This window comes from Uloborus diversus, chromosome 4 (assembly GCF_026930045.1).
Source record: "Uloborus diversus isolate 005 chromosome 4, Udiv.v.3.1, whole genome shotgun sequence".
Classification (NCBI taxonomy): domain Eukaryota; kingdom Metazoa; phylum Arthropoda; class Arachnida; order Araneae; family Uloboridae; genus Uloborus; species Uloborus diversus.
In genome coordinates this window covers 104,632,235-104,776,413 of record NC_072734.1, presented here as the reverse complement: position 1 = coordinate 104,776,413, position 144,179 = coordinate 104,632,235, and the positions used below count along the sequence as shown (strand labels likewise).

At 33.8% G+C, this 144,179-nt stretch overlaps 1 protein-coding gene across 1 annotated transcript; it reads left to right on the top strand.

Annotated features, from left to right (window-relative positions):
• Nucleotides 1-23,049: 23,049 nt before the first annotated feature.
• Nucleotides 23,050-96,791, top strand: LOC129220314 (T-box transcription factor TBX20-like). The gene is made up of 8 exons (XM_054854713.1): nt 23,050-23,228; nt 56,999-57,140; nt 58,616-58,625; nt 63,283-63,514; nt 80,462-80,759; nt 84,688-84,855; nt 92,131-92,207; nt 96,070-96,791. Exons 1-8 carry the CDS (start codon nt 23,050-23,052, stop codon nt 96,536-96,538), a joined length of 1,575 nt encoding a protein of 524 aa, XP_054710688.1. The 3' UTR covers nt 96,539-96,791.
• Nucleotides 96,792-144,179: the final 47,388 nt, after the last annotated feature.

The following is a 144,179-nucleotide window of genomic DNA, read 5'->3' as shown; positions in this document are numbered from 1 at the left end:
GAATTATGTACAAAGGTAGAACGACTCGTAGATGTGAAGACAGAAGCAAATAACTAGTAGGTAAATAAACTGATTAAAACAAGCATATTTTAATCAGGGCTTGAAATAAGCGGTTGATAGTCTTTCTTTGCTGTACGACCACGTTTCGACGACCACGCTTTAACTTCCAGCCATCATTTTTTATGCCAAACTTTTACTTACAAATAATAATTTGTCAATTGTAATTTCCCACCCAATCGTAATTTTTTGCTATAATATGCAGAAAATTCTGCCCAAGCTGAATTTTAATCACTTTAAAATTACGCCTAAGGTTTTTTGGCAACTGAAACAAAAAAGCGAAGTGCCAATAAGGTCTAACTTTTTCATCCTATTTTAGATCCTTGCGTCTTCTGTTTGAGTGGTAATATCTTTTGGCTGCGAAGATGACAGAAATTGAAATTAAAGGGAAGTAAAAATAACAGGGAGTTAAAATAAAATGATGTGGTAAGGCAGACCCCCCCCCCCCCCCCCCCCCAGACAGCATGTTAGGAGAAAATTCCAGTTGCATCAAGCGATTCAAGTAACGTAATCTTTTTTTTATTTGAAACTTATATCTCCTAACAAAGTAGTAATGCCGCTGAAATGTGTTCATAACTGTTTGAAAGTTATGGGAGCCGGACAAAACGTCCAAATTCAAAACATCCACGGACATAACATCCATGACCAAAACGTCCAACGAACAAAACGTCCAACGGACACAATGTCCGACGGACAGAAGGTCCAAGGATAAAACGTCCACATTTTTGAGCAGCTAGGACATAGCGTCCAGTTTTCTGAGCAGGCTGGACAAAACGTCCGGATTTTAAAGTTTTTCTTTTGTCTCAATCAATTTTGTTGAATATATTTGTGTTTGTGTGAAGTTTGCTATGAAGAAAAAGTTATTTTTTCTCAATTCTCGTGTCGAGTTCCGTTTTGCATAAATCTGGTTCAATCCCCGCTAAAATTCATGAAGAAGAAGTGAATCGATTGTTCCAGAAAGGGCATGAGTCCAATGGATTCCCGTAGGTATTATGCCATTTCTGAAATAATCGATTCCAGTATCGTACTGAGTTTTGAATTTTTGCAAATTCTGAACTCAAATGCAGGTGTAAATATTATATCGAAATTTTGTTAGGTGTATATGAAAGTAAAAGCTTCTCTGAAAAAATTGATTATTGTTTTCCCCGAAAGTTGCTGAACTCGAAGCTTTCCACAGTCGAATGATACCCGCCAAAAATAAGACTCCATATTCAACTTGATGCCGATAATTTGCCTCATGTTCATTGTGCATATTTCCGATTCGTTGGACTAATGAAAGGGTTAACGCGGATCTAAAATTGCTTGGAAGCTTAGGCTTCTCAGCGAATAGAATGTTTCAGGTGAAAGTACCTCAGCTTTGCATGAGTGACTAAAATGATTTTTTCAAGGCACAGAAGCCTTCTGTCACTATTGTAGCGTATTTCAGGTAGAGATTACAACGACAAAGACTATTATTTTGCACTTTGAAAACTCGTGCGTAAATTCTATTGGTCGTAAGGAAGAATGATGTGTTGGAAAAATCTAATGATAGGTGCGAACATGGAAAGGCAAAACACGAATGATGATAGCAAATAAGAAGGAAATTCTAAAAAAAATAATTAAAAATAAAGGACTTGCATCGTATGAGCATTTATTTAGTATATGAAGTCAAACCGCATATACAAGAGAGAGGCTACAGGGGCGATTGCCCCCTTTATTTTTTTAGCGACTTTCCACTGTTAAATTATCGATATTGAAGTTCAAAAAACGATTTTTTTTTATGCTCGGTGAAAGGAGTTTTGAGGCAATCTTCCAAAAATGTTTAGGCATTGAAATCCGAAACATTTTCGACCAACATTTGTAAATCAGAACACGAAGTCAATCACCTCTTCCTTGAAAATTTTCTAAATTCGCCATTGCTTGCAGGAAAGAAGTTTCTCTTGAACACAAAACTGCATGTGTACAATCAACCCTTGACTATACTCGAAGCCTTTAAACTAAAATATTACTTTATCTGGAAGTTTTAGTTGGGTCTAAACTCATGAGCAGGCTGTGGGAACTTCCGATAACTCTAACGTTTTAGTCGTTCCCTTGAAACTTCCAGTTATCAAAACAAAGTTGACTATACTTCGCACAAGGAAGTAAAAAGGCCGAAAAGCCCTTTCGGTTAAGCTGATTTTTGGATAACTGGAATTCGGTTGATAGAGATTCGACTCTATATGTACGCGTGTATAATGCCTATGCATATGCACAAACGTTCATCAGTAAATTACAAAGCCAATTTCCCTATTGTGAATCCAACGGCAATTACGCTGATTTCTCGTCCTGCCCAATCTTCCAATGCAGAAATATTATTTACTTCATCATGTCTCTCAGCTAAACGAATAGATGCCAAACGCTTTCGAGCCATCAGTTTAATAAACGATTTTCTGAGCGCATTCCTTTGATCCCAGCGCCTATTATCAAAACAATTTATTACATCACACCGGCCGGGTGGTCTTCTCTTCGCGCAGGGCTCAGATCAATCTAAATTTTCGAATGATCCAGCATTGTTTAATATGCGAGTCGAATTGGAAATGAGGGGACTGTTCCTCTTGCTGAGCAACAGACACGATGTGTTCGATGTTCACGGATTCTGGCGTGAGTAGTGAAAGATTGAGGAGTGAGCTGCTCAGACTGACGCGAAGCCTGGTGGTAATTTCCTCACCTCTATGGCCACCGGGATGGTATGCTGATTGGCGCGGTTTCTTCTGATGTGCAATTCATTCGATACTGGAAAGTGATCGCGGTTGTTCTTTTCTTCCGGTGATCCATTCTTGGGACGACTATTGTGAGTTGGGCGGAACTATTGGTGGATCATCATTAATCAGGTTGGAAAAGGAGTACGAAATTTGTGGACAATCTTCGCGTCTTGGGTGAAAAACGAATTGGTAAAAATCGTGATTTGGTTCTAAAAAATCAACCCAAAGAATTTTTTTGTGTTTTTGTAAAGAAGTATTAGCGAAAAGAAAATGTGCAACGTTGTTCGCTTCATGATGCAAACAGCGGATAAATATCCGTAGAATACAGCGTTAATTGAATGAGAGAGAAACGCACAAAATTATCTGCACTTGTCTTCGTGATATTATGTATTCTCAGTACGACAATTCTACTTTTAATAGACGTATCAATTGTTGTACAAACCTCCAAATATATTGGATGCTTGTTTCAACCTTAGAGCAGGAAATTAAAATGCAGGGAGCAAATCCAATCATTGGCTAAGCAAAAGCTTGGGCAAAGAGCTCCAGTCACGTGACTAAACAACGACGAATGGTTGACACGTTTTGCGTGAACCTAGTGAATAAAACCCGATTTCTTCCAATGCTTTTCTTTAAAATCTATCAAGTGACTTGGGGTCTTTAATTCACGAATGAAAGTCTTCACTCCCTCCATTTTATCTCTTCTCAATGGTTTCATCGCATTTACTTTATGGAGAACACAGGCTATGTAATGCAATTCTATGTAATGCAATTAAATCTTAAAGATTTCCAGAGACAATATCAAACTAACATTTTTGTGTCTTAGTAACCGACGTGTCTTATCAGATATATTTCCGTTACTGAGCCAATAACATTATCACCCACAAAGAGTCATCAAACATTTATAAGTGATTGCTTTCATCTGTTTTTTTACTTACTAGTTAAAGTAAAACCTGTAAAGTTGACCACCTGTCTAAGTTGATCGCTTTTTACTGGTATAGAATTAGCCCTATATCAAGTAAGTCAACCTTTATTAGTTGACCACAAGATTAGGGCACCGCAAGTGATTGTCTTACACAGGTTTCCCTGTATTTGTTTTCATCTAATCTAGGAATCTTTCCACATTTGTAAATCAACATGATTAAGGCCTTAATTTGTATCTTGTAAGCTCAGCCTCTGCATTTTGAAATTTTATTCGAATTTTGGCACACTAGACGGAATTCCGGATATTTAAGCAATGAAAATACTTGATGAAGACTGTTAAGCTCCAGCACTTCTTTCTCACTAAGCCTGCGTTTCTGGTGGAACAAAAGAGAGTCTGCTTAACGGAAACAAAATATTACTCTCACAGTGGGAGTAATTACTTTGTTTCCGTTAAGCAGACTTTCTTTTGCTTCCCGTGCCATATATATGTCTTACCTTCCGAGTTTTCTAATAAAAATAAATTTTCAATATTACTTTGCAGAAGAAAATACATTCTTATAATATGCAAACTTATGAGCAATGAAATTTGAGGGAAACAAAATTTAGGTACAAATGTTGTACAAAGTTACGTAAATTAAATTTTTCGTAGGCTTCAAAATTATCTTGTGACTGGAAGTACATCCTTCAAATTTTGTATCAGCACTGGAAATATATTTATAGTTCTAGTAGTAAACTGTTCAAATTTTAAGTTAAGCTTTCCGAAAGGAAAAAAAACAGCCCCAAATAACTTAGCTTGGAATTTTTAGCATTAGGTTATGATATTACTTACGAGTTTTCAACAATCAAATCTTAAAATGCCTCTAGTGCTAAAATTTGACCTCACACGTCATCATTGTCTCCCGTCGCGTCCATGGCGCCTCGTCTATTTATACTTGCACAAAGAAAGTCTACTTCATTCCACGGACACGGTGTCTCGTCACCTTATATTCACACTACACCTTCGAACTGACAAAGGCCCGACAATAATAGGGCCCCTGTTGTCGGATTCATTCACTGCTTGCTAGACCAGACAGAATACGTCCTTATGTTACGGAGCGGGTTGCCACACCGGAATCCCACGAGGCAAGAGTGAAAGTGGTACTGGTACCGTTTATTTATGAACTGAAAACTTCTGTGTATATGTTTGCAATTGCGCTTCGATAGGAGGTCACCGAAGGCCACTGTGACCTCGCAGATATTATTTCACTCGATAAACTTTGACGATTTGGTAAAATTATCACCATTCGGCAAAATTTGGAGTTCTAATCTGCAAAATTATCATCAGAGTTCCATTCAGCAAATTGAGACTTTCCGAACTCCCAAAAAATTTAAGTTCAGCACCTACCTGGGCTACTAGAACTATTTCTTATACCAAGACAGATGAGAGGTTCGCTTACCATTTGCACTGGCTATCTCTAACTTTTTAATTTTGGCAGTTACATCCCTTTGCTTCTCACTGCCTCATAATATGTGCTCTATGTTTCCCTTTAGAGAACATATCTGTTATCAGTTCTGGATTAATGGAGATAATGGAATTTCTGTGCCAAAGCCTGTGCTTTTGAGAGGAGAAAAATTACTTTTAGGAAGCTTTGGTTTTTTATCATTTGTGAGGAATGCGCATAGATCCTGTGCCCGTGAGGATTTACTGTAATGTCTGTGGGGGATTGTTTACAAAGTCCTTAAAAAGGTTACTAGATTTTCTGCTTCACCAAATGTATATTTAAATTCTAGGTCTGCAGCCTGTTCAAAAATTTGGATCTTACTTCCTGCTAGACCAAAAGCCGAACCTTCTGTTGTGGATCTTCTGTCCGTCGGAACTGTTGGATATGAATGTTATGTCCGCTTGACCTCATATCTGCCGACCTTCTGTCCGTCGGTTATTCTGCCCCTCGGACCTTTAGGACAGAAATTTGCTTTCAGTCCATGGACCTTTTGGTTTCTGTCGTTTTGTCTATATCCCCTATGGAAGCCATATCACTTGGTGAAAGCTTTGTTTTTATCATTTTTATGTGAAAATTTTTATAACACTTGCAGGTAACTGCTTACAAAGCATCTAAAAAATTTTCTAGATTGCCTTGAGTATAGAAAAATAATGTACTGTCCAAAGAAACTATGCACCAAACCCTAGGAAAAGCAGGAAGCTTTAGTTTATTCCCCTTTAAGGAATGCGCAAATTTCCTGCAAAGACTGAGTATAATGAACATGGAGACTTTTTATAAAGCCTAAATGAAAATTTATTATTTGTGGAAATGCTCCGTGTGGAACTTGTTTAGAATCTGGTCATTGCAAAGACGGATGTTATCTATGTGCGTAAGCGTTACACAATTAAAATGTAAATTCCACAAGTGCATCACGAGTATCGCTCGATTAAAGGATACTTCGAAGCGCGGACATTGCTACCATTTGACATACAAAAATAATTCCATCTAAAAAAGCAAATTTACACGTGTTTCAAAAAGCAGCCCTATATTATTTTCCAATCATTGTTATTCAATGATACACATTCTTTTTTGATGTACTGTTTAAGGAAGCTCAAGGTTGGAAGGAGGTGCCGCTAATGACTCGGCAGCATCTTCTTTATTGACCCAACAATATGAACAATGGAATGAAGAGGTCCAACTAATTATTTCGAAGGAATCAAACCGACAGAATTTACGCTTGAGGGGGGGGGGGGCGGTGGAGGGGGAATCATAACAGGCCTTTCGTAGACATAAACCACCGTTTTCGGATTGGCAATTTACGTTAATGTCAAGGTTTCTGGTCGGTGTGTTTTGACCCCCAAACAGATCAGTCACTTCGTCTCTTTCTGAACTTAGAACTTTGGCCAAACTGTAGAGGTTCTTGCCGGCGGAGAAGCTGCCAAATGTAGCAACCTCTTCTGCTTCTCCCCCATTTCAAACAGAAACCAGCGAGGGGCCTAGACTTCATCAAGTGCCCATTGACTGTATGCTCAGCCTACTCATTTTGTACGGGGGTCCCCCGTAAAATATTCCTTGTTGTGGGCACAATCTTCATTGTCTGGTAGCTCGAGAGCGTTTGACTCTTGTCAAACCGGGGAACGAGGGGCGGAAAGTTTGAGTGGCAGGGTGTCACGACATCACTTTGTAGCGGGGGCTCCGGTGGGTTTGAACACAGTTTAAATTCTATTTTTTTTTTGTCACAGTTCTTTTTTCATTACTTTGTTTGGTTTTTGCTATATCGCCCATAACTCAGCGCTCTTTGTATAATTTTAGGTTGAAATATGGAATCGGGATTTCGTTATAACTGTTTTATTCGAAGAATTTTACATGGTTAAAAATTGGTTCTGAAAAAAATTTCACTCTTTTTAACAAAAAATGTATGCTCTAAAAGTATGTTAAATTTGTGTGTTTGAAATTTATGTGCTATGTGTACTCAGAATCAGTCCGTGAATCAAAACTAAATTGCTACGTAATCAACTGCTTTAAATCATAATCGATATCTCTACATGAGAAAGCACCCAGTTGAATTACCATTTGTCATACACCATTAGAAAGGAAATGAAAATAAAAAACACACACCGGGTGACAAGAAATAACTTGGACACACGTGATTGATTATAATTTCAATGCTAATGAAAATATTACGACCAAACTTCAAAATCAACCCATTAATGCATGACACTTTTGTTTACAAAGATATTTTGTTTACTGGTTAGAAATAACGTATAATGAACAGAAAAAATATTTTTAAAAAGTTAATTCAATTATTATTATTATTGTTATTATTATTATTATTATTATTGTAATTAAAAAAAGAAATATTGTCCCTAAAAATGGACGCTGGGCACCAGTGGGTGCATATATTTTCAGCAAAAATAATTTGTGCCGATGATTTTATATTTGAAAAAAATATTTTATGAGATGAAATAAGACAGGGGTACCCAACAAAGCGCACGGTATAGTTTTTAGAGTAAGCCAAACATATTTCTGTACTGAATTGCAGAAGCTGCAATGGGTTTATAATTGATGAAGAACAGTCTCGATACAACTGCCATGTATTCTGTACAGTAGCTTCTAATCAAAAAATGAAAAGAGGCCACCACCATTTTTGTATCGGATGGAACAACGGTAATTTGCGGTATTCTGATCCATGCGATCTGTTCCTCCCCTGAAATGATTGCACTGGGTAACCACATTTGGTTGGTCAATTTCAATTACTTTGTTTTCCCTATTCGACCAACCTTTTAGCCTTTACTAGAGGGGTTAGTTCCATGAACATTCAACTCAATAGTTACTACAATGTTGACATTCCATCTAACCAGCATTAAAATTATTTTGTTTCTCAACGAACATACAGTCAAAACTTCCTCTTTTTTTAAAAAAAAATAATGAAATTTTTGTTAATGGACCTCTTTTAATCCAATTCTTACGCATTGTTCAAGTAATACATGTTTGAAAAATAATCAATTGAAAATCTTTGACTTATTCATGATCTGAGAGCTGTTCCAGAAGTGCCAAGGCTTCTTCAACAGTCAGAAGAAATAATAAAAAACAACAGAACAATGAAAAGTTAAAAAATAATTAAAGCCTATAAATAATTATAAATTTTCCTGTTTAAAGAATTGCATTTTCGAAAGTTTTTTTTTTTTTTTTTTAAACTTAAGCGTTTTTCAAAATTGAAGTAAAACTTAAATCTCCCCCCCCCCAAAAAAAAAAAAACTTTAGATTTTTAACCGACTTCAAAAAGTAGGCGGTTATCAGTTCATACCGTATGCAGGGCCGCGCCGTCCCTATGTGCAAGGTCGTGCGGCGAACGACGGCGCCAGAGTCAAAAAGGCGCCGAGCTCTACCAATCAAAAATGCTCCAAATGGAGGAAAAAATTGACAAGTAAAAAATAAAATTGTACTTTTCGGAATAAAAGTAGCAGTGAAATTATACTGCTCATTAAAACAAGCAATCCTTCTTGCTGCCTATCTAAAGGAAAAATTATTGCCTTGTTGTGTCTAAACATGCTATTCAAAAGCGCAATCTTTTACACTGAAAGCACATGATGCTAATAAATGCATACATTAGCATTTTGCTTCATGTGTGGAGCCATGAATGTTATTACGCTATGTCTGTAATGTCACAAGGTTGAGCATTTTTCTTCAACTATTTATGTATTAAATTAAAGAAAGAGGCACCCTTCTGGGTGCACCCCCCCCCCGTGCCCCCTCCCCTACAGAATGCTTAGTTGAATGTTTTTAAAAAATATTTACTATTAAAGGGGGGGGGGGGAACGCAAAGTGATTTCAATACGGAAAGAATAAGGACGTTGAGGTAAAACTTTGATTTCTTTTAAAACTTAATACTTTTAAAAAGAAATCTTGGAGTTAAAAATTCTCAATAGTTTCAGCTAAGTGATCAACTACTCCCACTCCGCCCTATTTCTTTTCTTTTTACCTTGTTGTTATTTTTTTTTCTGGTTGGCTTGAAAATAAGAAAGTTTTCAAAATGCTACTCCTCTGAATCCTCCCCCCCCCCCCAGCATTACGAAGCATCTCAAATTTCGTTTCCAGATCTTCAATTTCGAAAAATTTTGCGAAAGCTCACGAATTTGAAACAACATTGCTTAAAACTGCGTTAAAAAATCAGTTAAAATTGCGTTCTTAGAGCTTCAATTTCGAATGATTGCCAGTCCAAATGTTACCAAATATGGTCTTACATTCACGTTTTTAAGACTTCAATTTAAGAAAATATTCGAGCAAGGCCCTTCGAACCTCCTTCGTTTAATGTAATCAAAAATTAGGTTTTTCAAACATGACTTACGAAAACTTAGAAAGAATAGCCTTTGAACCACTTCTCTGAATATCATAGAATACTGCTTAGGTTTTTAGGGATTTAATTTTGAAAAATTTTCTATAGGGGGAAGCTTCAGAATTCCTTCCTTGTAAAAATCTTCAAAGTTGTCTTACAGTTGCATTTTTAGAAGTTCAATTTCGAAAAATTGGAGGAAAGAAAAGGAATTGATTTCTGTCTGTAAAAAAATCCGATCGGGTGGAATTTCGAGTTCCATCCCTTATTCTAACGTCAATAAATATGGCCTATAATTACGTTTAAAGGGTTCAACTTCTATAAATTTCCGTGGAGCTCCTAGAACCCTTTTCCTCCATAACACCACCAAAGACGGTCTAAAATTGCGTTTTTCAAACTACAAGTTTCAAAATTTTACCGGGGAGAAACCCCGGACCCCTCTTATTCAAATTGAGATTTTTTTCATATTGTGCCCCCTCCCCCCGAAAAAAAAAACTATTTTCTAGTTGCGCTACTGCTCCTGTTGTCATCTTTTGACAGGCATAAAAGTTTTGTTAATTGTTTATCACTTAGAGATTTAGATAGATATTCTCAAATTGGCTTTAACTTAGATATTAAAATATTTTCTTCTTCCGAAACACATTATTAGCATATCAGAGCTGCTGAACTCGGAATAATTTCGAGATATGAAGTAAAAACGTACATTATATTGCAAAATTAAATATTCACGCATTATGTTTTTATAAACTAATTGCCAAAAGTTTTTTTTCCCATTTTATATTTCTCTACAAAACCTCCCTCCTAGTGTTAACTACATTTTTCTCGAACGCCAGAACATAAGGGCGCTCAAATGACATTTGCACGACGGCGCCGATCAGACTTGGCACGGCCCTGACCGTATGTATGTTTTTTTTTGTTTTGTTTTTGTTTGTCCACTCATAGCGTCTCACCTAGTGAACCGATTTTGATGATTCTTTTTTTAATGGATAGGGGATGGCTCAACTTAGGTCCCATTACTTTGTTTGACCATATTTGTTCATTAGAAAAAAAGTTATGGGCAAAAAACAGTAAATTTTATGCAATTTCCCTATTAAATGATTAAAATGATATTGTAACGAAGTTTGCTCTTATATCATCCGTGGATAGCGGTGGCTCAGTGGTAGAATTCTCTCCTCCCACATGAGCGACCCGGGTTCAAATCCCGACTAGGACAAAATGAATTTTACTAAAATTTCGTTTCTACTGTTTCCCGTATTTTCTTCGAATGTTCTAATTAATTTCTGTATCTTTCCAAGTCTGGAAAGTTCCAGCACTTTCTCAAGTTGCATATAAGGAGATTCAATGTTCATTCGTGGTTCTGAATAAAGATCTCGAGTTGAGACTCGAGTATTCGCTTCATTTGGCTTTCCCATTGTCTTCGCTATCTTCATCTGCGCGACAATATGAAACTCATTGTTATAAAAGTTTGGTGCCATATAACAGTAACATTAATAATAATTGTAATGATAATTTTGAATAAAGGCTTTTCTAAAGCAGTACAGTGATATAGAACCGAACTTCTTACTCGGTAAATTCTTACTTTTACTGAAATATCTACATTTACACTAAAAAGAATGAAATAAAAAATTTTTGAAAAGAAAATAGAACCGATTTCAAAATTGCTCTAAAAAGTGAAAAATAATTTTATTCTTTAAACACCATCGATAATACTTTTAAACATAATTTTTGAAGTTGGCACAAAAACGATAGATAAGATCATTCACAGCCTCAAATTCATTCTCAACTACAACTATAAGTTTAACCAGGCCTAACTTCTTCACTACCATATACATTATGCATTGATAACAGCATATTTGAGTAACGATATAAATGTTTCGTTCCTAACTTTGGATGATTTTCTGAAAAAAAATATGAACGAAGCATCGTTACTCTGGATTTTACTTTTTGTTTTTGTGCCAACTTCAAAAATTATTTTTATAAGTATTATCGATGGTGTTTAAAGAATAAAATTATTTTTCACTTTTTAGAGCAATTTTGAAGTCGGTTATATTTTCTTTTCAAAAATTTTTTGTTAGTTTTAATAATGGTGTTTTCGCACTAGTACACATCTCACCCCAAATCGTTACAGACTGAGTTCGTTGGCGCCGTTCAACTATGTAAGAAGATCTTTGAGACAAGTTTGTATGCTGAACCTCATAAAACTTTGGCATCCCTAAAGAAATCTTTATGCAAGGATTGGGATAAAATATCAGTAAGTGAGTTGCGAACAATAGCCGAAAATTTTGTGACACGTGTAAATATATTAGACGAAATGTAATCATATTTATTTTATAGTTTGGTCGTAATATTTTCCTTTGAATTAAAATTATAACGCATCATTTGTGTCCAAGTTATTACTTGTCACACTGTATTAACTAACTAGGATTGGCTTTATGACTTTAAAATCAATGTTCTGCATATGGATCAATCTCCCACGCTGCGTCCCTGCTACTTGCAATGACAAAAAAAAAAAAAAAAAAAACTCTGATGGTGGCAGCTTTGTTACAGATATTTTTTATGGTACCTTCATTTTCCTCATTGTTTCAAAATACTGTATGATGAAATAGATTTTCAAATGCTTTTAAAGCTGTGAAGTTGTTAGTGATATTTGTTTCACACATTTTTGTAAAAAGAAAGAAACACACTTTTTCTAATTCGCAAATTCTCTGGATTTTGTACTAAATGAATAGAGTTAAAAGGGGTCAGTATTTTTCAAAACCTGCTGGTTTGAAATAACTTGTCAAATAACAGAAGATACTTTTTTTTTAGCTAAAATAAACTAACAACAAGAAATGCTTTTCAAAAATGAAAATAAAAATGAAATGAGTAATGTCTATTCTGAAAAATGCTATCCACTTTGCGAAAATAGCTTTGAAAACAGACTACCGAACAACGAGGATCGAGGAAATGATTATTTTTTAAACAAGTCTACCATTGCTTTAGTGCTGAAATGAGAACATAGATGGCGCATAGTTACTTTCTTCTTTTTCTCCTCAATGATCCCGCAGAACTTCCGCGAAAACAATTTTAACATTGAATGACAATAAGGATAATGTTTCCTATTCAAATTTTGAACAAGTATCGGGCTGGTGTACCGACAAAATAGGGGGGGGGGGGGTCAAAGTTGATACGTGGATGGGACAGGTTAGTTGGCCGGCGACGGCGTACCTAAAGCTGACAGAAAAATAAATAAATAAATAAAATAAAAAATGTGCAGTTGAATTTTAACGTCATGATTGATTAAAGGACCTTTGCAAAAAAATTTGGCACACGTCCTCAAAAATTGGACAGTTGGCCACAGTAGACCATCTCCTTCCAATTCAAAGCTCCATTTAATTATTTTTATTATTATTTTCTTTGATATAATAATTTGAGAAAAATGTAAAACACACCCTCATTAGGTCAATGCTTCTTTCTTTAAGCAAGTGAATCGATCAATTTTATCTTTTTTTTTTATTGATCGTTAATTTTTAACTTAGAAAAGGGGAGGGACAAAGCCTCATTATTTTTCAAAGTGAGGAGACAATTGCCATCGTTGCCCGTGTGAACAACCAACGCTAATAGGTAAGTTTAAGTACGTGAATTTGTTTAGCTTTCTAGGTGTCTTTTGAATAACAATTTTACAGAAAAGTAAGTCTATTTTTCAGAATTTTTCCATCTACGTCATACATTTTTAGCTACCCGTGCGAAGATAATCTCAGCTTAGAATCATAAATTTACTGCTTCCTACTCCGCTTGACCATCGTCCCAGGCCAATGATCCCCTTAAAAAGGCGACATTACAACCATTCATTGCCATGGAGCTAACTGGTTGGTAACTTTTCGTAATTTGGTCTACGTTCCGGTTAGAGGGCGAAACCTTGTTACGGTTTGAAACCTTGCATGTTTGTATTCGGTTACTTTACAGGATCTCAGGTTTTGTTTTATTTTTTCCGCAATACTACACGGCTGTGATGCGTTTTACTTTCTGTCAATTTGCAGAATCTTTTTCTTTTCTTTTTTTTCTGTAAATTTGCAGTCATTCGCAAAAACTCTCTCTGTTTTTACAAAAATTCTCTGTATATTATTTTTTTTTTCGTTCTTAGTTCCCTGCAATATCCTTTTTAAAAGTCTCTGTCGAAGTCAGTTATGCTTTTTATTCTCTGTCATCATGATCTTTTGATAGTTTCCTGGTAAACGATTTCTTGAAAATTCTCATGTATTTTCATGGAACGTTTCGTAACTGTGTGTGAGTCACGTTTACCAGCCGCTTTTGCTTAGTTGTTTTTATGCCCCCTCCTCTCGCCATCATGATGTTAAAAAAAAAAAGGTTTCTTCCGAATTTGTCGGCGTTCTTTCAAAGGGCGGACACTTCTCTTTTGCTATTCTGCGGCACCTTGGGGTTTGCGTCAAGTGACATTTAAATTCTGTTATCAGAGTAAAAGGGCGTATTTTTCAATTTCAAGAAATCTCGGCTGCTTTTTGATCTGTTATACAACTACACATTACTTTTTTAGTTACTCAACGGGGTACATCTCAAACGATTCAGCATTTCCTGTAATACCGTTTCTACCATTATGACTACTATAAACTTGCTTTTTAACGTTCTAGGATTTAAACCGAAATTAATAAAGGAAAAACAGAAAGCATTTCTTCGTGGTGGTTCACTTATTTAAATCTTGAATTAACCAGTGAATCCGAAGAACGCGTTTTATGAAAAAAGCCGCCAACATTTGTATCATTGAGAGCAAAAGTGGTGTAAGTCAGATTCAATCATGAAGTGGTAAAACTTGCAGACTCACATTACTTTCGCATGAAATGGGATGAGGTAAAAACTGTTGGTACAGTAAAACCTGTAAAGTTGACCACCCTTGTAAGTTTACCACCTGTCTAAGTTGACCGCTATTTTCAGGCAGAGAATTAGATCTTATCATATAATTCAACCTAAGTTGACCACCTGCTAAAGTTGACTACTAAATTAGTGCACCGCAAGTGGTCAACTTACATAGGTTTCACTGTATAAATACAAATTATTTTTTTAAAAAAATCACTTAATCCACTTTTGCTCCCAACAGCTCATTTTAAGCATCCTTCACAACGCTTTCACTCAGACTCAGTTTTTAACCCTTGACACTTGACATGCTAATAAAATCACTTATAGTAGCAGTAACTTTTACTTCTTGACTTTTTTCTTTGATGTCATTCATTTCCTGACATTTGTAGACTTTTTCGTCACTGAGGCATAACAAGTACTAATAGAGACAACAATAAATTGAATTTTGGCGTGCTAAAAGCGAGTTTGGATCACTACTATATACAGAAATTTTTGCAAATGGTTATAGAAATTTTTCTAGAAGTAAAGTTACTAAACTCACACAGTCACTCACTGAAAGAGGAGCGCTTAGAAGTGACAAAGGAGGACGAAACCAACGAAGTACTGACATCAATGAACCACAACCAAAAACTTTCACAATGAAGATTTTGGCGCACTCCTTGACAATTTTCTGATTTGTTTGTGAAGAAAGAGTCCGTCATGGAAGTGACGCGAGTGATCATGTGGATGCGTTAATGCCTCACAAGGAACGGCAGAGAAAAATAATTAATGACTGCCAAAAAGACTATCATAGACTATCATTTTACAGCTCTTCTTATAAACACTAAATTAATGCATGTTATTCCTGCTGCGCATATATCAAAATAAGTACACTTAACTCACACAGAAAACGAGGGTCTCCTTAACAAGGAAAAAAAAATTCCGGCTGCGTAAGTAGTCATTTAAAAGGTACGGTGTTTTTCTCCAGGAGAGGGCGGGGGGGGGGGGATTTGTAAAAAATAGACATAAAACTCTGCATTTTGAGACCTGTCTAAAAAGTAATTGGGATTACAAAATTGTCAGGAAAAAATAGACAACCAAAATTTTTTTAAAAGTTGCACACTCTTTTGCAAATTAAAAGGAATTAAAATAAAAATTGCTTTTCGGTTCGACAAATCGTTGCCATCAATCGACAGTGAAGAAGTAAAGAGCAAGAGAGAAGAGAAGACGACGCTTCGTCACTTATGCTCACATCGGCAAATTTCAAAGCCTGATTCAATTATTTTCGAGGACTCTGTCTAGAGCAATAAAAATTATTTCGATTGCTTCATTTGCATTTTCCAGTCTCTGACATTTTAATACTGGATTGTATAGTTTTACAGTTTTGCAGATTTTGTTCCAACTTTGTACGAATAAACTTTTTTTAAGTTTTAAAAAAAGTATTGATGTCTCATTACAACACTTTTTTTTTTTCTTTTAACAGCACGTAGAGCAGAAAGCGAAAAGAAACAGGGGTTAGTGTAATATTTTTTTCTCGCGCTAAACAGATTGATAGTTAGCAGTAGAAGTAAGGTAAAAGCAAGCAAAAACAAAAGAACTTTCAAAATACTTAGTTCAGGATTAAATAAACACATAACAAGATGGGAAACATGTGAATCGCAAAAAATTATCTCAAGCAATATTTTACAGCAGCGTGAGAGCCTTAACTGTTTGCATTTTTGGTACAGGATGTAGTAAGGAGCTAAATTTGACACATTTTGGCCCCCACCTCATCCATCACATTTATTAGAAATCTTCAAATTGAAAGTTTATCAATACATTTTTTCAAAATTTCATAATTTTCAAGCACTTGAAAATGAAATAAATCTTTCAAGTATTTACAATTTTTTTTTGGAACTGACTACGCGATTTTTCGAGAGTTGGGTACTTCAACAGAGCGGAGGGCCCTAAGCTACAGTTTGTTAGCTGATAGGTAATCAAACACTGTACCTACTCCTGAAATATCATTTAAAAATTATCAAAAATATAAAACAAGAGTTTTAAGAACAAATCCGATTTACATTTTTGGAAAAAAGAGCAGCGTTGGGAGCCCTTGGGCTTGAACCCAGTTGGCCCATACGACCTGGTTTCATCCCCTCCCATCAATTTTCAATTTTGCACCTTACTCAACGCAAAGAATTATTACTACGTCCCTATGTCAGTAAAATTTTTAAAAATTAACACAGAAGTCCGTTTAATCATTGAATTGATGGATACTTGTTAATATGTTTTTTATGATCGCATACTAGCTCTAAACCTCTAAGAAAGGGGTTCCCGAACTTTTTCGACTCGCGGCACCTTTTGAAAAATTAGAATTTTCTCACTGCACCCCAGACCATCTCCATCATTTGAGGTAAGTATGTGCGCCAAATAGGACTCCCCTAACGTTCACAGCCTAACATCAATTCAGATTTTGAATATTCATCAGATGACCCATAGAAACTACCCTGTAAAAAATTCCGAAACGTTACTGAGCATTTCCACGTTACGTTTCGGAATTTCAATGGTTTTTATCCACTTCCTGGAAAAATCAAGTATCAGTGTCAAAAAGTTTCCTGAATTGCTAGTCGCACAAATGCAGACTTTTCATTGTTGTGAAAATTTTTTTAGCTCTCATTTTAAAGATTAACTAAGCGTATTAATAAAGTGTATCAATTTCAGCTAGATTACGGCCCGTCTTGACTGATTAAGCTCTCAAAGGGAGGCGAATAAGTCAATCGGTTACGTAGCTTTGCAAGAATTGCAGGCAAGTAAAATTCTTAATACTTACTTGCAGTCCTGTCTTAGCTTTGGCCATGTTTCCAAAACCAAACTTCCTTGAAGGTGCCAAGCTAATGTAATATGCCTTCCCAAGTTTACTCTAATTTTCCAGAGACACAACTGACTTTAAAATGGAAGATTTCTGAATTTTTCAGTAGGCTTCCAGGCAGGATAATTTCAGGAAGGTTACTGAATTTTACCGGAAAACGTTCCTGCTTTTTGCAAGATATGTTACTGGCAGAAATTGGGCACATAAGTTGCCCATTATTTTCCAGGAATGTTTTTGAATCGTTTTTCCAATGTATGAAAAAAAGTAAGTCAAGTGAAAATTTTGTTTTCAATTACGTTTCTCAGTAGTTTTAGCAAAGAAAAGCCTTATTAAAAACATGGGCATTTATAAAGAAAACTCTGGGCAAAGATTACTTCACACAGAGTTGAAGCCAAAAACGCCACAAAATACTATCAAACTAATACGAATTGAAAGATAATTTAATATCAATATATATATATTAAACCACATTTGATAACCTGGGATGGTCTTATTAATCTAACTTAAATAACCTTATTTGGCAAACTAACCTAACATATATATTGATAACATGGAAACTTTGCGACACCCCTCATCTCTTCCTACGACACCCAGTTTGAGAACCCTACCTCTTAGATGATAATGTTTTCTTGTTCTATATTTCTATCACCTATGTAAAAAGGTTCAAGTCATTTAGTATTGATACAAATTTATGAGCTCAAAATGTTTTTTTTTTTTTTTTTTGCTGGCGGAAAAGCAGCGCTGCTATATACTGCCATATTTTATGAAACATTGCAACTTCTTTTGTATCGATGGCAAATAAAATGTGACAAAAAAATATGTTTCGTTAATATCAGATTTTTTAGAAAACATTTTAGAGTAAGTCCGGTGATCTTGCCCCGCGTCTGATAAATTGCTCCAGTAACTGTATTTCACGATTGTAACAACAGAGTGCGCCTGTGTCAACTTTTTCAAGAGGATCTGTGTAATTTTTCAAAGGTCATTACAGCTTCAGAGCAAAGTGAAAGGTAAGAGTGACATTTTTTAACGCTCGATCTAAGATTTTACTTTTAAGAATTAACTAGCGTCAAATATTATGTTCAATTATCGGTTTATACAGTAAAAGAGTACCATAAAGAAGGCTGTTACTATTAATTGCAGCCATATTGGCTTACTGTTTAAACAAAAGCTGGTGGAGCAATTAACCTTGCCAAAAAGGTAATATGCCTCATCTGAATGAAGTTCTGAATGACGTCGACTGTAGATTGGATAAAATGTATACTAGACTGCTTAGGATGGTTGCATGAAACACGTGCACAATGTATAATCAGCGATGTAATGGCTGTGGGAAGATTGAAAAGCAAAAGTTATTAAAAACCACAAGTAATGTGCTTATTATGTAAAATATTCTAACCTATATTTGCAGTTTAGAATTAAATTGATTTTGATTTTTCATTTAGTTGAACACATTATAATTTGTATTTATTTCAACTAATTTAATCAATTAATACACTTTCTTACTAACAGCAGCAAGTTTTGCAATGCTGGTCAAATGGGGCGACCTGGTGTAGTGGGGCGAATAGGGAAGTTTTCGATTTTTCAATTTTATTTTTATATGATAGAGTAACATGTATAAACATCATAGATGAAAAATTTTTTGAGATTCGATTAGTTTTTTTTTCAAATTAATTTTTAAAGTTCAAGCGATTGTGACGTCAAATGGCACAGGAAGTGACGTCATGCGCTCTTCCGCTGCGGGAGAAGCCGAAGGATGTGCAGTTGACTTCGAAGACGAAACGTATGGCTTACCTCCTCGCATTTAACTCCTCGCGTTTCTGGAACATTACCTCTCATCCTTTCGGAAATATTCGAATACCATCATTGATGTTACTTGAGGAAGATATTAGATTGTGCTTTAACGAATTCGGCCCCCACAGTGTGTTCAAAAGGATTATTGAATTTCTAAAAAATAAAAACATCAGCACGCTCAAAATGTCCGTAGCGAAAACAAGGGATCTTCGGCGGAAGGCTGCCCATTAGTGCCCTGTGATGTAAGCTCGTGACGTTTCAGAAAAGCGTACTTTTGCGCATGAATTTTTAAAAATTCTTTAAAAATCAATCACGGTGTTTTAAAATTCGGCGATGGTGAATTTTTTAGTTTTGAGGGTCAATTAACAATATCCAATAGTCAAAATATGAACATTTAATAGGTTGCAACTTCTCTATTGTCTGACTGTCAAGGTAATATGCCCCAAAGCTGCAGTTTTTTTTTTTGCAATAAAAACTAATATTCGTAGTTTTTAGCCACGATAAATTTTACACAGCATCTGGATCTACATTAAGTGAGGCGGGAGGAATTATCTTTTGATTTTCGTTAACATTTTTTTTTTTTTTTTTAAGTTTCTGCTTATGTGGGGCAAGATCACCGGACTTACTCCATGTGCAAAATATCGAGTTAAATGCCGTGTATTTGTGTATCTACAAAAAATCGCAATAAAGTTTTTAATTTTGAGAAAATGTTTTACATCTGGTTTAGTGATGCTGCGTGGGGGGGGGGAGGCAGAGCCCTCTATTTTAACATAATATATTGCTTATATAATATATTGCTTATAGTGAAGACGTATATAGCGAATTTAGCTATTGCATACTTAGCGTCAACTCCCCTTCACGCTTTGCAGTGTAGTATTCAACCTTTTTAAAACAAAATTACGGCTAGAACTAAATTTTTATTTAGTCCTTTTGACTACGCTGTAAACAGGCGAGACTGTAATGCCAAGTCTAATACGGTAGTTTATATGCATTTAAGGATTTTTAAAACTCCTACGTACGAATCCTTAGTGTAAGAGAATTCCCGAAAAGTCCTTTTATTTCCGGGATTTCACAGATTTTCCACCAGTTTCCTTTGAAAAATTTGAAAAACAAGTATATTTGTGAAAAATGTCTGAAATCAATGAATGCAGACTTCTTAGTTTTGTGAAACATATTTTTAGCTGCTAGTGTAAAAATAGTATACTCAACTTCTTTAAAGCGTGTTTTTCCCTCAGCTCAATTACGGCCTCCGCAGTTTCAATAACTTCAAGCAAGGGCAAAGACATTCTCTGGATGTTGTAGCTTTTTTAATTGCAGGCAAATAAGATGGCTGGTGTTTGCCTGCAATTTTGCCTTAGCTTCGGTCATATTTGCTTTAGATATTTTCCTGGGGGTAAATCAGGAAGAAGCCAAGCTATAACTGTGTGCGAACGCAGAAGTTTTTTTGGAAAGTTCCTGATTACATGACTGGTTTTTATTGGGATGATTTTTAAATTCTTTATTGATATTCCCGGTCAACTTCAGGAAAGTTACGGATTTTCAGCGAGGAACTTACCCGTTTTCTGCTCTACATCATACCCGGACTAGGAAAGTGACACAACTAAAAACACACAACTACAGATGTGTGATGTTTCGGAGTTTTCTTACAGTGGAAGAAAATTGTTCATCCAGTTGTCCCCTTGATGATCGATGAACTCGACCGTTGTTTTCTATCCAAAATTTTGTCGTGTGCGTTGATGGTCTCTCTCTGTCTCACCCTTTGATTCATGCTCTGCTGAAACTGAAATCTTGATGCATCCAAGTGACAGAAAACTGCAACACTAGTGCCCAATTTCTGCCAGTAATATACGTACTAGCAAAAAACAGAATCTTTTTCTCTAAAAGTCAGTAAACTTTCTAAAATCCTAGAATCTTTCTGGAGAATTTGAAAATCTCCCCGATTAAAGTCAGTCATATCTTGGGAACCTTCCAGAAAAAATAGGTAATTGATTAGAAACGTCTTGAGCCCAGCTTTACCAAGAAAGCACCAGAAGTATTAATGCAACCATGGCCAAGCTAAGACAGAATATCAAGTAAAATCCAAGCATATTCCTCGCCTGCAGTTCTTGCCTTGCAAAGTTGCAGCTATCCAGTGACTTATTCACTCTCATTGGGACCTTAGTCAATTTGGACGTGCCGTACGTAATCAAACTAAAACCGATACACTTAATAAACACGCTCAGTCAATCTTTGAACTGGTAGCTAAAAATAACTTTCCTAACAGCGAAAAGTCGGCATTCATGCAACTTGTAGCAATCATGGAAACGTTTTTACAGAGACACTTGTTTTTACGGGGAAATAGAAAAACCTGTGAAATCCCGAAATGTTCCTCGGAAAGAATCAGTAACATTTCGGATTTTTTTTTTTTACAGTTTTTGTTGGCAGTTGGCACCCATCTAAACATATTTTTCTAAAATCGAAGTTTCGTCTAAGAAGAGTGAAACAGAGAAAGAGCTATCAACAAGGGTATGATTTTAAATTAAACTACTAATTCAGAAGATGAAACCGTGCCATCATTGCAGCTAATTACCAATCTTAAATTTTCCATGTTGCTTAGCCTCTTCATCATCATCATTAGCACCCATGAAGGTGCCGAACGCTGCGAACCAAATATTAGAACGTCAACTGAGCCTAAACAATTCATTTCTCAAAAATTAACGATGTTAAAAGCCGAATAAAAAAAGTGTCTTTTATCTTCGATAAGGCACTTAAAATCCTGTCGTTAAACGTAAAGATAAGCGGTTCGAAAACGTACGACAGAAAGCGTAAAATCTGACAGCTACGGTGCAAAGAAGGGAAAAAAAATGAGGGAACTTTGAGAGCCATAATTAATTTACACTTCATTCATTAACCGATCATATCTCTAAATTTACCTCTGCTCGGAGCAATTTTTTAGCAGCCTTCTCGTGAACGCCTTTAATAGGTGGAGTTTATTTTCTCAGCCCATTCGTAGATGGAGAAGGCGTGGTCACATTAAGCACCGCCTTACCAAGCTGGCCACCGCCTTTATTGGTCGGCAATCCCGCGTCGGCGGCAAGTGCACAACGCAAGCGCGGAGCTTGCTTCAGTAGTTAAGTGAAAAGAGTACGGGATAAGTGTCTGAACAACTTCTTGATGTCAATGATAGCATCCCATTGGGGGGTGAAATGACACAGCCGCGTGTGAAGATGACCCCCGGCGTTTGGTATCCTCTCTGGTCGCCATGTTTGATTTGAGATGATTGTTGGCACTCGCAAGTGTTGTGTTTGTGGAGTCGGGGGCAGTTCCTGAGATTCGGCACGACGGATAGACTCCGGTAGATGTTCGATTTCTCTCAAGCACGTGTTTTGTTTGACGTCTTGGAACTTTTTCGTTTTTTCTGCTCGATCGATATTCTCAGAAAATTGCCTCTACTATGTAGTTTAGGCAATTTAATTGAAATATACAAAAAAATATTTTTGTGATAAAATTTAAAAAACAAACATTCCTGAACTTTTTTGACTGACTGATGAGTGTTATGCTTGATAAATAAGCTGAAATTTGCTTACCTGAAATAATCAAAGCTGTTTAAAGAAGGTAACAGCCGTTGAACTTAGAGATTTCAGCAAAATGTCTAACTCGGTGATAATTTATATTGATGTGAAAATATAAACGGTGCTTTTACTTAATCAAATAATGACCTAGAATCTGATTTCACGAGCAACCATTGTGTGGTGTTACATATGTATGCAAACAAAATTCCACGTAGAACATACAAGCTTCAAGATTCAAAAAGTGAAGTTGTTGTCTAAATATTGACTGAAACAAAACAGTTCTTTAGTTGAGACTTTACCGGCACTTTTCACGCCAACGGCTTCTTAAACACTTCTAAAACCACGTGCTTTCTCCAAAATTTTAAGAAAAATATCCTATTACTAAACAGTTTGTTGAACTCAAAAATTGAAATTATTTGGACGAGAGACAAGTAGTTTTGGTAAAAGGAACGTATTCATTCATTCATTCAACAACGGACTAGACAGCCGTCTGCTCCATTGTCTTTGAAATACGTTTTAAACAGTCAGTTTGATTTTTCCAATGCTGTTGGTGGCTACAGAATCCTCTCCGCCGGCAATGCAAGACACTCACCCGTCTTCAACCGGCGTTGTTCCGGCAAACGGCAAGAATGCTTCCGCTACTGACTTTTCGATCGCTGCTATCATGGCCCGAGGAGCACCTGCGGTCAAAGAGAAATCGACTTCTGAAGGTGAGCGGCTGTTTTATTTAATTTTAATTCTATTTTGAAGCATGTACTTGCAGAGTCTGATTTACCATTGGGCCTTTTAGGGTGTCCCGAAATATCAGACTATCAAGTCTGTCATTTAGGGGGAGAGGGCAATTGTCCCTTTTTTGGCGTGGCCCAGAGTCGGCCTTATTGGGGAACCGTGTTCCTAATTATGCCAAATTACCTTCCTTTGTTAAAACTGTTGAAAACCGTAATTGAAACTTAAATTTTTACATGGAATTATTTTTTTCCTCATTTCTTAAAAATCTCCTGATAAATGTGCAAAGTTTGGACCCAACTGAATCAAAAATCAGTGACATACTAGGTTATGGACCTTGGGGTGGCCTTATTTGGTGCTCTTATCTTATATAAGTTCAAGAATAATGTATAAGGTTTATAGCAATGAGGTTTTTAATACCAAAACAGCCAATATTGATATCTAGCATTGTGTTTACACAGTTTACACCTATTGTTTCTTAACCTATATCATAAATGCAAAGACAAAAAACGGCTACGGATGTAACTCAACAGCACTTCAATTGCATTGTTTTTTAAGGGATCCTCTGCAGTTTGACCTAATGATTTCAATTTTCAAGATCGGCCACTCTTTGTATGTATGAGTATGACTAATGCAATCTTTTAACCAACTGTCTGGGGGAGTTAACCATCATCCCCTCTCCTTGCTTTGCCCATGAAATCAATACTTATTCAAATTTCAAACTTTTCCCATACGTAAGATTCAGACTATATAACTCTCAAACTTTGAATAGTCTGCAAAATTCCGGTACACGTAAGGAACACACTTGGAACACTGATTCTGAAAAAGTATTTCTAGTTGCCTGTATCTGCTATAAAATGTATTCTGAATATGCTCTGAGAAAAAGAAAATGAACCAAATGTTCCTAAAATGTAAGAGTACCAATTGTGTCTCGCTCAGAAAATTTTATAAATTTATAGTAGTAGGGAAGACATTTATGAACAGATTGAGGACACTTGAGAGAAGATTTGGAACAAATTCGTGGTCCACGCTTGTGAAATCATGGCTTTTTTTTTTCTCCTTTTTTATACAACCACAGTTTAAACAGATAGCTATAAGCCGATAAGATTTCTCAGTATGATACTACTAGAAATTTTGTTGCAATGGCTCGGTCTTGTATATTGACGACGGAATGGTTTCCACTGGCAGGGGCAAATACAGGGAGAGGGTAATGGGGGTCACGACACATCCTAAACTGTCGACAATATTGTCCATCCATTGTTCTCCAATACTTTATACAGGGTTGAGCGATTTAAATCAATCCTATTTAAATCATGATTTTTAAAGATTAAAATTTTAAAAGTTCAGAAGAATGATTTTTATGGCCGTGAAGTTCACAGTATTTTTTATTAAAAAAACAATAAACAAACAAACATTAATTCTATACAATATAACCAAAAAAAAGAACGATTTATATTGGGGTTAATGAAGTAAATTGAAACTGAAAGGGGGGGGGGGGGGAATCATTTTAGCAATAAAAGTAAAAAGAAAAGAACTTGCAAAGCATTTATGAAACAAGATGTTTCTTTTCAATGAAATTCAGCATAAGAAATTAGATTAGATATTTATCTGATTGGAATTAAGCTATTCAATTATTCATTTAAAAATAAACTTATAGTACAATCTTCTTCAACTTCCATTGAATCAAAACAATGAACGAAACATGCATATTAATAAGACAAGAGTCTCCCCCCCCCCTTAATCTAATTTTCAATGCTTTATGATTTTTTTAAAGATTGAATTCAAAAAATAAGGCATTTTTTATTTTTTAAATCAACATTTTATTTCAAAGGTTCTTTTTTCAAAAAAAAAAAAAAAAAAAAACCATATCTGAGGTAAATAATTAAATGCTCTACGTTATTTTTATTCTTTACTAGCGGTATCTGCACGGCTTTGCCTGTAGTAGAAAATTACAAGGTCATTTGGTTAGCCTGTATATTTACAAATAATAGATTTCTCGCCAGTTTGCTATGTTAATTTGTTTGCCCATGTTACGGTTCCACGCTATGATAATTTGGTAATTTACTCGTCCATGTTATGATAATTTGATCAGTAAAATATTCTTAAAATTGGAATAGAAAAAGAACTAAACCGAATTTTTGAAAAATCGCTTCAAAGTGCATACTCCCATGCTACAAACTAATTTTTTGCCGAATTTCAAGAAAATTTGCCCTACGGTCTAGGCGCTATGACTGTCACACAGATCTAGACAAAGAGACGTTATTATTAGTAGAAATTTCGATACCATTTCAAAATGTAATTATTTTTTTAGAAAAGAGAAAGATGTTGTTTATTTTGATTTTTAAATAATGTCTGGGAAATAGACCCATCTGCATATGGGACTTGATATTGCAGCAAGTTCATGATTGCCAGATGTGGCTAAAATTATAAAATTATCTAATCTGACAAACTTTGCTTATATGTACATATGTATTTTTCATTATATATATAAAAAAGGAATGATCTGATATTAGGCCTCTAACTTGAACTGTTTTAATTTGTTAGTATCATCACTTAAACACATTAAAATTAAAAAAAAAAATATTTAAAAAAATCCGATTAAAATTTAAAAAAATCGGATTTAAATTTTAAAAAATTCAATTAAAGAAAGTTGATAAAAAATCGTAAATTAACAACCCTGAAATAAAATGTAAACGATTGCAGTAATCTTTTCAATTCATTAAGCATTTTTAAAAGTAAATGTTCGGAATTCTTCTTTCATTGCTAATCAGGGTTGGCAAGTTTCTGCCAAGGCGGTTAAAACCACTAGTAGAAACCGGTTAAAACCGGCATGGCAGAAACTGGCAAAAACTCACAAAAATGACAAAAAATTAATTTTTGACACACAGTAGAAAATACATGGAAAAAAATAATTAACTTGTTAACTAAAGTGCAATCAATCGTTACTTTGTAAAAAATGTTACATTGTTTGAACCCTGCAGTTACCTCTTAGAAAAGGTGGTTTCAAAAATCCAAACAGTTTTCTCAATTTAATGTGCACAATGAGGAACTTAAGACTATTCTTGCAACAGAAGAGCTAGCAGGCAATGCATCAAAAAACAAGCAATATTCGTGCAACTTTCATCTGTTGTATATTTTTTCAAACTGGTCCACCATCTAGTAACTGGGAAAGTGATAAAAATTTAACTGGAAAAATAAGTTTCTAGAAATGGGGCCAATTTGTTTTGAAAAGCTGTGACATTAGGTACATACAAAATCTATGTTAATATTGGCAAGTAAAATTCTGACACTTTCTTCTTGAAGCATGTGGTAATTTCAATCACAAGCAATTTAAATGAAGCATATAAAGCGAGCAAATTACAATCAGTAATTTCCTGTTTTTAGTTCTGTGTTTCACTCCTCTTGCCTAAGAACCCATCTGATTTTTGTCCTTTGTTAGATTAATGCAAATATTACGAGCATCTGCAATTGAAAAGTTCCCTTTTTGAACTAAATCAAGGTCACTATTATATATTAGCACAGTATTTTATTTTTTACAATGATGAAATGAAGTTTGATATCTCAGTTTATTTAAACAAATATCATTTAGTAATTACTTTAAAAGTTAAGTAAAGTTAAAGTTATTAAAATTATTAAAGACATTTTTAAGTTTTTGCCAGTTTCTGCCAGTTTTTACCGGTTATAACCAGTTTCTGCCACTGGCACTGCAAAAACTAGTTTCTGTCGGCAGAAAGCGAACCCTGTTGCTAATGGAATGAATTAGTAACGTTTATGCCCAACTAGGGGCCTCATTACTGGTCGATTCGGTGCATTTTACTGACATCCAAGCTTTAGAAACCTTTCGTACCCAAAACCTTTCTTCAGCATTTACCCCCCCCCCATTCTCTAAAAGTGTAGTCTGTATCCGCCCCTGGGTCGAAGGCCATCCATATCCCATGGCCGACATTTCTGTGCCACACGAAATCGCTGCAAAATTAACAGCGAAAGAGACTGTAAAAAGTGCTATGGATTTAGAAAAAGAGTAGTTTCATAAATGTTCAAAAAATATACTGCACACTGTAAAACAATTCAGAGACGTTCCTGGAGAATAATGGGCAGCTAATGTGCCCAATTTCTGCCAGTAACAAAACTTGCAAAAAAAAAAAAAAAAAAAAAAAAAAAAAAAAAAAAAAAAAAAAAAAAAAAAAAAAAAAACAGGAACGTTTTCCACTAAAAGTCAGTGACCTTTCAGAAATTATCCTTGAATCTTTCTAAATAATACGGAAATCTCCCCTGTTAAAGCCAGTCGTGTTTCTGGTACCTTCAGAGAAAACTTAAAAAGGTTATCAGTAACAGTTTGGCACCTTCCTGATTTACCATGAAAGCTCTAAAAGAATTACTGCAACCACGGCCAAAGCTAAAACAGAACTGCAAGCAAATACACCAGGCATCTCACTTGCCTGTAATTCTTACAAAGCTTCGGAATCCAGAGACTTATTCGCTCTCATTTAGAGCTCAGTCCATCTAGATGGCCATAATTGAGGTAAGGCCGATAAGCTTTATAAATACGCTCAGTTAATCTGTAAACTTGTAGCTCAGCATATTTTTTACAACAGTGATAAGTCTGCAAACGTGAAACTCGTAATAATTCAGAAAATCTTTTTGACAAAATTCTTAATTTTAACAGGAAATTGGTGAAAACCTGTGAAATCCCAAACCGTTCTGCGGAAATAACCAGTAGCGTTTCGGAAATTTTTGTACAGAGCAAGGTGCTCAAAAATGAATGACATGAGTCGGTGTTCTATAGAAATTTTCTTTATCACAAAATCATCAATTTGAATCTTTTGTCGCTGAGAGATACTGTGGCACCATTTAGTGGTGTAGGTTGCTATTAGATATTGCAAAAAACATCGCTGCTGAAAATTCTTAGAAATTAGCAGTGTGCCAGGGTACAACACTCTCCCCTTAATTTTTAGTAAAATTGCTGGAAAAAAATTATTTAAAACGCACAAAATACCAGAAGTAATTTTCACCTCACAGCAGCTTTGGGATATCTTGGTGCTGTTTCTATGCAGAGATGTCTTACTGTCAGTGGTGCACACACGGTAGAGGTCCAGGGGGTCCAGACCTCCGCCCCCCCCGCAGCTCTTGCATTTTTTCGATTGATTATTATTCTGTATATTTTCTTCACAAAATTATTCCAAACAAAGGTAACAATTATTTCAGTTCTGATAAGTAAAAAAATAAAATCTTCATGTTAAAGAATTTTCCAAAAAAAAAAGTGCACTTTTCTTTTTTTTTCTTTCTCCAGTATTGGAGTGTGGGACGAAGTGAAATAGCGGGGCAAAGTGAAATGGTGAAATATTCACTGCTTTTAGCGCCACCTATCTGGTCCTACTTTAATTATGTAGTAGCACATGTTGTCTATTCCAGTCGGGAAATAAGTACCGTCGAAGATTAACAAATGTTATAAGACAGGAAACTTTTAAAAATTGATACTCACATTGTACTTTTTAAAAATTTTTATTATTATTATAGAATGATAAAGCATTTGTTACCAACATTCTAAATATTAATTTATATCTTCTAATATTCGGTGCTGTATTTATTTAATAAATATTAAGCTTGTTTGTAATTTATATATTTTGTACAATTTATTAGTCAAGTACATGTGGGGCAAGGGGAGAAGAGGAATAGTTTATTTCGTTTACTCACTGCTAAATCACTTTGTATATTCGTTTATTAATTGATTCATTTTAATTCTTTTATTTATTAATTTACTTATTTATTCATTCATTCCCTAATTTTCTTATTCGTTCACTCGCTTACTCTCTCATTTGTTTATCTTCGTTGTATTAGTTAATTAATTTATTTAATTATTCGTTTGTTTTATTATTTTTTTCGTTTCTTCGTTTCACCTTTTATAATTATTTGATCAAAAACATTTTTTATAATCAGATAGAAAATATTTCATTGGAAAGATATTTTAGCTTTGATGTTACCCAATGAAAAAAAAAAACCTACGGAAAAAAAAGTGAAAAATTTCCACCTTTTTTTGAAAATGCAAATTTATTACCAAAAATAAAAATATTGTTTCAATGCAAGTTTTATTATAAAACTAGCTGCGTCGCCCTATTTTGCACAGGCTACCTAAAAAATGAAATAGACATCCAGTTGATGTTTTTGTAGTACTCTGACGTCAGTTTCTAACGCGTTAAGGAATAAATAAATGCGCGAAATGCAGGGTTTGAAAAACACCAGTAAAACATATTTTTGGCAAAAATCTTATCAACGTTAAAAAAGCTATCAATGATACAAGTTATGAGTATTTTCAATTAGCACAAAAGATGAAAATATATGTATTATCAACTACTTATAACCTGTGCTCACTTTAAAGTGAATTACATCTGATAGACTATATCTGATATATTTATGTACAACAACAATTTGTTTTTTTTACATAAAATGACACATATTGCATGGTTTATAACGTGAAACTAAAGCATAAAAACTCAATAAATACCAAAAAGTATTAATTTAAGAGCCATTGTCTGTAAGAATCAGGCAGTTTAGGGCATTTGTGATTGTTGACATTTTTAATTTTCTTTATTTTTGCAAATGTTGTTCCTTATCATGAATGTAATGTTTGTGCAAAATATGAGCTTTGTCTGCCGTACCGTTTTTGGGAAATTAATTTTTTTAATTTAGGGGGCGTGGCACATTTTTGCGTGTTTTTCAAATTTGCAGATTTTAAAGTTCTTGTTGCTTTAAGCGCCCCTATAATAACATGGATTTTTTAATTCTATACTATTATATGGTCTTCTTAGATACTATTACAGCTGTCAAATCGGTGACACTACGAGGGCGACGGCCACGAACTCCGTTTAAAAATGACCGAAAATGAATTTTTTTACTACATTCAATGCCAATTTTCTCAAAGCGCCTTCCTGATGGCACCAACGTTTTTACATCAATTCCTAACTACACTTGATACATCAAAAATATGTAATAAAATTTGTGTCACTATAAGGGCGCCAGAAGATATTGGAACTTTTATTTGATAAATTTCACAAAAATGCAAATGTTTAAAATCTAACCACTACTCTCGCCCTCATAGCAGAGATCTGAAACTAATTAAGTTTGATAACCAACATGTTCGTCTAACATATGAAATAAAAAAATCGGTGTGACTCCTATTAATTTCGGAAATATAATCATTCGAAATTAGTATGTTATGGAGTTATTTTTAAAAAGACTTTTCTAATTCCAATGTTTTTTTGCACGGTTTGTTTTAAACTTTAATATAAAATTACAGTAGTGACACCTAAAATAATATGTTTCTAATGTTTTTTATATAAAAAAAAAGCTTTATATAAAGCATTAGAAACACAGTAAATCGATATAGGTACAGATGGACGTACTGTGTAATGTGCATTATGGCTAAAATAGTCGTACTATATTTTTTCAACCATACTAATTTTTTATCTGTTATTTATACTAAAAATGCAACTATTTATAACATAATGTCTTAAATAGTGATGAACATAATGTATTATATAGCGAGCATTCAGAATCTGAAACATAATTTGAGGATGACGTAGACTAAAACAAAGAAAACATAAAATGTCAAATCACCCAGTTTCAGAAAGACGGTCATCTCTTATTGATATCTGGTAATTTTGTAGCACTAAAGCTTGGGAAAACTATGGTATCCTGGTATGGTATGGTATGGTATGAAAGCTATGGTCCTGGAGAAATAGTAGAAGTTTACCATTTGCAAGTAAAGGTCAAATGCATGGCAAAAAGGATTGGAGTAAATAAATTTATGTGACCGCAAAAAAAGGCGAGTATTGGTATGATAATCTAAACATATTATGCACAATAGATCCACCTGTACCTATAACAAAACGAGCACTTTCTATTCAAGATAAAGACGCTCTTTCTGCCCAAAGCTGTTTATGTTAAACGTTGCTTCTTTGTAATAAATTAAAAATAACTATGGTCAAAACACTATCTGGGTGTGATAAGATTAAATTAACAAAATACATAAATAAACAAATAAAATAATTTTTAAAAAATAATAATAAATGAAAAAAATGCACCACAACATACTAACTTCGAATGAATATATTTCCAAAAGTAGTATTAGGAGTGACACTAATTTTATTAGTTTAAATGTTAGACAAACGTGTTGGTTATCAAATTAGTTTCAGATCTCTGCTACGAGGGGGCTAGTTGCATTCAGATTAGCAAATGGTCAACTTCTACTATTTCTCCGGAATATCATGTTTTCCCAAGCTTTAGTGCTACAAAATTACCAGATATCAATAAGAGATGACAGTCTTTCTGAAACTGGGTGATTTGATTTTTTATGTTTTCTTTGTTTTAGTCTACGTCATCCTCAAATTATGTTTCAGATTCTGAATGCTCGCTATATAATACATTATGTTCATCACTATTTAAGACATTATGTTATAAATAGTTGCATTTTTATATACATAACAGATAAAAAATTAGTATGGTTGAAAAAATATAGTACGACTAAGCCATAATGCACATTACACAATACGTCCATCTGTACCTATATCGATTTACTGTGTTTCTAATGCTTTTTATAAAGCTTTTTTTATAAAAAAAAAAACATTAGAAACATATTATTTTAGGTGTCACTACTGTAATTTTATATTAAAGTTTAAAACAAACCGTGCAAAAAACATTGGAATTAGAAAAGTCTTTATTTAAAATAACTCCATAACATACTAATTTCGAATGATTATATTTCCGAAAGTAATAGGAGTGACACCGATTTTTTTATTTAATATGTTAGACGAACATGTTGGTTATCAAACTTAATTAGTTTCAGATCTCTGCTATGAGGGCGAGAGTAGTGGTTAGATTTTAAACATTTGCATTTTTGTGAAATTTATCACATAAAAGTTCCAATATCTTCTGGCGCCCTTATAGTGACACCAATTTTATTACATATTTTTGATGTATGCAAGTGTAGCTAGGAATTGATGTAAAAACGTTGGTGCCATCATGAAGGCGCTTTGAGAAAATTGGCATTGAATGTAGTAAAAAAATTCATTTTCGGTCATTTTTAAACGGAGTTCGTGGCCGTCACCCTCGTAGTGACACCGATTTGACAGCTGTAATAGTATCTAAGAAGACCATATAATAGTATAGAATTAAAAAATCCATGTCATTATAGGGGCGCTTAAAGCAACAAGAACTTTAAAATCTGCAAATTTGAAAAACACGCAAAAATGTGCCACGCCCCCTAAATTTAAAAAAATAATTTCCCCAAAACGGTAAGGCAGACAAAGCTTATTTTTTGCACAAACATTACATTCGTGATAAGGAACAACATTTGCAAAAATAAAGAAAATTAAAAATGTCAACAATCACAACCTGCCTGATCCTTACAGACAATGGCTCTTAATATCAAGTCATCAGATTCCAACTAAGCTTTTAGTTAAAATCATTAAAAGCAACCTCTTTTGTTCTATACAAAATGTATTTCAGAAGTAAAAACAGGAATTAAAAAAGAGTTATAATTTCGATTCGAAAACACACCCATGTGAAAAGTCCAACAAAATAAACATAATTAGTCGCACATTCTAAATTTACCAAAATATGAGGCTGGTAATGATAAACTTACGCTACGATAAGTAAATATAAATAAAGAAATAAATTTCTTGTGCTGAAAAGAGTTAAGAACGTTGGCTGAAAAAAATAAAAACGGGCAGACGATAAATAAAGGTTATGTCCGAATAGAGCAACCAGTTTACCTAAGGCCCCTATATATACGAGCCGACGCATCAGCTTAAGATCAGCCTTTTTGGATCGAAGCGCGTGTTTGAGTGGTTGTCTTTTCTGGCGAATTATCGCGTTTGGTGATTGTTCACAGTGAGCAATTATTAGCGGCACGTGAATTGTTTATAAAATAAAATATTATTTTCTGCAAATTTGGCGAAATCCGAAACTTTGCTGTGGTAACCCAAGAAGTGCAACAATGAAAAATCCGATCCAAAATGGCTAACCTTAAGCTGATGCGTCGGCCTATCTATATAGCGGCTCTAAGTTTACCCGGTAGGTTATTTTGATGACGTCAGTCTCACTGAAACAATTTTTAACATGTTATTTATTAGCACAAATGTAAAATGGCAACAGAAAGAAATAGAAATCATTGCTAAGAATAAAAGAGAAACGAAGCTAATCTTATATAATTAAAAACTGAGCGTATGTACCTATGTATGTAACTATGTATGTATGTCCAAGGAGGGCCATGATCTAAGTTATTTCTCCTGAACGACAGTGAACTAACTGACCATCGAACGGATTCGTAATCTTCCCGTCTTTATATTTGGCTCCTCCGATAATAATTAGCTTAGATATCAATTTAAAACTATTAATTAGGACACATAGATTTCGACATAAAATCCCTATTTTTCGAAGGCTTTCCACTATTTAAATTATTATTCAGTGATTCATCTCAACTTTCCACGACAATGCTCTTATTAAAATTTATAGCATGAAGAAAATCATATTGAAACGAAAGATCTGTTGCCATTTTTGTTTCTCGAATATGAACAAGTAAATTTCTTGCTTTTGTTTCAAATTCTTTTCCTGTAATTGGGGGATTTAAAATGTTTACTTTTTGGTTATTTTTTTGCAATCTGCCTCAAAATTTTACTGTTTTTTTTTTGGTTCAAGCCTGAGTGTTGAACACGCGTCACTTGACATAACTATTATTTTCGAGGTAGACCGTGCAAAGCCAGGCGACGCAGCTAGTTTACAATAAATTTCTAAACGGATGAATTGCTTTAAACAGTATTTTTAGGATTTATATATCAGAATAAAAGATAAATTAAAACCAAACCCAGTGGCACGACAGCCCACAGTGGCCAAGGCCTACTGTACCCATCTCAGTTTTCCTGACTAAGGGCTCTGAGGTGCTAGGCAGATGCTCCGATTAAGTGGTCAGCCGAACGCGGAACCCCCAGGGTTAAGTTCCCAAGCATGCTTGGTACTCATTTTATCGACCCACTGAAGGGATGAACGGCTGAGTCGACCATGCCCGATCTGGGAATAGAATCCTGGCCTGTGGCGTGGGAGCACGAAGCGCAACCACTGAGCCACTGGGCTTTAAATATAAATTAAACTAATTTAAAATAAAATTCTAGATGGAAATTTTGTTTTAATATTTGGACAGCAGCCAAAAAATTCCCTTTGAAAACAATTGTTAAAATCTTATTTGCTCATCCATATGCAAAATGGCAACAGGAAAGAAATAAAAATTCCTTATTAATTAACGTTTTAATTAATATCTCCGCTTATAAAAGTCGTACGATTACGAGATTAGTCTTATTGTTTTCCTTGGAAAATTTCGAATTGATCAGTATCTTGTTCGACTCTCGACTCCCAGCAATTCTCGAGAAGATCTATTTTGAGACGGACAGACAGACAGATAGACTGACGCGAACAGATTTGGATACAATGTTTTTTTTACGTACTGTAATTCCCAAAACAATTTTTAATTTGTTTATTTTGAAAATCTTAGTCATTTCAACTATTTCACTTTCCCCCCCCCCCCCATACCCCTACGGTTTTTTTTTTTTTCAGTTGTGCCACTTCAGTTTTTAGGGTGTGATTGCATTACTGTACTAGGATTGAAAATATGACTCAACATCAAGCGTTCTGAAAATGATTTTATCCATCAGACCACACCCCTCCCCTTTTGCTGCGTCCCATGAGAGCCACTCAGTGGCGTAGCCATGAGTCTCCTTCGGAGGGGACCCAGGTTCTTACCTCAAAGAGACTATTATATTAATTATTTTTCATTAAATAGCTAAATAAATCGTCTTTATTTTAGATTATGCTGATTATTGATAATCGTAAATTTTTAACTAATAATCAGTTGTTATAAAATACCAATACACCTCGGTTTGTGATTTTGATTATTTTTAAAAGGGATAAATAGCAGAAAATTTAATGCATGGGTGATACGTTATTGATGATTAAAATGATTAAAATATTTTCTTAATTTGGAGACAGAAATATTGCGGTATTTTTACTTACAGTACTGTTAGTAATTTTCTTAACTTTACACAGAAAAAGTTTCCTAACATTAAAAATTGAAATATCTCTTATTTTTCAAACTTTTTTTTTTTGTTATTTATAAATCAGAGACTTAAATTACACTCTGTATTGACAGAACTAGACCATTTAGATTCTCTAGACAAGTACTGTTTTTTAAATTGGTCCTCAATATTGAAATTGTTCTTTTAGTTGCTGCTACAGGTACTGGGAGAAGCAAAATGAATATTTGAAACCAACGCAGCGTTACTTTAGACTATATTTAGAAATGTTGTAGCCAAAGGGGTTTGAGTGCTCTTCCAATATTTTTTCTTTTCAAAATTTAGTCAATTTTAGACTATCTTTATTGATATTAGGGGTTTGACAGGTCGATAGCTTGTATCGGAAACTTTTGAAAGTTTTTAAAACGCAATTTTGGAATAACTTTGGAGGTGAGAGGGAGGTGTTTTGGGAATTATCCCCCGAAAATTTCGAAATTGAAATCTTAAAGACATAACTCATGCGATCTTTTGTAGTGACGTTTATGAACGCGTGAGTTTTGGGGACCCTACCCTATAGTTTTTTTTTTTTTTTTTAATTATAGAGCTAAAAACGCGTTTTGGCTAAGTTTATTAAAATTAGGAAAAGCGTTACTGCTTGGAGGCTAGCTTCAGAAGCTTTTTAATGTTGAAATTTAAAAAACACATTTTTAAGTTTTATGTAGACACGTTAGGGAAGGGAGGAAATTGTTGGAATTTGAAGGCCTGATTTGCATTTTTTGGCTATGTTTCGTTAAGGAAGGGAGATGGTTCCGTGAGTCGTCTTGGAAATTCTTCAACAATGAAGCTACAAAATGCAATTTTAAGCCCTCATTAGTGACAAGTGATGTTTGGGGAAGGAGTAGGGTATTCGGGAGCTCTCCTTACTAAACACATTGCAAAGCTATGTTTGGCTACGTTAGGAGATGAAGGAAGGCTTCCTACTAAAAATTGTTTTAAATTAAATCCAGAAAGCATAATCTTTAAGGACATCTGAAGTGGTGTTCACCCCTGCAAATTTTTTGAATTGAAAAACCTGAAATTTCAAATATAACCTCTCCTTGGTCTCAAAGATGGGTATGCATTCTTCCAGATCTGTGATTGACTGCCGGACCTGAATTGACCGAGAATTCCGGGGATACCCTGAGCCCCTCCCTTGGATACCGCAGTAAACCATTGCATTATTGAAATTCAGTTACAAAATATATTTTAAATAAATACACATAATACAACATTTAACACAGTAATTAATATCAAATGAAATTTTTTAAATATTATTTCTTTTTTTACGTACTTTAAAATTTTTACTGCGACTTTCTTTCAGTGCCATTAATGAAAAACTTCGGCAAAAATTAACATCTCATTTTTTTGCCTTAAATATAATTATTAATTAAAAATAAATATAGTAAATGGTAAAATTAAAATCATTCTAAAAGCAAAAGCAAACTAATATAGTAAATGGCTAATAATTTGTTTACAATTATTGAATATTTAAATTTTTTTACTATGTTCGGTTGCCGAATATTATGGTGTGGCGTCGAACGAAATATTCAGCTCGTCAACTAATTGGCACACCGAAATATCAGCCGAATACTCGGTGCATCCAAAATCCTTACACTTTTCTTTCTCAAGAAATTAAGCCTTAATCCATTTTACTTGTGCAAGGGTTCTTCACCTTTGTTACAGCAGGGACTGATTCGGCGAAGAGCTTTTCTTGAACTTGATTATGAAACAAGTTTCTGAAACCTCTTATTAAAAAGCGTTCAAGGAACTTGTCCTTTTAGCCAGTGATACATTATAGCAACCGGCGAGTAAAGGAATGATTGATGAAAAATTTGAAGACATATACACGCCGATAAGATTTTAATGCCAAAAAAGATCTTCATGCAGCAGATATCAGAGCTGTGGAGTCGGAGTCGAGCGGAATTCGGGGTGAAGAATTCGGAGATGAAATAGGGAATCGAAGAATTTTAAATTTCAAAAGCCGGAGTCGGTCATACCTTCGAGTCAGCAGATCTGCCAGGAATGCAGAATCAGAGTCGGAGTCGGACTGATTTTTTTGATAAAAGATTCCGAGTCGGGGATCGAAAGCACTGAAATTTCAGGAGTCACAGGCAGAGTCGGTCAGTCTCTCTTCGACTCCATAGACCTGGCAAAGATGAAAACTTTTAGAAACATCGTTCATTGCGGGACCAGGAAGTGATGTTGTTTTTTTTTTTATTCAAAAAATATTTTTTAACAAGTTTTTATTTCTAGCTAATGACGTAATTTCCTTTGTTACCAACAACTTTTTATTATTTTACAGCATCTGCGAAGGAAGCATTTAAATATGATTATTTTTCTAGTGAAGCAGGTTTCATTTTGCTTTGTTTATAAAACAACAAATAAATGAATAAATTTGTAAAGAAAAATTAATGCATAAAATTATAAAAAAGGAAATATATTTTTCCAGTAAAGCATGTTTTATTTTATTTTATTTATTAAAGAGCAAATGAATAAGTAAAATTAAAATGAAAAATGAATAAATATAGTTATAATGAAAAATATAAAAATAAAATTATAACAGGGGAAATATATTTTCACTTATTTTATACTTCACAGCAGAGAAAAGAAAGAAAAACAGAAGAAAACCCGGTCCTACACCATACATTTATATTTTTCTGAATATGAAGAAAGTCAGTGAGCCTTCCTTAGCTCGCAATGGAAGAAGTGCACGCAAAGTTTACTTTTCTGAACTGTTAATGGAAATTGCGTGAATAGAATATTGCATGAACTGAGGGAAAAAACCTCCTGGTCTTATATATTATAGTATTTAAGTTCCATAAAATCAAAAAGAGGCTGATGCTGAGGTTGGAATGAGGCGGGGTCTGGTGAAAAAGGAAGGTAAATTTAGCAGAAAGTAATCATCACTCGCACACGCAAATTGTGTTCTAATTATTAATACTTGAAAAGACATTCGTTTCCTTGAAACATCGACTTTTTTTTAGAACTCTAGGAAAATATATTCATTCTCGGGCGAATAAGTGAACAAATAAATAAATAAATTAATTAATTAATAAAAAAAATATATGGATAAGAAGAAGAATATTAATTAGCACTCCAAAATAAATAATGAATGAAATAACAAATATGTTTTTAATTGAAAAAATAAGTAAATAAATTGACAAAATAAAATATATTTTTCTAATAATTTAATTAGTATGCAAAAAAAAAAAAAAAATGTGCATAAAAATTTGAATTTTTGGCATTTTGAATTCAAATTGTGTTTTTCGCAATCACGAGCGTGTGAGGCGTGTGTGTTTATTTACGCGCACGTTTGTATATATGTTGTATGTATGTGCACGCGTGTGTGTAAGCGTTCGTGTGTCTGTACGCGTTCGTGTGTATGTATGCGCGTGTGTGTAAGCGTTCGTGTGTCTGTAGGTGCTCGTGTGTATGTATGCGTGTGTGTGTAAGCTTTCATGCGTGTAGGCGGGCGTGTATGTAGGCGTGTGTGTGTGTATGTAGGCGTGTGCGTGTATGCAGGTGTGTGTGTGTATGCAGGCGTGTGTGTGTATGTAGGCGTGTGTGTGTATGTAGGCGTGTGTGTATGTAGGCGTGTGTGTGTATGTAGGCGTGTGTGTATGTAGGCATGTGTGTGTATGTAGGCGTGTGTGTATGTAGGCGTGTGTGTGTATGTAGGCGTGTGTGTGTATGTAGGCGTGTGTGTGTATGTAGGCGTGTGTGTGTATGTAGGCGTGTGTGTGTATGTAGGCGTGTGTGTGTATGTAGGATATGGACGCAACTTGGAGACTGTTTTCGCCAGAGGAGCAGCATCTGGAGGAGCCGGTGCTGCAGAGGATGGCGGGGGAAAAATTTGATTTTTCAGACATCATTCAACAGTCAAATGAAAACAATTAGCAATCGCAATTGCTCAAAAAATGATAAATAAAATAACATAAAATAAAAACGTGTGAAAACTTGAATAAATTAATAAATAAATAAAATAAATGAATGTAAGAAAAAAAATAAATGAAGATAAGAAAAAATAATAAAATGAAATAAATAAATAGGTGAAGTAAAAATAAGATTTGATTAATCTGCTTTAGTAATATCTGCTTATTTTGAATAGCAGAACATTCAGTGGTATTCCGCAAAATTTGGCTGTAAGTTAGCAACCTAGCATGAAAACTACACCTCGTAGCGGCCCCCTCTCCGCAAATTTCGATTTTATTCTTCTTTAGTTTTAAGTAAACTTCTTACATAAATGTGGAAATACAGAGACGATAATTTTTTTTTTTGCACATTTTATGCCTTTAGAAAATTTGGCAATTTCTGTTCCAATTTCATTTGTTTGAAACTTCTAAGTTAATTGGGGTAGAGGAATAATGTTTGTTTCAGAACAAAGTTTTAGATTAAATGTTTTAGCCTCATTGGTTAACGTACATAAAATGATTTTCATGAATGACGTTAATTCATCTTACTTTTAATTCCCCCCCCCCTTGGTGACGATAGATCCATTCCTCACAGATAGTCAAATTTTCCACATCTAAAAAATTCGCTTAATTTTGTTCGCATTGGTAAAAAGTCCTGAATGAAGAAGAAGCATTCACACTTACGTTGATTCCAGTCCCAAGCTGGAAGGTTTAGTTTTAGATTAATAGTTTTTTATTATTTTGTTTTAAACTTTATAATTGTGCTCTTTGTGTGTGTTTCAAATCAATAAACAGTATTTAGGTGACTAATGTTCAAATATGATATTTTTAAATAGTGGGGTTTTTAGTGTGATATTTTTGTGTAACAGTCTGTTTGGGACGCCAAGCATTAAGGCCGTTGAGTGACATTAATGGGAAGTTGACAGGTTGACATACCTAGTTGCTGCTCCAATATTACAATCCTGATATGATGAACAACTAGATATGTGAACTTGCCTGGTTATAGAATGGATTTTTTTTCTTTTGATGATCAACTTATCTAGTTCTGAAAATCCTAAGTAGTACCTACAAAATGTCTACAACAGTTTCATAGTTGTAATATGCTGTGAAACTAAAAATTTTACTGTCAATTGTAAACCCAAATTCGCCAAACTTTTAGTTACCTAAGGTAACTACAACTATAGTTGTAGTTGGTTAGTGTAGCTGCAACCATAGTATAGTTGCAAGCGGGGTTGCGGAGTCAGAGACAAAACGGCTGACTCCAATTCCGGAAATTTTAGAGCATCAGACTCCTTTTTCACCAAATCAATTCGACTCCGAGCCTGACTCCGGACTCGAGGAAAATGAACCGACTTCGACTCGGAATTTTTAACCTTCTATGTGAACTCCTACTCCGATTCCTTTTCTCCTAAATCAGTTCGACTCCGAATCTACTGCCCTGGTTGTAAACACTCACTCTTTTGACGATAGACATTAAAATACGACTCTGTTAAATTAATGTTCTATTTATTATTTTCATGTTAAGTTTTTTTTTTTTTTTTTTTTATAATTTTATAAAGAAAGAAATAAGTCTTTAAGCTTCTATTCTTTTGTAAAATAATCTTTTTTCACCTAGGGTCTTTGATTATCTACATTAGTGATCCAACCATTGGCTCTCACTAAACACTTCCGATAGCAGATAGGGAAGCTATAATTGTTGCCAGGCGTCTGTCTAAATTAGGTAGTCGTCCCTGTGATTAGGTTGTGGAAAAAAGATGAAATATTTTTACCAAACTGAAAAAGAAAAAGATCGTAAGCTAGCTTTTTCAAAAACTTCTAACCACCCCTGAAGGCCTATTTTCCTCTTCGGATACAGCAGAAAATTAGTAGGAATGATTATCACTGAGAGAGAATTCGGCCTTTTTGAGTGTGGGGAATCATGTCTGGCAATGTCCCGCCCTGACAATCAAAAAGCCATTAAAAGCGGACAAATACCCGAGGGGGAAAGGAACTATCAGCAGATGCTCGAAATTGAGATATCTTAAAAAAGAAGTTTCTGTTGCTGGACGGGGTGCTTGCTCAGGTTGTTTTTGGAAGCATCTGCACTTAAATGAGGCGGGAAAAGTCAGGCTCGTTCCAATTGATATGTTCCATGAAGTATTCAGCCAGACGACAATGGCTACTCAGTTTCAAGAAATTGATCAGAATTGTTCTTTTTTTTTTGACTGAAAAGCCATTTAGTTTTACACGAATGCTACAATGTAGATTTATGTTAGTAAAATTAATTAAGGTTACTGAACAGTTGCATAAATGCTGGTCTACCGGAATTCTGTCTTCGGAATAATATTGATTTACACTTGGTGACTAATTTTAAAACAAATGTAGTTAACAAAGACACTTCAAAGCTGGAGTTGAAAAGCAGTTCAAATACTACGGGAAAACAATAAAACAAATTTGAAAAAAAAAAAAAAAAAAAAAATCAACAGCAAGCAAACAAACAATCAAGACTAATAGTTATTTGCTCTTAATTATTATTTTATTATTGGCAATGAAAAACCATCTTTTTGTTTTTGAAGAGAAGGATTTAGAAGGTTTAACTTTACATAATTTATGTTGTCGTCTCCGAGGATAGGAATTAAAAATTCTTTACTAATTTGTATACATTTTAACACGTTGTTTCAAAAATGATTTGATAACTACGTAGAAATTTTTATTAGCTTCAGTTAAGCATTTTAAGATGTAACTTGAAAAGTGATTTAATAAATGGACAATCTCTATTAACATCCCAAATATCTTGATAGCTCATTAGCAGTTTTCATAGACTTTGGCAATATTTTACAGACTTAATAACATTTTCGTGAAGATAGTTAAACCATGACTATGACTTTGTCGAAGTTCGTTTGAATTTGGAGTAATGTTCACATAATGATGTGAATGATAAGCTGCCCGTAGGAAATTAGATACCACTGACACATTATTAATATTAGGAAAAGTGCTTTTCAGGTAAAAAGTTTATTTAGTTTTGATTTTCAGCATTCGACCTACTAGTGGCGAATACTGAAACTACTATAATACTGCTAAAGAGTGAAATACTGGGAAATGTGTGTGTGTGTGTGTTTTTTTTTTTTTAATAAAAAGTTTATAACTTCTGGATGAAAACACCTTTGAGTTAGTTACCTTAAGGTTGCTCTTCAGTGGGGAAGAAAAACGATGTCGCTTGAAAATGGGCCTTTTCTTTAAACGAAAGCAGTGTACATCAGTGAAATGATTGACACTTCAACAGCCAATAGAACGAACGGTGACCGATGAAAGTGTGGATCATGTGACCTGTCACATTTTGCAGGGGGACAGACCGGACGCTCCCCCTGCTGTGCAAGTCAAGGGAGGTATAGCTGTCGGCGAAATGAAACCGCAGCTTTTTACAGACCCTTCCAAGGAAATTCTAGTTCTTTCCCTCTTGAGTCTTGACTACATAAGTAAAAGAAAAATAACTCAATGTAAAAGGCGCGAAATTTTACATTGCCGCGCATTTTGCAATCTTACTTGTGATATTAATTTATTTGTATTCGCGCTAAAATTAATTTTGAAACAAAGATTTTTTCCCCCATTAATACGGTTTCAGATCTCATCTAGGAAAAATTAACGAATGAATGAATATTTGCAATAAATAAATTCATAAATTCGTTTTATTTTTAGAAAAATGTTCGTTATTGAAAATTGATGATTTCAAAAAAGGAAGGAAAAAAAAGATAGCCTGCATGACCACACTGAATTTTAACGAAATGAACTCCAAATTCTAACCAAAAAATATTCTTTAAAAATGGATGATCCTACTTAATATATTTGAAAAATCGAGTGTCGAATAAAACTGGGGACTAACTAGTTATCGGTTGGCGAAATTTTTTCGCTTCCTCTGCCTGTTTGCCACTCTCCCCAACCCCATCCGAGTTGCCAGAAAACATTCTTCTTAAAAATGAAACTAGATCCTCTTTGCATAGTTAATACTTGATTGTACAATAAACATTAATGCCACTAATTAGTTACATTAACCTTTATTTGAACTGATAATATTTATATTTTAGTGCTAAATTAAATACTACTTTGTTGGTTAGTTATCTGTTTTACAAATGCAGTGGCGAATAGAAAAAAATGTGGCTACTATAATTGCCTTTTCTCACCACTGGTGACCAGAAAATTCCCCTAATCTTTATCTTTGAATCCTTTTCTTTTTGAAAAAATATTTATTTATTTATCTAATTTTATATGTAGATGAGAAGGCTACTACGTTACTTCATTTCTCACTGTAGATATATCACTTAAATTTATTTTATTTTAATTTATTTTCTTTTACATATCGTAATGAAAAAGAAAATAAAGATTAGAAATAAAATGTTTTTCGATAGAATGCCGGTCTCTCATTGTAGGCATTTTATTGAGTACCGAATATCATACAAAACTAGCTACTATTCTCAGAGGTCACTTCTTCATTTCAGCGAAATTTTACTGACAGCAATGCTGCCGAGATATTTCCGTCATTTCACGGCGACCGTTTCTTTTTCTTCTCCTGTTAATCGAAGAAATATTCAACCAAATTTTTCCTCATAACGCGAGAAAAATTGTTTGTTATTCGAAAAAACGTCGGAATTAGTGCAGCAGGCGTTCTTCCATGCTTGGCTCGTTACTCAACAGATGACGCCATATGAAATAAATGTAAGGGACAGTTCTTTCAGTGGTGCCTTCTTTTAAGTAAATACAGGACTCTCGGCTTCATTTACACCGGAATGCATGCAGTTATAGAAATCTTACTATCAACTAATCAGAAAATGAATAAATCTGACATCTAGGTCACTACAAATGAAAGCAATAAGCCATGTTTATTGCTCAATCATAGCGGTTTTAGTGTTATAGGCAATCTACCGATTAAGTGAACAATGACTCAATAGATGGCGCTCCTAAAGCTGTATATAGAGGAAAGTTCGTTTTAAGTCCTGCCTTCTACTAAGTAATTTAATAACAATGGTAAACTGCCTTTTTTCACTTCTATCGAGAATCAGTTGCTTTAGATGAGTGATTCGTAATTTTTAACACAGAAACTGCAAGAATATAATTTCCAGTTTATAATGTAACATAAAACTGTGAAATCAATGTTAAATTCATGAGTTGCCGAATTACAGCTTATTTTCAAAACAAGGATTGAAACGATCTGAATGATTTGTAAATTAAGTTGATTAAATAACTAAAACCCTTTTACGAGCAAAAGTACATGCATTTGAAAAAAATTCTAAACACCCATTCTAAACAGTTAGCGATGCAGCAGAAAAATCAAATTCTATCATCATGAGTTTTCTAACAAGCCGCCCGCAGTAAATTAGATACGCTGACACAATATTAATATTAGAAAAAGTGCTTTTTAAATGAAAAGTTTATTTAGTTTTGATTTTGAACACTCGGCCTTCTAGTGGCAAATACTGAAACTACTATAATACTGTTAAAGATTGAAATATTGAAAGCGTGTTTTTTTTTAAATAAAAAGTGTATACATTTTTTTTTTTGGGATGACAACACATTTTAAGTAGTTAGAAAACATCGTTCTTGGTAGCGACATTTATCTCCTGTCTAGTGTGATTCTACTAACTGGTAGTTAAATAAATAAATTAACGCAATTTTAACAATGGGCATTAAAGTGGGAAGGAAACAAATACAACGTTTCTTCCTAATTATATTTTTAGCAAACTCATATATCAATTTTTAAAAACTTCAAAACTTTCTAATGACGAAATTTATACTTTCGGTCATACGAATGCTTTTAAAATGCATTTATGTCTATGTCCAAATGAAGTAATACCTTCGAAATTTTCCAATGTGTTCGAAAATTCTAGGAGATTAAATCAGTGTTTCCTAATAAGTGGTCTTAAAGGTTAACTGACATTTTGTGTTTCAATTTTCTTTAAAAAAATATATGCAGGATACAACGCCCAAAGCGAATCCTTTATGTCCTCATAGAGTGCATGCAGCACGAGCAGTACGTCAAGTAAACATAGTACGTTCAAGAAATATAATACGTCAATAAAATGTAGGGGGAAAGAGGAAGAGCACATGTGAATACGCAGACCCTGAGTAACTAAAAGTGAGACCCTATAGGCCCATAATAATTTCAAGGCCCTTTGAAGACTCTATAGCCGGTCGGAATGCATTTTTCGTGATCAATTTGTGTATCACAGGAACTATGTACATCATGTATCATGTGCATTGATGGATCACCCTTCGGGCACCTCATAATTGTGACATGGTAAATTCACGACTGGTTATTACTTTAAAAATATATGGTAGAATCTACGTCAATTCAACAAGGAACGTAACTTGATGGTCTCAGGGTTTTTTTTTTTTTTTTTTTTGAATTTAACACATGTTAAAACCCATAAAAAAAATTAAGAAATTCGTTTTTTTTTTTTTTAAATCAAAAAATTTCTGGGTCGAGATACAGGCCGCCAAAGATGGCGGTCCTGTCATAATTTCTCACCTGGGATTTTCGTCAAAATCTTTAAAGTACATTACCTCAGGAACGGTAGAACATATTTTGTTGCGGTTTGTTTTATTTAAAAGGAGATTTTTTTGTTTGAAAAAATATGCAATATTTTAAAATATGTGCTTCAGTTTTTTTCCAAAGTCTTTAAAAAAAAAAAAGTTTAAAGTATTTTTTTTTTTTAAATATTTTTTTGAAAATGCCAGTTTCATTTTTTTTTTTTTTTTTACAGTTTATTAGATTTTTGAGCACTACGTTCCCTGAAAAGAAGTTTCCACTTTTTGTTTAAGATATTTTAGAGGCATTTGAAAAAATAGGGGTTTTTAAGGAGCTCTTTACGTAATGGTACAGCTGAAAATTCAAAAAGAAATTTTGCAACATGTGGCTAGAAAACACCTTTAATTATGTTATGTGGCGAAATTTGCATTTTGACTTTCCACTTTATCCAGGATATTGAATTTAGTGAGAACAAGAGAGCAATGCGCTTAACGATTCTTTTGGCGCTACGCTAAAAGCTTGGTGGGGAATCAGCTGCAGACTGCGTTCTTGTTTTCATAAAAAATAAAGCTCCTGGATAAAGTGGAGACTCAAACTCAAAGTTTCGCTATATAACTTAATGAAAAGTGTTTCCTGGCCACTTGTTGCGATTTTTTTTCTTGAATTTTCAGATCTGCCACTGCGTAAGGAGTTCCTTAAAAAACCCCCATTTTTAAAATGCCTCTAAAGTTTCTTAAACAAAAAAGTGGAAGCTCTCCTTTTCAGGGAACGAAGTTCTTGGTGATACTAATAAACTGTAAAAAAAATTAAAAATTTTGAATTTGGAATTTCCTAGGGGAAAAAAAATTAACTTTTTTTTTCAGAAGACTGTGAAAAAAAACTAAAGCACACATTTCAAAATGTTGCATATTTTTTCAAACAGGAAAATTTTTCTTTTAAATAAAACAAACCGCAACAAAATATGTTCTACTGTTCCTGAGGTAATGTACTTTAAATATTTTGACGAAAATACCAGGTTAGAAATCATGACAGGACCGCTATCTTTGGCGGCCTGTTTCTCGGCAAAGGAATTTTTTCTTGGGGGGTGGGACGTAATTCTTAATTTTTTATGAATTTACATATGTTAAATTCACATGTTAAATTTAAAAAAAAAAAAAAAAAAAAAAAAAAAACGAGACCATCAAGTTACGCTCCTTGTTGAATTGAAATGGATTCTACCATATCCCTTTTTTTTATAGTTGTAAATGCTATAATGCTATGCATAGTCTTTAAGTAGTTTGGGGCCCCTTAGAAAGATGGGGCTCCTGGTCCAGGCAGCTTGTGCGGTAATCAGGCCCTGTGTAAACGGGGCACATGTGATCACTGTATGGTTTTCTACACTGTTAAAACTACAGGTTGCATTCGGCGCCTTTCAAGGGTGAAACGCTTGTTCACCAGCGGCACCTAATACGGAACCGAAATTGCACCTCTAAATAGGGTGAAAAACAGGCACCTTTTATAAGATAGGCAGCTGGGGTGAAAGGAATGTACCTTCGGAGAGAGAAATGGCACCCTTACTGTAGATCCTTCTCCCCCCCCCCTCCCCCGTATTGTGTGCGTTTTTCAATACAGTTGCGTATTTTTTTTTTTTTTTTTTATAGTTTTGTTTTGATTCATGATAGTCTACGTTTTGCACACGTTTCACATTGCATGAATTCAGTACTGGAAATGATTAAAACTTGTAATTACAGCATTTGATCATATTTCAGAGTTTTCAACATAGTTAAGAAGTGCTCATTGCTTTAATTTATCTGATCGTTCTCTACATAAGTGTTTCTCAATCTCTTTCGACACACGAGTCGGTAAAAGCAAATGAAAAACATTGCGGACCTGTGAAATTTTTATCCTTTTCTTAAAAATAAATAAAATAAATAATAATAATTATAATAACTCCCGGGGCGGTAAAATACTTGTGAAAAAATTCTGCGTACTGACGAGTTTTTTTTTACACAGTAATATTAAAAATGAATAAAGCAATAAATATCTACAGTCTTTATTTTGTATCAAAGAGTTGTCACAAATATATAAAAAGTTAAAGACGAGTAAATATTTGAATAATCATAGTTAAGTTAATGATCATTTGTGAGAAATAATCGCACCGAAAGTAAAGTGTAGATGTACTTATGAATTATTTACATGAAGAGCCAAAAATATTCTGGGATATTAAAGTTACGGAAAAACAAATTCGTTTCTCAACCGTTCAAAATTTCAATTCAATCAAAATAACAATAAAATAAAATGCGCATGAAATTTTTCGACAGTTTAAAAATTTAATGAAATTCCTAACGCTATCGAAATACTATTAACCGCTAACAGGAAATGATTCTAACACTTGAACGAAAAAGCAAAAGAAAAAGCTAGACGGAGAGAGATTTCTTTTTTATTTTTTGCACTCGCTGTTCGTGTAGTAATCTACGAAGCACAAGAATCATTTTTATTTAGGTTCTCATTTGTTGATTATGGATAAATTTATTCCGGTTATTACTTTGGTGATTAAATGTTGCTTATCGAGTACACAAGAAAATAATGATATATATATTTAGTAGCGTTTCGAATGATGGAAATTTCACGACAGTAACGATAAACTGAAAATCAACAACTAACGGTAACTGAAAAGCATTAAACATACTTTTAACTATGTTTGAAACCCCTAAAAGCTACAAAGTGATCAAAAGCTGTACTTACTTGTTATTTTAAAGAATTATCCTAGAAAAGTTGAGATTTAATCCAATAGTGTACTTCATTCAATGTGAAACATATAGAAGCCACGCATAGATGCAATCTGTCATTCGTCCGCCATATTGAAGTGGTTGAATGGTGAATGTATGCCGGAAGCGCATGCGCCAGCAAGTCATTTTGCGATTGCTTGCTGTTTTGGCACCCCTGTCTACGATTGTCTACTGTTTTCGCACCCCTGCTCTACTTCCTGGCTAGTATTGCACCCTTTGGCCCCATGCTTTCACCTTAGGGGGAATATATTCACTCGTCTGGAACCTCTGGTTATAGCAGTGTATATGATGAAGCAAAATATCTTTAAAAAGTCCTACTTCTCATAGCAACCGTTTTAGAGCAATGGACCAGTTTGTGTTTGTATGGTGACAATTTCTTTGTTTTATTAGCTGCTGTATGTAATTTCATCACTTTTATTACATTGCAAGCCACTTGTAAGAATATTTAGGTAAATTTTTCAAAACGTTTAAATTTTTTAAAATTGAATTGATGTCTTTACTTTTGCAATTTTGTCCGAATGTAGAGGATGGGGCGCTTGGGAGCATAACATCTGGGGCACATTTGAACAGTTCCTATATTTTCCTTATATTATGAATATTAGTGAAGGATATTATAAGTTAACATTTAAAAAAGTCTTAACATTTATAATTGCTTCTTTTCCATAATCAATTCACAAATTTATTGTTGATTACTTTTTAAATAAATAATTTATTTTATTTTTTGTTGATAAATAGTTTTTCCGGAATTTAGAGTTTTAGAACAACTATAGGAATTTGTGCTATGTATTCTTATAAGTTTTTTTTTTTCTTGTCTATCAAGTGATAGAACATGCTACGGAGCTTTAAAATTTGGCAGTGAGCAAGGTTTATATTTTTGGGAAAAAATATTTTCGTATTGATGCACTACTACGCAATTTAAACTGACACAGAATAGATTACAAACTCTTCAATTTAATTGGTGCATAAGTGCATATTTTAAAGGGTTATTCTTTGAAATATGAGAACAGTCCTGTTTTGTTTTAATCTTGTTCATATGTGCGACAGGCTTGTTCACATGTGGGCAACTGAAGAAATTTTTGAAAACAAAATAAAGAAATATTAAAAAAGAATATCTCAAGAAATTCCATGACACAAAAAAAATATATTATTTACTCATGAAGACACTTTTGCTGTGAAAAAAATGATAATATTTTTTTTGAAAAATGAGAAATGAAAAAATAAATAAATAAATAAATATAAAAAAAAATTAAATTAAAAAAAAAAAAATGAATAAAAAAAATAAATAAATAAAAAATAAAAAAAATATTCGTGCCCCCCTTTTTCTAACCTTACTTTATACGTGTTACATTTCTTTTCATTTCAGAAACTAGCTAAAGTTATTCCAATGTGGATTCTATTCTAAATGAACGGTAATTCAGTTATGGCAGAAATTTTATTAGAAGAGATGCGAATGAAACGGATGTACTTCACATGCGTGTTAGCCACAAATTTACAAAAGAATTCCCATTAAAGAAAACATAAGAAACTGAGAAGTGGTTATTGAACGCTCTTTTTTAGAAATTACAATTTTTTTCACGCTAAAGTAGAGAACATTGTAGAAATTTATGTTCATCAAGCACGCGATCTAGAAAAATTGTATAGTTTTTATTCTACTGTTAAGTCTTATGTTTAGCCAACATATTCAGTGTTTTAATTCAATGGGCTGCAAATTTAAAAGACTGTTTTTTATGTGTAGTGGGTTTTATAGCGCAAGAGACCATTTTCTATTTTCTCTTCAGAGCAGCGGTTCTTAACCTGTATTGCACGACACTCCTTGGCAGGCACCGATTCAGATATTGTGGGACCCAAGGCCAAACATTTTTCGGGCCCCCTGTAGCCAAGCCTTATAAACAGAAACAATAACTGAAAACAAGAACTTCCGATTTCAGGTGAGCTTTAATGCTCTTAACCACTCCCTCGAAATATTTGTTGGGGGGGGGGGGAGGGGGTAAAGCATCTCACACCTTAAGTCCACACACACACACAAAAAAGGGGGAGGGGCAAATAAATGGAAAAACTTCAATTTTCTTTCTAGTTCTCAAATAATTGAACAGTGATTAAACGCTTTAGTCATTTGGGGACTGTTAAAAATCGGGATCCCTAGGCCACAGCCTAGTTGGCCTATTCAGCAATCAGGCTCTTCCCATTGGGAGTTGGGGTGCTATTTACGTAAAAGTGGGGCGCAAGCATAATAAAGAAAATGACGCTGAAAAATTGAATACTTTACTAAAAGAATGACAAAGAAAATATATTCTGTAAGAAGGAAATGTAAAACACATTTTAACACTGATATAACATACTTATGACAATAATAATAATTTAAAAAAAAGTAGAAAGAAGGTTGTATCAGTGTACTTTTTATTTTTAAAGGCACCGTATGAATACCAATCTACGTTACATCTTGATCTTATTTCTACCAATGCTAGTTTCACGGGTAAAATTTCGATGCTTCGTTAGTGGGATTCTTTTTCTTATTTACACGCGAGCCTTAAAGTTGAGCTAAAATCAAAATACAATTTTGTGCAACGTAAAGTTATCATAAAACGTAACATTATAACTGCTTCATGACTCATATTTGTCGAAATTGAGATTTTGTGAATGGATGTAAGTTAAATTAGTTAGCTAAATAGTTGCTTAAAAAATATTAGTAACTGAAATAGTTATATAACTACAATGCCATTGAATAAAATCGGCGGGAATCTATTATCTAAAATTTAAAAAAAAAAAAAATCTTCCGTTTAAGTGCATATTTTTAGTTGAGGTCGCAACGTAGCTTTACCAAATGAATGTCCAAAATACATTGTATTATTTATTTTGTTATTTTATGAGAGGGGCAAGACGGGGGGGGGGGGGGGGGGGGGGCACAATAAAAATTATGATTGAATACTGGGTTGTGAGTACAAAGGTTGAAAAACGTAGATTTAGAGGCATTTCATCTTGAAATAATTAAAAATATTGATTAACACTTTTTTTCCTAAGAGTTTTCTATTGGGGTGAAAATATTATTTATTTCTGCCGTTACGTATTTCTTACATTTCAGAAACGATTTATTGACATATCTTAACAACATGAAATTTAACATGAATTAGGTGAAATCTCTAGTTGAAAAGCAGTGGATTCCGCAGGCATTGACTTGAAGCAATGGTTTCACATTTTGAGAGTACATAAACACTTTTTTTTTCAGCACATAAGTCAAAAAATGCTTTTTTTTTCCTTCTCCTCATTTTTTTTCTGCTTTTGTTTTTATTTTCTTTCTTATTTTCTCCTTTTTTTGATAGGTTTGCACAAATTTCAGTTTTTTCTTTTACGAATCACGTAAAGGAATTACGTAGGAAAACTTAAAATAATTGAAACTAACCACCTTGGAATGAAGCCTTTTTGTATAAATTCCCGAAAAAGATATCGCCAAACTTTGCTTTTATTTCATATGATTTTCTGAAACAAAACAGCTTTTTTTTTTTTTTTTTTTTTTTTAATCTTACGCAGTTGGAAGAAAATTACTGTACATTGAAAATTGTTTTAATATGTTCAGAAACTACTTTACAATGAGTGCATTGTGAAAACTAGTTTCTAAGTTGTCAAACAGCTCTTATTATTCCCTATATGCGTTTGTAAAATGCAAGAATATGTAGTTATAAAATAGAATAAATATTAGTTTCTGATTTTAATCGTTATTCAGTTTGGTTCTACCGAAACTGAAAATCACACTAAATTTCCACTAAAAAGGTTAATAAAGAAATGAAACTTCAAACAATTAATAAGTAAATAAATAAATAAATTTATAATTTTAATTATGTAAGTTTATTGTAATTTAAGTGATTTTTGCACAGATAACATTAACAACATTTAAAAACAACAAATCAGATTTTTTAAAACTGTATACTAGTTAAAACTTAGAGATTGAAGTTCCAAAAATTTGCAAAATGTTTTGTATCTATTCCTCCCACAAAAGAGCTGAAATGAATGAGATTGATCACAACAGATTAGATCAAATACAACTGCAAGCAAATTCCTACAATTTGCGCAAACTAAATCAGCTCATCAAATCTCAGCAACTGAAAGCAACCGAATGCTTTGAAATCATGCTAATGACGCTGCAACGTATCATAAATTTATCATAATGATTTCTTTATCAGACTTTCACGATCTCTACAACACAGATGATGTCCTTGTCCTAGCTTGCTATGAAATTACTCGCTAAAAAAACTTGTTGCCAAAAGCAAGGTGGTATGGTTCAACTTGTTAATGATATTAATAGAGTCAGAATACATTTTTATCTCAGCATGATTCTGATCTCTGCGAAATTCCCATCGTAAGGTTCTTGATATTGTGCCAAGCCGATAAGCACGTACCAACAATCTATTTTGCTCCGTGTCTAGTGACACCAACAATCATCACTGTTTAGAAAAGCGCGACTAAGAATCGAGCACCAGACACTTGAGCACCAATGCGAAGCCAAATTCAACCAGCAATCTCCGCCTTTACAATCTTGACTTCCTTTGAAAATGCAAATCACACTTTGGACTCACCAGTAATCTGTGATTTTAGTTAGTTCCATTGTCTCTTCATTCGTGCCAAAGTTATCATTGAAAAAGTATGGGAAATTTTAGATTCAAATTATGGGTTGGTGGCACGTTTTCTCCACTTGATGCATTTATGACCTCTTTTGTAAGAACACGAGTGATAACTTTTGAAGTTAACAGACTATGAAATAAGCTCTTCTCAGAGGAAAAGGTGGATATATTGGCAGCCGAGGAAGACACATCCTCCTGTCCTTTATATAGTTTTAAGGGTCTTCTTGCGGAGGAAAAGGGGTGGAACTTCTTACGTGGTGGCTATTTGGGAGAGGAAATGGGAGGCTTTTGACATGTTGCTTGTTCAATAATATTGTTTTGTTATGAAGTGAATTTTAGAGACTTTTAACAAGTGGTTGCTTTTGAGTGAACACGTAAAACCAGTAGTTAGTGAAGAGTACTGCATGATGGGGGGGGGGGGGGGGGAGGTAGTGTGCTGGTGAATTACCGCACCATTGAGGCGTAATTCTGAAATTTTAGAAGAGGAAATGGGTGGCTTTTAGCATATTGCTTGTTCAATAATACTGTTTTGTTATGAAGTGATTTTTTTTGAGACATTTAACAAAGGGTTGCTTTTGAGGGAACACGTAAAACCTGTAGTTGGGGAAGAGTACTGCATGATGTAGTGTACCAGTGAATCACCACCACATTTTGGAGAGGTAATTCTGAAATTTTTGTTGCTTTCCTCAAGTTTCCGCCTTTTGATACAGCTTATAATTAACAAAGCTTGCATGCAGTTTGAACTTTGTATTGGAACAACTTCAATATTTTTATCTAGAGGATGATTGATGTTTGGATCAATTTTTGCAGAAACTAACCAAGGAGGACAGAAAAATGTAGTATTTAAAGATACATACGAACTATCTCACGCGACTTCTGATTTATAGAAATAGGTTTCAGTCCAGGAAAAGTTTTTAAAAATCATGGTTTGAAAAAATGTATAGGCAATAAGATTTAAATTGTTTTGATAGAAGCACTGGAAATATAAAAAAAGAAAAGTTGAAATTTAGAAAAAAAAGTATAACAGTGTTAAAATATGCAAAGAATAAGCTATACATAAAAGAGTTTGAACTACAGGAACATGATTTTTTTGAATGAAAATACGATAAGAAAAACACAAAGTATTATTGAAAATTGATTTTGAAGCTGAATGTTTAATTAAAACCTAGAATATAAAAAATATGCAACCTGTCTTTTTTTCCTTTTTTAATCAGCTGCTCTTTTTATTTCCTCCTCTCACTATTAAAACCTATTTTTGTTGCAAAAATGGCATCACATGATCAAACATTCTGCTTATTTTATTGATATACCGATGACACATCAGTCAATTTTTTTTTTCGAAAATTAATTTCAGCAGCAGATATTTGTTACAGAACAAAATTAAGATACAAATAATTCTTGTAGCCATTTCTTACTAGTGTTAAGAAAATCAGCAAATTTTAGATATCATGCCTTAATGTATGACACATTACAAAGATAAATATTCACGAATAGAATTACGTTGAATTATTCATGATTTTCATTGAAGTATGCATTTACAACACAAATTTTACGTGGAATCGCACACAGCCGATAATGTAACTAAAAAATGGATTCTAATAAAAATGCAAATTCTACTTTTATCATCTGCTTTCTTTTTATACCACTGGCAGCAGTAAACGAGCGAAATGACAAAAGATGATGTTGGAAAAAGCTATCCATAGCTAATTGCTGATAGTGAATGAAAAGAGTTGTTGGGGGAAGGCGGGAGGGGGAGGGAAGAAGAAGGCATGAACTGAAATTCGTTGAGCTCTCCCGTTGTCATTAAGTTATTATTTCTGATGTTTATCAGCGAATGAGAAGCGTCTGGGGTACTTTGAATTGTAAATTTTCAGAAGGACAAAACTTTTGATGTCTCCTGTTTTGGAAGTAATTGAGATTTCCTCCGGTCTAGAATGGTAGATTAAAATTATCATAAAAGTTATGATAATACTCTGGTATGTACATTTACAGGCATAAACTTAGGAAGGAAAGATTTTTGTTGACTCTTTCCTCACTTCTCAAATTTTCGTTTTCATTCTGAAATGTTTCTTCTTATCACTCAGTTCGGATAGATTTTGAACATGTATTTCTCCTTCAAAAACTCAAGAATTTTTTTCTTCCAACACGTATAGCCCGAAACACGTATATGATGCAATATGAAATTAAACGTTGTTATTTCTTAATTTACTTATTATGTGAGTATTGGTAATGGGGTTGTTTCCTTCAGTCAAAAGTAGTTCTTTTTGTCACTGAAATTGATGGAATAAGAAAAACAAAAAAATGGATCCACAAAATACTTTCATTTTCCCAACAGTTATTTTTTAATTAATTTTTTAAAATGTCCGACTTTTCAAGCAAGGCGTGGTCTTGATGACCTCACAAATAATGCTCTTTGGCGCATCTTTCTATCGCGTTTCCACGTTATGATAATCAAGAAGCGAATTAAAATTGCGCTCTACTATTGCTATCAACCATATCGTTGCCAATACATGTGAGTAAAGATGCGAATTAAATATTTTTTTTCTGTGAATATCAGCACTGAATGTGCATTTCATCATTTGTGATGTCACCGGCAGAAGCATAAACAATGAAAGCGACCGATTTAAGTGTTTTTTTTTTTTTAAATATTAAACTTAAACAAATTATTTAAAAAATGGTCAGATCCTATGTTTTTCAGCATGCTCTTTCAGAAAAAAATACTTTTAAAATTTTGGAAACGACCTCATTGGTAGAAAATATTGTAGTGAAAGAGCAAGAAACGCGTCAAAATGAACGTTACCAAAGTTTAAATAAAAAAGACTAAAAATGCTAGGTGTAAAAGTATGAACAAAATGAAAAAACAACGCAACTAAATCACAAATGTTTTAGAAAATGCAGCGTAAATATGAATAATAACCTTTGTTGTCTAAGTTTTTATTGGTCACTAGAATTTTACCGTTTATCTATACAGCATGTTTTCCATAATCGCTCTTTTTTTTTCGTAGTCATTAGAATTTTCGCGTTAGTAAATAAAATGCAGTAGACTCGTACCCACTACCTACACACAGAGAGAGAGAGAGAGAGAGAGAGAGAAGGGGGGACTCTCCTTAAACCCGGTAAGGTCATAATGCGACAAGTATGTTCTCTAAGTTCATTTTGTGAGTCATCGAATAAAAATAATTTGTATATTTTTTGTCATGGTGTTTGAGACATTAAAATCCTAATATTATGAAAAAAAAGTGATATCAAAGCAATATACAGCTATATATGATATCAAAGCAATATACAGCTATATATGATATCAAAGCAATATACAGCAGAACTCTCGATTTTACGCTGCCCGTTTCATACGATATCCCGTTTCCGACGCCATTTTGTGCTGGACTCTGAAAATTGTTCTCCCGATACTGTTCAAATATTCTGAATTTTACGCTGCCTTTTTGTCACACAAACTACTTAATACATTTTTTTTTAAAAACAGATGAAAACCATACCTCCCCTACAAGGATCACAAAAACTTTGTTTTCAAGATGAAACTGTTTCTTAGCTGGTTGGATTCGTTCTGGCTTTATTTTTGCTTCGTTTTATTCTCTTTATTGTCAGAGCATAGGTAAAAACTCTAAAACAATTTTTATTTGTGAATGTAATACAAAGTAACAAATTTGTAAACTAAAATGTTAGCACAGAACGTGTAACAAATGAAATTGAGTCAAAAACAAGAAAATGTATTTTGAAAACACCATGAATAAATAATGTTTCCCATTTAAACACTTTGCTCATGTAATCATAAAATAACACCTGGAAAGCGTTTTTTTTTTTTTTTTTAAATAAATTGCTTTTATATTTTCAGCCGACCTGTTATCGTGGCCCGCAAGATCTCCTCTTCCTTCAGATTCGGAGAGCAGCGGCAGACCGTCCCCTTCTTGGGACAGAGTCGCGTCAGGGGGACAAAAGAGGGATAGATCCACACCTGCATCCAGTGTCCCCGAAGAAGACGATGAGCCTGATATGGAAGAGGTAATATCAAGATTGAAAGTTTAAAAGTGTACTTTCAGGGTTTTTTCAGGACTGTCACATTATTGTCCCAAGAATTGTGAGTATACAGTTATGGAAGTTGGCAATACGGGGGAAAAAAACTATGATTTGAATCGCAATCGGATGTTTTTCTTGTAAAGCGTGACCGCTATATTCCTAAATCAATTATACAAAAGAAACGAAAACTGATGTACAAATGGATCATCAATCAGAGCTGGTGCTGATTAAATGTTTGAGCCAATCATTTAAAGAATAAGCCTCTGCTTGATACATTTGAAATCAATTAGATTACTAGTAATAATTATTTTCTATTAGATTACAATGAGCATTAGAAAGTAAGAATTTTCTGAGTCTTACCTCTATGTTTTTCGCGAGTTCTTCAATTTCTGTGAAAACAGCTGAGTCCTTTTCTAAGTCCGATTCGTCAAAAACTACTTCAAAATCTTTTAATTTTAAATCGTACCTATTCGAAACAAACTTGTGCAGATTATCCAATTTCAGTTGATATTCCAAGGAATCCTTTTTCTTTCCATCCTCATGCTCATGGAATGTTGTTATTCTTGTAATTTGTCCTTTATAAGCACCTCTTTGGCGGTTTAGAGTCACTAATTGTTCTTTACTTTGACGAGTCACTAAACTATCTTTTCCCGTCATGATTATAACTTTCTTTGCCTATAGTTCCAATGAAAAATCAGGTTCAGTTTACCTGCGGCTGACGTGACTAATGATTCGGCGATATTCTAAGCGGACTGTTTTTTGGTTCCAATGAAAACTTATTTGACTTTATAAAAATCCATTAAAACATATACAAAATGATTCCAATAATCATTGTCAGCTAACCAATATAGCTGTTCAAAATTTAAAGACCAGTTCTCTATTGTAAGAAGATAGCAATGCTCCATGTCGGGGCTCTACCAAACACAAACCATTTTCTAAGCAAGTCGGCGAAGAATTTTGATTTGATTTGATTTGATAGCACACATTGAGATCTTTAGCTACTCTCAGCGGAGAAGCTTTATACCTCCAATAATCCACAACGTTTTTCCAAATTTTATTCTCAGGACATTACAATACATGAGAATGAAGAGCACCCAGGGCGAGGTGGGAATCGAACCCACACCTCTGGCTTAGAAGACACAAGCGCCACGGAGGCCCCTCGGCGAAGAAGGAGCTAAAACAAAACAACGCTGGGTTCTTAATCTGAGTTGAGTTGTTCTGCGGAGTCTCGCAGACGATTTTTATACTTCACTAAATAATCAAGGCTTTGTATATGACGTAACGACGTAACATACACATATAAATGAACTTAAAGACCAAAGATTCATCAAGAAATACAAAATTCCCAGATTACTAATTCGCAACTTCATAGCTTGAATACGCTACCTTGCGAGATTAATAATACTAAAGAAAAAGGTAAAACATTCCATTCCACGTGATTTTTCGGGAGTAAATTACAGGCTTCAGACAGTTTGTGGCGTAGTATAATTTCAGAAGAATATAAAAGAAAGCTTCCCCCAAACACGATGAAAAATTACTGTCATTCACTAAGCGTCAAAGCAAGTTTTAAGTTACGGCATTTGTTTGTTTTACCTTTTTCATCCGCCATTAGACAGTGGCCACAGCGCCCCCTATAGTTTATTGGAGTTGGAATACCCATCGATTAAAATTGATTTTAATCAATCTTAACGAATAATAAAGCTGAAAGTCTGTGTCTCTGGATCTCTGGATCTCTGTCTGGATGTCTGTTATGCGCATAGAGCCTAGACCGTTCGACCGACTTTCATGAAATTTAGAAAATCATGAAAAATAGAATTAGTTCGTAGCATAGGGGTAAGCACCTCGAAGCGATTTTTCGAAAATTCGATTTTATTCTTTTTCTATTCCAATTTTAAGAACATTCTACAGAGGAAATTATCATAACATGAACAAGTAAATTACCATAACATGGACGAGCAAATTACCATAACGTGGACGAGCAAGTTACCATAACGTGGGCAAGCAAATTAACACAACAAATTGGCGAGAAATTCATCATCCATTATTTGTAAATATACAGGCAAATCAAATGACCTTTAAGTTTTATACTACGGGCAATGTCGTGCAGGTATCACTAGTAAGAAATAAAAATACATGACATTATACGCTGTAAATAATGTTTATGAAAGTGTAATCGACCATAAAATCGTTATCTTTACGACAGCAAACTAATTACCTTTTTTTTCAATGAATAATGCCTCGTATTACCTATTTTAGAAAATCGCCCAGTCATAATATGACGGGTGCAAATGTCTTTGCCATTTACATTTCAACCCATTTGCAGAAACAAGAAACCCAACGAGTAGGGTCCTATCGCAATTCGTGTGTACGAAAAGCAATAGTTTGAATTCAAGACGTCAAAATTCAAAAGAATGCGGGATTCTGTGTGGTTTTTCTTTTTTTCTTTTCTTTTCTATTTCTTTCTTTCTTTTTTTTTAAGCTTCTGTGTTCTTATTGTATTTGTACCTGCTTTCAGAAGATAATTTCATTTTCATCCAGAAAATAACTAAACTCGCCGAGGTCGTTGAACCTGTCAGTATAGAAGTTAGCTGGTATTTGAAACTGCAGTTCATTTTACTTCCTTATCTCTCTCAATCAATTCATTTTTACTTCATTCGGGCAAATGTTTCACCACTGTTTAAGAGGCATTTAGATTCAACCGTGCTGTTGAACTTGTCAATATTACCTCTTCAAATTCTCCAGTTATTTCAATTTGAATTTCTCACCTCAATTTAGGACGAATTTTATCTCTGCACTTCATGTTAGCAAATATAGCTGTCAACATTACCATCAGAAACTCTTCATCGATTTGGCAAGAATTTTCTTACTTTGTAACATGTTTTCATCTTCAATTCCTTTATACCTTCCTCCATGCAACTTTTTTTTTTAATTGGAATGTCAACATTCTGTATCTGCGTGTTAATCTTTCATAGTTTCTTAATAAGCAAATCAACAACTATATTTTACCATTTTTTATCGCTTCCTGAAAATAATTCATGCTGGTTAATATACTTGCCATTATTGCCACCAGAAACTAATTAGGGATTTAGTTTGAATCTTCTTACTTTCAAACTTGTTCTAATCTTTTAGTCAGTTTAATATTTCATATCTGCAGCAACATTTTGCAATCTGGAAATGGATTAGAATTATATTATACCATGTTAATTAATATTTTCCGTAAGAGCCTCGTGATAATTTAGATTGGAAATAAATTGGAACGTTCTTTGATTATTTTCTATTTTTCAATAAAGCAAGTCAACACTTCAAAAAAAAAAAAAAAAAAAAAAAAAAAAAAAAAAAACGAAATGTCACTGACTAGTGATCACTTCCGGGTAACGTTCCGGGATTTCAAGGGTTTACGAAAGTTTCCTGTGAAAATCAAGTTTTTTTTTGTGGAAGCGTTTTCTGAATCACAATAAGTTCCATGAAAGCCGATTTTACACTTTCGTGAAAATCATTTTTAGCTACCAGTGTAATAATACCTTCTTCTACTTTATTAGTTGCTTCTCCTTCAGCTTAGTTATGGCCCCTCAGGATTGACTGAGCCCCAATCAAGGGCGAAATGCAGTCTCCGGATATTGTAGCTTTGAAAGAACTGCTTGCAAATCCATATTAGCTTCGACCATATATTTGACCATTATTTGCTTTGGAGCTTTGCTGGTAATTCAGGAATGTGCCAAGTTGTTACTATGTACGTATAAGTTTTTACTGAAGTTTCCTCAGTTATTTCAGAAGCATGACTGGCTTTGATTTGGAAGGCTTCTGAATACTTCTGAAAGATTCCAGGTTAATTTCAGGAAGATTACTGTTTTTTCTGCGGGAAACTACCATGGTTTTTGCCAGATATATTACTGGCAGAGATTAGACACACTAGCTGCCCATTATGTTCCAGGAACATTTCGGAATTTATTTTACTTTGTCATATTCAGAGATTACTGCATTTTGAATTACACAATTGAGCCTTGTAAGATGCATTGTTTTGTCAATATTACCAAAACTTCTAAGGGATTTTGAATATATTTTATTACTTCTGTTAGTTTTAAATATCTTCATATTTCGTCAAATATATAACATTTTCTCAAGACTGGAAGTTTTCACACTCCTAAATGTGTGGTTTCTATCTTTACCTGTTTCTACCCGAAGAAAAAGTTTCGTTTCGTCAATTTCATCTTATCCTGAAAATAATTCATACCAGAGAATATGAGTGTCAATGTTATCATAGGAAACTATGCACTTAATGAATTAGATTGAACCTTCTTACTTTCAATTTTGTTCTAATTTTTATTTACTCCTTTCTTTCTTTCTTTCTTTTTTTTTTTTTTTTGGTACTTCATCAGAGCAACAACACAGTACTTTGACGTCACCTCGACATAGGTCAGATTCATCTAAACTGTTGAATTAACTGATAAATTCTTTAAAACATTTTTAGACGTTATCTCTCTTCTGCCTATTCTTTAATTATTTATTTATTCACAGTTTTTTCTAATAAAATAATGCAGCGAAATGCTTTATTTTGACAAGACTGAACTCGATCCGGAAACGTAACTGCTTTACAAGTAAAACTGTAATTTTAGGAGAATGAAGAAACAAAAAAGGAATCAACAATTAACGCTATCTACTGGAGTTTAAGGTTAATCCACTGGATCTAGGGTTAAAATTTCAACTATCAAAATATTACCGAACAGGTAATTGCTTCGTTCAAGTGTAGAAGCCTTTTCACCCGTTATAACTTGACAAGCGATTTTCTAGTTTTGTTAATACAGTGAAACACCGTTTATACGTTTCACTTTTATACGTTTTTATCAATTACACATTTTATACATTGGTCCCTACAGATTCTAATGCACATTAACGTATACCTATTATACGTTTTTTCATGTATACTCTTTTTTCATACAGTCGAAACAAAAACGTATAAACGGTCGAATTAAAAACGGTATAAACAAGTCCTGTATTACTATCAAGAACCCTTTAGGACTACATTTCCCTTCACCGCTTTAATATTTTTTCAAAATGATAATATTTAACAACAATAATATTAGTTATTATAAAAATAACATTAAAATAATAATTTAATAATAATATAAAAAAATAATAATTATGAGTATAACAACTACAATAACAATAACAATAGAAACGATAATAATAATAAAAGTAATAATAACAATGATAAAAGAGAAAACTTATCTTTAGAAATCAACTCCTCAACACCAGAAATAGAAAAAGAATTTTATGCAAAGCAAAATATGCAAGTGAAAATAATGCATACATGCATACAGCATACATATCTACGCGCACACACATATATGCATCAGTCCTCTGTCACACAAAAAACATTGCTATCTCAATTATTTCCAACAACAACTTTAAATACATAACAAATTTTCCTCCTTAAATCCGTTTCTCTTTTTGAGTCATCGTTGGGTTTGTGTGACAAATCTTAAATATTTATTCATTCGTTTTACCTATTACAACCCTCCACCATCACGCTATTCACTCTCTCTCTGCCTTGCTAGCGTGCGTATTTTCTCCACGCCACTCTACCAAACCTAGTCATCGAGTCTAAGGCTCCAAAGGGGAGCTGACTTATCCGACATTTTGGTTCTAAAATTGTCGGACGATAAAAATAGCATCTATAGAAAAAAACTCATTGGAGAAAACGGTGTCCAAGCTTTAGATGTGTTGCCTGATTGCTGTTAGATTATTTTATTCTGTAGATGAAGACCATTTAATTAGTACAAATTAAGAACAAATAAGGTGTGAAAATAAGGTTCATTCCGGTAGACATTTCCCGATACATTTTTGTTGAATTTATGAGCTAAGTTATCTTTCGAGATTCACCTTAAGTGACATTATACTCAACTTATCATCAATTGTTTTACGACTTAGCAACCAGCAAATATTATAACTTATTTATAAATACTAGAACCGAGGTTGAATCCAATTCTGTCTTGGAACCAAAATGTCGGATAAGTCAGCCTATCCTTTTAAATGGGCTCTAATCGAGCCTAAACCCAATTGACACGTCCAACCCTTTCTTCCCAGGTAAGCGATGACGCTGCCGACGATAACACGCACACCGACGGAGCCTCTAGCAAGTCTCCCCGGCTCAAGAGGGGCAGCGTGTCGGGATCTTCCAAGCGGCGCTCGTCTGGAGAAGGATCGGGAGGCGGCGCCGCCAACAATCCATACGCCGAGTCCTTGAAGGGTCGCTGCAGTTGTCAAGATCTCCTCAGGGTGGATTGTGTCCTGGAAAATAAGGACCTCTGGGAGAAATTCAACGAGCTGGGGACCGAAATGATCATCACCAAGACGGGAAGGTGAGATATTTCATGCATTTTTTTTTTAAATGTCGTAAGGGGCTGTTCATATATGATGTTGCACTTTCCCCCAGCAATTACGCTGTTTTTCATAGGCATGTTTGTTTTAGAAAATGTGTGCTGTCACACTTCTTATTTCCCCTCCTGTCACAATTTCCCAACTCCCTCCTCTTGTGTGTCATCATTTGTGGATGCTCCCAAAGGCAGTATAGCTATAAAGGATTTAGGGCAGTCAGAATTTATACCGAGCATGAGTGCCCATAAGCTCTAATTTGGGGGGGGGGGGGCTGAGACCCCACTTGCCCCCAATATGGGAGCCCTTGAAACTGAGAGAAAGAGGTTGTCATCATAACAAGCCAGAATCTTCTTCTTTGCAGGGGTTGCTCACAATTATTTTTACTTGTATTTATGTAAACAATGTCTGAAAAGTCCCGGTTTTTCCCGGCCTAAAAAAAATACCTTGACAACTTGCTTTTTCAGAGCAAAAATCTTTCAGAAGCTATGTTACCCTTAGTTTTCCTTTAAACACTGAGAAATAATTTAGATGGCTCTTAAAATAATTTCCTGGTTCCAAAGATGTTGCCGCTTTTGTCGGTCTCTGTACATTAACATACTAGGTCGTAAATATGGACCATTAATTTCCCTTCACTGCGTCCCATATTGCATCAAACATTGGTACTAAGTTGTTACCACACAAAGGATGGTACTTAACCTTATTGCCTTTTAATGCGTTAGCGCAAATAAGTGTAGTAAAATTAAGCACCATCGTTTATAGTCAGACAACTGGCACTAGACTAACATAAGTCAAAAAATTACGATTTTCCGTTTATTAGAGCATATGCAGAATCTTATTCAGCATCAAGCCATGTGGACGTAATTCTAAAAAGAGAATCCTTTGTAATTATTGACTATTGTCTAAAGAACGCACTTCCAACCCCTTTCGCATGGGCCATACAAATGTTTTCCCTCTTTCCTGTAAAATTGCGATTATGTGACTTACGTCAGTGTGGCTTTGAGGTACAGGTATTGAAACGACAATATTTTATCACAAGATTAGCATTGTTTTTAAACGCTCTATTTGGCTTGTTATTAAAAGCTAGAAAGTCGCCCGTCACGGTATGATGGGTGAAAATTTGCTTCTATGTAGATTTGAACGCAGCAATTGCCTATTTGGTGATATTTTGGTAGTTTACGTTGAATTTGGTAGTTTAACCCTAACTCCAGTGGATTAAACATTAACTCCAGTAGATAACGCTCATTGTTGACCATTCTTTCGTTTCTTCATTCCCCTGAAATGACAGTCTAACCGGTAAATCAGTTACGTCACCGGATCGAGTTCAGCCTTGTCACGATAAAGCATTTCCCTGCATGCTAAACAATAGCAAAACATATTATCAAATTATCATACCATGGTGCGAGTTTCATTGTTGAAACACGTGGGTTACTTTATCATCGGCTGTTATTTATATGAGGAGTAGCTGTACCCGACGCGCGTTGCTACGCCAACAAAAAAATACATCATTATACTGATTTTCATGACAATCGGTTGAACGGGGCTGAAGTTGCTACTCTGCAGTGCCACCTGGTGGCGAGTGACTTCAATGAGCACATTATGCACCTTCTCCGTGGAAAAATACATATATATATATATATATATATATATATATATATAGCAATTTTCATAATAATCGGTCCAGGTATCCAGTGAAGCCGTGACTATACTCAAATTTTGTACTCACGCAGTTTGAAAGATCAATCAATCGCTAAAAATATCAAATAGAAAAAGTTTTAAATCCCCCCGTTGCATGAAAAGCCATAAAACAATAAAGAAAGAATTTATTTGTTCAAACTCAAGAAACATGGCAACAGCTAACTTCTTATCAATGAGATCTTTCACGCGAATTAATTTCTGCAGCCGATAATTTTATTCGTATTTATCCAATGGATTGTGACTTAAATTGGAATAAAAAAGGAACTATCGATCGGATTTTTTTCGAACTGGTCTATAAACATTTCCAGTACCAAAAATAACAAACGGTGAAAGTTTCAGCCAAATCTGCCGGGTAGTTTTTGAGTTCATGTATGACATACAGACAAACATTCATTTTTATATAAATACTAGCAAAAATACCCGGCGTTGCCTGGGTTAGCAATAATTATCAGAAACAATCGTTACTTGCATTTGTTTTCTGTTTTAAGTGAAAGAACTTAAAACACACCTTTTTGACGTGACTTAAAATCTAGCTTCTTCCTTACTTATAAAACTAAAGTAGCAGTAAGTAAAAAGAGCAAAATAGTATTATTTTAGAAACGAAAACACGAAATTTAAGCGTATACAAATTTGAAGAATTTACGAAATATGAAATTAAACTTCACATGTTTAAAAATATTTGTCAGTTAATACTTTTTTTTTACATTGAGTCTTACCTTCTCTGTATGTATATTGAAGAACGAACTGTTTAAAAAAATGTAGCCGCGCGCCCGTGATCCCCTTAAACTTGCTTTAGATATTTTGGAAAATTTTAATTATTGTGGGTTCTTGGTGTGATTTAAAATATTACCGAATTTGCGGGAATCGTTTTGGGATACCTTGGATAATGCTCCCCCTCCTTAATTTGAAAAACGGTATGTTAATAATTTTTGTTTAAGAGATATTGTCGCCATATGCTAAGATACTTTTGATCACCATAAAATGGCGCTAAACAATTTCATCCGTAATGTTTCCAAAATAAGTAGTAAAATTTGGCGATGGTTTGAATTTGTGCACCAAGTCACATTAATGGAAGTTTTTGTGCTGTTTATGGATTTGCCTAATTTAGTAGCTGGATTATTTTACAGTAAAAAAAGTTTTTAAAGATTCTTTGATTGACGATATTTTGTTTACATGGTGAAAGCCGACAAACATTATTACGTAGTCTTTGACTTCACAAACCGTGACAGTTGAAAAAACTGCCAAATGCATCCGCTACTGAAATCAACCTGCATAAATTTTGGCGAAGTTTCTGCTGCTAGATTGGATAATGATTAAAAAATCCAATCAGCACAAATAATAAAAAAAAAAACCATTAATTACACTATAGTTCCGTTTAAATGGAGAATAATCAACCAAATCTATAGTTATTATTAGCCAATCTTGGGGAAAAAACGTTACTTTAAGATTTGACTTGAGAAAAGCCTCAAACAGTCAGACGAAACACAAAAACATTCAACAATTCTAACTATGAACTGGGAGTTGAGATGATACACTAAATAATGAATTGGGTTGAGGAAAGCCTTCGAACATGGAACAAAAAAAGCCCATAACTCGTTTTTCATACAACTTAGAACTTTCTAACAGATGCCATCTTCAGCAGAAAAATAAGCGCTTTCGATGGATACATAACATTAATATGTGCACGTATTTTTTAACCTTCATATTGGGGCATTTATGCGAAAATTTGGACAAATTAGAATAAAAAAAGAACTATCAGTCGGATTTTTATTGAACTGGTCTACAAACCTCCCCAGTACCAAAAAGAACAAACGGTGAAAGTTTCAGCCAAATCTGCCGGGTAGTTTCTGAGATCTTAGGGAACAAATTTACCAAACTCCATTTATATATATATAGATATTAAAAATGTATTTGCACTAATATATACGTTTGGCAAGAATGTGGCTGCTCTTGTAAACAAATCCGTAACAATTAATTACGTATTGGTAACATTCTATTTTGTTAAAATTACGCTGAAATTGGTTTCATAGAGGCTAACTCTTACGTAATGTTGAAAATAAACAAAAACATTTATTAATTTCTTGTAATATTCAATTATGGCAAAAAATGAGGCACTTTCACTGGAAGCTGGCTTTTTTCTGAAAAATGTATAGAACTAGGAAAACCCTTTTACAGGGTTAAAAATAGGGAGAAAGCTAAAACTTGTATTTTAAAATTTTACTTACATTTTTCTTTTCTTTTTGGCCAAAAGTTTGGCACCGTGCATTTTGAAACATGGAAATAAGGACTATCAGAATTTAAAGAGCAGCGAGTCTCTAAAGGTGTCCCGGCGGACCGGCACCGGTCCGCAATAAAATTTTGCCGGTCGTTTGAGATTTTAAATTTTCTGCACTCTTTACATTTAGATGTTTTGTGACAAATATTTAATATCAAATAAAGTTGTTTTCTATTTATGTATCTATTTAATATTATTTCATTTATTTATTTATTGATTTTGAAAAAGAGAAAACAAATCTCTCTCTCACCTGACCGCCACCTTTTTCCACGACGGTCCAAGAGTCAAAAGTTTATCTATTATATTTATTTTTTTGAGAAAAAAGAAAAACCTTTAGGAAAAAAATAAGCAAAAGGCGGAAAGGGAGAAGGGAATTTTTCTGTTCGATTTTTTTTTGATAAATTTTCGATGCTCTGCGAGTCAAAATTTTTTTAACTGATTTAAAAAAAAAGAAAGAGAACGACCTCACTGGTGCGGGATTAAAAAAAAAAAGTTTCGCCGGTCCGCATTTTAAAAGCGGTTGTGAAGCGCTGATGATTTAGTGAATTAAGATTGGCTGTATGATTCAATATGGGTGTTATATTCTATTATAAGTTACTGTAATCATGCCTTGCAATTCTTGACAAGATAGAAAGGAATACTATTCGCAAAGCGTACTTCACAAACAAGTGAAGAAAAGTACGATAAAACCCTCAAATTGTTTCCCTAAATGAACTAGTCGTTGAAATCGTTTTAAAACTCAACCTCTGCTGAACTATTAGACATCTAGGTATTAGAAACACTGCAGATTAAAAAAATTAAAACGTCGGGCAAAGCAGTGGATAGGTAAAGAGCACTAACCAAACCAAGAACAGAGAAAATCACTGCCTGAGGGATTTGTACAGGCAAAGTACAAGTCCTCTTTCGCGACGCCTGGGCTATGTTCGTGCATGACAGTTAAGTGGTTTAATGCATGTCTACGAAAGAATCGTAAACAATCCGATTTAAAGTTATTAATATGTACAAGTGTGGTAGGTTTGAACATTCAGACGTAGAATGAAGCTGGAATTTTCTATATAACCATGTTATGTTGTTTTATTTTGTAACCAACTGATGGCAAAATACGATCAGTATTTTTCTCCGTCTCAATCTTATATAGTGTCTGGTGGGGTAAAGTGGTCATAAAATCGTAGGTTTTCAACTTAGGTGGATAATAAATAGAATAAATTCTTCAAACACTTTAACTTTTTTGTTGTTATTTTACATTGCATTATTAAAGAAGACGGTGCATTGAATTTTAGGAAAAAAAAAAAAATAATGATTTAAGTAGTTTTATAACACTTTCTTTTCTCTATGTTTTTATGACCACTTTACCCCATGGGGGGGGGGGGAAAGTGGTCATAGCATGGGGTAAAGTGGTCATAGTTAAAAATAGATGCAAAAGCGTTACAAATAACCCTATTATTTGTATATTTCGGTTATTTTTATACTTACAATTTTATGCACGAGTATATGCGGGTATACACGAGTATATACCTGTCGTGTAAACATGAGTAAACACGTTTCTATATGAGTGGATACATGTATACATCAGATACATTCATGCACGTGCCTACTCAAGTATACACGTGTATACACGAGTATATTAGCATGTATACTCGATTACCTACAAGAGTGTATACGTGTCCCGTGCATATAGGTGTATATACGCGTATAAACGATCATATGTGTGTATGCACTTGTATCTCGAGTATATACATGCATATCTGAGTATATACGTGTATAGTAGACATATATACGCATATATAATTGTACATACATACATATATGGGTATACACGAGTTAATCCGTGGACACACCCAGTGTGTTTGTGTCTACTCACGTATATATATACATATATATGTAGAAAGACGAGTTTTTACGTATGTATACGCGTAGACACTATTATACACCTGTATAGACGTATATGCGTACATTTACGTGTATACACTAATACATGTATGTATACACGGGTATACATGCTTATATACAGGTATGCCTACAGAGTGAACCCAAGCTCTTGTGCAAAAATCTAAGGGGTGTGAAGGGCATGATAAGAGGCAAAGAATCATGAGGAACTTATGGTCGTTGACGCACTACATGCACACAATGCCAGAAAGTGATGGATGCAAAGCAGGTCTCAAATTTGTTGCACAAAGATGATTTTACCCAACGTTTTAGTTAAAGAAACATTTAGAGCAGTTGTTAAAAGTTACGGCCTGTAGCAGCTCAAATACACGCATCGCAACAAAGGCGCAGCGACTGGTGAAAGTTTTTGAAAAGTCTCGTTATTGCAACAGCAGAGAGTGCTTCGTGATTTCAACGCATGTGTTACAGCTGCAGGTCGTAAATTTCATCAATCCCTTTAAAAATTTCTTGAGACCTAAAATATTGTGTAAAATTGTCTTTGTGTAGCAAATTTGTGACCTGTTTTACATCCACCAGTTTCTGCCTTTGTGTGCATGTGGCGCATCAGCATTGTGCTTGCGACCATATTTTTCTTATGATTATTATTACTTCTTATCCTCCCCCATAACACCTTTTAATGATTTACACAAGGGTTTAAACTCTTACTTGTGTATCATATGCTAGTATGTAAGTGTCTACTCGAGTACGTACGCGTATATAAGTGTTCGTATATATATATATATATATATATATATATATATATATATATACATACGAGTATAAGCGAGTATATACGTGCATATTCGAATGTATACCTGTATGTATAAAAAATGCTTGCAGATACCCATATAACGTATTTATTGATGCATTTATGTGAATACGTATATTTTCGTGCCTACAAGAGTATATGCGTATGCATACACATGTACTCATATATTTAACTCCATTTAATGAAAAAACAATACATATTAAGTGAAATTAATATTTTTTGAATATCTGTCTTATAATTGACATTAGAAGAAGAATATTCGTTAAGCCTAATATTATGACCACTTTACCCCATCTTACTGAAATTGTTCTAAAAAATTATCTAAAATTGATTCAGCTAACTGCTAATGCGTAAGAGTTCTTGAGACATGTACGAAGCTTCCTGTGCAGTCAATCTGTTCATAATTCTAACAAACAAAATTTCCCAAGGAAGTTAAATCTGGTGTTTAGATTTTAAATTTTTTCATGTTTACACAAAATATTTTTTTAAACCAAATAACATTTTGCCAGTTGTAAAATTTTGCATTCAAAATGTAGTTTATAATCGCCCTACTCTAAAATAAAATTTTCACATTCATTCGAACATTTATTTCCAAGCTATAGCCATTTATTTGACGTATGACCACTTTACCCCATTGACCACTTTCCCCCACCAGACCCTATTAAAAATATTTCAGAGTTGAAAATTTATTACTGGGCAGTCAATGTTAAGAACTTTGGAATAATTTGCTGACCCGTTTTCTGGTGCAATGCTATAAAATTATTTCTTGCAGTTTTATGCGATAAAGGTTTCACCAAATGCGCTGACTAATATTTTTAGAAGTAAGAAATCAGACCCAATTGCAAGGTGATTCAATTGTACTTGCAAACTTCAATGGTTAAGAATTAATTTTGGATACTTTATTTTAATATTACAATATTAAGTCTTTATATATTAAAGTCGGGAACGCAGCCATGGCGATTGGGTAATGGATTAATTCCTCCCTCAGAACCTTCGGTTTATTTCTTTGCTTCTAATCCTAGTATGTTAATGTATTCGCATATCAGGACTGTTATTACCAACCCCCCTGAGAAGGGGGGAGAAAATTCTGGCTCATTATGGGTAACGCACTTCCCAGGAAAAATTCTGATTCTGCTTGTATGTGAAGATAATTTTATCCTTCATTACATTTGACTCAAAATAAGTAATTTCGATACAATGAGCTTCTTTATACTTCAGGGAAAATAAACTAATGGCACTGTCTTAAAAATAGCAGCCGATATCCGTTCTAAATGTTTTTCATAGCTCCATTTCCATTTTTACACTAATTAATTACAAGGAATTTAGGAAAATTGCTTCGCCGTGAGTCGTTCGTCTGAGGACGTGAGGACACAATCCTCACGAACTGAATGGCTTTCAGAAGATGTTCCTCCTGGTGGCTATATTTAAAAGAAGAATCCGATTGTTCGAATTCTCGAGTTTGCAGCTAATGTGGGTATCCATCCCACACACAAGTGGTAGGGCTGTCATTGCCTGGAAAGCCCTCCGAACTGTTAAAGTGGCGTGAAAGCGACGATGTTGGTTGTGTCATTCGATTCCACTTGGCAAATGGATGCACACTCAGCAAAAGAAAGGTAGACGATTCTGCCGACACATCTTAAAGGATTAACAGTCGTCATGCATTTGTCACTGTCGTCGAATGAGGACTGCAGGGAGGAGACAACCTTAGAATATCCACCACTAGAAGAGACTAAAAAAAATAATGAACAAATAAAACGGGAGAGAGTAATGATTCTTGAATCTCACATTCTTCTTGTTTGGTACCATGAAACTGATGTTTCGTCTGTAAATAGAACATCCCACCCATCGTTTCGAAAGTTACAGATGAACTGTTTGCCACGAGAGATGCCAGGATGATACGATGCCATTTAATATTTTGATTAAGGTTAGGAATTCCGTGTTGGTGGTGCACATTTCTGGCTGAAATTCGATTACAGCAATGCTTTAATTTCCGTCAACATGCACTGATGAAGATTATTTTTTATCAAGCCTCATTAACCTTAACGACTTTAGATTGTTGGAGTCTTTAAAGTAGACATGCAAGCAAGCACAAAGGCGAATGCTTATTGCTTCAAACGCTTGCACATAATATCGGATAGCATTGTTAAATATTCTCATTCATGTTTAAGTACATTGTAAGATATATCAATTCAGAATAAACCAAATCTTGGAAGTAGGTTAAGTGACATAAATGCAAAAAGAGAAGAGAGTGATCCTATTCCTAGATAGCTTTTCATGGGTGTAGCCATCAGAAACCAACACTACTCCTTCATTGCAAAATAACGACTCAAAGACATATATTAAACATTTTTGAAAACGCTTAACTATGTTCTGGTTGTAAATTGGATTCAAACCAACTTTTTATTGGTGAGTCCCCCCAAACTCCAAAGTAAGTCCTCCTAAATATTTTGATTTCAAACCAACTTTTCTTTCGATGAGTCCCCCCCCCCCTCCGTTCCAAAGCCCTAAGGTGAGTTTCCCCAACTACGTTTCGATTCCAAACCATCTTTTCCTTTGGTGAATCTCCCCTAAACTCCAAACTAAGTTCCCCTAAATATTTTGATTTCAAACCAACTTTTCTTTCGATGAGTCCCCCCCTCCCCCAAGCCCCAAGGTGAGTTCCCCAAACACATTTTGTTTCAAACCATCTTTTCTTTTCGTGAGACTCTCCCAAACTCCAAGGTGAGTTCCTCCGAATAATTTTTGTACATCATCTGATTTGATGCTTTAATTCTCAGTATATGTACATTTTTTTCTTTCCTTCGCTTTGGCAGAATTTGATTTCGATGAATCGGTAGCATTTTGTGGCAACGAGAAAATATTCCTCTTCCTGTTATCTTATCTTAAATTTAAATCAGATTAACGCTGAAAAATCTCTTTGTGCGAAGCGGGAAAGAAATCAAGATTGTGAACTGAATAGAAAGCAATAAAAGAGGCGAGAAGTCGATGCAGAAACTTTGTAAAATTCTGCACCCTATCTCCATCTACGAGACGCAAACGAACACTTTCGCTTTGATTTATTGTCAACACTCTTCGTAAAAGTTTCTGTTTATTGAAAACGAACAAATTAATTGTTGAGATCTCAAAATTTATGGAGGAAATTTCAACGAAGAACTACAGTAAATGAGTTCCTTGTCTTAAATGCATTCCCAGATCCGATTCAGAAATAGAAAAGGGCTATTAACAGTGCATGCGTAATATTGAAATATGTTTCGAATTTCGTTTTGGCACTGCTTTATGAATGCAAATGGGAAGAGGAATGCCTAATTATCTAATAGAATTGTAGTGAGGTTTCAAATTTATTGTTAAATTTTGGGCGGAAGAATGTGATTTAATTATTTTTGCATCTATTAATTCCTCGAGAACTCAATTTGGTGCAACGATTTGTTGTCAACAACTCTTCGATAACCAAGAATGGCATTTCTTAAGATAAATGAATATTTTCGAGTATCTTAAAAATTGCGTTATAGTTAAATTAAGTTCAGGGCTGCGGAGTTGGAAGGAAAATGATCGACTATGACTCAGACTCCTGGAACTTTAGAGCGTTCGACTCCGACTCCTTTACTCAAAAATCAGTTCGACTCCGACTCTAATTGCGCAGTTTTGGCAGTATTGAGGACTCGGAGGGAAAATGACCGATTCCGCAACCTCCACGGTAAACGGAGTTTAAAACATATTTTTCATTTAGTCCTACCTAAAGCCCACAGTAGGGTGGTTCAAAAAAAACTTTTTTTTCAGCTAGAGTCCAGGACACCACCTATTTTTACTTTCTTCTATATCTAATGTATAGAAGAAAGTATTGGATTCGAGTAAATTTTTGAATTTCGAATTTTGATGGATTCGAACGTTTTGAGGTGTGCTGAGTCCGTTTCGATCATTTTTGGAAAATGTCTGTGTGTGTGTCTCACGTATGCGTGTGACCAGTTCTTTGTGGCCGCTCTACAGCAAAAACTACCTCATGAAACCAAACGAAATTTGGTATACATATATGCCCCTATGTGAACTTGTTCCCATTGGTTTTTGACACGAATTCTTCCAAGGGGGGTGGAGCAATGGGACGTTTCTTGACTTATGCGTGCTTGATATTCCCCAGGAAGTAACTGGCGGAATCAAACAAAATTTGGTCCATATGTTGCTCCAAACAGGTACAGGTGGTGATTCAATTTTGATGTCAATAGCTCAAACGGGGGTTGAGCTATAGAACGTTTTTTGTCGTCAATTGTGACTGCTGTATTTCAAGAAATAATGAACGGAATCAAACAAAAATTTATCGACAAGCAGCCCTTAGAGGATATAAGATCTGATTCTATTTTGGCGACAACAGCTGAAAAGGGGTGGCGCACTCGAACGTTCTTTTTTTTCCAATGTGTGTGCAATATCTCAAGAAGTAATGCTACGTTCTAGATGAAATTAGGAATAAATGTGAACCCATATGTAAACAGGAGTTGGTTAAATTTTGGCGCCAATCGCTCCATGGGGGGGCTGATTTTTTTTTTCGGTGTGAATAAAAATAGCTTTATGATTGCAGCAATAAGAAAGATATATCGTAATAGACTGTCATCTGAGTATTTCGCGTGAGTTTAATTTTGTTGGAAAATGACCAGAAAATCACGATAATTTAAACTTTTTAACTGTTGCCATCTTATGTTTGTTAACAAATAAATGTTTGCAGTTATTTTATGCAAGGCTTTTAAAATAATTTTCAATTTTCATTCTTTGCTTTGCTTTTGAGATAAATCCGGAACTGGGATGGTCGTCAAGTTTTGGTGTGTGTAATTTTGTTTTTGTTGGGAATATTGCTTCCTCGTCAAGCATGGGGAGGAAGATCAGCAGACCCAAGAATGGGAATCAGTATTATAAGAAAGATACAGCAGAAAGTTTCGTGATGGCCACAACATACTAGTTTTTTAAGACTTACTAATAGTATTAGGCCGTAAAAGTTTTAGCTTCTTACTCAAATTTTAAGAGGGAGCTCAATGACCCCTCAATTTAACATTAGCCGTAGCATAGAAAATGTCACAAGTTTAAAAACATTTAATTTCCCAGGCTGTTTTTTTATTTTGTAAATAATTATTTTATTGCAATTTATATGAATATACCTCATGTATATTATAATATGTAGCACTGTTTTTTCAGTTCAGTGTATTTTTAACCCCCCTCCCCATACGTATGAAGTTTGGGGGAGGAGGTTGAGCACTCTCTTTGAGTTGAAATAGGAAGCTAAAATTCTTCCAGTATATTACTATCCACAAGTCTAAAAATATTGAAGAGTGTCATGCTATCTAGGAGATTTTTTTTTATTATTTTAACATATGTATTTTTGAACTACCCCAGCCCACAGACACGGAAGACTGGCTTTGGAATTTGTGAAGATTAAAAATTTTAGGCAATTTTTTTTTCTAGATGTAATATTTACATCTTGCTATAGTGCGATATAAAATTACTCGATTTTTAAAAACCTTTAGCAACAGATTTGGTATAACCAAAATTTTGGTGCCCTGGGCCCGTGCCTCATTGGTCCATGGTTAAAGCTGACGCAGTTTATGCCTACACATCCCGACGTTATGCGGGTACGGATTGAGCTGGAGAATTCAATTTACTTCAAGTGCCCAGGATGCTCAGCGAGAGAAAAAAATAAAAAAAGCTTCAAGAAGGGGAAGAGGAAGAAAATAGAGAGGAAAAAAAAGATATAAGAAAGGAAAGAGGAGAGAAAAAAGAAAGTCACGGGGCAGTCCGTTTAATTTTTAAACACCGTGGCCAACACCTTGCCGCACTTACGATTCATTTATCAGCTTCGCCTGACAAAACGTCGCCTGGGGCCGACTTGGTACTTCTTGGCACGTGAAACATTGGCGTCACAGTTGGCGATATTTTCTTGCGAAAATGTTAAGTTTTCAGAAGCGTACATCGCTTTGCTTAAAAGTTCTTTTTTTTTTTTTTTGTAGTCTACTTTGGACAAGTAACTTTCATTTCCCAGACAAGTATGTCACGATGTTTAAACCGTGGCTGTTTGGAATATATGTGATAAAAAAAACCCTTTGAACGGTACTTTTGCAATACAGTTCAACCAAAGTCTGCCCATGTTAAATTTCTTATATGATAAAATTCGTTAAAAAAAAAAAAAAAAAAAGAAAAAAAAGAAAGCCAACGATTTTTAGAAATAAACTATAACAACAACAAAAGTGTTCAGTTGATTTCCATTACTTTAAAGAGAAAAAAGTTCAGTCTGAGAAAAAGCAAACACTGAAAGCATAACACGTCATGATCGTACCGAATTGGCATCGCATTAGCGCAGCCAGAAATGACCTCCGGAGGGGGGGGGGGTCGCAGCATAACAGTTGTTACATGTATATAAACTACCGTATTAGAATCGGCAACATATATAAAAACCAAGGGCTCTTGGGGGAGATTGCCCCCCTCCCCTTCCTACGCCACTGTGTTTATGCAATACAGAGTTTTTAACGAGATTTTTTTGATTCCACAACCAGCGCATTAAGCAACATCTTAGCAAAGCCAAAAGAACTATTATTAGTATCGATCTAAAACATTTAGCAGCATATTTAATGAAAGATAACCCACTATTTCATCAATGAACCAGCCACACATCTTCTTCTATTCGGGACTTTCTTTTCTTGCCACCAACGACTAATTACCAAAAGAAATCCCAGAAAAGGGCAATAAGTTAGCCAACAAGGTATTTGACTGCGTTGAAAGGATATCTACCAAAAAACTCGCAAATTGTCACACATTAAGAAGTAGTCGTTACCGCCCTCACCACTAGGTGGCGCATTGCAAAATCACAGGTTATTTTGCCGCCGCTCTGTCATTACGGTTGCGGGTAATGAAGGGCTGCCCGAAAGTCACACCTGGGCCCCAAAGTGCCCCCCTCCCTCCCATTCCACCCCATAGGCATTGCTATGAGATCAAAGGCACCGCCGCGCCATTATCCTCGCTGATTGCCGACTGACCAATAAGAAAAGTATGACTGGATACCAGCGGAGGATTTTTGTTTTCTGGTAGAATATTTTGCGGATTTCACGTGTTTGTAGAAAATATCTCAATACGGGTCAGCCCCAAGGGTTACGCTGAGATGTTTTTTTTTCTTCGGAGTTTTGAAGCTTCATTCATATGCATTAAAAGGCGGAACGGTTTTGCTGGATCTCTGATTTTTCCACCCACTTTACGTGAAAAGAATGGAGCAATGAAAGGGATAATGAATGGTGGTTTTTAAAGGCGGAAATGCGACGAAAAATTAATTTTTTCTTCGAAAGTGAAATTTCTCAAAATACCTTTCGAGTTTTCAAAAGAGAAATTATTTTTTTTCTTTCTTAAGATTCCGGCTTTGCAAACACATCATCGTCTTCTACAGTATAAGCGGTTTTTCTTTTTTGAATTTCATTTTGACGAAGCTGTCTACTGAACATACTTTCTTCACTGCTTCTGCTTTTGAAATCAGCAATTATCTGTAACCTGAAACATTGTATAATATCGTTATATGTCTCTAAACTGGAATTGATAAAAAGTGTAGAATTTTATGAAGTCTGACAAATTCAAATTTGCATCATGCGTCTAAAAATCTCGAGATGAACTTATTCCAAAAAAAAAAAAAAGACGCAAGTTATTGACAAGGGGGAACAAAAATCCAAAAAACAACACTCCATGTTTTTTTTTTATAAATGCTCTTGCCGGTTTGTGGATCAAGAAAGGTTGAGAAACGCTGCGCTATAGTAGAGCACTGTGCGCGAAAACAAAATCAGAGAAGCGAAGTTTTTGCTGCGGTTTCGTCTTGCTTGTAGCGAAAATACGGATCAGGATGTGCTAAGAGAAACAACCTACTTACAGAGACAACATTGCCTATATTCTAGCTCTTGTAGTTGTCCAACAAACTAGTCATAGAAAAAGCGTATCTTTCTTTTCGTTTACTTTAGTCTAAAAACAATGATGAAAATATTTTTTTTTTGAACACTTTGCTTTTAAAGAGAAACAAATGACTACAGTAAAATTAATACAATATCGGTCCATCGTAAAAGTAAACATAATTCAATGTTGAGTTATAAAACCCTAAATTGAATTCCAAAGTTTAAATGTAGGGGAATGTGGGGCGAGAGAGAAGTAAGGTGGTTAAGATGACTAAACTTTTTCAAAATGAACAAAATGAAAATTTATTTTGAAAATTACAGTACATAGAAAAGAACATTCTATTTGAAAATGAAACTTTCATTGAAACAGTATTTTTTCTTTTTGGCAGTAAATTTGCTCCTTCCAAAAAAAAAAAAAAAAAAAAGTGGTAAATTTTTTTTTTACATGGAGCAAAGTGAAAAATGAAATATTTTTCTAATGAAATATTTTCGATTCAATTATAGAAAATTTTTTGATCAAATGAATCTGTAAATGAAAGATTTATTGAGTAAATGAAAAGATACTGAAACAATAAACTGAAAATTAAATTAGTTAATATATGAAGAAAAATAAGTAAACAAGTAAAAGAGTGAATGAATAAGAAAATAAGTGAATGAATGAATAAATATCATTGAATTAATAAATCCAGGAATGTAAAGGAATGAATTAATAAATGAATACGTTAGTGATTTAGTAAATGAATGAGCAAGTAAACAAAATAAACTTTTTCACTTTGCCCCATCTACTTTGCCCCGCATGTACTTGACTGATTGTATAGAAAACATTTAATGTACAAATAAGATTAATATTAACTAAACAAATATTTTACCGAGTATTAGAAGGTCTCATTTAATATTTAAAATGTTAATAACAAGAACTTTATCATTTCATAATAACAAAAATAATTTTTGACTTTCAGCAAATTAATGCATTATGAGTATCAGTTTTTGAAAATTGCCTCTATTATCGTATGCTTTAATCTACGGCGGTATTTTTTTTCCTGACAGGAATAGATTACATGTGCTTCTATATAGTTAAAATAATACCAGATAGGTGGCGCTAAAAGTAGAGTAAATATTTAACCATTTCACTTTGCCCCATATACCCCTACTTAGTGTCTACAACAGTACAGACAAAAAATAAATAAATTAATAATTAAATAAAATAAATAAATAAAAAAATAATAAATAAATAAATAAAAACATGCACTTAGAACTGACTGTTGAAATTTTTTCAACTGTACACGCAAGAGGATTTTCATTGCATATAATAGAGTAAACTAAAGAATATTTTGTGCACATCCAAAACCATACTCGTCAGTTGCAATGGAAACAATTTTTGAAGACACCAAAGCGGAAATTCATTTCTGCCATACTAACCACAAATCAAAATTATCGAGTCGTTATAAAAAAGAAGCCAATAAATATTCGCCCATGAGTAACTGCCACCTTGTTAACATGGGAAATAAAGGAACTCGGAAAATACACATCTACCTGATTGCTCCCGCCTCCTTTGATAAGGAGAAATAATATAAAGACTAGATATTTCGAGGGTTCCGCACTGCTGATGAACCGGAGAACACCCTCAATATCACCATGGAAACTTGAATCGTATACAAAATCCGTCTGTCAACATATAAGTTACTCATCTGCTTTTTTCTTCTTCTGTACTTTATATTTCAACGGTATATCTACGTGTATATAACTATTGTGGACTACACACTTTTTACTTTTTCTTCAGAGGAGGGGGGGGGGGTGGAGAATCTTTTGCCTTTGTTACATTATTAAGTATTTTGAAGTAAATCCAACGTTTCATAGCACTGGTAAAACACAAGCAATAAATCAGTATCTTTGTAATAAAAAATAAAACAACATTATCAATACAAAAAGTGAATAAAAACGCAGACACATGTTTTGGGTTATAGAGAACCCCCATTTAAATTGCACTAAAGATGTGAGCTAATGTATGTAAATGCAGCGGAAACAGTGAGAAGGGATAAAAGGTAGAGATAGTGAAGCCTTCAATTTTTGAAACATGGTATATTTTGAAGTAAAGTATTTTGGGAGAAATCATGTTACTTTCACAGGTTCCACGTAAAATTCTCCCATTTTCTTATTTGAAGCATGCGACTTGGGATTTTAGTAATGATTGGACTTGCTCGTTCCAGTTGTGAATTTCTGCTCTAAGATCGGAAATCTTTACATCCATAAGCTCGATATAACGACAAGTTCTTCCATTTCAACTACTGTATCGGGTTCTTCAAGAATTTTGAATTGAAAAATTTTTGCATTGCACTGTTTTGCAGATCCTTCTTCTTGCTAATTACAGGCGGATGTTCCCAACTCTTCGAGTGTCTTTCTCTGGAGTCGAAACCATGGACTCTGTACAACACGGAAACGGTGTCAAATATTCTGTACTGATGGATATAGTACCGGTGGATCAAAAGAGGTACAGGTACGCCTATCACCGATCATCATGGTTGGTGGCTGGGAAAGCTGATCCTCCTTCTCCGGCTAGGCTATATACACACCCAGATTCACCTTTCAGCGCAGATCAGTTACGAAAACAGGTGGTTTCTTTTGAAAAAGTAAAGCTGACTAACAACGAGATGGACAAGCAGGGTCATGTAAGTATTTTTATCTTTTACTCCTTAGCTGTACTTATCAGTGTCTTGAAGCAGGAGTCGGACGGAAAATGACCGACTCCGGCTCCGACTCCGACAGCAAAATCAGTCAGACTCCGTAAGCGCTAGCAAAGTTGCGGTCTTTGAAGAAAAATGACTAACTCCGATTCCGACTCTTGGAACTTTACGCCTGCTACTCCCGACTCCGACTCCGGCTCCTTTACCCCAAAACCAGTCCGACTCCGCAGCTCTGCCTTGAAGTTATTCCAAACATTGAGATGGAGGGAGTGAAGACTTTCATTCATGAAACCCAGACCCCAAGTTACGTGATAGATTTTGAAGCAAAGCATTGGAAGAAATCCGGTTTCTTTTGCTTGTTTCACGCAAAACGTGCCAACCATTCGTTGTTGTTGAGTCACATGTCTTGGGGTCCTTGGGTCAGCTTTTGCTAAGCCAAAAATTGGACTTGCTCCCTATATTTTAATTCCTGCTCTAAGGTGTCAAAGCTACCGTATTAATGCTTCATGGTTCCTGTCGTTTTCTAACGGCGTTTCATAAAGCCAGGGCTTAATTTGTATGGGAGGTCATATGAACTCAGCTTCTGCTCTGCTTTTTTTTTAGTTCAGCGAAGTTTTAGGAATTAGGTCTGCTTAGTATTATTTGTAAAGAACTGTTACAAATAATATTAAGCAGAGGAGCTAGCTCATCGATATTGCTTTCCTTAGCTCACCAGTTTATCGATTAAAAACTGATGAAGTCATTCTATTTTCTAAGAGAAGTGTTTAAATCTGTGATGTGAAACATAACTAAGAGCTTTCTGCCATCCAAAATAACTTACTCTGTCAATAAGAACACGAGGAATGCCACTACAAAACAAAATCATAATTGACGCAGAGGAACTTAGCTATTGTATTTGATTATTTATATTATATTATTTTATTTTATTTATTTTTTTTGCTTGAATTAATAGTCATGATTTTTTTTTTTTTGCTGAATATACATTACGCTGAGAGAGCGAGATAGAGGCTTCATAATAATATTGTGAATATAGAAATAGCAAAGCAGTTAATTAGTCACCCATTGTCTGATGCACATCCTTTTCCTTTCCAAAATGTAAAAAACTGAAAATCAAGTTTAGAAAGTGGCAGAACAACTTTTGAACTTTGGAGAGTGCATTTAATTTTTGTGATTTTAGAAAGGAGATTTATGTAAAATACTTTTTTTTAATTAACAAGTTCAAATTCGACTAATTCTTCAATAAAAATAATATAAGTCATTATTTAGTGTTCAAAACTATATTTAGTGAAATAAAGTGCTTCGTAAGAATTTATGCACAACTCAATGCAAAAAAAAAAAAAAGAAGAAGGAGAAAACCTACGCATGGGTGCATAAGAAAATTATTCATGAATCCCTGAAAAGAGCAGCCTTCATACGCACCATCTGATGTCAATATAATATGCAGCATGTCAGCGGCTGTTACAACATGTATGATCCAGGCTTTGTATTCTTTTCCAGGAAAATATCCATCGAGTTTTGAGAACTAACTCAAAACCGCTTTCTTTTTCGAAGATATATTCTGAATGCCAATTACGCGTAATGACTCTTTTGCGTGGGCTGGGTTCCAAACACAAAATGTAGGCAAAACCACAACGATTCGCTGTAGCTGTAGACTTGGAGAAGACGTTTAAAGTAGAAAGCTTGAATAAATTAGCGATTTAATGGGAGATTAATCGTCTTATTTCTTCGCTAAGATGTAAGACTTTTCAGCCAATCGATCTTACATGGGCGCTGTATTGCTATCAATAAATCATCAAACAAATCCGGTGATGTTATCTGATCTTTTTTGACATCAGGACATCGTTTATGCTGGTGGAATGAGGGACGGCGAATGATGTGATGACCAGTCTTCCGTGAAGATGTCACCACGAGATGTCGTAATCCCGTTGGTCGTAACTGTCTTTATCTCCTCTGCTGACAGGTTGAATTTTGTCAACGCGCGCTATCTTAGAACAAGATCCAAGAACTTTCTTTTCGCACCCAAGTTGACAGAGGTGCTTGGTTGCGTTGCATTGATAAGAGTTTGGTGCATGTGAATTGCATTTTAATCTTTAATGGGGTTCATGGCACATGGAAAATGAATGAAAGACACTATGTGCAGGAGTTTAGAACATTAAAAAAAAAATGAAGCAATGAATATTGATGCAACGCATCGATTCATTGACACAATGAGTAAAGAATGAAGCAATGTGGTAACAGCATTAATTCAGTTAGAGATGCAATGGTATGCAAATCAGGAAGATATCATTCAAGGCCACTGGAGACAAATGATGCTGGAGTTGTGACATGAAAACTAATTACTGGGTTAATTACAGGGTTTAAACAAAAGAAATTAATAAAGTTAAATGGAAATATTCATTAAAGTAATAGACAAAGAAGCAGCTGCCCAAGGTGACAGAAAAAAAATTAGTCAAGTCATAAAAAATGGAATAATGATGCCAGTGCAATAGTTCGCACACGAGAGGAGGAAAATACGGTAGAAATCCAAGTTAATGGATGAAATAGCTCAAACATGAAAGGAGCGAGCAAGGTACTTATTCCCACAAACACACACACACAAAAATAAATAAATAAATAAATAAATAAGTAAAAATAAAATAAATAAATAAATAAAATAAAAATAATAAATAAATAAATAAATAAAATAAAATAAAAATACATGAATATTAATTTTATTCTCCGGAATCTTTTAAGTCCTATTATATTATATAAGGATATACGGAGGATTTATTATATAGTAAGTATTCCTTCCTAATCTTAAGTGATGTTGCCAATCTTTGTATTTTAATATGCGTACTGAAGTGCTAAGCGCAAAAGTCGTATCTGCAGCCGAGTTCAAAATGAGAAATTGCTGTTTAAAGTTTTGCAATTCCATCTATTTGAATCAGATGCAACTTTTTCTGAATTTTTTGAAAAAGATTTTCGTTTACAAATGAGGTAGTGAGTAGCAAAGGGATGTAAGTAGACATTTTCAAGTTTTGAGTAAAACGCGTATAAAGATTACGTCCTAGGCAGTGAAGTTCCCATCCATTTTTCTGAGGGTATACTCCCAGCAATCCATTATGCACACTATGTGTATGCAATCATATACATAATATGTCATAATATGAAAATTTTTGAAGCTTGAGAGTATACGCTATAACCTTTTGTACGGTGTATATGGAGTATGCCCTACGGGAACATCCCTGGCCTAGGTAGGCTTTCATTGAAGTTTTTTCTAAATCATGCTATACAGCAGCACCTACCAGAACTACTAGTACTATCTCTTGCCCCAACACAGAGGAGTGGTTCACCTACCATTTGTATTGGTTATCTCCAAATTTTTAATTTTTCACTTGCATCCCTTTGCTTCTCACTACCCCAAATGACTTTTAAACATTGCATTTAGGTGAAATTTGTGAAAAAGAATTACCTGGTGCCTGAAACTCTATTTTGATAAAATGTGCAAATACGATTTTTGTGCTTAGTACGTACGGCAGCATATATGTAAATGTGTAACCTACCCCAACCCCTCTCAGGATAAAATTCTGGTTGTGGTGATGAAATTAAAATGTAATTTTTGCAATAAAAGGTAGAGTGAACCGGGAGGGGGGGGGGAACTAGTGGCAAAATTTTAAAAAATGAATCAGATCATGAGAAAAAGTACTAATGGAAAATCTGGAGGACGGAAATATGCTACCACTAAATTTTACTTGTGCTAAAAGAGAAAATACACGACTCGATTGGCTTTTCATACTTTCATAACCAAATAATTGAAAATTTGTCTATGTGATGTTATCCAATTAAATTACTGAATTTACATATTTTTATTTCATTATTTTGTACAGGTTTTGCAAGTACATAAATAAAATCCCCCTTTTTTTGTTCATCGTAGATTGTGCTGAACTCAATGCATAAATATCAACCGAGGATCCACTTAGTCAGGAGAAGAAATACGCATGGATCCAACAGTCCAATAACAGACTTGGAAGGAGAAGATTACAGAACTTACGTGTTTCCTGAAACCGTTTTCACGGCGGTGACGGCGTACCAGAACCAACTAGTAAGTACACTGCTCAAAAAAATTAGAGGAGCACATGGTTTTAACAAAATTGAAAAAAACATTATTCTGGAAACAAATTTCCAATAAAGCCTCCATATTTTCAGGAAACATGAGAATGAAACATAAACTTCGGAAGCAAATCAACGTTTCTGTCGTCGAAAAGCAGAAAAAGGATACAAGTGCAGAAATCGTGATTTAACAGAAGCTCATTTTTTCACTGTCTGAGCGGTAAAATTCAACCGTTCATTGCCTTTTTGATTGGAAAATGCAACAACACCGTAATTTACGGATTCCATGGCCTGACATTTTATCGGGGGACTGGAATCCGGGCAAACACAAAGAACTGTAGCAGACGATGTTGGATAGGCATAATTCGTTTCACTGTTCTAGAGGAGTAAAGTTCCCAGTCAAATGTTTTCTGCCTTTTTTTTTCTTTTTTTTTCTTTGCTGTATTGCATCTTACTACATGTGTATACTTCATTGTATCTCTTTGCAAGGCTACCTCACAACGATTTCTTCACTTTTGTGTGATTGTCAAATTGCTCCCCTAATTGTTTTGAGCAGTGTAGACTCGGGAAAGATGCACCATTTCGATTTAACGGTACCCGATTTAACGATTTCCTCAATTTTATGATACATTTCACTGATCTGGATTCGACAGCATTTAATGTCTATGCTCCTCGATTTAACGATGTCCTTGATTCAACGATCACTTTTTTCAGTCCCCTGATAATCGTTAAATCGGGGTTATAATGTATTTCAAAATTCATCCCAATAGTGGCTGGCGACCCACTGTTGGGCTGCCAGTCAATGTTTAATGGATCGGATCATGACACCTCAATGATAATGATTTCTCAAATAATTTTTGAAAGTGAAATCATAAGACAAGGTAGAAACTCGATATTTTGTGTTTACTGGCAAAACGTTTCGGCATGTATGAAAATGGGGACCATTTGGAGAAAGTGCTCGAAAACTTTCGGTTTTTGGAGCAAATGTTAAATGGTTTGCATATCCCCTTAAGTTTTCTTTTCTTTTTTTTTTTTTGACTCGCGAAATTTCTTTTGGTATATGAATCGCATATTGTCAATCAGAATGACTTTGAATGTGCTGCGTTAAAAGAAATGCGAAATAAATGTCAAGAAAGAAAGGGGAAAAATGTATTTTAAAAATTTATTTTTATTATTAGTGAATTATTTCTGAAAATTTTCAACACGGCGAAGATGAAGCAGATCGTATTAAATTATTTCAGAAATATAGTTCATTTTCTTTTATAGAAATAATTTGTTACAGTATTAAATTACGTCCAATTACATCTGAATGCTTTATTTAGTGTACAAAAATTTCGTTTAAGGCATAATGGGCATGAGTCGAGGAAAGATATTTCTTTTCTCAGCGTCGTCAAATTCATTGGTGGTTCTTGTGCTTTTTTCAAAGCAACTGAATCAACTGTTGTTATGTTAAATGAAAAGGATCAAATGAGCTTTGTGTGCTACAATATGATTAAAATGAAAAACAGCGTAAATAAAGCACACATTCTGAAGAAAATAGAGCCAATCAATAGATTGGTTGATTGTCGTCTTGTGTCTTGAATTCTAATTGGTTGGACCTGTTTGGTATAAATACGGGTGTAAACGTGGCTGACGTTAGTTCTCTCGCGACTTTCAGGTTTTGTTGGTGAGCTTTTTGCACTGATATAGAGGCTCTATTGTAGCTTTGAAATAGCTATATGCTGTATTTTCTTCAGAATTTGTGCTTTATTTACATTGTTTTTTTTTACTTTAATCATGTTATTATGTTTACTCATGTCTTTTCTTGTGGTACATAAGTGCTGTAGTTAACTCAAATTTTGTTTCTAATAATTCCTTGTTTTTTACTCCGTTTGATTAATCAATTTGGAAACAATAGTAAAATATCACTCTTCAATCTCTTTCTTTAAAAGTAGCCCAAATTTTAAATCTATATTCATATAAATTATGTAAAATAAAGTTAAAACCTTCAACCCTTGAAGTTTCTACGCTATTTAAAAAAATATAAAATAAATAAAATAAAAAATAAATAAATGAAAAATAAAATAAACTAAAATAAAAAAGAAAAAACCTTTTAGTGAAGCATTTAAATGAGTTCACCCGCAAAAATTTGATTTTTACAGAGATCTGTGATATTTTTGCATTGATGATAATTTTTTTAAATTGAATGTTAAACTCTTGTTGTGACAGTTCAGTATAGATTAACTAAAATGACCACTCAAATTTTACCTCGGCATTATATCATTAGTTAGCAGTTACGATGAAATATCAAAACTTCAAAACATTAATATTTTTCGGGGATACTATTCTTACTGTTACTTAGGGTTTCCGATCCCGCACCGAATATAGTCCCGCTGGTTTTCGGGATTGAAATAAGTCGATCCCGCGGAACCCCGGGATCTCGCGAGATTGACTTTATTCTTTTAAAAATTAATTTTTTTAGCCACTAGAAAACGTTATGCTTTTTAGGAAGGACTGCTTTTCTTACTTGAATTAATACTCTTCTTGAATTCCGTGCAGCAAATGTTAAGCACTTCAAAGTCAGATTCTAATTACCAATTATCGTTTGGTAAACAAAAGTGTGCCGCTCCTATGGGGTGGTAAAGGGTTTTTGCTCTAAAAATAATGCGCTTGATGAAAACACGTGCTATGGCTTCACCGCAACTGTTTTTACCAATCTAAATAATTGTGGACATTTAGAAAAAGATCCGCATTAATTTCACCATCTTCTGAAAAGTTTTTTTTCTTTTTTTATGCTGGGATCAAAAATATGTGTTTTGCTGTATCCAATCTTACTACTATTATATATGCGAAAGTTTGTCTGTATGGATGTATGGATGTATGGATGTATGGATGTTTGTTACTCTTTCACGCAAAAACTACTGAACGGATTTTGATGAAACTTTACAATAATATAGCTTATGCATCAGAATAACACATAGGGTAGTTTTCGTCCCGTTATGGGGGGCAGAACCCCCTTAGGGGGGCAATAAAACACAATTTTTGTATAAATTCTCTAATATTGGGATGAAAAAATACTTGCACATATTTACATTATATGTCCATCGAAAGCTCTGATTTTTCTGATGAAGATGGCACCTGTTCGAAATTTCTAAGTTGAATGAAAAACGAGTCATGAGCTTTTTAGTTCCATGTTCGAAGGCTTTCCTCAACTCAATACAGTATTTAGTGTATCATCTCAACTCCCTGTCGATAGCGACAATTGTTGTGTTGTTGACTGTCTTTGCTTTTCGTGACTGTTCAAGGTTTTTCTCAAGTCAAATCTTGAAGTAAGATTTTTGCACAAGATTGGCAAATAATACATGATTTGTCTGATCATTTTCCACTTAAACGGAACTTTAATGTAATTAATGGTTTTTATTGTTATTTATTCCGATTGAACACTTACTCATTATCCAATCAACCATCAGATCGCCAAAATTTTTGCAGAAAGATTTCCGTAGCTGATGCATTTGGCAGTTTTTTCAACGTCGCTGTTTTTGAAGCCGAAGACTACGTCATAATGTTTCTCAGCTTTCACCATGTAAAAAAAAATATCGCCAATCAAAGAATTTTCAAGAGACTTTTTTTACTGTGTTAAATAGTCCAGCAACTAAATTAGGCAAATCCATAAACAGCACAAAAACTTTAATTTTCCTTTTTGCACAATTTCAAACAATCACCAAATTTTACTACTTATTTTGGAAACATTTCGGATAAAACTGTTTAGCGCCATTTTATGGTGACCAAAAGTATCTCAGCATCTGGCGACGATATCTCTGTAACAAAAATTAATATCATATCGTTTTACAAAGTAAGGAAAGAAGGGGGGAGCATCATCGAAGGTACCCCAAAACGACTTTCCCAAATTCGGTAAAATCGCACCAAGAGCCCACAATGATTGAAATTTCCCAAAATAACTAAAGCAAGTATAAGGGGATTATGAGCACAGCTACTTTTTTTTAACCACTTCGTACTTCAGTAGCCATACAGAAAAGGTTTTAGACTCCATGTTTAAAAAAAAGTATCAACAGATTAATCTTTTTAAACATGAGAAGATTAATTTCATGTTTTGGAAATTTGTATATGTTTAAATATAGTGTTTTCTTTTCTAAATCAATACTATTCTGTTCTTTATACTTATTGCTATTTTAGTTTTATGGGTAAGGAAGAAATTCGATTTTTAATCACGTCAAAAAGATGTGTTTTAAATTCTTTCACTTAAAACAGAAAACAAAAGCAAGTAACGATTTTTTCTCATAATTATTTCTGACCCCAGGCAACGCCGGGTATTTTTGCTGGTTTATAATACCCTTGTTGCTCTCTAACGTTGGTCATTGTATCAGTGAATTTGATTCATTGCAACAAGGGGCGAATACTGCTTGATTTCACCATTTCACCAAGTCGCTGTCTCAGTAAAAGTGTTTGGATAACTTCGCTAATTTTACTTCTCACTTCAAAGAGGAATTCAAAAACATGAGCAGCTTAACTTTCTGCACTGTCATGCGAGTCGTCCCGTGTTATGTTTCTGTCGCCCCTTTTGAAGTAGTACCGAATACATAAATAATGTCAGATTTTTCATTGCTTTCTTCTTTGGGGTGCATTTTCTGTAACTTAAAGGTTTTTAGTTCATTACTAAAGCTTACAGAAGTGGTCCAACATTGCATTCAGGCTACTACAGTGGGTTTTTGGAACATGTAATACACTTTCTCTATTTTTTCTAAAGCGTAATTTACTGGATTTTAAATTTTAGTAATAGTTTTCGAAAATGCTTATAAGTTTTACGCATTTTCTCAATTGAAGAACGCATGAAAACTGAAACCTCGAATGAGAATACATATTCATTCTCAGAAAGATATACTCTATTTTTATTGCGTTCTTAAGTGGTAAATCCATTGTTGGTCATATAGGACAAAGTTTTTCTTGCTCTTCTTGCAGATGTACGAGGAAGAACTTCAACTTCAGATGATGCTTGTAAAAATAGTCGTTTTGATGAGCAGAAAAAACGAAAAAATATTTGAATAGAAAACAGTCTGTGGGATTGGGAATCCCGCGGGATTCAGAGCAAAATCCCACGGAATCAATCTTGTTACATATCCTGCGGGATACCGCGGGATTCGGGATCAGGATTTCGGGATTGAAAACCCTACTGCTACTATGTATGGGATCTTAACTCGAAAGGTTTCGTATCCATATCAAATTTCTAAACAGCATCATCATTATTGTTACTGATGTTACTGTTTCGAACACATTTTACATTTTAAACTTGAAAGATTTTTCGTCGTTAATCTGCTATTTTAACACGCATAAATTTTCCTTTTCTTTTCGAGGAGGATTATATCTATTTATAGAAAGTACTTTAAAAAGAACTTTGAAATTTTATTCCCCATATATCACATTTTAGCTTCTTGCTTCAGGTACCTTATCTCTCCTTGAAATCTTGTTCCTGGAGTTTCGGGTCCTTGTTTTGAAGACGTGTGTTACTACACAAACTTTTCCTTACCTTTTTGTTATTTGGTTGTATTCAGTTAGGGAAGTTTTGTAATCTCAAAAACTCTTCGCGTTGTTATCATTAATTACACTGGATAACGTTATTGCTAATTTCGGACCCAATTTCAGTAATAATAAATGGGTACATAACACTTGAAAACGGCGATTCGGTTGTCTAAATCTGTGACTTGTTTTTGACTAACTTATGGTCTCGGAGTCGAAAATGTTGCCAGTTTTAGTTCGTCACGTCAAGTTTCGAAGCTACACTGCTCGAAGCGACCAATTTACAAAAAGCAGGACAGTTTTGGAAAAATGTTAGGAAAAATATTAGAATAAATGGACTCATTTTGCCTGGACGTTAAAGTTAATTAAAATTTGTCACAAACAATAATAATAATACTTTTCAAAAAAAAGAAAAAACCTTTTTTTTTGGTTTATTAAAGTCTTTGCCAGCCACTAGAAGAGCAGTAGAACTTCCTGTGTTGTGCACTCTTCCGTGTAAAGTGGTAACATTCATAAAAGTTGTATGTGTATGGAAATAACCTAACTTGAGTGTGTGTGTATGTGTGGCAAAAGAAAACTAACTATCGTTTTAGAATGACTATTTACTCCAAAACAACTCAAAAATTCAACTCACCCGAAACTTTGTTAAAAAGTGTTCCCTGAATAATACATATCTTCTTTTAAGTTTTTACTATCAAGTTCAGTTGAAGATTAAGATCAGACATATAAGTTTGATTAATGTATTAAAATGACATTGTTTGAAAAGTCAGCTGATTTTTTTGTCATGGATTTGAATAAGTTGTGATTAGTTGAAGTTAATAACACAATGTAATTTCAAAAAACATTGTGTAATGCAGTACTAACTGAAATTACGTAAATTAAAATCATACGATTTTAATAAAGTACCAAAATTAAATCTCCGTTTCCCTCGGCAATAGAATTTCAATTCAAACTACAAAACAGGTTGACATGTTATACGTTGCACTTCGTATTAACTAAATCTCATTGGAGTAGATTTAAAAATAAATACTCTTATTGTTGCTAAAAACAATAAAATGTAATTTTTTTTTTTTTTTTTTTAACTTCGCCTCCACTCTCCAGTTGAATGGAAGACTTAAGAATGTTTAGATAAGTTTCATCGGCGTATATTCTGATGAGATATTGGTTGACAAACCAGTTATCTACTCGCGCCATAGATTCGAACAGCATATAATTAATTAATACTAATTACGCTAATTATTTTTTGAAGGAAGAAGTGGATAATTGGTATTATTAATTGAAATATCCTAATTTCAATTAAAAAGAACCTAAATATAATGGAATTATTACCGCTATGACCTTGATGAAACGAGAAACAATTTCACTTTGAAGTAAAATATTGGCTGGTCAGTGGTCACTATGTTATAATGTGTCAATGTGATGTATATGCTACAACAGTAATAGAAAATAGCAGTAGCAAAAAATTACAATAGCATCTAAAATGTGTACACAGTATAGAAGCATTTGTTCCTTAATGTAAAATAATTGTATTCAAAACGTTGGCCTTCAAAGTCAACAAGAGTATTAGGTTAACATTTTCAAGTTCATGTTTGCAATCTTGCTGAAAAAGCAGTAAATAATAAGAAGTAAAAGTTTAAAATTATGTCTCAGTTATACGAGCAAAATGTTATTAATGACCTTAAACAAGGTATTTAGTTGCTATTCTTGCGTATGATAGATAAAATCTATTTTCTAAAGTTGTCCTTCGCCTTCTTAGATAACCAAGCTCAAAATAGACAGCAATCCTTTCGCCAAAGGCTTCAGAGACTCTTCCAGGTTAACAGAATTCGATCGGTAAGTAAATTCAACGTAATTATTTATTTTTTAAATTTAAAACCTGGTTCAGTTCAAATAAACAAATATTAATCTCTACACTTGAATGGGTCTCAAGACGAAGGGCATATGTTACAAATTTTGGTTGGTTTTTTTGTGGAAATAGGACAAAAAATAATGCATTTTTCACAAAACCGAAACTTTAGTATTATTGTTGCTATGCGAAATGATTGTGGAAGAAGGGCATATGTTACACTTGATTTTCATTAGGGTAGACCGGGGCACGTTTACGCGGTTTTTTTTTGAATGAATTTTCTAAATTTTATACTTTAACTTAGAAAATTTTAGAAATTGCCTTTTTATGTAGCAGTTAATAAAGTCAAAATTAGTATACAGTAAAACCTGTCAACAATGACATTGTTGCCCCCCCCCCCCCCCAAATACCGTAATAGACAGGTTATCGTTATAGACAGTTGGATTATTCATGCTGACATTTTGCTGGGGCGAAAAAAAAAATATTGTTATAGACAGGTTATCGTTATAGACAGTACCGTTATAAACAGGTTTCACTGTATTCAGTGTTTCTCAATTTGTATTTTTAACCGTTAAAAATAGCTTTGAGTCCAAGTCGGTTACGTAAACTTACACCGGACTCGGGGCACATTTACACATATTTATTTTGACACCTAACGTGGTTCTGTTAGTGTTTTGAACATAATGTCTTACCATCGTTAAAATTTTGCAAATTTATTACAGACTGAATAGGGTATAAAGTAAAAGCAGAATGGGCATGAAGACTGCACCACATAATTGTAGGCTATAAGATACGAATATGTAACTCAATTAAAAATTAAATGGTAAGTTTCGAAACTAAATAGCCTGAAAATACTAAAAAGTTTTGAGACAGTTCGGAGCGAACGAAGCGTTAGGGCACGTTTAGCAGAAACACAGAAAGAACGTGCGTAAAGGTATTAAGACGCGAGCCAACGCGTAAACTTGCCCCATCGCCACATTAAATTTATTTTTAACGTGCCAAAAAAAAAAAAAAAAAAAAAAAAAGATCAGCTTATACACAAACAGTTCTCAAAAAAGGATACAATTCTGATAATTTTTATATATTTATTTGTTCTTAACTGTGTATTATTTATTCACAATAAGCTTCAAAACGTTCAAGTCAAAATCTACTCGACTTGGTACAAAACAGATTATTCTTTCTGCATGCTAGACTGAAGTTAGACTGATGCTCAAAAACTTGTGAGGATATTTGCTATAGGGAACAGCATCAATCTGTTATGACTGTTGGCTCTCCAGTTATAATACGTTTTGAAAAAAGGGCACTGCGTAAACTTGCCCCAGTCTACCCCAATATTCTTCAGTTAATATTCTTCTTTGTTTAGTCCTTCCTGTAAAATTTTTAGTTTGTAACATATTCCCTCCTTTTAAGGGACCCATTAAATTGTCATTTAAATTCATATTTTACTACTCCATACGAAGCAATTTAATAACACGAAAAAAGGGAAGTGTGATATCAAATGTTTTCATTCCAAAACGCATTTTTGTAAAACAAGACTCACTACAGAGACATAAATTGCATATTGTGTTACTTTAGGACCACCCGATGACCTCCGGGCCATCAGATGAAAGTCATACATTACCGCATTAACACACCGTCTACCACTTTTCAACAAGATTACTTGTTTCCGTTCGTCAAGAAAAATGAAAGTGTTTTCCAGCAATCAGACTTTTGACAAAGCGAAGAATGACTCGTTTTTTTTAACCTCCTAAGTCCCGCGATAAGACTCCAAACATATCAACACTCCCCCGAAACAGAAAAATAAGACAAGAACGAAATGATCCTACTCCGCGGAGGAACGGGGAGATGGATACTCAAATAACACGTTACGGGTTATTGGCGACCTCATCACAGAAGGAAGCATTCATTGGGTGGGAAATGGCGGAAGGAAATAGTTCCTCTTCCGCTCATGGCAAGATGAATGACGTACTTCAAGCTGTCTGCTGAAGCTCTTCGTCATGGATGCCCGAGAAGAAAAAAAAGCAACATCAGAGAGATAAGCAAATTGGAATTAAATGTTTTGAGTGGAATAGAGGAAAATAAAGTCAGCTTTTGTGTGGTATTCTTTTTAACAGGGCAAGAGGTATCTCTGAGCAATTACATCCGACCTCCTTTCGGCGAAATTTGGTCATTCAGATACATACATCATGTCAAAATGATTATAATGATGCCTCACCCAAGTTCTAATTTAACTGATGTAATTTAAACAAGTTATACGTTTAAGTGATAGTTGGTTTCAGAAAAAATAATGTTTTATTAAGAAAGAGAGATTGGTCTACTCTACATTATTTCTTTAAAATTTATATCGTCTCTTCCGATCCTTTGGAGGCCAGACCTCTATTTCAAAAACCTTACTGATGAGATTCATTTCGTAGTCATCCGTATTACAGATTTAATCATTATTACCTAGTGTGATGTTCCCAAATTTTTTCTCTCAAAGAGAAATAAAACATAGCTATAGTCTAATATCACCTGAAGGTACTATAAGCAGGATAACGTAATGTGCCAGAAAAGTTTCGTCACTTTAAAGTGGTAAAGGATATAATCGAGCACTTTTGATAATCGAGATCTCGGGAATCGAGTACTTATCAATATTCGAGTGATTGACAATCGAGATTTTTCGAAACGGAGATCTCGAGAGATTGATAATCGAGATCTTTTGAAATTGAGTGCTCGAGCAATTGCAATCGAGATCTTTCGGATCGAGATCTCGAGCGATTGACTTCTAGATTATTTCGAATAGAGATCTCAGGATGTGATAATCGTGATCGAAAACGAGCTGCGATAATCGAGAACTCGAGATGTGACAATCGAGAACTTGAGATGTGACAATCGAGAACTCGAGATGTGACAATCGAGAACTCGAGATGTGACAATCGAGAACGCGAGATACGATATTCGAGAACTCGAGTTGTGATAATCGAGAACTGTAGATCTGATAATCGAGACTCGTGATAGTTCTCGAATGACCTTGAATAATAGAGGGATTCGAGTATGATAACTCGATAATGCCTATCACTACTTTAAAGCTTCAAATGTGTTAACACAGTCGTGTACCATTCCATAAAATCTTGAAACTGGTTACACTAATGGGGAAAAAAAGGATGGCATTTGTATACAAAATGGACATAAATAAATACGTGGGGCTTTTAATGTTGAGTTTTTATTTATTTATTTTGTTATTTTTACGTGATCGCGTAATGAGCAACTTCCTTTGCTTTATGCTGAAAACAAATGATAAAAAGAAGACGAGAAACGAAACACAATTAATTTCAACTGACGACAAGATCCTAGATACATATTGCTGGTCTTGTCATTTCTTCTTTGAGTCACATAACTTAATCAATATTCATTCATTAAATCATGATAGTTGAATAAATAATATAATAAGAAAATCCACCTAATTGTGACAACGTTTAAAATGCATTCTTCCATTTTATGTGATTTTTCATGAACTGTAATCGTGAAACTAATAAACAACAACGTTAAAAAAGTACAAAATTCGTGAAATATTTCATACACACATCTCGCGGTTAACACCTTTTTCTTTGCAGAAATTTGTGAACTTATGCAGATATCCGACAAATTCATTCCATCCATGCTTCGGCATGCTTTTGCTTTGAAAAAGGATTTCCTTTGAACCTCAAAACATGCGTCTGCAAAATTTTGCACTTTTTCAGCATTATACTTTTCGTCACAAAGAAATAGCTTTTCTCATATTATGATTGCCGCTGTAGTAAATTGAAAAATCGATTTGTTTCGTGACCTCGGATGTTAATTGTAAACTTGATTTATTTCTCTCAATTTCAGGGACACCATGGAAGCTCTAATAGGTGACCCAGCTTATTTACATTCACCCTTCCGGGCGCTCTTGGAGCATCCGGAACGCGAAGATCTACAAGCAGCTTTAGCCAGAGAAAACCTCCTCGGACTGAGACCACCTATCTTGCCATGGAAACCTTCCGGATCCTTGCCTTCCTTCACAGACACATACGGCATGCTGGCCAGTCTTCCAGCTATGTATGCAATGAACCCTGCAAACAGGGCCCACATGTGGGCCCAGTGGGGGGCAGGTGGCCTCAGCCACCAACTCGGACTCCTCTGTGCAGCGAATGCAGCCAATTCTCAAGCGTGCAATGTGTTGAGGCCAACAACGATGTCAGCACCATCTGCTGATACTTATGGCATCCACAGGTACATGCCGTACTTTTATGGTGCAAAGAAAGATTCGAATGAACTTAGTAAAGATTCTTCAACAAACCATACGCCATATAGGTGAAATTTGCGTACGTAATAAAATGCTAGATACAATTTATTAGAAAACAATACTGAATCTGCGCACCAGGGTTGCGCAATAGTGGTTCCAGTTTCTGTTCTTTGCAATGATGAAGGTGCCCGGTAAAATTACGATGTGTACAGTTTGATCATTTTTGACTCTTCTATTAATCAAGCATTGTATTTTCCCTAATCCCGGTTTTATAGAGAGAATGGATTACTTATAAGATGTTTCATTTACTTTTATGAAAGTGACACTCCTCAGAGTAAAGTGGCATAAGTTGAGAAATTCGGTGTAAAATAAAAACGACTGTAATTTTATTGTACTTGATATATATATATATATATATATATATAAACATATATATATATATATATAAACATACACATATATATATATATATATATATATATATATATATATATATATATATATATATATATATATATATATATATATATATATATATATATATATATATATATATATATATATGTATGTTTGTTTATTTTCCGTACTAATTGCTTCTAAAAATTTCTTTCATTTATGGTACAGAAGTAATTTTTATTTAATTTATAAATGAATATTTTTCGTAGCATTCACTGAATATTGTTGTTGACACATATGACATCATAGTGCCCGAAACTGTCAATCAATAGCGACAATAACTGTGCGTTAGCAAAATATGTTTTTTTGAAGTAAGAATTGAATTAAAAATTAATCAACTGGTATATCACTTAAATTAATAGACATAGTGTTCTAGTGTTAATAATATAAATTTTAATCATAAAATTTATAAATTGTATATGACAACTCAAAACTTTGCTATTTTTAAGGCTTTTGTAATTAATACCTTCAGGATTTGCAAAACATATTTTTTTCTATTGATCTTGCTTCTTCATTAATTATAGAAAAACATATTTTTTCCTATTGATCTTGCTTCTTCATTAATTATAGATTATCTATAAAGTTTTTATCCCAATAGCTGAATCCTGCATTCTTGATTTTGTGGATATAAACCAGAAATAATTTACTAAAAAAAACAATTGTTAACAATACACAAATTAATTAAATTAACCTTAGTCTCCCATAAAATAGCAACAGCTGTTGTTTAACTAAGACTTATGATTCAATTAAGAATATATATTGTTCTATTGCGGTCTCTTCAAAGTTTTAATTTGTGTTGAAATTAATTTGATTACGAAATTCGTATTGAGGGCTTTTTAGTCTTCTTAATGTCTTAATTTATCAAGACATTAAGATGAAGCTATTTTATAGTCAAAATAAAACGTAAACAAATAAAATGTAGTATTTATCGTTGAAAGTGGAACTTCTTCTCTGTTCGGGTTGTTACTCAAATGAAACAGATGACTACAAACCATTGAGATAGCACGCCAGTTAATTATATAGCTCAGTTTTAGCAATACACACAATAAATCTAAATGAACGAGCCTTATTTCAAACTGATACTTAAATTTTTCACTGCGTCTCAATAGAATGAAGGGGTGGGGGGCGTCTTCCGATTTCAGATCCAACTTTTCTGTGGTTTACAGAATTTTTGCCAATATAAACTACAGTATCTACTCAACTTGTTCCTATGAAAGCGTGTTGGTGAGGTCACGTGAACTGTGATGTAAAAATGCTCAAGTAATCTGACCTCGCGCTCATTTGCTACTGCACTCTAACTATGTGAAGTGTGTAGTTTCTGATTCCCTGTAAAAAATAAACAAGTGCAAACCTAAATTATGTGTTCTCATTCCTTCTTCGTCTCCTGCATCTTCACTCTTTAAAATAAAGTTTAATGTTTCACCAAGAAATCGATAAAACTGGTGAAGTTTAGCTGCAACCATCTTATTGGTGGAAAGTTTCACTAATGTAATGGTGCAATGATGCATTTAAAAACACCAGTTCGTGTAAAAACTTTACATTGGTGAAACGTAGAACAAGGAAATCGGTTAAATCTAGCAAAATTAAACGGCAACCATCTTATTAGTGATAAGTTTCACTAGTATAATGGTGCATTTAAAAACACCAATTTGTAAAAGTACCATTACATCGCTGAAAGGTATCGCCAAGAAATTGGCTAAATCTAGAAAATTTTAGCTGCAACCATCTTATTGGTGAAAAGTTTCACTAGTGTAATGGTGAATTTAAAAGCACCAGTTTGTGTAAGCACCATTACATCGGTGGAACGTATTAAAAAGAAATTGGTTAAATCTAGCAAAATTTAGCTGCAACCATCGTATTAGTCATAAAAGTTTCACTAATAAATAACGCATTTAAAAACACCAGTGTGTATAACTACCATTACATCGGAGAATCGTATCATCAAGAAATTGGTTAACTCTAGCAAAATTTAGCTGTATCGGTCGTAATGGTGATAAATTTCACTAATAAAACAATGCACCAGCTTTTGTGAGCACCATTACATTGGCTAAACGTATCACCAATAAAATAGTTGCAACTCAAAATTTGCTAGATTTAATCAGTTTCTTGGTGAAAAATTGAACTTAACGGTGTAATTTCGTAATACGAAAGACACACTCTGATTTTCTATCTGACAGTCGTGGTTGCTTGTCCTTACGGTAGACTTCAATCAACGTCAGGGTCACCTTTTTAGAAATTTTGTTTCTCTTTAAACAGAGTATTTTGTCAAATTTATGTCTTTCCCCTTGGTTTCGTCACATTCCCGAATAAGTGAGCATTCTGCCGATTTATAAATGATTCCAGAGTCTTAGTGAATTATTTAATCTCTGTGAATGATTTCTATACTAATAATAAAGCTGAAAGTCTCTCCGTCTGGATTTCTGTCCGGATCTCTCTCTCTCTCTCTGTCTGGATCTCTGTGACGCGCATAGCGCCTAGACCGTTCGAACGCCTTTCATGAAATTTAGCATAAAATTAGTTTGTAGCATGGCAGTGTGCACCTCGAAGCGATTTTTCGAGAATTTGATTTTTTTCTTCTTCTATTCTAATTTTAAAAATATTTTACCGAGCAGATTTTCATAACACGGAAGAACAAATTATCATAACGTGGACGAGCAGACTACCATATGCAACCATGGGCGAACAAATGAACGCAGCAAATTGGCAAGAAATTCATCATCCATTATTTGTAAATGTACAGGCGAGATAATGACCTTTTAATTTTCTACTACGTGCAAAGCCGTGCGGATACCACTAGTTATAAATAAAACGTAAACGTTTTTCCTTTGAGTGGAAATTTCATTGTGTTTCTGTTTCGAATCCTGCAACTCAAAATTTTCATATTGAGAGAGGGAGCTCCATATAGCTCAAGAACACGTGTAGGTGAAATATTTCACAATTTGTGTCGCTAAACTTGAGTTTTCTACTTGCGATTAAATCCCCAGTGTCGTAATAATAGGAAAACTTCACTATAAATTCGTATTTATCGGACAATTTTACTTCACTTTTGTATTTAAAAGACATCTTTACTTCATTTTCTTATTTAATGCACATCTTTACTTCACTTTCGTCAGAAAACGAATCGCTTTCTAATGATTCTACTTCAGATGCATTCTATAAAACCATTTGATTGTACTTTTACTTCATAGTTTAGCTTCTTTATGTCTTTTATATAATTTAAAATTTCTTTACTATATTTTAGTTTTGAATTCATTTGGATGCTAATAGGTTAAGATATTAAATGTATGACAAATACAGGAAAAAGTGATGAAACGAAATACATATTTCTTTTTCGAAGCTTGTAATAATTTCAAATATTCTCAGAATATTCAAAACAACAATTTCTGCTGCACTTGATACAGTTTAAAAGAAAAAGTATGAAAAAAAAAAAAAAGACTTAAAGGGAATGCCGAGTAAATGCCATGGTTCTCCATTTAAAGTAACGCATATTATACCAAACGAAAAGTGGAGAAAAACCTTTTTACACCCCATAGTGCTTCAAATTTGAACTGGTGTTTAAAATTTCACCAATGAATGAGAAAATACAAATAAATATTCTTCTTTTTAAGTACTGCAGAAAAATCCATATCTCGGTCGCCTCAATCAATTTCCACCATTATGACCTACTTATCCTCCATTTGTTCACTCCCATGTTCTATTACTACTTCCCTACATTGTCCAGCTTGTTGGATACGTGGCCAGCATACGTGGCTCTTCGCATCTGACTTTTGGGATGCCATTTTTTTCACCGATGTTTCATCGCCATACCTGTATTTACGATCAAGCCATCTTAGATGCGAGCTCTTGATTACTCGTATTGTTTCAGGTTCTCCAAATTTGTACTGTACTTTGCTGTCTTGTTCTCCATCCTCTGTTATTCGTTACTGCTCCAAATGTTCTTCCCAAGATTTTCCATTCAAAGATCATCACGTAGTTTCTATTCACTATCCAGCTTCCCCTCCATATAAAATTACTAGACTTGTATAGTTGTATCTTTGTTTCACCGTATTTCAAATTTAAACCAGATACAGAATATAGAACTTTAAATTGTAAGTTCATATAGAATTTCGAATACACAGCTTGGCTTCTGTTCACTCCTATTCTGACATAAGACAGCAATCCCTGCAAAATCTTTGCCTAGATAAAATAATTCACGCCTATCGATCAAGTCCTGAGAAAGAATGGATCCAGGCAAAGAAAGGAACCCTTTTTCTAGAACACCGGGGACTGTGTTCGCAAACCCCCTTGGAATGTGACAGACGAGGAGACCTGGAAGACCTCACAGGTCGAAAAACCCTCTCTTCCCCACCAGAGCTGTAAAACGACACCCAGGGCTGAAGTCTGAGCGTAAAAATACGCTCAGAATGTCAAACTGAGGGAAAAAATACCGAAGAGAGAGAAGAAAAAAGAACATTGAAACAAGCCAACTAATTAACGTCTCATGTTCGAGAGCGAACATCAGTGAGAAAGACACAGGGGATGGGATCTGAAAATAACTTCCCATTTTGTTGAGGTGGGCGACGGTTGAAAAGCGACAATGTCCCGCGATCCATTAAGTGTGGATACGAAAGCAATTGTAAACAAGCTCATGAATCTAGGAGTAAGAAAGAACTTACGGCTGTAGGTTTTAAGAGTTTCATTTAGATCTAAATGCTTTCGTTTTTCTAGAGACGGTCGAAGAACAGAATTTCGCTCCAAAAAACTTGGTGTGGAGCGAGGAGCAACAAAATTCAGCATTGATTTTAATTGGGATATAATTCCTCGCTTTAAATTATTCAGAAGAAATATTTTTTTCCTTTATGCCTCCCCCTCCCCTTTTTGAAGTGAAACTTTTTATGCGAGGGCTTTGAAATTCTGATCCTCAAGCTTTTTTGTGTGACGGAAGTGACGGAGTTGTTTTTTAATTGTTGCCAAAAACGAAGAATAATAATAATAATAATCATAAAGTTAAAAAACATCAGCTTTTCAATTGTTGCCAAAGTCAATGAAAAATAATAGCAATTAGAAGTTTACTTTTGCTATTAAATTTAGCAATTTAATTTCAAGGATTTGGGTATTGTGGATTTGGGTATTTTCAAGTTTTCAACTAACGCTGGTTTTCCAAGATTTCTTTGATTTAAGTCAAGTGATCAGTTTAAAAGCGTAATCCACATTACTTAAAAATTCAGCCTTGAAATTAGTTTTTTTTTTATTCACAAATTTACTTTATAAATACTATTATTTTTCATTATTTTTGGAAACAATTAAAAAGCGGATCTTGAATATGGTTTAGTTTTCTCGTTGTTTATAATCTATTTTATTCATTAAAATATGCAACGAATATGCTTAAGTTAGGTGTAGAAAGTCCAAGGGCGTGGCGTAAGAGAAAACGTGCGAGGGAAGTGACAGTTCAGAATGAAAAAAAAAAAAAAAAACACACACACACACACACACACACAGAGAGAAAAGGTAGAAGTTTAACTTTTTACTTGTGTCTTTACGACACACAATTGCTTTGGTATATAAACTGAAAAGCAACTGTAATGTTTTCGTTTTTCCGGAGACGGGGAAAATAGTTTTATCCCAAAACAATTTTGGGTGGAGTTCTCAGCAAAATTAAATTTAAAAAAAAATGTATTTTGCATATGTTCAAAAATTTAAAGAAAGTTACACAAAATTTTTTCATATACCAGAAAAAACAAGCTGATGTGTGCATCACATAACTTCCTTTTACGCTAATTTGATGATAATTGTGCCTTTTTCTTGGAGTATGCAAAAAAAAAAAATTTTTTAAATAGTTTCACCACAAGTTTATTGCGAACCGAAGCAAAAAAAAGTTTCATACAGAAATTTTTTCTCAATATTGGCAATTTTAATGTGATTCAATGGTGAACTCTCTAAATATCGCCCATAGTAGCCAAATTGAAACCATATTAAAACTAAAAAAAAAAAACCCTGCCTGGCGACAGAACTTGGCAACCAAAAGCTTGGTGATATATTGCCAAGTGTTTGCAAATTATAACACCGCTTGACTTTGCATTGAAATTAACAATGATTCCCCCCTCCCAAAAAAAAGTTGTAAAAGACCCCTTTTGGAACATCCAAATGCAACCAAAAAGGGAGGTGCACAACTAGATCCCCACTAGGAGTCTACGTACCGAATTTCAACTTTCTAGGACATACCGTTCTTGAGTTATTCGAGATACATACGCACACATCCGCACATACATATACGTATACGAACGTCACAAGAAAACTCGTTGTAATTAACTCGGGGATCGTCAAAATGGATATTTCGGGTGTCTATACGTTTTTAGGAATCTAACCACGTGTGCTCGGGTTGAAAAAAAAAAAAAAAAACTCAATATTTATTCGGGGGCGAGTGAAATGGAAATTATTGCCGATTATTGAGTGAACATTCTTTCGGGAATACAATACTTCCTTTACTATGTAAAACGAAGTAAAAACAGCTCTATTGATTTCTTTTTTTCAGACACAAGGAGAATTTTGAATAGATTTCCGTGCAAAATTCAGCATTGAAGTTACATTTTGGTCTGGTTTTTACTTCCTTTTACTAAAAAGGAAGTATTGTAATCGCGGAAATATTTTCACTCAAAAATCGGCCTTAATTTCCATTTTGCTCACCCCTGAAAGAATGTTGAGTTTGTTTTTGACCCGATCACACGTGGATATATGTCTAGGGACGTATAGAATTGCGAAATAACCATTTGACGATTACCGAGAAAAAAGCAACGAGTTTTCTCGTTACGTCCGTATGTACGTATGTATGTGCGTATGTGTGTATGTACGTATGTTTGTGTGTGCGTATGTATCTCGCATAACTCAAAAACGGTATGTCCTAGAACGTTGAAATTGAAATGAAACGTACGTAGACTCCTAGTGGGGTCTATTTGTGCACCTTCCCTTTTGATTGCATTCGGATGTTCCTAAGGAGGTCTTTTACACCATTTTGGAGTGGGGGGGGGGGGAATCGTTGTTAATTTCAAGGCTAACTCAACTAGCGTTATAATTTAACATACCCTTGGGGATATATTGCCAAGCTTTTGGCCGCGAAGTTTTGGCGATTTTTTTTTCTAATTTTCAAATCTGGTTTTAATTTCGCCAATTTTGGTGACATTTAAAGAGTTAACCACTGAATCACATTAAAATTGCCAATAATGGGGAAATAAATCTGTATAAAACTTTTTTTGCTTCGGTTCGCAAGAAACTAAGGGCGAAAATATTTAGTGTGTCCTTGCTTACTCCAAGGTGCTATTATCATTAAATTGGCGTAAAAGGAAGTTATGTGATGCACACATCAGATCGTTTATTTTAGGGTTTTTCTAACAAATCTCTTACAAAGGTTTTATTTATTTATTTAATTTTTACTATAGATTAAAGAAGTCAAAGAAAATTTCGAGGACTTAATTAACTCATAAGTTTAAGAACATTCGCTAATATTTTCGTTTTTAGAAAGACGATGAAAAGATTTTCGCATCTTCTCATCGTCATTCCGAAAATTCTTTAAATACATTTCTGGAAAATACATCACGGATATTTTATTGTTATGTGATTCTTTGTTTTAAACTAGTCATAACAAATATCTTAAAGTCTTTCTTTATTATTTTAAGTACTATTTTGAAGACTTAAAGAAAGTTTCACGGATTTTCTTCACATACCATCCAAAAAGCAGCTGTAATGTTTTCGGTTTTTCACAGGGGGAGACTCACTCAGAAATAGTTTTGAGTAGCGCTCCCTCTAAATTTTAACACTGAATTTATATTGTGATTTGCTTCTTTATTTAGCGTTTCTTAAATACTGTTTTATGATACTTCTATTTTCTAATGCTGAAAGGAATCGTAGTAAATTAATTTTGCTCATTTACCAATTTGAAAATTTTAATATTTTTATTATTATGCAGACGGAGAGTAGATTTTTCCTTCTTTTTCCGCGCAAAGGCTTTTGAGTAGAGCTCTACATAATTTAGTTCTGATTTTTTTTTTTTTATATCGTGATCGGTTTCCCGGTCATATAATTGTTTTAAATAAATAATTTCTGAAAGTTTTTGTTCCCAGATAGATTTAAGGGTTCAAAAAAAAAAAAAAAAAATGTTTTGTTTCTATGCTTATCAGTTGAGAAATTGCTATTATGTTTTTTTTTTTTTTTTTTTAAACACAAGAAGAGAGAATTTTTCAGAACTCGTAAGCTCTTTTGTGGAGCTTTCTACAACACATAACACTGATTTCTTATTGCAGTCAGTTTTTTTATTTTTTAAAGCATTTTGTAATAAATACGTTACAAGCGCACCCCCCCCCCCCCGCCCCGATAAGTGCAAAAATAAATGAGAAAACGGTCGTCCATGTACTTTCTTTGCTTATCAATAAAAATAGTTTTGTTTTCGTTTTAAATGAGAAGGGAAGAAAATGTTGCCATTCACCTCCAACAATCTTTTGAGTGAAGCTGTTTACTAAACTCAACACTCTGTTTCCTTTTCCACTGCTTCATAAAGATTCTTTCCTATAAGTATCTCATAAAGATTTTTTTCCGGATACCGTATAAAACAGCTTTGTTCTGCGTTTCTGCATGACTTTTGACAGTTCAAGTAGCTCTAAATGACAATAAGCACAGAAGCTTCTCTTTATACTATCAGAAATGGTCATTATTATTCATTAATATTTGTTCGGTTGACAAATCGTACCGTAGCAAGCGACTTTCTACAGAAAATTTGGTCATTTAGGAATTGCTACATTAATCAAATTGTCAGCAGTTTAACCCGAAATAATGGATTCTAGTTTTTATTTTCTTTCGGCTACAAACTTCCTTTTTTTTCTGAAAATCTTTAAGCATCACTTTCACACCTTTGTAACTTACAACAAGAATTTTGACATGCACCTTTATTATGCATGTCAAAACATACGAGTTCTGAAATCTAATTCATTGCTTTAGAAATCACTTAATTATCAAAATTGACTCTTTTTTTTCGGAACAAATTAAAAGAACTGGAAAAGTTCGTTACAAATAGTGTGAAATTACGTTTATAAATTAGGGTAAATAAATCAAGTCATACTATCCTGTAATTTCGACCACAATTTTTATTTTAATTCCAGTAAAATTATGCGGAAGTATCAACTCTTTCGATTCTTTAGTTTTGGGACCTTTCATTTTTTCAGAAATCCCGTAATTTATTTAATGGTTCATCATTTTTTCTTAATCTCTTTTGCATTACAATTACTTTTTCCCCCAATCTTAAAGATTTTGATAGCAAATGCTTTTTTTTTTTCTTTTTAACATATTTTTCGCATTGTTTATTAAGTAAATGTTTACACGAACAATATGTGTTAATATTTACACATTTTTAAAACGTTGATTTTAGTACTGTTTCATATTTATATCTTTTTCACCCATATGGCTTTTGAAAGTACGTTATGCTTAATTTCCATTGTCTGTGGCTTTTACGATCACACCTCTTCTGTCTTTATTATTTTAAAAAAAATAATATGAAGTGGTAAGCAAAGTGATGCAAATGAACATTTTTTTTAAAAAATAAAACGAGTGCGAAGTTTAAATTATGGGTAAGCTAAATTATTCTGCGCAGCAGCTCCTACCAGAGCTAGGACTAGAACTATCTTTTCCAGAAGAACAGACGAGGCTTTCTTCCACCATTTGTTCTAGTTATCTCCAAATTTTTAATTTTGGCACTTACATCTCTATTTTTTTTTTACACTGTTAAAACTGTAGGTTGCATATGGCACCTTTTAGCGTGAAACGTTGTAGCACCAGCGTCCCCTCCCTCATGAGTGCCATTTGACTCCCTTATGGCGCCCCAATAGCACTTTTAAAGGTACTATTTTGTTCCATATGTCACCTCTAAGAGACCATTTGGCTCCTTCTGGTACCCTTAAGGGTGTCATAGATGGCAAAACGCACCCCTAAGAGAGTGTTTTAGGTATTCCAACGTTTAACCCTAAAATGGTCCAAATGCAACTCTCAGTTTTAACAGTATAAGTGCTTCATAGTGTCTGTAACTGTGATTACATTCGTGGAAATATCTTATGAGTTTATTCTGAATTCAAAGAAAATATAGTGCATTCAATTAGGAATACAACTCTCAGAAAATTAAAAACTAATTTTTATCCTTATGTTGTGCAGCAAGAAGTCTCAATCTCTTTTTACTGTCTCGCATCAGAAATGAATATTAGGTAGTGTGCTCTGCATGTACCTTTGATGATTCAAGTAATTTAAGATTGATGACATCTTTGAGAAGGATTTCGGAGTTTTTTTTTTTTTAATTTACACGCTGAAATTAAGTGCTCTTTTTAAAATATTATTTAGTTACACAAATGTTTCTTAACACTTTATTTGCAAATGAACACATGTAAAAGTCCCGCGTCTTCTAAATTTTGTGGTGGCACATATTATTTAATTTATAGTAGAACTTCTTAAAAGTTAAAAACTAATTCTTAGTTACAGTGTCTTGATATATGTTGTTTGAATCTCTTTTAACTTCCCATGTCAGAGGCGAACATTTGGCAAGGTGCTCTCCATGCTGCTTCCGGAGATTTGGCGCAATTAAAGACTGATGACATCGTCGTGAAGGATATCAAAGTTTTAGTTTAAAATAACGCTATGAACTGCATTACACTTTTTTTTTTGGGGCCTAAAGAACTGTGATTGATGTTTTTCGCTTTGGTTAACTCTGACTTTTCAAAGCATTCAGCGGTGACGGGTGAAATGGGGTAAAAGGGTAGTTTGGGTTTATTTGAACAATTTTTGTCGGGAATTACCTTCTACTGAAAATAAGTTTATTGACCAACTTTTTAGTTAACACGTTTTATTTAATACTGTTTCAAAAACGGATCAGTTCCTGTTCAGGCATATTTAATGGACTTCTTCTACGCTTCTTTATAAGCGAATCACTTTGGGGTGCGTTTAAATAACGACCATTTTATTGATGTAACTGATCTGTGCAAAGTACGGGCAATTGTTTGTAAAAAATTTAATCTGTATAAAGCTACGTCAATGATACGCCATCTTGAGAATTCTTTCACTGACATGACTTTACTCGGCGTATCCACGCAGTCGCATTAGCCCATTTCATTAATGTACCATTTCTTCAACTGATCTTTTTTCGTCCTGTATCAAATTACCAATCACTTCCCCTATGCTACTTAATCCGAAAATATTTTAGTGGCGTATTTAACTCCCGATCATTTTATGCCTCTGATCTGCACAAAGTACGGACAGTTGTCTTTTAAAAAAATATTCTGTACAAAACTGCTTCAGTGATGCATCATCTTCAGAATCCTTTCATGGATATGTATCTTGATTCGGCATATCCTCGCATTCGTATACGCCCATTTCATTAATGTACCATTTCTACAACTCATCCTTTTTCGTCCTGCTTCAAATTACCAATCACATCATCTACGTTACTTTATCAGAAAATCACTCAATGCCACATTTGACTAACGATCATTTTATCGATCTACACAAAGTACGGACAATTGTCTTCAAAAAAATATTCTATCCAACACTGCGTCAGTTGAACGTCATCTTCAGAATTTCCCCGACATATCTTTTTCATTATATACAAGCATTTGCATATGACATTTCTGTAAAGTATTATTTCTTCAACTGATAATTTGTCGTCCTGCATCAAATTTTTAATCACTTCCTCTACACTTCTTAATCAAAAAATCACTTTGAGACTTATGATTATTAGATGATTACTTCAATAATGATAAATTTAAATATGTATAACATGAATATGCACGGTATCAATGAGACATCCTCTTTAGACTAATACCATGGACACGTATTTTTACTTGGCGTATCCATGCATTCACATGTTCTCCATTTCATCAATATTCTTAATATATAAATCTTTTCGCGTTCTCACCTTGTTGGCAATATGGCAATATTTCCTTGTTTCCCTTCTCGCTGCTTTATCAGCAAATCACTTTGTGGCTAAATTAATCGATGATCCTTTCATTTAACTCAAATATTATTCTGTATACAAAGTTTCGTCAGTACCATATGTCGTCTTTAGAATCATTTCATCGACACGTTTCTAATCTGGACTTTTAATGCATTTGTATACAGGGCCGTATCCAGAGGGGGGGGCCTGACGGGCCCGGCCCCCCCCCGAAACCCGAAATGTTTTGTACCGTAAAACAGAAGGTTTTTTTTTTTTTTAATTCTTAATGTCAGAAAAGGAAAATGACAAAGTTTTTTTTAATTCTTAATTTTGCTATTATTCAAAATTTATAATATTTTGCAGAAATACAGAAAAAGCAGTTCCAGTTCTCATTAGCTGCAAGGCACACTTGAAATTTAGACCTTTAATTAGGACTTCCTGATCTCTTTCCCAATTCAGTTCAGGGAAGTCCAGGGTTAAAGCAGGCCCTTTGTCAGTTCGTTAGACTTTTCAAGTCTACCGAACTGACTTCTGTGCACTTCCTCCTCCAGGGGCGTGCACAGAAATTTTGGGGCTGTCACAAATGCTTTTTTTGGGCCCCCTCAATATTGTTTACCCATATTTTCAACCCTAGGTTTAAAAATATTGGGCCCCATTTAAGCTCGGGCCCGGCCAACAGGTGTCCCTTCTCCCCTCTATGCACGACCCTGGACTCCTCCCCCTAAAACTCTTATAAAACTTGCACTGTACTGATTTCGAGCCGGGGACTCCCCAAAGGCCGGCCCCTAGTTTCCGATCAGGCGAGTATTTTGTTACCAAGATGTGCCAAATTCAGCTCCTTGATACATCCTGAGTAAAAAATGCAAAAATCACGATTCTCGCGTTTTTGTAGCATAATTTTCCAGATCCTTTTTGTGAGTGCTATGTTTCTTGTCTTGCATTTATTTAATGCCGAATTAGTATCATGGAAGTTCTTTTGTTATTGTTTTTTTTCTTACTTCTACTGCATACTGTTAATACCTTTAGTATGAGAAAAAAAAATAACACTTACTATACTCTCTTTCATTTTCTGCACTACTTGTGATTGAAAAAAAAAGTTTGTTTCGAGAAATATTTCGTTACATTTATTTTTAACTTAAAACGAGTGTGTCTTACAAAGTTATACTCATTTTGTAAGACTGTGCAATCAACTTCTGAAAAGTGAAAATAAAGAGCTTCAAATAATTTCAACTGTTCTATAGTCTTTGAAAATTATTTAAGTTTTTGAAATTCCTTGAAAAGTTCTTCAATTTTGTATCTTATCAAGAAAATAAAGTATGAATTGTCCAAATGGCCAGAATATTACTCTTCCATTCTTATTTTCTGAATGTCTACACTATTTCTTTTAAATTATTTTGTACAATTTTCGTACTTTATGGCATTTAAGGAAAAAAATGGGGATAGGGGGAGTGATCAAAAACAAACTTCACTAAAAGCCGATATGAGCAGATGAGGAAGTGCTTCTCTTTTCTCCTCTCTGTCCATTAAGTTCCATGATTTGTCGAGCAAGCAATTTTTATTTTGTTTGATCTTGATTTGCAAAAGAATGTATAACTTTTAAAAAACTTTGTTTGCCTAGTTTTTTTTCATATTTTTGTAGTCCCAATTACCTAATATAAGGCCTCAAAATACAGGGTTTTTTTTTTTCGAAAATTTCTCGGGGGAAAGCCCCCAGCACCCCTGAAGTTATGGATGTTCTACAACCGACTTAAAGGGACACTCTCCTGTTATCCTTACCACTACAAAGTGAATAAGAAAAATAAGAAATTAAAATAACAACGTCCAAACAGTGGAATCATTAAAAATCAAGACAAAAAGTCTTCTATGTTAACATTTTTATGCGTTTGGTGTGTCTATATATACTATATGTGTGTGTGTGTGTTAGGGCAATGTGCTAATCCGGGCCCCTCCCGAAAAAAATTTCTGGATACGGCCTTGTTTGTATAAACCATCGTCGTTTTATCAATAAATCATTTTTTTCAACTGATCATTTTTCAGTTACATTAAGTTATTAATTATTTACTATTCATTATCCACAAGTAACTTAGTGGCGCATTTAATTGGTGATTTCTTCATAAAGGGTAAGTTCTATTTGTATAACGCCTGGTCGATATCACTGACATTTTGTATTCATGAATCAATACATCGACAACTTTTTACTCGTCATATCTACGCTTTCGCTTACATCGTTTTATCAATATCATTTTATAGACTAATTTTTTAAAATTTACGTTTCATAAACATCGAAGTTTTTCTGAGGCAGTTTTAATTTCAAATATTTAATGCAAAAGAATTTTATGAAAAAACTAATTTTTGACCACTCTTACAGTAAAATAAATAGATGAATGTTTATAAAAACAAATAAAAGCAACAGTAATCAGAACAGTTTTAGTTAGTAGGAAAATTTTTGTCATTTGTAATTCACACCGTGGTTTTCATCCACACAGACTATCCAAAGTAATTTTGGATAGCTACTATTTTTACTAGCTGCGTTGTCTTGTGTTGCACGGTCTACCTCGAAAATAAAAGCTTTGTCAAGTAAAACATGTTCAGCAACCAAGGTTGAATAAGTAATTTTTACAAATTAACACAATTTTTACAAATAGTGTAAAACTTCCCTTTAACATGCCGAGAAGAGAAATTTCAAGATTCTTGACCATCAAAGAACCTCTGTGGCCAAGTTTGGCAAACATCGGACGTGAGCTGGATTTGTATTGGAACACACACACACAAACAAAAATTACACACACACACACACACAAACACACATATATATATATATATATATATATATATATATATATATATATATATATATATATATAAGGGTGGTCCTTATTTTTGAAGTTGTAGATATTTTACGCGACGTCCCCTCAATTTGTTTCATTGTACAAATAAATGATCCTTGCAAAATTTAAAGTCAATCCATGAATATTAACACGTGTCCTTAGGGCCCCCTTTTTTGAGTTTCGAAGAAAAAATTGCGGATTTTCTCATTTTTATGTAAAAATATTCTAACGTTTTATATTTAAAGTAATTTTGAACCTCAATAGGTGCTGCTACTTCCAGATCGACCATTCTCTCACTTTCATTCTGTAAAATTTAACATGTTACAGAGAATAAAATGTACGTCAATGGCCTTGGGTCAAGCGTACCGCTCTTCTGCGCTTGTTCCAACCAAGCAGCAGGGGAACGTTTCTTCCCATCAAGATGGACACAAGGAATTCTATAGTCCATTAATGAATGACCTAGGCCATTAATGAACGATCTTTGACAACAACAAATTGCCTCCTCCAGGCTTTGGGGATGTTGATTTACAAAATTCCTTGTGTATGTAATAGGTGTGTCAAATAGAGTCGCAAGGTTTCAATGCTATAAATATAAGTAATTGCTATTATATTTTAATTCGCTGTTCTTTAGTTATAAACATACCTAAATGCTTATGCAATTTTTAATTTTTAAAATATTAATTTCGAAAAATCCTCGATTACTGCTAACATAAAAATATACTGTATTTTTCATAGCTGAAATATAAATTTAATAAACATATCCAGATCGGAACAATGTAAAAATCTATACTTTAAATTATTTTTCTTCTATTTCAGTACATAGTCCTTTATTATCATCAAATTCTTGCGATTCACAAGATGTAGAAACCAAAATTGGTATCTATCCTAACCTGTTGAACTTTTGTTTTCTACAGCTGGTCTAATACAATGCAAAAAAGCTTGACAACTATTGATATCTGCTCGCCTTTCATCATTGTTATACAAATGCCATATTAGGGATAAAGATGTTATTAATTTGTTTACAGTCTATGTAGATGCAGTAAATTTAAATCCAAATGACCTAGTGATCAATCGTACATTCCTTAAGAGAGCAAAAGAAAATCTTCCAGAGGTAAAATTAAATTTCATGAATTTAAATTTAGATTTGTAGTTATTCACTGGGATACAAAGCTACATCCAGGTGTAACTGGAAAAAGAACGCCGACAGGATTACCGTGATAGCTTCAGGTCCGAATATTGAACAGCTACTCGGAATTCCTTAGATATTTCTTCAGTTGTATATGATATCTTAGATGATAGCTCTTTATTGCTAACTGTTCTAGCTGTAGTGTTTGATACAACGACTCGCAATACCAACCATATAAATAGTGAATGCAATTTTTTAGAGCAAAAACTGAACGGTGATATATTACATTTGGATTGCCATCATCATGCACTTGAAATCGTACTGCAGAGTGTGTCCTTAAAGAAGTTCTTGCCTTTCTTAGTTCTAGATCAGATATTCAATTATTTATTCGCTTCAAAATTTTGTGGAAAGATCTCCATCATTCAGAACTTTTAACATTTCAATCAAGTACACATACCACTTAAATTCTAAAAGGCGAAGTGGATGACATATTACTGTTCGTAAAAAACGGAATCGAGAAAGATTACTGAGAATTTTCATAACTTGTAATAATATTTCCTGGTGAATTTCCTCCTACAGGGATATGTTTTCGGCAACTTGGAGCTTATCCCTGAGCCACATGGGTGGCAAAAAGAATATTTGTTTGAAAATGTTTATATTTAGGAAACAATTTAAATTGACCTTACATGAAAAGAAAGCCTTTCACTGCTGTTTTACAATTAAATGCTGTATGAAGATACGGTTTTTCGCAGCAACCCAATCGAGGCTCCTTTGAATAATATAATATGTCTGAAAAACTAGCAGCGTACAAAATGACGACAAACATGCAGCAGAAGCAGTGATTGAAAAATTCATAAATCACTAATGGTATTTAAGGGATAAACTAGTAGCTTTGTACGTATTGGATGAAAGAATTAACTTTGAAGATTGGAAAAGACTAGTCCAAAAAATGCTTGTGATAAGGAAGACGTGTCTGATGACTTTTTAACAAATTTCAGATAACAGTAGATGATTTAGAATACTTTCTTAGTAAAGATCTTCCTTTTTATAGAGTCAATAAAATAGTTTGATACGTTGCAAATACTAAAAGATTTTTTCCTATTTGATCCTGATTCACGGCAAAACGTTTAAGCTATTTAAAGGGAAGAAAGATTGTTAAAATACTGAAAATTGTGAATGATAAAACTGAAAGAGGAGCACAATATTAATCGAAGAATTTCACAACTAATTTACCAAATATGAGTCACAAAGCAATTCATTTTACAGACCGTCCAAGACTATCGGGAAAAAATACACACTATCGAGATACATTGAGAAAAGCGTACGATTAAGGAAAGTTTCTAAAGCATTATTTCATTCTTATTCAAAGTAAAATCATTAGATGATATAAAGTAATTAAAAAGGTTAATTTTAGTGCTACCTCACGGTAAAAATATTTTGCAAACCTAGGAGAAACGATCTACTGGGTCTGAAGTAAAAACTCGGAAGATTTGTGGGAAAATTATCAAAAGTGTTAAAGTTCAACGACCTAGGGGCACGTGTTATGATTGACCGATTGAGTTCAAATTTTGCACACGTTACTTTTTATTATAGTGTCACAAAACTAGGGGACGTCACTTGTTGAATTCCGAAATTTTTTTCCCCATATAAACAAGGACCACCCTAATATATATATATATATATATATATATATATATATATATATATATATACATGCCTATTTCGAAAAAAAAATAACGTTGTTTCAGTAAAAATTAGATATTCTGAATTATTTTCTTCGTTTTCTTCCCTTTTGTCAAACATGGGCAACAAAGAAAACGAGCTGATGTGTGCATCACATGACTTCCTTTTACTCCAATTTAATGTCATTTTCTCATTAATGGCAGCTTTAATGTGATTCAATAGTTTACTCTCAAATATCACCAACAGTGGCCAAATTGAAACCAGATTCAAAAAAAAAAAAAAAAAAGTTCATAATTAACTTGAATTATGAAATTTTGAATTCAAATTATGTTTTTCGCAATCACGAATTGCGACAGGACCTTACTTATTGGTTACTACCCTACTCGCTTGTTTTTAAAAAATGGCTCCTGTTCCTCTTCTTGGGTGATTATGTGTGTACAGTTGTGTATGTGTAGGTTTGTGTGTGTGCATAGACCTGTGTGTATGCACGTTGGCATGTGTGTATGTGTGTAAAGGTGCGTGTGTATATGTGTGTGTGTATGTGTATGAGCGTGCGTGTGCGTAGGACATGGACGCCACTGACCAGGATAAGCACCTGCAGAGGACGGTGGCCACTGACCAGGATAAGCACCTGCAGAGGACGGTGAAAAAGGAACCGAACATCAAGGACGGTCAAGTGAAACAATTTTGGTCGATTTTTGAGTGAAATTTTTTTTGCGAATACAATACTTCCTTTTTTGTAAAAGGAATTAAAAATAATCGATAACTTGACATTTATCCACAAAATGCTTCATTTCACTTTCGAAGATTTTTGCAAAAAAAAAAAAAAACTGAGCACGTGGCGCAGTCGGAGGGGTAGGGGGGGGGGCTAGCATTTGGTTTTACATCATTTCTAATACGGTAGTGTATATACATGTAAGGACTGTTATGACCAAAACGCCCAAAAGACGGTAAATTCAGACTGCTCTAGTGGGTAACAGTAAATGTCTCTAAACAAAATATAGTTCGGTTATGGAATTAGATAAGAACTCTAAAATTTTTCTAAATGATTCCTAATGATTATGATAGTTCATTGCCTTAGTTCTTGAGTGATGACGAAACGGAAAAACTTTAAAAATGAACGTACTCTTTTCTGACTTATCTCCCTGTAAAGCGTTCATTCCAGTTCATTTACTTCTTTAGCAAAAAGCCAACTTTAAGTAAAAATTCGTCCCACTTCGTCACAATTATAAATGATCATAAATTAATAAATGCAAACTCCAAAATACTCCAAACAGTTTTGAGTAATGATTTCAATTCTTATAATTGATATAGAAACAAAACTGACAATAAAAATACATTCGTTTCTTGTTATAATGTTGTGAAACAATAAAACGTTTATGTGGTTAAAATATTTTAAATTCCGTTATACATAAAAAATGTGGCGCTACAAATTCGATATTAAAAAATATTTTTAATATTTTGTGTATCGTTTCGTAAAGATCAACGAAAAATAATGTAAAAATTACTTCAAAATGTAAATGGATGGACTTTGAACCTGTTTCTTAAGTCTTTTAGAGTCTAATTAAAACCATTAAACGTTACTGAGAAGTGTTTTTCCCTCCCCCAAATTTATCTTTATTGTTTAAGTGGATTGTTTTTCCATTCTTTTTTTTAATTTAAAGTTCGTTTTGAAATGTTCTCTTATGCTAATATTATTGTTACTACTATTTGCTATTGTTATTATTGTTATTATTACTGTTATTGCTGTTGTTTTTGCTATTATTATTTATTTTTTTATCTACTTGTTAAGGCGTAAAAGTGATGCTCGTGAATACTTCCAATTTATTCTCAAAGAACCGATAGACATAATCAATGCAAATATGATACCTTATCGACACCAGCACCCTACCTTTTAAAATGAAGTCTTATGGTTTCGTAGAACGTGAGAGTGGTGGTGTGCATATCGAGAAAAATGATAAAACGTTTCAGAAACATTTTTTTTCATTAAGAAAAAGATAATATTTGCGTACAATGCTGAATTCAGAAAAAAGGACTCATAAAAATCCACGCAGAACAAAAAAATTAATGGATTAAATTCACGGGTGGGGGGGGGGGGGTCGAGAGAACTTCACCAATCATACGGAATTTAAGAAAAAAAAACCTCTTAGATCAACACTTAAGCTTACACTTAAATTTTATTTCATTTCAGTTAATCAAATCTTATTATATCTTATATGTAACTCAAGTACATTGAGTACAAAGTCACGGCTTGTTAACTCGAGAAAAAAATGGAAGAAAAAACGAGAATAAATAAATCTAAAAAGCAACTTTATTTGATAACTGAAGCTCCCAAGTGCCTACACACTACGAAATTCAATCCCTTCAGCGGCAGTAGACAGAAGAAAAAGTAAATATATCAAAAAAAAAAAGAAGAAAAAAAGTCGTTGAAGTAAATAAGATCATCTTGAAGTATCCGTATTTACCCTTCTTGGATACAGACGTGTCGGTCTATCATAACAAAGCTTGTTTTTATACACTTCCAACCGAATGTAAGGCATCCTTCTGATGCTCTCTCTTTTTTTTTTTTTTTTTGCTCTTAGTGACACCCCCAGTTCTGCGTTGACATTTGCAAATCGTCACCAAGCTGCACCACCCAAGCATCTGTCGCCAAAGCTCTCGCCAATTTTAGGTTTCTCCCCCCTCCCCGGCCCTTGTTGGTTTCCTTTCTTTTTTAAGAACCTCTCATCTAGTTTGAAATTTTGTTTTCACTTCTAGTTGGTGATAGGGGGAGTAACTACGTACATGTATTAGCTGTCATGCTTTTATTTTTTTCTTTGGCTTTTTGTGCCAAGTGGATAAAATTTGAAAATGATTGAGACAGAAAATCCAATATTGTTAAAAGGATATTATAAGCAAAATAGTGAAAAAGGAATTTTAATTAGTAATATAAACGTATCACTTGTCAATTTGGAGCACTAAACAGAGACAAATGCATCGGGCTCTATGCAGCATCTTATGCAAATTTCTAAATCTTCGCACCTTAAAACAAATTTTATCCCTTAGGAGCTAACTAATAAGATCTATCGTCTACGTTTTCCCATCGTCATATCCATCTTCCACGCTTAATTACTAAACCAAGGCAATTAACCAGCAGCAATTAACAGCAAGTTGTAATATTTTTTTTCACAATAAGCATAATTTCTCGTTCTAATTTTTTAGAACATATAGATGAATTCGGGGTATCACGAGCCATCTAAACAGAAACTGAAAAAAAAAAAAAGTTAACGAAAAATAAAAGGTTATACCTCCTGCCTCTCTTAATGTAGGTATAGATGCTGTGTAAAATCTATCAGGATAAAAATCTACGAATTAAATTTTTAATTGCAAAAAAATAAAGAAAGAAATAAATAAAAAGCAGCTTTGGTTCATATTACTTTGACAGTCATGCAATTCCCACTCCATCATGTTAAATGCCCTACTTCAGATAATATCCCCAAACTTGTTATAATAAGCAAAAAGGTATTTAAAATTAAATAAATTAATGCAAATCATTACAAATCATAGCAAGAGCAACGAAATGAAAACTTTAAATGAATTTTATTGCTGAAAAATGAAAATGTAATAGGTTTTAGGTGTTAACAAGAAGTTCTGTCTAGAACTAGACGAGCCTACTTTCCCGTATACCCATACTACTTTCTAGTACCTGATCAATATACTCAAAAATAGCTGATATCGCGAATTTTTTCAAACATATTTTTAAAATACTTTAAGCTGATTTCTAGGAATAAAATATTCCTCACTCATCTAAAAAAAAAAAAAAAAAATAAATAAATAAATAAATAAAACAGCAATTTTTAAACAAAGCTGCTAATACACTTTTATCCAATAAAAAATCTTTAACAGCTTTCAAAACGAAAATATTATAATTAATATTCATAAGCTCATTAAAATAAATACATCATATCAAAATAATAAAAATATCGTTTCTTTTTCCCCTGTTGCCATTTTTTAAATGAACTAATGCACTTACCAAAATAAATAAAAACAATAAAATGTCAACTTAAAGAAATAATTTTTATTGCCAAAAAAAAAAAAAAAAATCATCTGCGCATATTTTTATGTAGAAACATAAATGACTTCGAGTTCATTCGCCGAAAACTGAATACCTTAATTAAAACTTTAGTGTAAAAATAAAAACAAGTCAAATCAACAATAATTATTTCACAGTCAAAACCATAGCTGTGGAGTCGGAGTCGGAGTCAATCTCATTTTGGGATAAAGGAGTCGGAGTCGAATATCTAAGAATCAGAGTCAGTCATTTGTCCTCCGTGTATAAATTTTTGCCAAGGCTACGAAGTCAGAGTCGAAGTCGGGAAGTCGGAGTCCGATTAATTGTCGGGCACAGGAGTCGAAGTCGGAGTCAAGTGCCCCTAAATTCTCGAAGTCTGAAGTTTGGCATCAAGAGCTATTTCCAACAAAATTTGTTTGAAGTAAATCCGCCTTCAAGTATGGAATCTACATTTACTTTCAGTTTCCCCGTAGGCGCTAATGTTGAGGGATTTGAACTGTTCAAAATTGAACGGAAAATTGTTCAAATCAAAAAGATATTTTATATACAAGTTTTTCATCAAACGCTTTTTCCTACAAAGTTTGTTTGAAGCAAATTCGCCTCACAGTTCGGAATTGCCTTGAATTTCCCCGTAGGCGCTAATGTTTTGTTTTTTTGAACTGTTCAAAATTGAACAAAAAATAGTTCAAATCAAAAAGTGAAATATGGGAATGAGGTGTCCTTGTCGCTCGAATCGGACGATTCATTCAAAAGTTATTGGGGGGGGGGGCAGACAGACAGACAGACCGACAGACATTTTTCCCCATCTCAATACCCTACTTTCCAATTCTTAATTTTTCAATATTTATTTAATAATTTTATTTATTTTTGACTTTTTTTTTTGTTTTTTGCGATATTTTTAAGATGCATTAAGCCTTCTTTCATGCTTTTTTCTTCTTTTTCTGACTTTTACTGGGAAAGTAGGCTAAAAAGTGTTACCCTTAACTTTCAATTTGCTGTGCAGCTTTAATTACCTCAAAAAGTTCGCTGAAAATGGCTATAGTGTGTACGTGAAACTTCTTTATACACAAATACTCTTGAAAAAGTCGACGCAGGTGCACATTGTTGCTAAAATCGTTAAATACAGTTGCTGCGGCGTTTTACCTGGCAGAGTGTGATACCATGCTTTACTCTAGATAGATATTATGCAACCAATGGCTTAGAAACAAAACTTAACCCTCAAAGACGCAGTTACTTTTTTTTACGAAAAAGATAAAGGAAAAACTTTTTTAAATTTAGGAAATCAAGTATCTGGATTGACGTTTTCTTAGTTAAAGTCGTAGTTAAAGTCGTTATTCAAAGACTCTGACATTCTGTTCGATCAACTTCGATTAACTAGATCTACCTTATTATTTGAAATGGTCTGAGGACATTTTAAAAATTAAAAAACGTCCAATCCATTATTAAAGAACACCAAATCAAGGATTATAGAGATCATTATTATGTATAAAAATGAAGTGAGAGCAAAAACAGGTGGAGAAGGAAAAGAAAAGTAGAAAAAAAAGTGGAAAAAAGAAAAAAAAAAGGGAAAAACAGTAAAAATTAAATTTGGAATTTTTGCGCAACTACAGTTCGTACGACTTTCACAGCTGATCTGTAGGAAACTTTATCACATTTTTTCGATTGCATAAAAAAAGTTATTTTTTTTTTCAAAGCGTTATTATAGTAGCGTAGATTGATGGGTAGCTCTATTATCTGTCTGTAATATTTTACGAAAAAGTTGTACACCGCATAGTTCATTAGGTCTGTCTTTTCAAATGACTCTCAGCAGCAGTTGCATAAATTTACGGATTGAAAACAAAACTTTGGGAGACTACCAGATAAATATGTAACATGTTGAAATGAATCTATTTTTCCGAAATGCTGAAAGGAATTTTGAAAAGCTGCATCAAATAAGATGTTAAAATTACAACGCATGCAAAAATAGTATAATTGATAAGATTGAATTTTTACAACATAAAAGTAAAAGTACTAAAAAAAAAAGCGCAATCACTGCCCTGGAACATGAATGGAATGGTTTGCTTTCGGTGGAAAATAGCATCAAATGCACCAGTGTTTCCCAAGCTTTTTAAGACCCATACGGTGAGTAACATTTTTGAAAATACCATCAAAAAAGTTTAGTCTAAAAAATTAATTAGTTGTGTTTTTTTATGGAAATTACAAACAATTAATATTTGTTGTAAGTTTTAATCATTCAGACAAAGAAAATACTTGCTTCCCAGCAATTTGTCATTAACTTGATAAGAAATCAATAAGGCAATTTGGATTCATATTGCTTAGTTCAAACACTTTGAAAAAAATTTGGTGTTTTTTCATTCAAAGCACATCGCTAGTCTAGCTCCAAGTTTTTTCCTAAAAACTAAAATTTTCCAATGGACATTTTTTTACAATCACTAATTATTACCAATTAGACTGACATACAAGATTTTTTTAATAATTTCGTTTTGTGACTGAAAGTGATCCAATCCTTGTATTCATCTTAAACCCTCCTAAAATCCCATTTTAGCCTTTTGTGTGTAATTAGCTCCAGCTTGGAAACTGCTGAAATAGTGCGATGCAAATGAAACATCGGCAATTAGTTTTAAGAAGCAGAATCTATATAAATAAATAAATAAATAAATATATATATATATAAATATATATATATATATATATGTATGTATGTATACCTCTCTGCCAAATTTGGTCGAGATCTGACGAAAACTGTGGGTTTGTATAGGGAACACACACACACACACACACACACACACACACACACATATATATATATATATATATATATATATATATATATATATATATATATATATATATATATATATATATATATATAAATAAGAGGTATACCTCCTTTTTTAGCTGTTCCCCCCCCCCCGCACACACACACAAAAGAGAGAAAAATCGGACAAAGAAATGAATTATTGTTTTTATATGTCCTCTCGAAATGGACTTTGTTTATTATACCAATCAACCAGCATCATACCACACAGATATTTAAGGCAGCTTAAAAGCCCCCAGAAAAGGAGAACAGCGTAGGAGAATCACACAAAAAGTAAGAAAAAATATATAAACTTGTTTTCTTGGAAATTAAAATTTTGCCATTTGCTCAGTAATAAATTTTGAGATCAATATAGATAAATGAATTCCAGTCAATTCAAGTCAAATCGATATCAATAAATCGACAATATTGTCAAGAGGAAGTCACTGCCTTCTCCTGTCGAAGCAGACTGTTTGAAAAGAGAAAGCACTTTCTCTGCTTCTACGTTTGGTGAGACTTGCATTACAATATCGGCCGTTTCGTAATTTTAAACAGAATCATCAATTTTGCTTTGAGATTTATTTTGTTTAAACTTAATCTAAACTGCTGAACTTGCTCCTTTTGTTTAAACTCTTTCTGGAAATAGAAACGTTTTCTGGTTCAATGGAAAATAGATCTACTGACTCGGGAAGCGGCCTTGTCTACACTGTAAAAAAAATTCGGAAACGTTTCTGAGTATATCGTGCAGCTGCGGTTCATGAAATTTTCGAAAACGTTTCTGAGTATTTCGGAATTCTCTTTCTGTAATGTCCGGAAACGTGTCTGAGTATTTCGGAATCCTCTTTCTGTAATGTCCAAAAACGTGTCTGAGTATTTCGGAATCCTCTTTCCATAATTTTCAGAAACGTTTCTGAGTATTTCGGAATCCTCTTTCCGTAATTTCCAGAAATGTTTCTGAGTATTCTGTGCAGCTGTGGTTCATGAAAGTTTCGAAAACGTTTCCGAGTATTTCGGAATTCTTCAAACAATTTTCAAAAACGTTTCCGAGAATTTCGGAATCCTTTTTCCGTGATTTTTTCTAAAATATAATTCTTTATTATAGTATTGCATACCATATCAGTTTCAATTCTTTCATATCTAAGAGCAATAATACAAGCAATTTTAGAATCATTCGTGGATTTTTTTTTTTTTTTTTTTTTGGAATTTCTAATGACAAATAGCATGGTTAACAGCATAACATATGCACAGTTATAAATTTTTGAAAAATTATGAAATAATCTACTAGTTTCACTCCTAATCACAAAATCGTCGGGGAATTGGAGTGGGGGGTACCTTCTGAAAAGTGGGGATTGTTTGTTAAACAATCTTAAACTTCAGTTTTTCTCTCAATATTTTCAAGACAAAACTATCAACATATTGTATTTTTAATGCAGAACTTAAAAACATATCTTGTATCAAACTTGATAGCTTTTATCTTCGGATAAAATTTGACAGGACTTATCTACCCTTCGCGTTCCGGAATTTCTTCACCTCAAATCAATTTCTCTGACGAACAAAGTGTACCGAAAAGTACCAACAGAGAAATTGATGAATTTAAATATGACACCAAGTCCCCCTGCTGGAACCATTCGGGTTGATTCTTCTGTTCTTGCCCTTTCCAGCTCATCACAAATATAAATACTTATTCAAAATAGGTTACTGATTTTATTTTTACAGTGTGCGCAAAATGCATTATATATTTTATTTATTAAAACATTGAACTCTATTACATGATTATTCCATTTCATATATACGAGAATCCCCCCCACCCCCCATAAGAGTGATGGTGCACCCATAAAATGCTATGAAGCACCCCCCCCCCCCTCGAAAAAGCAACATCATATACATTATAAATCAAAGTATCATATACATTATAAATCAAAGTATCATATGAATTATAAGTCAAATACTTTAATATGGTGTAAAAATACAAAAATATTTTATTAAGTTTTTTTTTTTTTTTTGCTTTTGGTAAAATTGAGGCTCGTAAAACGAAAAAAATGAAGACACTTTTAAATACATACATGTATTTATTTGTTAAATAAATTAATACACATTTAACTAATTTAAAGCGTTTCGCTAATGCAAATATTTAAAGAGATATCGTCATTTAGATAATACTGAAGCACTATGTTCCTAATTACAAGAGATAGTTTTTTTTTTTTTTACTTCATACAATCTAGCTACACTGTTTACAAGAGAATGAAAACATGCAACCTTAAAGACGAACTATCAAACCTGACAATTTGCATATTATAACATTTAATTCATAATGCTTGATACATAAATGTTCAGCCAAAATATTAACTGAGATTGACACATAAAAACAAGAGTACACAATAACACTTATTTAAATTTTTTTATATGAACTAAATCTCTTTAAAGTAATAGAGTTGCAAAGCGACTTACCTATTCGTCGGTGGTGGTCTTTTGCAGGCTTTGGTCACCAAAAAGGTGATTTTTATGACAGAATAAAATTCTGCCAACAAAAATTACCCATTTGGTAGAAAGAAGAAAAGTATCCAAGAAAAAAGTAAATTACCTACACAAGTTATGCGACGCAATGAATTTACATGGCGTCCTCTAGGCAGTTATTTGGTTTTTAATTTCAGTTTGTATTCCTTCCGCGAGCATGCGTCGAGAATTTGCACTTCGTACTTAAAAATAAGTGACATAGCTTCAAATTCAATCTCATGACGATACATAAGCAAGAAAATATAAGACTTTAAAATTATCTTCAGTGAATTCATGCGAGGAACAAAACTTCTACTAATCCCCTTGATGAGTGTTACTTCGCATACATGAGTCAACACTTGTTTTCATTGCGTGCTTTCGAAAGTTTCAGTTTAGATTTCTGCTGGACTATAAAATTGCCGTGTAATCTGCGCATGCGTCGACTCTTACTTTCTTGCTAAACGGAAACGTTTCTGATTATAGAAGAAAACTGCGGAGGGCGTACGAATCTGTGTATTACGGAAAACTTTTTTATATATTCAGAGAGTTTTCCGAGATTTTTTTACAGTGTAGTAGTCAGAGAAGTCTGACTGCAATGAGGAGGTCCCGGGTTTGAATCGCGCACTGTAAAAAATTCAGAAAACTTTTATGGTAAATATTATTGTAAAATGGAGTGTTTACATCACAAAAAAAAAAAAAAAAAACAGTAAATTGTACTGAAGAAAATAAACGATTGCAGCGCTAGTTGATACACCACGTAACATACAGTACGCAGCAAATAACATAGTATTTCTCCTCACTTGACGTGCCTCAACTCGTATGGTGGGCAGCAAAGCCGCCTGCCAATCCGTAAGTCCCGAGATCGAACCTGCAGCTCGCATTTTGCGTTTTTAAACTCTCGTTTGTTGTACCGTAAAATTTTACAGTAAAATAGGATTTTACGATGGATGCCAGTAACTTTTACCATAAAATTTCAGGATTTTTTTTTCAAACAGTGCGGTTCGGACATGGATGTATTTCCTCTCTCCTGTCCTTGTCCTCTCTATGTGTAAATGTGTTGCTATGCTGCGAATGGTTGCCTACCCTACAAACAGGTCCTTATGGCACGTGTTTTCCGTGGAAGTGGGACTCCCCACCAAATTACGGTACAGTTGGAAAAGTGAAGCAGCGCACGTCAAATTGCCAGCACAAGACAAAAACGTGAAAAGATACATTTTGTTTAGAAAAGACAAAAAATCCTTGGCGAACGCTTTCCTTATTTCTGCGGCCCTCATTTCGCGGCGGCGGTTACCGCTAATTTTCTCGTTTTCACTCCTTCCCAGAATAAACGTCAACGAAGCAGCCCATCATTTCACCTCCTTTCCAAAACAACGGCGCAGAAGAAGAAAAAAAAGATCATCAGCAAGATGGAAAAAATGTCTTCATCTTTGTCATCTGTCACCACGAGTTCCTGTGGGTGAGCGCGGGTGCGCGACACGTTCTGCGACCCGTTCGAATTCATAGCATGCCTGGCACCCCTTGTTACCCGGGTGGGCCGACTTGGGAGGTCCAGGATACGTCCCTAATTAAGCTCCTCTTCCCCTTTTCTTCCCTGCGATCGTCAAGGCAGAAAAAGTTGCCTCGAAGAGTGAGAGAAACGAGCGAATTTCGCCGCTGCCATGAACAGAGCACCAGAAGAGAGAAGGCTGCGGCAGTTGGCTGATTATCGCTTTCGAGCCGCCAATATCTGTTTCGAGTTTTGTTTCTGATTAATTCACTTCAAATCTGAAGTTTTGAGTTGTAGTAAGTTTTTCCGATTGGTCAATTAACCGCCCTTCCCGAACGATTTCTTATTTGAGAATACACTCGAAATGTTTTGTTTCGTTAATATACTCCTGAGTGTGGGAAATATTAACTGTACCTAACATCATATTGTCAAAAATTTTAGACTGCTTAAGAATCTACAGGGAAAAAACAATAATAATAGATAAAAATAAGAGAGAGAGAGAGCAATGTTCACACACCAAATGCCCCCCCCCCCCCCCCGAAAAAAAAACAGCAATGTTTTCGAACTGTTTTACTCGAAATATGCTGCTGGTCAACAATATTGTGAATGTATTCAAAGATCTTTTTATGTCTACTTTTCCGAAAAAAAAAAAAAAAAAAAAAAAACCCTGCTAAGAACTGACGTGAGACAATAATTTGCTCTTGACTCTGGACTACAGTTATTACACCCGCAACTATGTATCTTGAACTGGTATACGAAATTTTTTTTAAATTCGTTTTACAGAAATATAAAAATCTCATCTCGACAGTTATTTAGTTAATATTCAAAACATAAATATTCTGCTAGTCAACAATATTGTGAATACAATAAAAAAGACTAATATTCTCTTGATTGTGGACAGTATTTATTGTACCCAAGAGACTCAACAAAAAGAGATCAGTTTATGAATGTCATGCAAAAACAAAGAAAAATTGGGCGAACTTGTTTTGTAGTAAAATTAGTGTTCTGTCAATTACTTAGTTAAAATTCAAAATTTAAATAGTCTATTGATCAAAAATAACGCAAATATTTTCTAAAAAGTGTGACTCCTTTCATAGCTGTTCCTCCTCTCCCTTCCAAAACAAAAGAGAAGAAAAGACTAAGAACTGACTTAGCTACAATATCCTCTTCACTGTAGAGTATTCTCCTTATACCTGGCACTGATCCAGGGGGTACTCGGAGGAGACGGGGGAGGGTGTGACACCCCCTTTAAGTTACTCAAGAAATTCTCCTTTGTGGATTTATCTTTAGAAAAAAACCTCATCAGATCCATTATTTACCCAAAAATGACACTTATAATCCCCCTACCAGAAATTACCCCCTCCATAACCAGATGCTGGATCCACCCTTGTCCCCAACATCATATAAAACAGATATTTCGGTCAGTTTAAGGGGTCTTAGGAACTTTAACCTTCAAAAATTTAATTTTCTGGAAAAAATATATGTTTTGCACAATTTAATTCTGAACAATTTGATACCTTATTTATTACCATACGCAAAATGTTTTTCAAGTTATCGTAAAAATGCGTAAACTTTCCCCATAGTGATTTATGTTAACAGCAGCTGTTTAAGCCTCCTTTTCTCAGGTGCCGGTTTCTTCGGTTTTCTCGTTTTGCGCGCATGATATCTCAGAAAGTTTCTTATATATTTCCATAAAACTTTTCATACATGTTTGTCTGGTATATTTTTATGATCTGAAACTAAATTTCAACTTAAAATGAAATTTAATATTTGAAAAAAAAAATCCCAAAAATTTGGAAATTTTCGATATTAACTTATAAAATTAAAAAAACAATAAATGAATAATTAAAAAAAAATAAACAAATTTAGGTTCAAGTCATAAATATAAACCAGATAAAAATACATTAAAAGTTTTACGGAAATGTAAAAGAAACTTTCTGAAATATTATGCGCGCAAAACGAGAAAACCGAAGAAACCGGTACTTGAGAAAAAGACGCTTAAACAGTTGCTGTTAAAATTAATTTCTATGGGGAGAGGTTACGCATTTTTACGACAACTTGAAAAGTTTTTTGTGTATGGTAATAAATAAGGTATCAAATTGTTCAGAATTAAAATATGCATAACATATATTTTTCCTGGAAAGTCGAAAATTTGAAGTTTAAAGTTCCTTAGATCCCTCAGTTTAAGCAATGAAGAACAGCTTAGAAATTTCATGCAAGAAGAAAGAACAGTAACTTGTTTTCTCCTAAAATTAAAATTTTGTTAATTTGTTAATATACATTCAAATATTTTACTATCCAACGATACTAACGAATGTATTCTAAGGATATACCTTCCGTCGTAGCTGTTCCTCAAAAAATAAAGAACTAACGTTAGAAGACTATAATATTCTCATGACTATAGACTATATTCATTGTACTCAGCATCATCTTGAACAGATATTTTAGACAGCTTAAGAGCCTCCAGCAAGAAGGGAACAGTATTCCACCGAAAGCGCATTTTTCTTTGAAAAGAACTGCCTCAATGTTTTCGAACAACCTTACACTGCATAAACAACTTAAACGAAACATAAAAAAACCCAAAAATAATTTCTCTCATACTCTTCCATTCTATGCAAAGAATGGTTCCTCTTACATTATAACAGAAACTGGGGCTCGCATGACAAACCGACTGTTGAATTCTGCTTGACGGCTAAGGTGCTGAGCATCAGACGATCATCAGTCTACGCAGGTCGCCTACACCCCTACCCCTACGTTTAAAACGTTCCTCCACATATCCCAGGAAGAGGCTTTCTTCCATTACCGCGCCAGAAATTGAAATATGGAGCTGAGAAATGCAAGAGCATTTTGCATATACGCTTCTGCTTACTTCTCTTTTTCATTATGCAGGAGCTCTAGCGGTAACCCGTCGATGTGTTACCTAAAAATCATGAAATATTGACGCTTGTTCGATTTTTTCTTTGAATTGAGTTACGACTTGGGAAATAATATCTTGATTTGACGCTTCCTGTTAGATAGATTTGTCGGCATAAACCACAAATGACGAATTTTTCGAGCTTGTTTTTATAGAATAAGTAATTTGTTTCCGGAGAGGTACGTTTAAAAACAACGGAGTGGAGACTGCGACTCCAATGACGCAACCATTAGAATTTAATACTTACTTCCTACAATTTTTTATTTTGTTAATGGTATTTTGCATTTAGCCGGTGGATTTTTTTTATTTATATTTATTAGGATTTTTGACTTATGCTAAATTTTTCTCATTTGCTAATGAGATGTTCCTTTAGTTATCGGAAATTTTAACTTAGTAGAAAGTTTTTTTTTATTCCTGTCATTCTAATTTTCTGTAATGAATTATTGTAATTTTTTTAGTCAAGGGATCGTCCACAAATGATGTCATGCTTTTTGAGGAGAGGGGGAGGGGCGGGGGAGGGTAAAACTGACAGTTTGTGACAAGGGAGCGGGAGGGGGCAACAAGAAGTGTGCTTTTTTTACAGTGCTTCTCAACTAAAGCTTCGCAACTAAATAAAAATAGAACACCATTTTAATTGTCGACCGTGGAGTTTTAACCAGAGCTATTTTTCTTCAAGATTAACACGATACTGTTTTTGCCTACCTGTTAGCTCAAATTTTGCATACTCTGATGCATTAAAAGCACGCTAATTACAGCATATTGAACGCTACTTTCATTTCATGCATTTTCCTCCATTTTTAACTTTAATACCTGAAAATTTTCATTCTTTCCTTAGTGAATTCACACGTACTGGAAATTACTTAACTTCCTAACAACCACAAACTAATTAATGCGTATGAAATACGTAATTAGAATGCATTAAACACTATTCCAACCTGATTGCCCCCAAAATCCTGAGGCATTACTTTATGCTTTTTAAGAACCTTAGTCATGGGCCTTAATTACCGGAAACACCCTGAACCGCAGACACACAGACAAGTTCCACGATTACTTTTTCAATGCAAATGACTCTCCACATGGTAGTAATCACTTAAAATTCCTCAAACTCTCTTAATGACCCATTATTGGGTCTCAGCGATAGTTGTTCAATTGCCAACTAATACAATATCCAGCGCTGTCCTGGAGCCTTCACGAGCTCTGATACTATGAATAATTCAGCCGAGCCACATCTTCTGGCAGCAAGAAAACACTACTGCATAATTTAGGAAGCCCAAAAAGGGCCGAGTCACGTGCAAGTCTCGCGATAAAAATGGCGAGGCACGCTTTTGCGAAAGGGTTCCAAACACCCACCTACCATTACTCAAGCATGTCATTTTTAAAGCACCCCCATCGGGGGTGGGAAGTAAATTTAATTATCGCCCTGATATACTACGCCGCCCTCGTGCGCGAAATCTTATTTTCCTCACTAAAAGATTTCCGTCTATAATCACCACTGCTTGGAAATTAAATCTGTTTTTCTCGCTACACATACGTACGGGCACCTGCAGTTTAGCAAGCGCACACGGGCTATTTTCTTTGCTAATATTATGAATAAATAAACAGCAAAAATATCTCACATAACCCTGCTTTAATTTCTAGTCTGTAATGGCTTTTCAAGAATGTTTATGATGTTGGATTTTTTTCTTTTTTTTTACTCGTAGTTTGTTTTTGTTAAGGTACATCATGGTAAGGTAATTATTTATTATTTTACCGCTTCTCAGGATTGTGGCAATTAATTGCTAGCTGTTAATTATTATCGCATTGCCACCGGCGTTTTAATTATTCAGCCAAATCGTCGAAAAGAAAACTTGCCGTGAAGGCTTTTAACTACTCCGAGTAATGACTTGAGCTGATATGGCAGCCGCTAAATAACGAGCTTTTAATTCTTGGTAATGAGGTTTTCTTCAGAAAGTTAATATCTGTGTCTGTTTTTTTGCAGTAAGTCCCGTTAAACGCTGCAACAGAATGACGATTCTGGAAGATTTCTACTCGCTTTTATATGTTTAATGTTGCATGAGGGTTTTATTCGGTGATAAATATTCACTGTCGCTACTTTTAGAGTGGGAATATGCAATATTTTATTTTTTACATCAAAGATGAAGTTGAGCGAAATGTGTATATATATATATATATATATATATATATATATATATATAATAGAGTTTCTATCATTATTATTTATTCATTAAAAATTTTCGTTTTCGTATTTTGTATTCGCTGTTAACCGTTTTTATTACAAAGTTATGCATTTTTGAAGATATTTAAATGAATTTCGCTTGCATTTACTTCGTTTCAACAATGACGACAGACTTCGAATTTTTCGCGCTTTTAGTGAATTAAACATAGGTTTTTCGGTTTGGAGAAATGTTGGTATGTACAAATATTTGTATGTTGTATGCCACTGCAAAACTCTGTAACTACCCGGCAGATTTCGTAGAAAATTTCAGTTTGTTAATATTGGGAAGGCTTACAGAATGGTTCGGAAAATAATTTTATAAGCAGTTCGTTTTTTATTCCAGTTTAAGACACAATTTTCTCATAAAACTCCTTATATGGGGCTGAAGAAACACCCACATAAATAATTATGTCATATGTCAATTGAAAACGCTAATTTTTCTACAGGAGATATAATTTGTTCGACATTTCTAAATTAAAGTAAATCCGAGTTACAAGCTTTTTAGTTCGATTTTCCCAAGTCTTTTCTCAGTACAAATCGTTATTTAAAGTTTCATTTCAACTCCCTGTCAATAGTCCAGTCCAGTGTAAATATTATTTTGGCTTTTCGTCTGATTCTTTAAAGCTTTTTTCAAATCAAGTTATTAAGTAACGTTTTTTTCCGCTTTGCAGTGAGTAAGGAGGCTTTTAATATGTTTTTGTGTTCAAAGCGAAAAGTATCTTAGATGAGAGTACGAAAATCTGTTATGGCGTAAGTAAAAAACGATGAAAATATTACTCATTTGAAGACGCTCTATGATTGGTACTAGACATAAGAGTAAGCCTTTAGTCTTATTTCATAAGTCTTGATCGGAGGGGTAGAAACGGTCACCGAAGGCGGCTAGTAGTAAATAAAAGCTGTGATTCCTTTTGGTAGAAATATACTTTCAGCTGATCAATAATAAACTACGGTTGTGTATTTTAAAGATTTTTCACATAATCCAGTTAAATTCTTTTTTTTTCAGGGTAGGCACGGATTTTCATTTTGCTCTAATTGTACAAAGTATTTCAATTAAATTCTTTATTTTTTGGGCAAAGGGATTTTCAAATGATTCTCAATGAACACTTAAGGTTGCTTACTCTCATCACTTTGCGCAATGCCTGACGTTTGTAGAAAATCTAATGTCTTTGCGATTGGTAGATAGCGAGCCATGTGATCTTCCGCTGCTTGGCTAATTAAACTATTTCGCACGAGTTAAATATTATCGTCTTCTTTCTTTGCATGTAAAAATAGTGTTTATTTTTATTGAATTTCTTTTATTTATTATAATTAATTTTAGACGATAAATCATAACTCAGTGACATTTTTTATTTATTGCTTTTTTTATTCACAATTTCTTTCGGGTTGGATAGTTGCAAGTTATTATTTTAAGTTTTTAACTTTAACAACTCGGTGGTTTTGATTAATTTTAAAGCCAATTTAAATCAGTTGCTTTTTTTCTTCATGAGAGAGAGTTTTGACGGATAGTTGTTTTCATTATAGTAGGAATTTTTTATAACTTTATGAAATACGCTCAGAGTTTAAATAAATTATGTAATGCTTGCACATTTTAAAGAACGAATCGTATTGTTTCTTTTTTTAAATTATTATTTTGGAGTGGGAAAGGAAATTTACGTTCGGTTAAAGAGCTTTTTTCTCATTAATTTTATAGCACGGGCACAGTTGTGCAGGTGCAGCGTATGTATATGGGTAATTCTTCAAAAAGTGTAACTTTTCTGTCACATGGCTTTTACAGTAAAAACTTTAGGGAACAATTCATTTAACAATGATTTTTAATTTCATCAAAAATATATCTATTTAAATCTGCCAATAATTTTTTAATAATATTTTTTATTTTAGAAAATTTTGGTTCACAACATGTGAATTCTCACCTCCATGGCATGTCACACACCTTGTGTGACTGTTTTTGTAGCTTAATAACTTGTTTAATTAAAAGTATATACTTATTTATTTATTCTTCCGTTCACAAGTATCTGAAATACTAATTGTTTAAGTATATTTAATTTTTTAATATTGTGTTTTAATTCGTTTTAGTAGGACAAGGGGTCATGTCACACAATAAATTCTCACCTCCGTTACCTGAAAAAAAAATGCCATTCCTCATTAACACGTGGCAGTAATGACATCAAATTTTATTTTCCATGATACAAGGGAGTCTCCTTGTTTATTTACCAGCAATAAAGAAGTTGTGAGATTTTTTTCGAAAAACAAGAACATAGATTTTACTTTTAAAACTTAGTGTGGGTATTCTGACTTCTCACCTCCGTGAACTAGAATTTCAGCGATATAAATTAATGTAAAAAAAGAAGTGAACATGTTTTCATATGCTTAACATGTGCTGATTATAGCAACGGAAAAAAAATTCCCTGAAAAATGTATCTGTTAGATCTATATTAATGGAAAATTCCTCACCTCCGTGACAGACAACTGACTGACTCAATGTCATTATTTCTGAGGTGAAAATAAATGATGGGGGGGGGGGGGGAATACATCAATAATAGGCATTCTACCAGAACTATAAATTGCCAGTATATCCACAAATTTTCTAAATACTACCAGCCTGCGTGCCCGGCGTTGCACGGGCTACTTAAAAAATGAAAGAGCTGTTCAATTGATGTTTTTGTATTATTCTGACATCAGTTTCTAAAGTGCTAAGGAGTAAATAATTACGCGTATTGCAAGGTTTGCAAAACACCAGTAGAGCATATTTTTGGCAAAAACCTCCTTAACGTTAATCATATTTATCAATAATACAAGTTATGAGTATTTTCAATTAGCACAAAAGGTGAAAATATATGCATTCTCAACTATAATATGTGCTCACTTTAAACTGAATTAAATCTGATAGAATATGTCTGAAATATTTATGTACAATTACAATCAGCTTTTTACATAAAATGATACACACTTTTTTGTTGATTACGTGAAACTAAAGCACCAAGACTTATTAAATACCAATAAGCATTAATTTAATATCAAGTCATCAGATTCCAATTAAGCTTTAGTTAAAATCCTTAAAAACAATCTTTTTTGTTCAACTCTGTTTCACTTAAAGAAATCCAAACAATCTTAATTTAACGTGTTCTTTAAACGATACAAACTGTATTGCAAAAATCGAAACAGGAAGGAAAAAGAGATTTATTACAATTCGAAAACTCACCCATGTGACGGAAAAAGTCCAACAAAATAAACATAATTAGTCGCACATCCTAAATGTACCAAAATATGAAGCCGGTGAATGATAAACTTACACTACAATCAATAAAGATTACTAAAGAAACATTTTTCATATTCTGAAAAGAGTTAAGAACGTTGAATGAAAAAAACAATAAAAAAAGAACAGACGATAAAATAAAGGCTATGTCTGAATAGAGCAACCAATTTTAAACTAATTTAAAATGAAATTCTAGATGGAAACGTTGTTTTAAGATTTGGACAGCAGCCAAAAAAATCTTTTTTAAAACAATTTTTTGAATTTTATTTTCTCACCCATATGCAAAATGGCAACAGGAAAGAAATAAAAATTCCTGAATAACGTTATGTTAATTAACGTTTTAATTAATATCTCCGCTAATTAAAGTCGTACAATTATGAGATTGGTCCTATTGTTTTTTCTTTGGAAAATTTCGAATTGATCGGTAGCTCGTTTGACTCTCGATTCCCAGTGGTTCTCGATAAGATCGATCTTCAGACAGACAGACAGACAGACGGACGCGAACAGATTTTAATATTATAGTGGATTTTTAACATACATTTGCACCTAGTAATTAAGCCGTACTTTAATTAAGAGGGCTTAATATTATATTCCCAGTAATCATTAAAATAGCTGATTGTTTTCACAATTAACAAAATTACTACTTTGATATTAAATTAGCCTCGATTTTTAAATATTAAAAGTTTTCTTCTTTTTTTATTTTCGTGAACAAGGCATTTTTTATTTTTCTTATTTATAAGTAAAATAATTGGAACTTAGCTGAGCCATTGTTTATGGTTACTTCTAGTAGGTATCACTTTCATGAAAGAATGAAAAAAAAAAGAAAACAAAAGGTTTCGAAATTGAAAAATATTTGCGTTCAAAAGTTATGTTTTCTGGAGAATGATCCATATCGGTGTGTACCTTGTTTATCTATTACACTCTATCGTTCATCAGACTCGTCTCTCCACTGTCGAGACAAGTACCATTGCAGTAGAATTTCCCAGTTTACCAAATAAATTCCCAATTTTACAAAATTATAAAATACAAGCAGGCGAAACATACCTACATCTACGGAGAAACGACTCAAGCATCATTAAAAGATGCAGTTTTGCAATATTGTCTACAAATTTGCCGAATCGTACAACAAAAATTCCCGAACCGCTTTCGGAAGGTCGCAGTAACCTCCCTTTAACCTCCCATCTGGTTACCCGTGTGCACAAGTCATTTAATAGATATTAAGTATTTAAAATTTAGAGATCAGTTGCAGAAATTGCTCATTTCAAATTTCCAACATGAGGACAGATATCCCTTATCACCACTTCTAAATGTAGAGGAGAGTATTGTACCCTGGGGCATTGATAATTTCTAAGAATTTTTTTTTTGCAGTCATGTTTTTTGTAACTTCTATTAGTAACCTTTATCACTAAATGACACAAAACTGAATCAGCATCAAATGAGTTAAATTAATGAGAGAAAGAACATTTCATGACTCCTCAAAGTAAAAATGTTCTTCATTTTTATTTCATTTTCTGCATTCCTATTTGTAAAACTAATCAGCTGAATTTTATTTTGTTATAAAAGAGAAGTATACACTGTTAAAAATTCAGGAAGATTTTCTGGTAATTGTTACTGTAAAATTGCATCGCCGACGCATCGCTGATTTTTACGGTAATTTATACCGGAGAAATAAGCGATCCCAGCGCCAACTGGTTGCTGTGGCCTACCGAGGAAACCGTAAAATTTTACAGTAACATTTGATTTTTACGGTAATAGTTACTGGCAACATGGATGCCAGTAACAATTACCGTAAATTTTCCGGAAAATTTTTAACAGTGTACTTTAAATATTTTGATTATGAGAAAATAATAATAGTGCATCTAGATTAACCACCATTTTGGTTTTTCTTAAACCCTGAGGTGATTGCACCTTGGGATAACAAAACGTATTGTTCCTTAGGACACGTCCCAAGGTACAACATATGCATGGTTCGTAATATTTAACATATGCTTAGGGACATGGAAAAATGTTCTAATCTGACGTGGTCTTTTAAACACATTAAGATAATAATTCATTCATTCATAATTCACTATTCATGATTTAATTCATAACCATGAAAAAATTAGTTTTGTGTTTTATTTTTTGGTGCAAAATTGCTTCAAGAACATGGCTACTGAATCATGAAGAGTTTCCCATGGTACAATAGGATATGTCCTTAGGTACAATAGCATGTTGCACCTTAGCTAAGTTCGGAACTCTTACTTTAAATGGCTAGCAATATTTTATTTTCAAACTGTCTGAATTTTAAAAAATATATTGGAGATACATGAAAGACAACGTCAACACAGTCATTCCAGCCAAGGACTGTAGTTTCGTGCTACTTACTGAAAATATTGGAGATGTTGGGGAATTTTAATGCGACTTTTATGTTTTAAATATTGATTTAAATAATTGACGTTAAAAAATTAAAATATGAAAAATGTCCCAAGGTACAATTCTCTCCCCTAGCTTTAGCTGAGCACGTACAAAGGAACAACACAGAGCAAGAATAAAAGAAAACAAGACTTTAATTCCATAATTTTTCCCGCACACGACTGATTCCTTTTCTTCGGCGGAACATTCTTTATCAGTGGACAATTAATTTAAAAGTGAAATTTGCGATCATTAAAATCCTTTGGAAATACCGACGTAACCTCGACGTCAAAGCCGCCTTGCAAGAAAAGCTGGAACAGTGAAGAAAAAAACAAAAGAAAAGGTACCGACTCATCTTTACATTCGCTTCAACTGTTTAACACTCCCGAACCCTGCCCACCGCTCTCAGAATCTCTTCTATCCATCACGAAGGGTAGATGCGGCAATCCATGGCCGTTTAATGGATTTAAATTACACAGGGAGGTGTGAAAGTTACCGCCAGGGGTCAGGACCTATCCAGTGCCGCGACTTGTAATTTAATATGGCGGCACAAGTCGAAGTGCTTTTCCCCTTCGCTTTTTTTATTCTTTTCTTATGCCGTATAGGAAAGGCTGAAGCGGTTTGTTATGGAGTATTATATATAAATGCACGCAGTATGGTTTCATTGGCATAAGAAAGATATGTGCAGGTGGTGAATTTGGAGTACGGGGAGTAAGGTGTGTGGGCTTTTTCGTGGAATGGAACGTAAAGGATGTGTTTAATGATAAAGTGGCAAAACATATCTTTCTGTGGTTAAAAGAAGTGGTTGTTTTGTTGCTTAACCTTTAATTAAAATTTTTGGGGCAGTTATTATGGTGCGAAAAAAATTCCTGTGAAACAATGATCGATTTCATTCCAATTTATCAAAAAATCGTTTGCAATTAGCTTCAACATTTCTCATTGTCTCGCTCATTGTGGATGGACGTTTATTCAAAATTAATTTTTTCCGAAGTTAACCGCAATTACCGACATCTTTCATTGATCTGTTCAGCTTGTAAAAGAAATTTAAACTACCTCAATTAATTAACTTTTTCAAGGACATCTTCACTCAAATTGAGAAATAGACCCGGAATTTAAGCCTCTGCCCAAGGAACTTAATAATAACTTGGTGCTATACTGATTTACCAGGAAAGCACCTAAAGTATTTAAGTAAATATTGTCGAGGCTAAGGCAGAATTGCAAGCAATTACCGAAAAACTTACCTGCCAGCAATTCTTAAAAAGCTACAGTATCCAGACACTGCATTTTACCCTCATTTGGGGCTCAGCCAATCTGGACGGACAGTAGCTTAGCTGAAGGTGAAGCACATAATAAAAGCGTAGCATAAATATGGACTTAATAAAAATGTGGGGCAAAGTGAAATGGTGAAATATTTACTCCGGTTTAAGTGCCAAATACCTATTGATATTTTAAGTAAATAGTATTTTTTGTAATCTATTCCAGTCAAGAAATAATTACCTCTGAAAATCTAAGAATATGGTAATACAAGCAATTTTCAAAAATTGATACTCAAATTGTAATATTTTGTTGGAAGTCAAAAACTATTTTAATATTTATCAAATCATAAAGTTCTTGTAATAACATTTTAAAATATTAATTAGTACTTTCCAAAACTTGGTACAGTATTTATTTCATTAGCTTATCTGTATTTTTAATATTTCTCATAATTAGTCAAGTGCATGCGGGGCAAAGAGAAATAATTCATTTCGTTTACTCATTCAATCATTTACTAAATCACTTGCGTATTCATTTATTAACTAATTTATTTACATTACTTCATTTAATAATTCACTTATTAATTCATTTTTTTCATTTATTTTCTTATTAATTTACTATTTTATTCACTCATTTATTTTTCCTAATGTATTAATTAATAAATAAATTAATTTATTAGTTTATTGTTTCATTATCTTTTTATTTGTTAATTTATCCTTTTATTTGTTCATTATTCTGTTCAAAAATATTTTTCACAATCGAATAGAAAATAATTTTTTTTTCACTTTGCTTCATACAAAAAAAGTGAAAAATTTCCACTTGTTTTTGAAGGCTAAATTTTACTGCCAAAAAAAAAAAAAAAAAAAACAATGTTCCAATGCAAGTTTTATTATAAAATATAATATTTTTTCTTTACTGCAATTTTCAAAACAAATTTTCAATTTGTTCCCTTTGAAAGAGCTCAGTCATCATAACTATTTCACTTTGCTCCACATTCCCCTCTATTTTGTCACTGGTGGATAAAAAAAGTTTTTCACAGCAATGCTCCTGCGTCCATGAAACTTGTAGAAATTCAGAAAACCTTTTGCAAAACTGCTTGATTTTTATAAAAAATGTGGAAACCTGTAAAATCACGGAACTTCGCCAGAAATAATCTGTGGCGTTTCAGAATTTTCTTACAGTCACTATATCTAGTATGATCAAAGACGGTTTCTTTGATAGATATTCCCGAAAAATCTACCAAACAATCAATCATAGACTGTTCATTCTTATCCAGATCCAGAGAGTAAATATGCCCTATAACTTAAAATTATTACCTTAAAACTTCTCAGAATCGATCGAGATTCAGAGATAATGAAAGTTTGAAGCAAAAATGAAAATGAGTCAAAAAATACAAAATTTAACTTTTTATACGGGATTTAGGTCCCCTAACTTACGTATATTCAGGGAAATAATCTCCCCTGAAAAATAATTCCATCTCAAATAGTTTGGCATTAGTACGACCTAAGGCCCCTATATATATACGAGCCGACGCATCAGCTTAAGATCAGCCATTTTGGATAGGAGCGCGTGTTCTTGTGGTTGTCTTTTCTGGAAAATTATCGCGTTTGGAGATTTTTCACTGCAAGTAATTATTAGTGGCACGTGAATTGTTTATTAAATAAAATATTATCATTGGTCAGTTTGGCAAAATCCGAAAGTTTACTCTGGTAACCCTAGCTCCGCAGCAATGAAAAATCCGATCCGAAACGGCTAAACTCAAGCTGATGCGCCGACGACCAATATTCACCGAGATATGAAACGCAGCGTTTTGTGATTTACACCATTTTACACTCGCTGTCAATAACACCTTTTGGGAGAAAATATAGCAATTAACAAGGGTTTAAAATTATATGTGTGTATAGAGTGGTTTTTCAAATTTTTCGAGCTTTTGCAGTGTATTTTTGAGTATCAAGGCATAGCAGTTGCATTTGTTTTTGAATAGCAATGAAATATATAAATTCTTCGTTTTTTTAATTCAACAACCTGTCATTCTTCTGAAAGGGCGATAAGTTCCAATCTCATCTTCTGTATGGTTCCTCAAAACTTTAAACTGGAATAATTCCTTGAGTTTTGGTCGCCCAAATGTTAAGTTTTTTGTATTAGTAATATTTTTTAATGGAGATTATTTCCCTAAATATAAGTTATGGGACCTAAGGCCCGTATAATTTTTATTTTCGATTTAAACTTTCAATATCTTAACTCTGCATCTGATTTTGAACAATTTTGCTACTGGAAGTATGCATCTAGGACTAACGGTTACGAAAATTGAGGTCTTGCAAGTTAAACCGGAACACCCTGCTCCGGTACGCGGAGTTTCATATTGAATGGGACAGCCCAGAAAGAATAGCACAGTAAAAATTCTGGAATCAAGTAATTTAACCGAAACAAGATTCTGAATGTTCAATTGTACATATTTTATGCGGCAACGGTGAAAAGTCTTTCGGTTGCGAATCTTTTAAACAGTCCGACCTATTCGACATTTTGGTTCCAAGCAAAAAATAAATTATAAATCACATATTTTAATGGTCGTGTAAAAATACAAGATATTTTTTTTATTATTATAAAGTCTTCCAGTTTCTTTTGCTGTTGGTAAAGTTTGGGACTCGTAAAACGGAAATATGAAACTTTTAAATAGATATAAACCTGTTTGTTACATAAATCCATACAAATTTAACAAATTTAAAGGGTGAGAAATTTAATGCTAATGCAAAAGAGATAGCATTAAAAAAATACTGAAGCACTAACTTCCTCATTACGAAAGATGATTTTTTTTTTCTTTTTTCTTTTAAAAATATTCTAGTTACACTGTTTAACAAAGAATGGAAGCACTTAACCTTGAAGATGAACCATCAAATCTGACAATTTGCCTATTATAACATTCAATTAATAATTTTTGATGCATGAATGTTCAACCAAATATATTTGAATAAATTACTAATGGTAAGCAAGGATTGACGCATTACAACAGCCACGGGTGGATACAGACTACCATTTGGGGGGAGGGAACATATTCTTCAGCATGCCCCCCCCCCCCAAATGAACCAACTGTTTTGGGTTCAAAATATTCTGAAACTGCTAAGGTGTTAATAAAAAGCACTTAATCGGCCAGAAATAATGCACATAATAGGACATAAACGTTACAAATTAATGTCATAGTTAAAATAAGTAATAGTTCAAATATTTACTTTGAAAGATAGTTACTGGGTTGAAAAGTCTACTAAAACCGTTTACATTTTATTCATAAAGTATTCCTTCCTTTGTACCCTCCACTGACAACAGAATACACAATAACACTTATTTTGAGTTTATTACGTTCTTCAACTCAGATACTAAAAATAATAAAATCAGACACACTTACACTTAAAAGATATGTGCAGTTTACTAATAAAGCACTGCAATTTACTAATCAAGCACAGGTTGTTATTTGTTCACGAAAGCTTTATTCATGTAGTTAACGAATTCAAAAAGAAAATTGTCGCTGTATACCACCATTTTCCCTGTGATTTGACAATCCTAGAAAAGTAGCCTGTAGTCCAGTAAGGTAATGATTGGTATTGGTAGGCCTCTGGCGTCCTTATTGAGGCACATATGGGTCAGGTAGAGAATATGCTGCGCATATGTATGTGCACGAACTGCGCGCAGGAATGACAAAAAAGAAAATTAAAAAAAAATAAAATTTAACAAAATAAAATAATAAATTCAGAAAATAAAAATCCCAATGCGACGATTTATTTTTCTCCATTCCATTGAAGTGAATATGGAATTTTTGCTGATATTGTTGAGTTTATCATGTGTGGTTTACTATGTTTTTATAGTGAGAGTAAATAATTTCCGAAGTTTTTTTTAGTTTGATGCAGGGTTCGCCGGTATGTATCAGTCGATATATATCATGATCACGATATATATCGGATATTTATTGTGAAATTGTCATGATATTTTGATATTTTCAATATTTATTTTTTCAACTACGGTATTTTCAACATAAAATTATATTAATCACAGTAATATTGTTCATTTATCATTAAAAATAATTAAAAAGATGTCTTAATACATTATTAATGTAACAAAGTAATTTAATGTTCTTTTTTCATTTTATATTCATAAAATTAGTAGAAATAACAGTTTTAATTCATATTTAAAGTGCCTAGTTAAATATTAAATATTGGTCAGAAAAAAAGAAAATGTCTTAAGACTGTGCAATAGACGAAAGCACATTTTTTATTTCTAAATCATATAACTGCGTGAAGATAACAGAAGAAAAATGAGTGCAACAGCTAATCCTAAATTAACTCCATTAAAATGGATAAAAATGTAAAATGAAATATTAGATATAAATAATGAACTAAACCTTAATTTTATGTCTACATTTTGTAAAAATAATATAAGAAAATAAAGAGTGATTTTAAGATGCATATACTATTTTGAATACTTTAGTTCGTGCTGATTGAAAATATGGGATATGTATCAAAATATTCGATTTGTATCATTATATCGGATATTTTCGACTTTTTCGAAAATTTCTAGATATTTTCGAATCCTGATTAGGTGTTTTTTGTGGCGTTTCTTCAGGGTTGCCCTTATTACAGACCCTTGTTCCTAATGAGGCCTAATTTTGCCATTTTTTTAAACTGCTGATAAACATAATTTAAACTTAAAATTTTACAAGGAATTATTTTTTTTTCTTATTTTTATGAGTCATTTTATGTAAGTACGAAAATTGAAGCCAATTGGCATAAATGAGCGATACGTTAAACCCTAAACCTTAGGTTGGTCGTATTGGCACATGTACCTTATATTTTTTGATTTCTTAAACTTTTTCAAGAAACGAAAAAACAAAGGTAGCGAGTAAAAATTTCAACTTTTGGAAACCCTTTCGACTGTTGGCCCTGGACACATGACTCACATACCCATGAGGAAATCAGGCGCTGATTGCCGTACGTCATAGGTAGCACTACGGAGAATACCCATCACAAGACCACAGACTGAGGCCAAAGTTAGGGGAAAATGTTATTTTGTAGCATTGCCTGTAGAATGTAGACTTTTCTTTTATTTCTTTGATTGAAAGCGATCAAACATATGCAAATACTATCCCATCGAAATGTTATCCAATGTATGCACGAGATGAAAGAAACGCTTGTAAATTATAACATAGTAGTCGTTTATTATGCTGAGTAAGATCGCCCCCTTGTAGCGAAAAACTATCATCAACGCTTTGTCACGCATACCAATTAAAAGGACCGAATAAAATTGCAACTGCTTGCAAGATCACGAACCTCAGGGTATGTAGTTATGGTTGTGATTCGAACTGCCATTTTTTTTATTTTTGTTTCTTTTCGTTGTTTCGATTTTTTTTCCCTTTCGTATGCCGTCGGAATTAAATTATAGCACATCATAAGTAATAAAAAAGCCCAGCACCTGGTGATGATTTCACTAACGACTTAACACCCTTTCAAAGACTATAGCCTGGAATTAGAGGCAGTTATCTTCCTTTTGAGATGCCGACAACAGATGGGTTATTATTTCAACATTCAGTGTAGCAACGGTAGGGAAAGACAGACCGCCTTAGAGATTTGGAAATGGAAATAAGACGAAAACGATATTTACCGGGCTTTTTATTTTTAAAGAAATGAACACAGTTAAAATGTGACTTACATGTTAATCGAGTTATTTGGCCTTGATTTCACACTTTTGAAGAAGTACGCCCATGACCGTGACACTTAAATTTAATTTTAATGCAATCGAAATGCGCAAAATTTGCATTACAATAATGTCGCGTTTGATTGAATGTCAATAGAAAGATTTTTTTTTTAAATAACGAAATTTGAGATGGTTTTAAGAATGTCCTATTGCTTGAATAAAAAAAAAAGAATGTGTAAAAGTTGGCGATAAGTATGCAAGATGTGAAAATTTCCACTTGTAAAGAAATTTTCAAATATTTTCACATCTTGACAACTTTTTCATGTGTAGATGTGTCAGGATATACGCAAAAGTTAAGTTCCCCAAAATTCGTTCAAATTTATAATCTAGAAAATCTTTATCAAAATTCTGCCTGAAGAAGAACATATTTTAAATACAATTTTACTATTCAAGAGATTTTTTTCTTTATTTTTTGAGTTTTAGTGTGTGTGTACTATTGCATTAAAAGTTATATAAATATATTTACATGTATGCGTACATTATCCTATGTAATGAAGAGCTTCATAGTTACAACTTACGTGTATAAGTTATAGCTATGAAGCTCTTTATTACACATTCCATATTGTTTATCGCACCTGATTTGCACTGTGCTGGAAAAATATTAGTGGGAGATCGAAGGAGAAGTGTATTATTTAAAAATACCATTTTATAAACCCTTGTACACAGAATTCAATTATACAAACGTGGTTATAGCATGCTAATGGTTAAGTGTATTAATGTCTTTATACTTACTCAATTTTATTTATTTATTTTCTAGCATTAAAAAAGTGTTCCTTATCACTTCAAAATTTGTGTACCGAAATTTCGTTCGTAATATGTTGTTTTGTTTGGTGTTACACTTGGCTCAAAGTTAATGTTTCTTAAAATTATGTAACTAATTAAATGCTCAGTCTGTAAGAATAAAATACATTACAATACACTTCAAGAAAAATTTGAGCCGTCACAGATCATTTCCGGGCAACGTTGCCGAATTTCGCGGGTTTCCACCAGTTTTCTGGGAAAAACAAATATATTTGCGAAACAGCTTCTTGAATCACTATAAGTGGTATGAATGCATGTGCTTCTCACTGTAGTGAAAAATATTTTTAGCTA

Excerpts from the sequence above, each read along its gene's own strand:
- LOC129220314 (XM_054854713.1), top strand. The coding sequence starts at position 23,050 with ATGCTGTTGGTGGCTACAGAATCCTCTCCGCCGGCAATGCAAGACACT. Across the intron at positions 23,229-56,998 it reads ACTTCTGAAGGTGAGCGGCT|ATCTCCTCTTCCTTCAGATT; the intron begins GTTTTATTTAAT and ends GTGGCCCGCAAG. Across the intron at positions 80,760-84,687 it reads AGATGGACAAGCAGGGTCAT|ATTGTGCTGAACTCAATGCA; the intron begins GTAAGTATTTTT and ends TGTTCATCGTAG.